At 39.0% G+C, this 114702-nt stretch overlaps 1 protein-coding gene across 1 annotated transcript; it reads right to left on the reverse strand.

Moving 5' to 3' along the window:
• Positions 1-20785: 20785 nt before the first annotated feature.
• LOC134538545 (sodium-independent sulfate anion transporter-like) lies at positions 20786-107741 on the reverse strand. The gene is made up of 12 exons (XM_063379960.1): positions 107633-107741; positions 88113-88303; positions 61067-61262; positions 56464-56684; positions 52044-52221; positions 38182-38346; positions 37022-37183; positions 32181-32321; positions 25556-25701; positions 23934-24107; positions 22762-22915; positions 20786-21670 (listed from the first exon to the last, which is right to left on the reverse strand). The coding sequence occupies exons 1-12, from the start codon at positions 107676-107678 to the stop codon at positions 21549-21551; spliced, it is 1896 nt and encodes a 631-aa protein (XP_063236030.1). The 5' UTR covers positions 107679-107741; the 3' UTR covers positions 20786-21548.
• Positions 107742-114702: the final 6961 nt, after the last annotated feature.

The following is a 114702-nucleotide window of genomic DNA, read 5'->3' on the forward strand; positions in this document are numbered from 1 at the left end:
ATTACGTAGTGTACTTCTAACATTTTTAGATATTCAACCCTAAACATGCAAAATCTACCAACTATTTTTTACAACTTGGTGAAGTTCTACTGTTTAAAATGTGAAATACTGTAAATATGTTATTAACCATCAAAATTTTTTATCTTCTAATCAAATAAAACTTCATTTAACATATCAGAAATCATAAATAAACATACAAGCTACCTCCCCTTGTTCAATCTTTTCCGAATTATAACTTCAAATTGTTATAAGGTTTAGAGTTCCCCAGTATCATAGTCAACTTACGTCTACTTTCTGTACAATCAAGATAAAAAATGATATTATTTTTAGATTAATAAGCAATTATAATAGATTAGACCTAATAGTAACAAGCTTAACCAATTAGTAAATTATTTTAGTAGCACTTGCAGTCAACTCAATTAACTGTGTATCTTTGTTTGTTGGCATTCTATATTTACTATTATTCTTAGTTCACTAATTTTATGTTTTTTTTTCGAATTTATTAATATATATTTTTTTTGTTTTTTGTTTTGTTTTGTGTCCTTTGTCTGTGGTGTCTCTTGTTTATTGTGTTTGTTTTTTGTACCGTGCACACCCCTGTAATCTCTTCTCAGAGTGTTGGTGTGCATGTCACAATTTATAAATAAATAATTTTTTAAAATAATAAAAAAGTTATTGAATATATTAAATCAGTATTGGAAGATAAATTTAATCTCATTTGAAATATAAGTTTATTGCAAATAATTTTGTGTTCACATATGCAGTCAAAAAAAAAGGAATTAGTTTGGTTTTGGTTTAGTTAAGGAATATTGCAATATTTACTTAGTTTTGAATTTTTACATTGGCATCTGTGTGAGAAAATAGGAGAGCGGTAAAAAATTGGGGATGTTTAGGAAATTTGATGCTATATGTACGCTACCTTACAAGAAAAGATGCGGTTGTATCGACCAGTCTAAATAATGGGTGATATTAGAAATAAGGTGAAATTATTTAAATATTCTAAGAATATATTTAACCATAGTAGATAAAAGTGTTAGTGTAAACGATGATATAAGCTTAGTGAAAATGAAATATTGCGTGTTTAACATTTTTTTAAAGTCTACTTCATTAAATGAAAAAGAGGTAAGTGTGATTTCTTCAAAGTAAAGTATATCCTCGAAAACTAAAAGACAGAAGGTTTAAAATCAGATGATTAATGTTAAAATTTAAAAGGCCTATACATAAACAATTAAAGAATCACTCCTAAAAGATTTTACTGACATTTATTGTGTAAGTATATATATTATGTAAACATTTTTGGAATAATTAATATCATTCTTTTCTTTCAATGGTAAGAATATAGCAATACTGAGAAATTATGCGAGCGAAGTCGTGAGTTATTAGCTAACATATATATATATATATATATATATATATATATATATATATATAGTAATATGTGCGCGTATGTGTGCGCGCTTGCATGCAGTGACGTAAGGAACCCGTCAAGCTAGATAAATGTACAGAGATTAGGACAATACTATTGTCGTGTTTGTCTTGCAAGGTTCACCTAGACGCTACGTTGCGCTGTTTAGACAAACTCGGTTGCCTCGGCTCACCGTGAGCATGTCTGAATGGTGTTCTACACCAGAGTGGGTGAGACGAACTTGGGAATCCAGGCGGAACAGATACACGAATCACTCTGAGCCTGCATGGGGGTGTGAAATGCTAGTATCACAACCCGCGGTCCGCTCAGGATCTGAGTCGCGCTGTATGTAAATCTGGATGAGTTAATAAACTAGAGACGGTGTAGCAAATAAGCCCACATCCACAAGTAGTTTTCAGCTGCATTAGCAGCAGACAAACACGCAAACATGACAAGTGTTGGGTGCGGATCTGAGCCGAGATGTAATTGTGGTTGGCAACGTGACATGTTAGTGCGCATCACATGCAGGGGTGCCCACAAGGGGAGGTAACGACGCAGACTGCGTCATTAAAATTTCAGGGGGGGGGGGGGGGTTAAAAGACGAGATAGATGTATATATTATTTACATAATTATAGCTTCTAGTGTGAAAATACGTTTCTGGTGCTTTATAATTGAAAGGGATCTTGTAAATCAGATTGGCAACCCCGCACTTTCCTCAACAAAAGCAGTTTGGCATCTGTCGGTTCAGGATGGAAATATTACCTGATATGACCAAAATTATTATTAGAAAATCAGTTTTAATTAATGCAAAATGTGATAAAATATAATACTAAAAAGTATAATATTATAAAATAATTGAGTAAATCATTTAGAAAATGGCATAAAATATTTCGGGGGGGGGGGGGGGGGGCGCATCATTAGGTTAGGGGGGGTGAGTCATAGTGTCTGGGGGGGGACACCTCTGAGAAATGCATCACACTTCTTGTAAGAAGTTCCTAAATTGTAGTGACTGTGAAATATACTGGCCGCATCACAAAACCTGCGAGCTAGTCTGGTTGGCATTCCTAACCAGATAGCGGTGAGATGTATAGCACAACCAAGGCCCTGTCGTTGTTCTAAACCAGCGAACTGGCACGCAACTTGCACATTTTCAGCCTGTTCAGATGTGCGTAAGATTTAACATGCTACCTGTCATGCCTAACCGTCAAATTATATTTACTTTTTTTTTATTTTGAAGATATACTTCTTTAGGCGCGTTATGAAAAAATTATGAGAGTGAAATTTTAAGATGCGCGCGCATCACTGTAACACAAAATTAACAATTTGAAGCTGCCCGCTAAATCGCTCATTAAGTCTCGAAAAAAAGATACCAACAAAATAGAAATAGAACCACTATTAGTCGCGCATGTTGGCACGCTCGTCGCCTCTGATCACTGTTTTCATATTTACAATATTTATCCACATGTTTCTAGTTTCTACATTCACAACACGGGTTTTAGTTTCATACAAGTGCGAATTATATATGTGCTAATAAATTATATTCAGTAGTGATTTAAATTGAATATTTTGATTAATATTATTTACTATTCGTAAATATTAGTAAAAAATTGTGCTTATATACTTTTTCAAGTGCTCCAATATAATTGAGGTTAACTATCCGTATGTATTATTTATTGATATAAATTAAAATATTATAATTTAATATAATTAATACTAAATATTATTAAATTATTAATGTTAAATATTTATTATTGGTTATTTAATATTACAAAATGAAGAAATAAATTTAATAAAACATTTAATAAAAACATTGTGATAAAATTAAAATCTAACATCAAATTAAATATTAATTTTCAATATTTATTATTAAATTGAACAAGTAATAAATATTTATAAAAATAAATAAACAAATTTAATGAAAACTTTTTGATAAAAATGAAAAGGGAATATTAAATTAAGAAAATAATAAATATTTAAAAAAATTAATAAACTTAAATTAATTTCTTTATTTTATTATTAAATTTATTTATTTTCTTTTAAATTATTAAATCAATAATAAATATTTAAAATTAAGAATCTTATAATATGTAGTACAAATTATGTCATATATATTTATTATTCTCTAAATTTTATTTATTTAATTTTTCAAATTTAAACTGAACTTTATTGACTATGTTGACTATCTTTTACCAGTCATTTTATTATTTTATTGTAATTAATTATTTGCATGCAATTAAAACTATTTTTAATTATGCCAAAGAAGTATAACTTCTCACGCGCGCACATAAGTACACGCAGCCATTTTTTATGATGTTTATATACAAAAATTTTAGCTGACCCATCGTTTGATCCCGATTAAAATTTAACTTTTAAAAAACAGTAATTGAAGGTTTTTTTTCAAGTAATTACAATATTTTGGAAAAGTTTCAAGCAATGTATAAATTTTTCACTTAATTTACTCTGTTCTTATGCCATCAAGTATTATTTCAACTTTAAAGTGACCAACCACTAGCGTTGTGGATGGTTAGGTCCACAACTTTGCACCGTGCAACTTTGCATCTTTTCCCCGTTTTATATGTTTGCAATATTCTGCGTGTAAAGAACGTGTTTTTTTTTTTTTTACTTCTTAAACTAGTTTTCCATAAGTCTTAGTAGAAATAAAATTTAGGGTTTCTATACAATTTTAAGTATTATTTATTAAATCCAAATAATGTATATAGGTATTAGGTATCTTCATAGTTAAGTAATAAATACAAAATATGGAACTGATAAAAATGTAAATTAATAAAATAAGAAAGTATACTTTATTAGATGTAATTAGTGGTTGGTACATACCTATTATAACATACAAATGTTTTCTTAAACCACACGCACATTAGGTACATAATATGTATTAATATAATTATTGCATTTATTAATTTAAATTGAAATCATGTGTATTAAGAATTTGCATTTTTGCAGTGGAAAAAAAATAGTTTAGAAAACAATTCATTAATTAGTTAAAATAAGTAAATTGATTTGAGAGGTTGTGGATCGATCCAAGCCAATTTAAGCATATTGCCGAGATTAGAAGCATACAGCCGTAGCGGCTTGCCTCGGTTGTAATACACACAAGACTTTTCTCGAAATGCCGAGCAGGCAAGAAAGATACTTTCTTTCTAGCTTAACTTTGAAAGAATTGGTATTATTGGTAGTTTACAATGCAAATGCTGATGACCGTTTACAAGCCCTTATTATAGGCCTTTTCTTGAAGAAAATGACCTCGCGCTTAATTTCCGCTGCCAGCGTCGAGAAGCCACCGACGAAATACGAATTCTTTGGTGGGAGTGAAGATATTAAAATAATACTAAATCTTAACTAAGAATTCGTGCTGACAATATGTCTGATATGAGAGTTTAGTATCTGTCCTCATACTTAATGGACCAAAGCAAATGTGGAAACATGCTTTAGTGCAAAGGTGGCTAAACTAAAGAACAATGCAACAAAACACGTAGAAAAATGGAACAGATGAAGACGACTATCGCCGTATGAAATCACACAGTCTTACCAGGCGCTGCTAGCTCCTCTCGCAGGACACAGGACACAGCAGGACACAGCAGGACACAGAAGGACACAGAAGGACACACTTCCCACTGACGTCACGGCTCGGGCTGTGTCGGTGCAATCCTGGAAAGCTACTGCCGGCGTCAGAAACACCGCCGTTTACAGAATGTTAATGACCAAGCGGCAAGTACGCAATTAAAGGGTGGGTTTGTGTGTGTTAATTGCGATGCTGTTATTTACAAGTTTACGCAGAGAGTGTTGTTTGTGATGCAGTGTTATTGTTGTCGCCGTGTCTGGCTCATGGACGGAAACGCCCCCACCAAGGGTCAGTCTTTCTTGTGCCAAGGTCAGAGTCTGGCCTGTACGTCCCGTGGCTGGGCGCTAGTAGGTTTGGTGGGGTGAGGTTTAGGAGCCACTACTGTCACCTCGGATCACCTTTGAACTTTACCTCTGACTTTGATGACCATCTTGGATTATTTCTTTTCCGAAGGCCATCTTTAATTGCGTAATTTCCAGCGGCCACTTGGTTCACATCATTTACGATGGCCATCTCGGATTACAACATTCCGAGCCATCATCTTGGAATCGAGTACCGGACACCGACAAGGTTGCACTTTTCGTCACAATGCAATCGAGCACCACACTCCAGGATATGTTGCACATTTCGTTACATTGGCAATGGCCTCGGGGGTCTCACACCTCGAACGTTACACATTCTGTCATGTTGGCAATGCCGTCGAATACCCTACTCCAGAATGTTGCACTTTTCAATACTTAGACTTTGACATCGAACTACCCACTCCTAATTGTTGCGATTTTCATTACGGTGGCATCGCTATATTTGTTTCGCCTTCTTGAGACAACAATATTGTTCTTGTAAGCTGAAAGAGGAGGCAGCCATATTGTTTTCTTCTAATGGATGTCGTCATCTTTGTAACTGGTGTTGGTTCCTAAAGTGTGCTAGATAGAGTCTCTCTTCCTCGTCCACTAAAGTTTAATGTTCTATTTCCTACCAGTGTTGTTATGAACCTTATAGGCCACAAAAATCCACTTTTTTTTTTTTTTCAAAATCCACAAATTTGTAAAAAAAATTACCAAATTCTCAAAGACGTACGCCATGTTGTTTATTATGGGGGGTTATGATTACATATTTTTTCATAAGATATTATCAATTTTAAATGCATTGTCTCCGAAATATGTCAGCGTATATCAAAATAATCGTCTCATCATTGAGGATTCGATGGTGGAATTTTTTAAATAGTAAAAATTTTTTTTAAATAGTATAGTAAAATAATTTTAAAAAGCCATTTCATTCAATTTATATATATAATTTTTTTTTACACCATTTGGGCGTCATGCCAGCTTATACAGTAGGACAAGGCATTTTTCAGAGGCCTTACTCGCATGTGAAAGGTTACAAGGATTAACGTCTCTTCTAAACAGGAACGTGTAAAGAATGTTTGCGTAAATGGTTTAAAAACTGCATGGGAGCAAAGTCAGATATTTAAATAATTGCGCCTACGTCTATTTCTCTCTCCTTTGAGTCAAACTTATATTTTACCAGTTTTTTTTACTCCTAGTCTCTTCTAAACACGAATGTGTATGCGTATGTGTATTTAAAATCTGTGTAGAAGATATTTAGTGATTGCATATATTTACGTTTCTCTCTTCTTCGAGATTAATTTAAGTAATGTTTCCCTCATATAAAAATAACTAAATTTTCTTTAAAACTGAAATAAGTTAATTATAATAAACACTTTGAAAAATTATTTTAAAAAGTATCCCTTTTGTAAAATAAATTTTAAAAATTGGGTGCGTGTAGGCTACTTATGTACGTGCGTGAGAAGTTGTACTTCTTTGGAATCATTAAAAAAATCGTTTTTAATTGAATGCAAATAACTAATTACAATAAAATAATAAAAGGGCTGGAAAAAGATAGTCAACACAGTCAATAAAGTTCAGTTTAAATTTGAAAAATTAAATAAATAAAATTTAGAGAATAATAAATATATATGACATAATTTGTTCTAAATATTATAAGATTCTTAATTTTAAATATTTATTATTGATTATTTAATATTTTAAAAGAAAATAAATAAATTTAATAATAAATTCAAAAATTTATTTTAAGTTTATTCATTTTTTAAATATTTATTATTTTCTTAATTTAATATTCACTTTTTATTTGTATCAAAAAGATTTTATTAAATATTTTCATTTATTTTTATAAATATTTATTATTTATTTAATTTCATAATAAACATTTAAAGTTCATATTTTAATTTGATGTTCGATTTTAATTTTTATCACATTTTTATTAAATGTTTTATTAAATTTATTTCTTTATTTTGTAAATATTAAATAACCAATAACAAATATTTAACATTAATAATTTAATAATATTTAGTATTAATCATATCAAATAATAATATTTTAATTTATATCAATAAATAATACATACGGATAGTTAACATCAATTATATTGGAGCACTCGAAAAAGTATATAAGTACAATTTTTTTTACTAATATTTACGAATAGTAAATAATATAAATCGAAATATTCAATTTAAATCACTACTGAATATAATTTATTAGCACATATATAATTCGCACTTGTATGAAACTAAAACCCGTGTTGTGAATGTAGAAACTAGAAACATGTGGATAAATATTATAAATATGAAAACAGTGATCAGAGGCGACGAGCGTGCCAACATGCGCGACTAATAGTGGTTCTATTTCTATTTTGTTGGTAGCTTTTTTTCGAGACTTAATGAACGGTTTAGCGGGCAGCTTCAACCTGTTAATTTTGTGTTACAGTGATGCGCGCGCATCTTAAAATTTAACTCTCATCATTTTTTTCATAACGCGCCTAAAGAAGTATAACTTCAAAAAATTAGAACCAACATAAAATTTTAAAATTAATGAAAAAAAAAAGAAAAAAAACAGATACAACCTAGCCAAAATCAAACACAACTGAATCCCAACAAAATAACAGTCACTTCCAAGTCGACCACGCACGAACATGTTAAGAAACCGTGCTTCATTTCAAAGCTCAGTGCCAGATGAGTGACTCGCCAGACCAGCACACTCGCGCGTGGCACGCAGGTGACGTGGGCAGCGGTGACCCACCCCTGGGTCCACGCGGCAGCCTGGGGGGGGGGGGGGGGAGGTACCCTGAGGCCCTCTGTCACCGTCTCCACCAGGCTGCCACGTGTGTGCCCTCGTCCAAGTGGAGTCGAAGTCGCTCTCCCGAATAACAGACACATTGTTTTCATTAAACTGAGGATTGCCGTCTGCCATCTGCTGTATTTATGAGACAGTCCTCCAATCCCCGCCCACTTACCAGTCATGCAAGGTGTGGTGTGTCTCAGGTGTGCGTTCATTTCAAGTAGGCAGCATACCTGCCCCTATGCCCCTAACCCTCTCCTTCCCAGACTGTTTCGCAGCCCTTATAGCTGTGCGGTGTAGTCCTTCCCAACTTCCAGCCTACTGATAGCTTTCCAAGTACCTTCGTCGATCATCCTGGCCTCATTTCCAAAGGAAAGTTTCAATCAGGTCTGTAATATACGTAATTAAACAAAAATTATTCTTGAATCACATTTGTTAACATAAAATTATATGTTTTTGTGTATTATAAACACCTAAGATATTAAATATTGAGACATACTTTTGCTTGATTATGGATCTAAGCGTGTAAGAAATACAGAGATGGTTGAAAACAAACTTCAGTTTTGATGGTAAAACGTATACTATTCGGGAGGGCCAATTCCACCGGCCTTGGACGAGTGGGACCTATACACCCGCACCTGTAACTGAGGACGGTGGTGTCTCGACAACAGAGCGGCGGACTCAGGGACGTCTCTGGACGCGAGAGGACCGTAGAGACAACTTCCTGGGTCACGAGTGTTCGTGTTGCAGCGGTCCTCCCCGGGAACTGCCGAAACTCGAAACTATTTAGACCAGTGGTTCTCAACCTGGGGGCGATCGCCCCCAAGTGGGCGATTTGGGTTATCAGGGGGGGGGGGTAGATTTGGGGGCGATGAGTATTCAATGGGGGAAAAATTAAAATAATACTGTACAGTAAAAGTTGCCGTATAGCATGAGTCACTAGCTATTCTTAGCCGGCGAGTTCACTGCACTCACCCCTCACCACAGTCACCCACCTGTTGTTGCTCAGCGCGGCCGACTGGTGACTAACCCCCTCCCCCTCCAGCTGTCACAACACACTTGCCATTGACCTGCATTCGTGTTCAGTCTTCACCAGTCTTTGTGTGCCTCACCATCAGTTTTTGTGCGTGTCTTTTCTGCTTTTGTGCGTTTGTTTTGAAGTGTAGAAGTTCATGCACAATGGAATCAAAATAGAAGAAGTGTCGTCAATACTCAGATGAGTATTTAAAATTCGGTTTTATCGCGTCACCGCAAAATGTGCAGTTTCCACATTGTCTTTTGTGCGATAAAACATTTACTAGTAATGAAGCCATGAAGCCTTCGCGAATGAAAGATCATTTATCAAGAGTACACAGTGATAAAGTGAGTAAAGAACTTAGTTATTTTCAACACCTCAAAGCTAAAGCTGATAAACGGACTAATGTGAGTGAATTATTTAAAAAACGAGCAACCGATTTTGACAAAGGTCTTCTTGCTTCTTACGAGGTGTCTTTATTGATCGCTAAATGTGGTCAATCTCACATAATTGGGGAGACCCTTGTTTTACCTGCTACCAAAAAAATTGTTGAAATCATGCTGGCGAGGGCCCTAATAATAAGATAAGTCAATGCGGTTCCTTTGAGCAACAATACTGTTTCCAGGCGAATAGACGAAATGGCCACGGACGTTGAATCCAAACTCACCAATTTGTTGAAAAAAGTAAATTTGCATTGCAGATTGATGAATCAACTGTGATTGATAACAAAGCAATTTTATTAGCTTATGTGAGGTTTATCAATGAACAAAAGGAAATTACCGAAGAAATGTTGTTTGCTAGAACTTTGATAAATGATACGAAGGGATCGTCGATTTTTAAAGTGGTACAAGGTTATTTTGAGGAAAAAGAGATTCCTCTAAAAAACGTGAGTGCTTGCGCAACAGACTCCTGCCATGTCAGGTCGTTATGCTGGGTTTCTAGCCCACCTTAAGAAAGAAGTGCCAGAGGTCATCACTATTCACTGTGTCATTCATCGTCAACACTTAGCTGCGAAAAAATTGAGTGGTGTCCTGCATGAAACCCTACAACTGGTTATTGCTAGTGTCAACAAGATCAAAGCTAATCCCCTCAATGACCGTTTGTTCCGACAACTTTGCCATAAAAATGAGAAACTGTTTGCGCCGTTTCTTCGAATTATTTGACATGGTTACCGAGTTTCTCGACACGTCTGATCCTGTTTTAAGTGAGAATTTGAAGCAACACAAGTTTGAACTTCCGTACCTTACATATATTTTTGAAAAAATGAACGAAGTCAATATAAGGCTTCAAGGAAACAAGATGAACCTTATCAAGACCAAAGGAATTATTTCATCATTCATCGCCAAGTTTGATATTCACAAGGTCAATATTGGCCATAAAGAGCTGATTCAGTTTTAGAGTGTTCTGTGTCAGATAACGAGATTCCTGAACTCTCAGAAGACAAAATCCTAATTTTTACTGATCACCTTGACCAGTTAAAAACTGACATGGAATCAAGATTTGAAGATTTGACCCAGTTACAAATTCCGGATTCTAGATACATTCTCGTTTGAACCTGTGGATAAGCTTGATAACTCTTTGCAGACGGAGTTTCTAGATCTGAAGTATGACTGTGAGGCGAAAATCATTTTCAAGCAGAGCGGTTAAGAATTAGCATGGGTGAAGCTTATGGACACTTATCCAAAACTGTGGGGAAAAACTTAACCACTTCTCATCTCGTTCCCGTCAACATATTTTGTTGAAAAAGGATTTAGTTCTGTTGTTTAGCTCCTCACAAAACAAAGAAATAAGTTGGACATTTGCCTAAAAGGAGACTTGCGTCTGAACTTGACGAACATAAAGCTTTAACTGAAATTCACCAAGCACAAGGCAGCCATTGAAAAGGTAAAATAAAACAATAACAAAGTTTTCAAACTTTCAATTAACCGTGAATGATTGCTACAGCTGTTTCTATAGTGTTAATAAAGTTTTTTGAATAATTTTTTTCAAATTTTAACTGTCAACTTTCTTAATTTTTCCAGATTCCAATTTAAAAATGAAAACATGTACTCCTGTTTTTTTTTTTTAAATGTATGTCAATGATCTTAGTTCTTTGTTATGAAAAATAAATCTGTAAAAAATGTACATTTTAATTTTTTTATATTTTATATAAGAGTGACCGGATAAACTGCTTTGGTTGTTTTTTTATATACGGTAATAAAATTGTTTAAATGTTTAAATAAATAAAACTTTTTTTTTTACTTTTTACAGTTTACTTCAAAGTAAAATTAGGCATACAATGAAATTGAAAAAGGGGGGGGGGGGATAGGTGTTAGTCAACCTCCAGAAAGGGGAGATGAACCACAAAAGGTGGGGAACCACTGAGTTAGACTGTGTCCGCACTTCGGCATCGTCGGTCTGGAGGCGAGTCGCGACCACCGCAACACGTGGCTGTACTGCTGCTTATGTGTGAAACTCAATCACCCTTTAAATTTGAGCCTTGTGAATTGCTTTGACTTACATTTCGTGAGAGACTGGATTACAGGCTTTCATTTATTTTTGAATGCTGTTAATTCTTTACATTATTATTTTTTGTGATGAGGGGCACGCATTTTTACCATTTTCTTGTGGTCTTTAATATTTTAATTCAAGATTTTTGATGATTGTTTTAACGCGCTGATTGATATAACATTTATTAATATTACTACGCATTAATGTCTTGGCTCATGTATTTTAAAAAGCCCGTAATATTGTTTCACATAGTCCTTCTGATATTATTATTATTGATAATAACTCAGGGTATTCAATTATATGTTCACAGCGCAACCGAAAGAGTGTGTTGAAGTCCGAGTGCAAACATTACCATCAGTATTAAAGTGTTTAATGTGTTGCCATTTGAAGTGGTTCCTAACTTGAATAATAAACAGTTGGCACTACTTACACATGTATGTAGACCTTGTTTTACTCCTGAAACGGTGTGTAACACAGTTACGCCAACCAAATAGTTCAAAATAGCAAACATCGCTATAAAATATTTGTTTGTTTGATGTATGAAAGTTTGACCAAACATATGTTTTGTTGGAGATTGTAATGATTTGCCTGGCTGAAATTAATATTTGTTTCAAGTGTTGAACCAACTACCACAAATAATTTTTTTAACAAATATTTTTTTTATGAGAACAATCTTGGTTTCTTTGGTTTAACTAGTGTCTGGTAGAATGAATTAAATACTTATCGTTTGGACGAAACAAGCAATATGCAAAAATGAATGATTTTTTAAAGAAACAATTCTTTTTCTCAGTCTACAAAAGAGATGATTGGCCAGAAAGCGCTCTAATGGAACGAGCGTCTTAGTCAAGAGTACTAAAGTCAACACTCCTCGCTCGTTAAAAAATATTTGGATTTTACAAAGCTCCAGTTATCCAAATTTTACGAGGCATTAAATTAAAACCTTCCTGGTATATCTGATAGAAAAATTTCTGAACCAAAATTTATCTCTTGGGTAGTTATTAACTGATTGTGGAGAAGAGAATCTTTTTTTGTAGACACTTAGAGATATCATAAATCCTTAGGTGGTGGGGCCATATAAAGTCATGTATTTAACACCATTTCATAAAATGGTATTTCACAAGTGATACTTTATCAGTGACATATAGCCACCTGAAGTAAAGTGACAAACTAATAAGTTAAGGCTTTGAATTGAAAAATAAACAATTTGGGTTTATGTGGAAAAACAGCTTTATCTTGAGCTGTAGGATTACTCCCATAGATAACGCGAATGTTGTCTCAGAAATTGCATATTTGGTAAATATATGTAACTCCCCCGAAAAAATAATGAAACAAGGCAAACGTGATCTATAAGTACTTTCCTCTAAATTGTTGTGTCTAAATAAGTAAATACTTAAATAATTTACTAAATTTTGTGTGAAAAAATTTAATATGTTTATTACTAAAATATATTTGCTCAAAAATAAAAATTTCCTAAGATTTAATTTATCGTGAATTTGGGGTTTTCTGTGCTACTATCTGTACATAACTGAGCGTGGCTGAGACAGTACTATAGAGCATCCCACTCTTAGATTGCAGTGTGGAAGTAAATGGGCGCATTCTCTCTCTCTAACACACGCCGATTGCCGTTAGCGCTGTCGTTTCTTCGTGCGTTGTTGCCACATATCAAACGAAATTAAAATTTTAATTTTTGGTTCAAGCTTTTTTTTATATTGTATAGCATCGCAATACGCATCAGGCAATGCTTATTTTGAATACTTAACAATATTTTAAGTGTCCAAAAAAATTAAAAAACATAACTTATTCACTGCGAACTGTTTTGAAGTATTCCGAGATGTTTCACATAAAAATAACCTACATGTGTATTTCATTAAGATTTTTTTTATTAATAAATTAATGCCTTAGGACGCCACCGAACAAATGTTAAGACAAAAACTGTACATGTTTCACTTAAATAATTTTTTTAATATATTGAAATGCATTTTCTCACAAACTGACACATCAAAAAGTTGACCAGCGGAAAACGTTTTTTCTATTAAAGATAGATGGGAAAGCGTGAAAAATGTTCACAATGAATTTAATTAGTTTTTAAAAGTAGCTCCATCTCAATTGATTCTATAGTTTCCGTGGAAATAGCTTTTAAAGACGTGTCTTATCAGTACAAGAGCGTGCTGCAATAGAGGTTTCTCTCACAAGCTGCCGTCGTAAGAGGAAACAGGGTTGTGTGTTTAGATAAGTGGGGTTCTGTCCTGCAAGCAATTTCAAATACATGGCTTCCTTAGTCAACCATGTATTTCCTTAGACACGCATTTCTGAAAACCAGCCTGCCAGTTAGTATCGCGTCTCGCGACGAAGCAACGCGTTGTGTCCGATGACTCGTTACAGTTATAATTTTGACAAATTATGTATTAACATACGTGATATTATTTTCTACATTTATTTTTATTACGTACATATAAAATATGGAAGATAGAACACCGAAAAGAAATTATATCGGTAGGCTACGCGGGAGGCAGCGCAAGATTGTGTTGAATGTAGGTATTTGAGTATTTTTCAAAAAAATATGAGTGTGTGCAATGCAATTAAGGAAGCTTACCATTCTTCTGGTCAGCTCTGTGCTACTCTTATGGAAGGGGTATCAACATTGGTCAGCGGTAGCGATAGTGATTAAATGGTATGTGATGTTATTAATTTCTTAATCAAGTTAACGTTACATTTATCGTATAAATTCCTATTAATGAAATGTGTGTGAACAGATTCTTGTTGTAAGTTAAAGTTAAAAAAAATTCCTTATCGGCACAGCCTAAAAACGCAGGAAGATTTTGATGATTATATTTATTTACATTAGAACAAAAAGGTATTTCTATATCCTTAAACCCATATTTTTTTCTTCCCCTTGCAGTAATGGTTGCTACAAAAATATTTTAATCGAATCTTGAACATAATGTAAAATGTATGAAATAAATACGAAGGAATTTAATAGCGATCATGGTACAAAATTTTGAATTATTTTTCTATCCTTCTCAACACCAAGCATCTTATCAAACATTGTTTTAGACAAAGTTTTGGAAAATAATTATGCTATTTACAAACCAATTAAACAGATTTGATAAAGTGTCTACTAAGGCAGTTACGTTTTTTTTTTGTCCGGTGAAAATATTTTTCGAACCCATGCAGTTATGGCTGGTCGTATAAAAAATTTATTTAGAAAACATTTTTTGGCATTAGGTTCCTCGAGTTATCATACGTTAACACGGATGCGATATCATTCATATTATGGGAGTTGTTGCGATTTTTCCGGTCTTTAAAAAAATCTTCCCCATTTCGACCCAATTGTTCGGATTTTTCCCATAACTTACTCGACCGAGAATTTCCATTACCGTATTTTATTTATCATTTTGGACATGACTTGTCCAAAAATACGGCATTTATCGGGCCCATGAAAATGTGATATATATATATATGCGATTTTTAGAACATAAAATAAAACTATAAGAAATTTTCGTCTACAATAGGTAGTTTTTATTTGAAATTTACATAAAAGTGGCATTATTACAAATTTATATGTGTAATAGTATAAAATATTATAAATTACGATATGATTTCTTAAAATGCTTTTTGTTCGATCCGAATTACAAAGACACATATCTCCTGAAATTCGTAATGTGTTAGAGATTTGGCAACAGCGCGCGCCATAAGCCGTGTACTGCAATCTAAGAGTGGGACGGGCTATAGTGTCTCCTTGCTCACACACAGCCCACTTCCAACACTGACTGACCAGCTGCTACTTACAGTCTAGCCGGGGACACAAGCTGTAGGGCCTATGTCCCTCATACCTTCTGTACTGACGGGTTTTGTTTTTATAAGGGTTTATAAATGTGATATATATATATAATGTAATAAACAAATATAGTTTGAATAACAATTTGTATAAAGTATTTACAAAGACGGTTGATATAAGAGACTTTTAGTTTGAATTATTTAATTCACATGTTTGTATTCGCACGCGGTGGGTGACGTCACTGAAGTTGGACTGCTCGACTGCAGCGCTGCAGGCGGCGGGTTGTGGCAGTCTGCCGTTAACATTACTTTCAATTTTAGCAATCCGAGCAATCCGATACAGGCAAGATGCGCGGATATGATGAGTGGTTTACTGTGATGGTGGACTTGACCTATCTGGCAGTGGCGCTGCAGGTCGGGTAACCAGGCCTAAAAACGGGCTGTAAACTGCACGGCGAGGTTTCCCCTTTAGCCTTGTAGTCGGTGAGGAGATTCAGGCAACCCCGAGGTCTCCTCTGCCTGCCCTGAGGTTTCCACACACCGATCAGGAAGGTGATTGTCGTCTGAGGTGTCGGAACTGTTGCCGGTTCTAGTATCCGAGACATGACCCATCAAGTCCGCGGAAAGGGTGTGTGATGCGATTATATAGCCTCTCCACATCAAGTGGCAACCCTCTGCCTCCACGTTGGCACCACTGTTGGGGGAGGATCGTGGTGGCTATGTTGGGATGGGTTCCTCAACCTCTGGCCATAGCACCTCCCTAACTGAAGAGGGCGCTGCCGGGTCCAACTCTGCCTCAGTTGCATCCTCAATTGCATGTATGAGACCGGAAATGGTGAAAGGGCTGAATCTGCGGGCAACAGCAGATGCGATAGAAACCTTTCCGGGGGGTTCGACGGCCGAGCCTCGGTGCATCGGTCCCAAAGGGCCCCATAGTGAATGGATCAGGCCCTATGGTAAAGGAATCGACTGGGTATGGTGGTTATGGTGTCGGGCGACCGGGCCTAAAAACGGGCTGTAAACTGCACGGTGAGGTTTCCCCTTTAGCCTTGTAGTCGGTGGAGGTACTAAGGCAACCCCCAGGTGCCTTCAGCAAAGGCACTGTAGTTGCCATTTTCCAGCTGGGGTTGATGGCGATCGTCGCCCGACGAGTACAGTCGCATCCGGACCTTAACCGGCTGTAAACCCGTCGGGCCGAGGTACGGCGGGTCGGAGGGTTTTCCGAGGCGACGAAGACACCCCGTGGCTGCACTCTGAAGCATGATGGTCTGGTCAAGCTACCAGCGAACAGTCTGCCGACGAGACCAAAAGTTGGTCGTAGTACGGGGAGAATCCACCATGTTTTAATGGTGTCCCCGTTGAGGTTTCCTCTAAGGCCCAGGATTCTTGCTGGGTAGGACTCGTACTTGGGAGTAGTGCCCCGAGTGCTTTAGGGGTAGGTATCAGTGTTCCCTAGCCCTATGACGTGCTGACATGATGAGCGACGAGAACTGCTCCGGTTACCAGCCTGGACAGCTGGAAGAGGTTGGGTAGTCCTCCACCGGACCGCGGGTTCACTGGGTGATTGAGGGGTCCCAGTGTGATGCGGGAGACTGGGGTAGGCGCCAGAAGTGATGATAACTCCAGAGGGCTAAGGGAGCATCCAACTTTCTGGTCAGCTGAGTGGGGTAGGGGGCTGGAGGTGGTGCATATGCTGGGATGGGTAGCCTCAGCCTCTGTGCATAGCTAACGACTCTAACGCCCCTCCTGGTTGCGTATGCGGCGTATCCGCATCCATGCCCATGGGGGCCCCAGCCTTAAAATCCTGTTAGGCATGAAGGCTGGGTTATCAAATAGGAGGAGAGATCCTCAAAACTTGTGATGGTGTGGTCGGTTCCTCAACCTCTGGTCATAGCACCTCCCTAACTGAAGAGGGCACTGCCGGGTCCAACCAGAAATGGTGAAAAGGCTGAATCTGCGGGCAACAGCAGATGCGATAGAAACCTTTCTGGGGGGTTCGACTGCCGAGCCTCGGTGCATCGGTCCCCAAAGGGCCCCATAGTGAATGGATCAGGCCCCATGGTAAAGGAAGGACTGGGTATGGTGGTTATGGTGTCGGGCGACCGGGCCTAAAAACGGGCTGTAAACTGCACGGCGAGGTACCCCCTTGGCTCAGCAGTCGGTGGAGGTACTGAGGCAACCCCTAGGTGCCTCCTGCCCAGGCACTGTAGTTGCCATTTTCCAGCTGGGGCTGACGGCGGTTGTCGCCCGACGAGTGCAGTCTCATCCGGGCCTTAATCGGCTGTAAACCCGTCGGGCCGAGGTACGGCGGGTCGGAGGGTTTTCCGAGGCGACGAGGACACCCCGTGGCTGCACTCTGAAGCGTGACGGTCTGGTCTAGCTACCGGCGAACAGTCTGCCGAGTAGACCAAAAGTTGGTAGTAGTACGGGAAGAATCCATCATGTTTGAATGGTGTCCCCGTTGAGGTTCCCTCTAAGGCCCAGGATTCTTGCTGGGTAGGACTCTTACTTGGTAGTGGTGGTTCCTATCGCTTGGAGCAGGCTCCAAGGTCCCCTCAAGCCCGATGCGTAGTCGACTTGGTGAGCGACGACACAGCTCCGGTACCAGCCTGGAAAGTTGGGAGAGGTTGGGTAGGCCTCCACCGGACCACGGGTTCACTGGGTGATTGAGGAGTCCCAGTATGATGTGGGAGAATTGGGTAGGCACCAGCAATGCTGCACCTTTTGAGCTTAGGGGTGCAGCCACTTGTCTGGTCAGCTGAGTGAGGTAGGGGGGCTGTGGTGGTGTCTATGCTGGGATGGGTAGCCTCAGTCTCTGGGCATAGCCGCACCTCTAACGCCTTTCCATTTTGTGTATACAGCGTATCCGTATCCGTGCCCATGGGGACCCCAGTCTGGAAATCCTTATAGGATATGAAGGCTGGGTTATCAATAACGAGGAGAGATCCTCATAACTTGTGATGGTGTGGTTGATGGTTATCAATGAAGCTGCGGTCTCAGCCTCGCCACGCCGTGTCTGCGTGGCGTTGGACTCAGCAGTTGGTGACTCGGGGCCTGAGCTGGTGGTCGGTGCATGCGGTCAGTCACCAAGTGACAGGTTTGACAGGTGTGACAGGTGGACTCTGCGCTGTCCCGCGAGTCGCCGTGGTAGGCCGAGAAGTCACAACGACACCATCAGCAGTTCATTATAGGCAAAATTTAAAATGGTGGTTTCAGGAATTTTCCATAATACGGTTGAAGAGTTAAGACTGGAACTTAATGAGGCGCTCACCCATTTTCAAACTAAGTTTTTTAAGTCTGTTCCCCGCAATAACATTAGACCGAGATTCAGTAAACTGCTATGAAGAACCTCTGTTTGAGTCTTCATATTAAGATATAGCTTTTAAAAACACTTAGAGTTATATTTTTAATATATGCTTGGTAATTATTAGTACGTAATACTAGATAATTGTTATGCTAACAGGGATTCTAAAAATAAAATTAAAATAAATTGTTATTTATTATAATTTATATGAATGTAGATGGGCTTCATTTTAATGAAAGTACAATTATAAGCATTGTACTTTTAAGTATTTTCAGTAACATAAAGACTGTAACATAAAGTTCGTTTAGATTCTCGGCTACGTAAGGAAATGTATTTATCGAGACAGTAAATTTTGGGTCAGAATTTAATTTAGCTGAAAAACAAGGTAATATGTTATTAAAGGGCAATTTTATTCCTGACAGAACACAAGTTCGTTTCAAGTCGAGCAGGTTTAGGCCCGTGGGAGCGTGTTTGCTCGCTGGCAGGTGGTTGTGGTTCTACCTCAGTCGTGCCTGGACCATCCTCTTCCTCCCGCCCTCCCGGCTTAGCGCATCTGCTGTTTAAGAGTGTGTTTACCTCAAGTCTCTGTTATTTCTCGTGTGGACAGCTGAGACACAAGGCTACCTGTCCCTTAATGCGCAAGGCAGCAAGGTGACCATCAACGCGTAAAGTATAGTTCAGCCTATAGAAGTCGCCAAGCCATTGGGATTTTTCCACTGCACTTTAGAACGCTAGTATGGCTGGCTGATAAGAGACGGCGTTTTAATCGTCTCGTCAAGCTCCAAACTTTCTGTTCTGTGTATAATATAATCGGACACTGAATTTTGTTGGTGTTGCTGGATCTCAAGACACACGTATAACAATATCTCGTTGAACAGGTGTGGCAATTCTTTAGGTGCATGTTCCACAGAGAGCGGCGGTTGTTTCACAGTATGTCGCTCACACACACACACACACACACCTACTCTCTCTCTCTCTCTCTCTCTCTCTCTATGTAAGCGTGTAGCAAGCCAAAATAAAAACACAAGGGGAAAAGGAACACATGTTTTAAACTTACTTGCTCTTTGGTTTTCAGAATGAGACTAGGCGAGACGATTCCTATATACCAACAACTAGCTGACTCACACCCGTCAAAACTCCTACATTACGATCATTAACCATGTCAATAGTATTCTTAGTCATACTAGCTAAGGTACATGTGCTTCGCTGGGGCAATCTATAGGCCAAACAAACACATCTCATTCCACATGCCCCTCATATGTACGCCACTGCCGCAACTCAAATGGAAATAAAAATTACACAATGCCAAAGATGTTGCCAGGAGACTAAGAGAACATAAACCACGCAATAGCGAATTTTCATCTTGTAGTATGAAAGTTGTGCTCTAACAGGTGGGTTTCTCGAAATTTATCGTGGGACAGTGACCTGTCTATTGGTAAAAATCCGGGTATTTTTATTTCCTTATCGACTCCGAAAAATTTCCTTTGAAAACATTAGTTGTACTGCCTGATCCTATTTAAAAAGCACTAAATCATGTTAAAAAAAAAAGTGACTGAAGTGTAAAGTAAATCCTAGTATGTTTACTAAAGAAATTTTAATTGTTATTTAGGTGATCATTATTTTATTATTGTAGTGTAAATATATCAGGACAGTCGAAAATTATATTTACATTATTTAGTTCAGGTACTAATACAACCACAATATAAAAAAAATTAAAATATAAATATTTGAGCTCAGCGTGGACTGAAATTCATTCCATTACATTTTAAATAAAGATTTACTTCCAAAAATACATATGATTTGGTACTTCCTCGAAGAAAATTGATAAAGTGCAGGAAATGCTCTGTGCAACAACTTTTTTTGTTGGTTTCAAGAATCCATAAATTCTATAAACAACATGAAATTTAAAAAAATATAACGAAATATGGAATGAAAAATACGGAAAATGGGAACAAAGAGTAAAAATAATTATTTTATGAAAATTGAACTTTAACTTACGTGCTATTTTAATTTAGTGACAAAAATGTATCTATAAATATTCTTATAGTGATGTAATAATTTTATTGAAATAATATTTAATTCAAAAATATTTATTTATACTAATAAAAATATTGTACAAAGTAAGAAACAAACATTTACATTAGGATTGAACAAAGCATGTCTAACTAAAAAAACAAGTTAACTACAGTCCAGTTTGGCGGGGTTTCCACAACTATTTTTTTTATAAAATATAAACTATAAAACATAATTAAATGCTTACATCATTTACAACAGCTAAAAAATAATTTTTTATTTTACAATATTTTGTACAGGTAAAATAATTTTTTGAAGCTGTATATTCTATTTAATTACAATTATTTGATAATTTGTTTCTCTTTATTCGATTTTAATTTTTTTGAAACATTATTTTACTATGTTAAAAAAATAATTTTTTAGTGTGTTTTTTAATTAAATTAATGTCAAAAACATTGCAGTAAATACATTATTTGTGTGATAATAATGATGTAATAAATTATATATTAAAAATGTCTGTTATAATTAAACATACTTCCATTAACAAGAAAGGATATTTTACACTGTTGCAATTGTCCGCTTGCTTTTTCCTCACATATGCACCACATTGGAGACAAGCAAATCATCGCTGCATGGTTGTTGCAGTTGAACACCTACTGTAGAGTCAGCTGTAGTAGTGGTGGTAGTAGTGGTAGTAGTGGTAGTAGTGGTAGTAGTGGTAGCAGAGCGGGGCTCATGGCGCGGGCTTCTCTTGCTCCAGCTGCAGGCGGTAGTGGTAGTAGCAGCAGTAGCAGTGGTAGTGGTGGTAGTGGTGGTAGCAGAACAGGGCTCATGGTGCGGGCTTCTCTTGCTCCAGCTGCAGGCGGTAGTCTTGCATCTCGCTCTCGCACGCCACCTTGGTGTCCGCGCCATTGCACTGAGGGCTCTCCTGCTGCGAGTCCGCGCTCCACTCTGCACACAGCCACTCACAGCACTGCCTACCTGCTGTCCCTGCTATCCCTGCTATCCCTGCTGTCCCGGAAGGAGCGTGCTCACAGGGGCGACAAACCCTCTAGAGCAGTGGTTCCCAAACCTGTCCTGCTGGCGACCCACCTTTCCTTACAGGAATACCTCCACGGTCTATCGGTCTATGGTGGAGTCAAAAAAATCCTTATTTGTATCGTATCCCTTCCTTATGTATATATAATTTATCATAAAATATTGCATATATATGCTTTTTTTTAAGATACCGATTGATTATTGATAAACAATTTGCGTTCTGATTTGAAAATGGATGACAAAATATAAGCACTTTGTAGCAAAACAGTTAGTTATTTAAAAATAGATATGTGTTTGCACACAATTCGATTTGTTTCCATTTTTCTTATCTTTTCTGATGGTTTATTCGATGGTTTCTGGTAGTTTTAGGATCGAGTCGCGACCCACTAGTGGGTCGCGACCCACCGTTTGGGAACCGCTGCTCTAGAGACATCAAGGAGAAGGAAGGTCAGTGTTTCTTTGCTGTTTAAAAGCATATTGTTAGACCGAGTAATTATTTTTTGGTTCGAATTTAATTTGATCAGTTATTATAAGTTTATTAACAGAAGTTCTATAATTAAATGTAATGCTGAAAAAAATAACTGCATGTCTCATTAAGTAAAATAAAATTTCATGCAGAGATTTTATTCTCAGAAATAACCAGAAGCACTCGGAGGATATCACCCGAAGTCTCGCCAGGACTAACCAGGAGCACACCGAGAATACAAACGAAATATCGATAGGAACAATCAGGAGAACACGGAAAAAAACCAACAAAGCAGGTTAACCTACGTGCTGGGAGCTACCTGGTTCGAAGATAGGTACTTATTCTTTCTAACATATAAACACAATAGTTATACATTAAAAACATTTAAATATAATTAGAAAAGCTACTATTAAATCTTGAGATTAGTTAATAAATATAATTGGCAAACATGTTTTAATTTCCAAATTCGCAGACATATTTCCCTTCACCGGCTTGTTCGCTCGCTCTTGACTGCGACTCGAGGGGGGATCGCACTCACCGAACAGGACTTCCGCTATCTCGTCCTCGGAGTCTGCGTACAGCGCCCCGCTCACGTCGTTGCTGTGGAGGAAGGCTCGAACCCTCGGCTGGGCGTTCAGGAGAATGAATGGCTGCTCGTTGATCTTGAAGTGTTTCACGATCAGCTTCAGTCCCTGCACAGGTTTAGATGTGAAGTAGCTGGTCGTCACAGCACTAGACACACTGAAGTCCAATGTGAATAAAGCAAGAGTTATGGAAGAGAATGGGGTGTGGAGAAATGGTGGGTGGGGAGCCGTATGTGGGGTGTGGGGTGAGTATTCTGAGAGCAGTAGGTGATCAATCGTAGGGAGGGAAGAGGATTGTGCGAGATGTTGGTGGTAGCAGAGTGGAAGAAGTTGGGTGTGCAAAGGGGTGTTGGTTGAAGAAAGGAGAGGTTTGGAGTGGGCAGGTTTTGGAAAGCAGAGAAATGTGAGATAAGGAGTGCAGTGCAAAATGCCAGTGGGGGAGAGGGAGAGGAATTTATTTTTGGGGGGAGGGTTTGCTTTTAAATGGGACAGGATGCAGTATAATAATAAATTTAATTTTAATTTTTTATTATAAGTAAAGCCTGGGCAATTTGTGACCACAAAAAAATATGAAGTGAAACGGACTCCAATCAGAGGGCTTTGCTACGCTCACTGTGAAATATAGAATTTATTAGCTGAGTTCCTGGTTTGTCATTATTTCTTCTTCCCTCAGAGTCTAAGTTCTAACTGGTGGATAGTTGAGTGGTGGGTGTAGCCACACACCACAGGGGTTACATCATCCAAGGCTGGATCAAATATAAAAGTAGACTTAATAGTCTAAGAACAAAACCCCTGTATCGTGGACTCTTCTTTCAAATGACCATCGTTTTTTACCCGACCATTTTCTCCTGTATTCTCCTACACTATCAATGCGTACCTATTGCAACCTGCATGGTTGAGGACAGTGCTTTCCTTGCGTCAGTGCAGGTTTGCCTGGGCCCAAATTCACTAGTTCTTTTTGTCTAGGTTCAAGACATGGGAGTTAGTCATGGCTGGCTAGTCTCCGAGCAGAGCACGCGACTAATGCGACATTCAGAAGTACTAGGTGCAGAGGCCTGAGAGGTACTTAGGTCTCTCCCTATCCCGGAATCTCCTCACAGGACCAGGTAAGGAACGCCGGGCCCACCTGCGCGGCGCTGTAGTCGATGCCCTTGAAGGAGGCGCAGTTGAGCGCCACGGGCAGCTGGCCGCGCCCCTGGTTGGCCGCCACAGACCCCAGCTCGGTCTTGAGGTAGTCCATGGCGGGGTAGAGCAGGCCGAGGTCCGGGCTGACCAGCACGTACTGCAGCCCCTGCTGCGTCTGGAACACACCAGTCAGCACCTCGCACTCCGCAAGTGTTCCTATTCTACGTCGGTAGGAAAATTTTCACGTTAAACGAGGATATCCATAATTTATATACAGAATCCAAACACAATGCGGGACAGGGGAAAATAAATGCTCGCATGTTTACTAAGGTATATTACATGTAAAAAAAATTTTAGTACTAAGTAACATAATAGATATGAGGTTTTGGTTTCTAATGCCCAGGAATTTTGACCTAAAGTAACGCTGTGGTATAATTCCATGGCGCACTTGATGCCGTCATACCAGGTTAATTATGTAGTGGTTTGTAATTTCCTTTAACAGTTATGTGTTCAGTACATGTTTCAATACACTGGTAATCGAGAGAAATAATATAAGCAAGGAATAGGAGATAGCAAAAATTTATTGTAATTGCCATTGAAGCTATGAAACGCAATTTTAAAATAGAAACATTTATGGATTTGACGAAAAAGAAATGCAGATGTGTATGTACGAACTATGTATATTATATCAGTTAAAATATAAAAAAGTAATAAAATACAAGATATGTGGAGGATGAGTCTTAGTGTATGAAAGTATTTCCGGGCGAGCAGCCAGGGTGAGGTGAGTGGTGCCAGTCCATCATCTTAGATTGTGATGTCATCTTGGATGACCTTGACCTTTTACCTTGACCTTAACCCCGGCGGTCATCTTCGATTTTACAAATTTATATTTTAAAAATACACAAATACATTTTAGGTTAGGGCATTAAGCATTTTTGTAAGCAAATACTTTAACGCTACACAGACTGCTTAGTCAAATCTGATCACAGTCTCATCGATTCTGGTTCCAAATGGTTCACTGGTGCACAGTCACAAATGGGTTCCGAATGGTCTTCTTCGTCAGTACACTGGGCGATGGCTGCTTCGGTGAGACATCAACGACGAAGTCCGCCACCATGGCTGCGACTTGGCTTTAACTCGGTGCTTGTTGAGACGGGATCACTGACGAGCTACGACGAGACGCATATCGTTTGGACATCTGTGTGGAAGCATCGCCAGTTGCGAAAAGTTGCAACAAGTCCAACTTCAGTGTTGCGCGTGCAGACGAAAGTAACTACTTCTTCGATGCTGGCTGGAACGATTGTGTGAGGTCTCATGTGATATATGGCACAGTTTCCAAGTTCGCAGCAATCTAGCAGCTGCTGAGTCGGTTCGTAGGAAACAGGAAATTGCTAAAAATCGCCAGTGCTGAGCACCTACATCACAGGTTTCCACGTGTGTTCGTAGTTAGCCGGGATCCCAGTAACTGTACTCGACACTGCTGATGCTAGGTCTTATGCTAACATATGAATTGGAAGGATGGAAACCAGTCCCGCGCCTTCAAGCCAAAAGAGAGACTTGTGATCGTGGGGAGGCAAGTCAGTTTAATTGACACAGTGCAGTTCAGAAGCAGGGGACACTCACCTTGCACATCTTAACGTCCATGCTGGGCCGCGCCCAGGCGTAAAGCAGGTGGGCGGCGTTGAAGAGAGTTCCCACCAGCAGTCCCACCTCCACGCTCAACACCAGGCTGATGGCGAGCGTTATCAGCAGCAACAAGAGGTCTCTCTCTGCGGGCAAGTACATGTACAACACAACTGAGGCACTGCAGGATTCTCTCTTGACAGTCGGCTGTGGATTGTGGATTATCGACGCCATCTTGGAGTGTGATGTCACGGTGGCCATATTGGATGACCTTGTCTTTGAACTCTAACATTTGCCAAAATGACCCAAAATTTGCCCAAAACTCGCCAAAATCTGCCAAAATTTCCTGGTTGTGAGGAAAAAAATTTCATAAAAATCTCAAATTTAGAAAGAAAAAAAAAGCTCTAATTAGAGGGAAAATAACCCATTTTAGAGGGAAATTTTCCCTTTTTATTTCTCAAAAATTAAAAAAAAAAAAATCGGAATTAGAAAAATCTCAGAAACAATCAGAAATTCGCAAAGTGGTTCAAGAATTCATATGTACAAAACACCCTCAGCTGCCAAGGTCATGAGCTTGACAATTAGGATGCCATGACCGCCATCTTTAATTATGACGTAACCGCTGCAATTAGCATTAAGAATGCCATCTAAAATCTATATTTTTTATGCTAGAAAATTGGGGAAAATTTTTAAATTTATAAAAAAATTAATAAATTAAATTTTGGTAAAATATAATTTAAAAAAAATTAAAAAAAAAACACCATTACACACATTGTTACGGTCAGATCTTGGATTCTATAAATGTTTCAATTTTCGTTACACCCACCATCTTGGCTGTGTATGATGTCATCGTTGCACGTTTAGTTACGGCCACCATCTTGAAAATCCATAATGTTTATTCTAGAAAATCGGGAAAAAGTTTAAATTTTTGGAAAAAATATTGATAAAAATTTAATTAAAATACTCTGCCATTGTGGATTATAACATCATAGCCTCCATCTTGAAAATATATATTTATCAAATTTTAGTGGGAAAAAAATTAAAATGATAAAAATTTAACTAACCAAATTTTAATAAAATTTTAATAAAAATGCACTTACATCATGGAGTCCTTGGTTCGAAATTTTTGAGGGTAAAATTAAAAAATTACGCCGAATCCTTCCTCCATGGAAGCCACCGATAGACTGGCCTCCCACTACCAATTCCAAGGTGTATATATATCGCCAGCTAGTATGACGTCACATCCGCCATCTAGTTTTCGTCTGCTTGAGGCCACCATCTTGTTTTCGTCAGCTAGTGTGTGCTACCATAATGTTAGTTAAATTTTTACCTGCTAGAGTTCAGTAATTATTTATTATTAACGTGGCACCCAGCATCTTGTTATTTGGACACCTTCTTGGAACTCTGTATTTATTAAGCTGGGAATTCGGAAAAAAATTACAAAAATAATCTAATTTACAATTAATTTACCGATTGATTCGATCGGTTCCTGTCATTGGTTCGATACTTGATCGATGTCAAAAGGTAATTTTAGGTTAAGAATACTCTTCTTCAATAAAATATGGTGGCAAGTCCTAAAAGCAGCTTAGCCAACCAGCCAGTAGTAAGTCGATGAGGATATATAGACAGCCATCTAGAAAATTCTTAATAATGAACATAGAAATTCGGAAAAAGTTCTAAAAATCAACAAAAAATCACTTATTAATTTACTAATTTAGCCGATCGATATCAGTTCTTGGATCGATCCTTGGTCAATGCAAAAAAAATTAATTACATACCACATCAATTTAACATAAAAGGAACAGGTTTGAAGGGGGGGAAACACTTTTTTTTACAAATACAATTTATAACATAAATTCTATTCTACTACAGGAACACTTGCTAAAGTTAGCAAACTTATAAACATTTAGTTCTACATTGGCTTGAACTAATTCTTTGCTCCAATTGGTTTACTGAAGATAGAGACCAGCCAGATACTTTGCTTACATAGTCTTTTTCTTCCCGACTGAGTTTCTCGATACTTCACATAGTCGGAATTGTAAATGGGAGTAAGTATTCATTATCTTGAATGGACACTTCTTCACTTTTTCTTCGAATGGATATGGTTTGTAATAGGGGCCTATACACAGTCCACCCACAAGTTATATTTTAAAGATCCGTATGTAGCTAAATCATAAGTAAGCTGATTGATAATGTTCTGCCTGATATCGTCAAGAAAAGTACAAATGTTTTTTTGACCCACTAAACGTATTTAGATAATAGTAGTCTTTCAATGTTCCATGAAAAGCAGATTTCGCCTAGTGGAATCCGTTATTATTACCTGTAATGCACCGAGCACAGTCCGAGGCTTAAATTAATGTTCAGGCTTCATCGCATTTGGTTGCTGAACATATGTTTTGTGCTTGTAGCATACGAGTTCCCAATTTAAAGCGAGGAGTCAAAATGTCTGCAAGTAGTTCATCAGTAGGCCCACGGACTTCACATTTACATTTATTTTTTTTCGCATTATGTCGCAAACTGTCATACTAATAAACCAAACATGGCAGCACTCATCGTAGCGAAACTTCATACGAGATGGATTCTTCATGTATTTACTCCGCTCAGGTCTTCGTGCAACATGGTCAAATGCAAACGACATATCGCAGTAGCCGCAAGGATGTCTAGCCGACGAAGAGGAACCTTTCAGGCCCGAACCGGATACTGATGCTGCAGTAGTTGTACTAATTCCCGGTGTACTCTGAAGCGAATCAATCAATCACTGTTGTAGTGAAACCTTTACTTTCTACCACACAGCAGGACCATTGAATGTATTCAAGTGTCTTTTCAACATTTCATTTCTTGTAAATAGCTTGCGACACCTTTTACAGCTTGCGCGAAAGATTCTTAGCACATTCTCTTTTCTTGTGTCGTCGATACTGACAGTTGTTTTAGAAAATATTGTCACAGTAACGACATCGATGCTCGATAGTTGTTGACGAATCACCAGCACTTGAAGTCTCCATCGAGGGCGAAACGTCGTTCATCGTGGTTTCCTCTGCAGCCATCACTGTAGTCATTAAGCTCTCTTCTGCTGGTGGAACCAGGCTAGTTGAAGTCTCCTCTAGTGTTGTGGGTGATGATGATAAACATTCCATATGGATCTGCATCCTCGCTGACGAGATCTCCGCAGTCGATGGTACATCTTCCATCGAGGTCGACATTAAAGACGGTAAAGATGCCATCGAGTTTACAAGTACAGGTAATTGCGGGACTTATGCACCAAATTAGACACGCTAGATAATCCTTACACCGCCGCAGCTAGAAACAAATTGAAAGTCCCGTTTCCTGGGGACTCGCTTATATACCCGCAACCGGTAGAATAATATACTAGTCAAAACAAGAACCGATTACTATAATACACGAGTCAAAAAAACATTCAAAAAAGGAAGCACAATTGGAAGCACATTCGACTAAGAGAAAACACAATTTAAGAAAATAAAGCAAAATCAACGAAAAAAAGCACAATCAACGAAAATGAAGCACATTTGGAAGCACAGTCAACGAAAATGGAAGCACAATCAACGAAAATGAAGCACACTCAACGAAAAGGAAGCACAATAAACGAAAATGAAGCACAATCAGAAGCACAATTAACGAAAAGGAAGCTGTATTACGAGATCTCAGTCTTAGTTAGAAATCAGATTACTAGAAATAAAGTCTATGGCTCCAAAAGTATTTAGTATCAAAAAATTAAAAAAATATATATATTTGTTTGGCTCTAACAGTTATTGGCTCCAATAGTATGTGGCTCCAGCTGTGTTTGGCTCCAGCTGTCTTAGACATAGCTGCTATTTTGGTACGTGACTAACTAGTATGCTACGAAGCTACGAGACTACAGGACTACAAGATTTCAAGGCTTCAACTGGCTACGAGGCTACAAGTCTACGAAAATACATGGCTCTTAACTGTCTTTGGCTCCCTTCAACGACGAGAGTTAATTTATCTCATGAAAAAGAACTTGTTGCGAGCAGATGTCGCCGTGTGTTGTGTTAAAATAAAATTTTTTTTTTTTTTAATGCGGGATGCGGATCGCTTACTCACGCAAGAGAAGGAAGAATTCGATAGCAATCGAGAAGAAGAAATTTTGTCTTGCATAATAGTGCTTCTCAGCTGTCTCAAAGCATATTATTTAACTGAGTAATGTTTTTTTTTAAATTCCACCTTATTTTAATATCGTTAGTGTTGATTTAGTAAAAGTAATTCAGCAATTTAATTACATTCCTCATTAATTAACAATTGTTTCATGCAAACATTTATTCCTCAGCTATAACCAGAAGCACTTGGAACACCAGCAGCAGAAGTCTTAACAGATTCATTAGAGCAACAGTACGGCTCCCCGACTCGAGAAGAGAGAATTTGCTAATTAAAGGTTTGGCTCTATGAAGTGTCACAAGCGATTTACAAGAAACGATAAGTTGGAAAGACACTTGACACGCAAAGTTCCTGCTGCGAGGCAGAATAAAGGTTTCACTAAAACAATGAGTGATTGACGCGCTAAAGCGTTCACCGGGGATAAGTACTACAGCAGTTTCATCGACATCTGTTACGAGCCTGAAATGTTCGTCTTCATTAACTAGGCATCCTTGCAGCTACTGCGATAAAACGTTCACATTTTCTCATGATTCACGAAAACACGAGATGTGTATATACACGAAGAATCCATGTCGTATGATGTTTCGCTGCAATGAGTGCCATATTTGATTTACTCATATTCATAATTTGAGAAGACATGTGAAAAACTGTAAAGTTGTAGTCCGTGTGCCTACTGTTGAACTACCTTTAGACATTTAGACTCCTTGGATTAGGTTGGTGATTCGTATGCTTATAAGCACAAAAACAGATGTTCAGCAGCAACCGATTGCAATAATGCCTGGACATTAACCTGAACTTAATAATGTGCTCGGTGCATTACAGGTAAATGATAACAGATTCCACTTAGTAAAATCTACAATTCGTGGAATGTTGAAAGGCTACATATATATATATATATATATATATATATATATATATATATAGTAAGTCAAAAAAGAATTGTGCTTTTCTTGTTGATATCAAGCAAAACCTAATCAATCAGCTTAACGATGAGGTAGCAACGCATGGAGCTTTAAACAATAACTTTTGGCTGGGCTGTGTATATGACAAACCATCTCAGTTTTAGGACAAAGTGAAGAAGTGCTCATTTAAGACAGTAAATATTCACATTTAAAAGTCCGAAGATGTGAAGCAGTCTGTTAATCACAGTATCGAGAAACTTTGTCAGGAAGAAAAATACTTAGTAGGTAAAAATCTGGCTGACGACCCACTTTGAGGACATGTAGTTATTTTAAAGACAATTTGAGTCTTTAAAATTTCGAATTTTTTTAATAATTATTGATTAAAAGAATTTTTCGGTAATGTTTTTTTTTTTAATTTTTGAGACTTTTTAGCCTAAAACCGGAAATTTTGTGTTAATTTAAAAATATTAGGAGTAAATTTTGGAAAGTTTTTGGAAAAAATTGAAAGGCATGATAAAGTTCACGGTTAACATCATCCAATATGGAGGCCGTGTCGTCACAATTAAAAACGGCGGACATTGCCACCAAAACCATACACCTGCACCAATAGTAGGAAATACATTTTGTACACTATTGTCATCACCTTAATTTGAGCGACCTTTTTCTTTCAGGAATAAGTTTTTAATGATTTAGCTACAAGTGAATTATTCTTCCCAGTAATGTTCAATATTTTTAAAAAAAGTTTTTTTTTCAGAATAAGAAAAATATTAAATATAATGTGATTTAAATTTTGTTACCTAATAATTATCTTTAAAGTTTATGAGCTATCGAACAAACAAATAAAAATATCACGAATTTTTCAAGAAGTATTTTTTCTGTGATCTCTTGAGAGAAATACAACTTTAACATCTTTTGAAAAAAAAGGAACATTGATGCACAAAGCATTGCAAATTTAGAATAAAAGTCAAGCACACATTAGACGTAAAATATATTAAGTGCATCGAAATTAAGAAGATGCAGTAAGGCAAAATGCCGTAAGGATATTTTAGGTAGGCAACTTACAGTTATGTACGATCAAGTTTATCAAAATAGTGTATGAAAAAGGCAGGTGCGCTTAGAAAATATTTTTTCCTATGCTAAACATTTCAGTGAGACGAAATAATGCGCCGTGCTGTATTATCGTTAATGCTGAGGAATTCTGCGTTTCAGAAAATATGTTGTTAGGCAATATGGAGTGCACGCGTTCCTATATCTTAATTAATAATAAAAAATTTTAATTTTAAGTTTTTTAATATGTGTAAATTTGGCTCGCCGGCCAATTTTGTCAATATATCTTTCGTTCTGTCATTTGTTAAGAAAATATAACTTGTATTTGGCTCAATTAAAACTGTGTTAAAATATTGAACTAAATATAAAATCAGCTTTTTAAATTAAAATCGAATTGCTGAATTATTGTTTGTTATCATATTTTAGTAATATAGCTGAAAAGAGTGATTCTATCTTTAAATAAAAATATTAATTTTATCTCTAATGTAAACGATTGCTATGAAGTGTGTTTGGGTATTCTCGAGGAAGATAGTGAACCAGCGTACTGCTCTTCTTCCAGAGCAGAACCATGGTCTGGTAGTCGACCATGAAGACGACAGCAGCAATCAGCACCGCCGACAGCACAGCCTTGGGGATGTAGTAGAAGTAGGGAGTCAGGTAGCTGAGGGCCAGCAGGATCAGCGTCGCTGCAACCAGCACATGCCAACTTAAAGTCAAACTAGTTGGTTTAAATATCTCATTTTAAGTAAATAATACAAACTAACATTTAAAAAAATTTAACTACTGTATGAACCAAAATCACAAAGTTTTAAGAAACGTAAAAGCAAAAATTGTTTTAAAAAATATGGTTTAAACTAACATGAACGGCTGTAGATTAAAAATAATAATTGGCGTAGAGACAGGCTATGTGTAAATTGAATTCCGAAACAAAAAAAAACGAATATATGTATTAAGTCATACGATTACTAAACGGTTAACTGATCTCAACTAAATTACCTACTATTTAAGGATAGACTGTTTACATTATACATTTTAATGTCCTAATGGATTTATTACTTATGAAAACTGGGGACTGTGTATGGTAATATTCAACGAATATATCGGATACATTCTGTGGAAGACCTGCCTTAAATTGTTTTGTAAAAAATGTATTTCTAAGAAATGCCGGGTGCCCAAGCAAACTCCAGACGCAGGCCAGCCATACTGGGCCAACTATGCTTAATGAGCAGCCTGACAAGGACACGCCAGCGCGTGTGCATCAGACATAGCCTGGTGACTACGCATGACAAGGCAACATGCATGATATACAGCCTGACAAGGAGGGCATGCATCATATAGAACCTGGATCAGGGCGTTTGTCCATCTGTTTGGAAGTTTGTGTGTTAACATCTTAGCATTCGGCATACGGCATTTGGTAGAAGAAATTTCGTGCAAATGGAACAAAATTTGTGATACAAAGATGGCTGGCCTACGGGTAGCAACAGTATATAGACGTTTGCGTAAACATTAGTTACATAACAAACGTATTGGTGTGCCAAATGAGAATATGATACTAAAACTACCCTGGAATATGTGTGGTAAACCAAAACAGTCATAGTAAAAAGTAAACTTAAGTTTAAAAATACCTAAGGGAACTGGCATGACAAATATTACAATAGACGTTATTTTAAATTACCAGTTGGCTTAATACACAGCGCTAGAGCATGTGTGTGTTAACCTCAAGGGGCGGGTTTGAAATCCTATAGCTGGGAATTTTTTGTTTTTATGTTTTAATAACAATATAAAATGTTAATATGATATATTATAATGTTAATCAAGGTTTCTTTTTGGAAGTATGTACATACAGGGTTCAGTCGTTCAAGCAAAACATACGCTCTTATACTTAGTGTTATAATAAGTCTTTAAAATTATTCAGGTTAATATTTTAGTAATGCCATAGAAGTGTAACTTCTGAAGTGTTCGGAAAATTTACAGTATTAACTGTTTTGAAACTTTTAACAAAATGGGTAGTCTTTTAGTAAAATAACTGTTATAAAATCAATTACGGGGTTAGTGGCACTATAAATGATAAGCTACGATCAATCGAATCGTAAACTATTGAACGCTTTCAGGAAGCCAGAAGTTGTTACGAGTAGGTAAAACCGTAAAATTTCTTGAAATAATTTTTTTTATGCTGTCTCATAAATATATATTATATATATTGTAGCACTACAAACTTATATTTTTCACTATGTGCTTACAATTATTTTACAGGTAACAACCACGCCATCTTGGAATATTTAAATTTAGTACAAATTGCAAAGCTCGTATTTCCTTGTTTAATCATTCAACAAAACACTCTTTTTACCTATGAACCTGTTTTAAATCAACAATCATGGCCTAGCATATAATTTGCGTCAACTGACTTTACTCACGTAGCATGATCAGTGATATTCTCTGAGCAGATCAATTTTGGAGCGAGTTTATTCACATCGATTGATTCAGAATTTCCATTTTGCTTCGTCATGCGATTTATCGCGATAAATTTTTAAAAATTAGGATTGTGTAATATGGAGATAGTAGGTTGATAGTAGGGTGAAAGTAGGGTGACGGTAGGGTAACAGTCGGGTGACAGTAAGGTGACGGTAGGGTGACAAGGTGATGGTAGGGTGACAGTAGGGTGATGGTAGGGTGACATTACAGTAACAGTAAGGTGACGTTAGGGTGATGGTAGTGTGATGGTATGGTGACAGTAGGGTGATAGGGAAGATGCGCGGAGTGGGAGGCTTGAGAGGGGAACAGGAGTGTGGGGAGTGGGAGTAAAAGGAGCAGAAGGATGAGGGAGTAGGACAGAGCCTCACCCGAGTACAGGCCAGCCATGGGGGTATTAGAGCCTCACCCGAGTACAGGCCGGCCATGGGGGTCTTAGAGCCTCACCCGAGTACAGGCCAGCCATGGGGGTATTAGAGCCTCACCCGAGTACAGGCCGGCCATGGGGGTATTAGAGCCTCACCCGAGTACAGGCCGGCCATGGGGGTCTTAGAGCCTCACCCGAGTACAGGCCGGCCATGGGGGTATTAGAGCCTCACCCGAGTACAGGCCGGACATGGGGGTCTTAGAGCCTCACCCGAGTACAGGCCGGACATGGGGGTCTTAGAGCCTCACCCGAGTACAGGCCGGCCATGGGGGTATTAGAGCCTCACCCGAGTACAGGCCGGCCATGGGGGTATTAGAGCCTCACCCGAGTACAGGCCGGCCATGGGGGTATTAGAGCCTCACCCGAGTACAGGCCAGCCATGGAGGTATTAGAGCCTCACCCGAGTACAGGCCAGCCATGGGGGTATTAGAGCCTCACCCGAGTACAGGCCGGCCATGGGGGTCTTAGAGCCTCACCCGAGTACAGGCCGGCCATGGGGGTATTAGAGCCTCACCCGAGTACAGGCCGGACATGGGGGTCTTAGAGCCTCACCCGAGTACAGGCCGGACATGGGGGTCTTAGAGCCTCACCCGAGTACAGGCCGGCCATGGGGGTATTAGAGCCTCACCCGAGTACAGGCCGGCCATGGGGGTATTAGAGCCTCACCCGAGTACAGGCCGGCCATGGGGGTATTAGAGCCTCACCCGAGTACAGGCCAGCCATGGGGGTCTTAGAGCCTCACCCGAGTACAGGCCAGCCATGGGGGTATTAGAGCCTCACCCGAGTACAGGCCAGCCATGGGGATCTTAGAGCCTCACCCGAGTACAGGCCGGCCATGGGGGTCTTAGAGCCTCACCCGAGTACAGGCCAGCCATGGGGGTCTTAGAGCCTCACCCGAGTACAGGCCGGCCATGGGGGTATTAGAGCCTCACCCGAGTACAGGCCAGCCATGGGGGTATTAGAGCCTCACCCGAGTACAGGCCAGCCATGGGGGTATTAGAGCCTCACCCGAGTACAGGCCAGCCATGGGGGTATTAGAGCCTCACCCGAGTACAGGCCAGCCATGGGGGTATTAGAGCCTCACCCGAGTACAGGCCGGCCATGGGGGTATTAGAGCCTCACCCGAGTACAGGCCGGCCATGGGGGTCTTAGAGCCTCACCCGAGTACAGGCCAGCCATGGGGGTCTTAGAGCCTCACCCGAGTACAGGCCAGCCATGGGGGTATTAGAGCCTCACCCGAGTACAGGCCAGCCATGGGGGTCTTAGAGCCTCACCCGAGTACAGGCCAGCCATGGGGGTATTAGAGCCTCACCCGAGTACAGGCCGGCCATGGGGGTATTAGAGCCTCACCCGAGTACAGGCCAGCCATGGGGGTATTAGAGCCTCACCAGAGTACAGGCCGGCCATGGGGGTCTTAGAGCCTCACCCGAGTACAGGCCAGCCATGGGGGTCTTAGAGCCTCACCCGAGTACAGGCCGGCCATGGGGGTATTAGAGCCTCACCCGAGTACAGGCCGGCCATGGGGGTATTAGAGCCTCACCAGAGTACAGGCCAGCCATGGGGGTATTAGAGCCTCACCAGAGTACAGGCCGGCCATGGGGGTATTAGAGCCTCACCCGAGTACAGGCCAGCCATGGGGGTATTAGAGCCTCACCAGAGTACAGGCCGGCCATGGGGGTATTAGAGCCTCACCAGAGTACAGGCCAGCCATGGGGGTATTAGAGCCTCACCAGAGTACAGGCCGGCCATGGGGGTATTAGAGCCTCACCCGAGTACAGGCCAGCCATGGGGGTATTAGAGCCTCACCAGAGTACAGGCCGGCCATGGGGGTATTAGAGCCTCACCAGAGTACAGGCCGGCCATGGGGGTATTAGAGCCTCACCCGAGTACAGTCCGGCCATGGGGGTATTAGAGCCTCACCCGAGTACAGGCCGGCCATGGGGGTATTAGAGCCTCACCCGAGTACAGGCCGGCCATGGGGGTATTAGAGCCTCACCCGAGTACAGGCCGGCCATGGGGGTCTTAGAGCCTCACCCGAGTACAGGCCGGCCATGGGGGTATTAGAGCCTCACCCGAGTACAGGCCGGCCATGGGGGTCTTAGAGCCTCACCCGAGTACAGGCCAGCCATGGGGGTCTTAGAGCCTCACCCGAGTACAGGCCAGCCATGGGGGTCTTAGAGCCTCACCCGAGTACAGGCCAGCCATGGGGGTCTTAGAGCCTCACCCGAGTACAGGCCAGCCATGGGGGTATTAGAGCCTCACCCGAGTACAGGCCGGCCATGGGGGTCTTAGAGCCTCACCCGAGTACAGGCCGGCCATGGGGGTCTTAGAGCCTCACCCGAGTACAGGCCGGCCATGGGGGTCTTAGAGCCTCACCCGAGTACAGGCCGGCCATGGGGGTATTAGAGCCTCACCCGAGTACAGGCCAGCCATGGGGGTCTTAGAGCCTCACCCGAGTACAGGCCGGCCATGGGGGTCTTAGAGCCTCACCCGAGTACAGGCCGGCCATGGGGGTCTTGACGCCGCTGGCGTGGCTGACGGCGCTGCGCGTGAAGGCGCCCGTGGTGGGCGTGGACTGCACCAACGAGCCCAGCACGTTGCACAGCCCCAGGGTCAGCATCTCCTGCGTGGCGTCCAGGCTCTTGCCGGCCGCTGCAACACACGCCTTGTGCCGTTAGCCTCCCTTACTGTTCTCATCGCGCGACAGCTACATTACACACGCCAGGCTCTTGCCGGCCGCTGCAACACGCATGCCTTGTGCTAGCCTCATCACTGTTCTCATTGCGAGGTACAAGCTGACAGCAAGGTTGTGTAGAGGAGGGACAAGGGAATGTTGATAAGTGTGGAGCAGCTATTTCGTTTAGTTTACTATACCCTGTGGCGTAGTCTAACTTCGCTCATTTGGTTGTAAATCACTTTACCTTTCTATTTTGTTTCACTTTGTAAATTGTTATTAATGTGTTTTTTTTTTAGTTTTTTCCTTTTGTTTATTTATCTTTTAATGATTGTTTGTTGCGTTTAGGCAATATACCTATTTAAATTCTGCGACAGTTGGTATGAACTTTAAAAAGACTATCTCCGAACTGATTATGTAAGATGTAAATAAATATTAAAATTAACCAACTATAATTATTTTTTAATTCCGCTTCTAAGAGTGGTAAAGGCGATAAGTTTGGTTTAAAGAAAAAAAAATCCATATTGTCGAATCTACATATTAGATCTGACGGTTAGAAATTAAGAATGACACTAAGCATATTGTACCCACTAGTTTTTCAAAATTCATACGACAAAAATTAAAATTACAGTAATTCTAGGATATGTGACAGTGGATAAGTGGGTACTACTCATGACTGCAGGCAGACGGGTGTAGTGTAGTTGTGTCGCACTAACTCATGACTGCAGGCAGACGGGTGTAGTGTAGTTGTGTTGCACTAACTCATGACTGCAGGCAGACGGGTGTAGTGTAGTTGTGTCGCACTAACTCATGACTGCAGGCAGACGGGTGTAGTGTAGATGTGTTGCACTAACTCATGACTGCAGGCAGACGGGTGTTGTGTCGCACTAACTCATGACTGCAGGTAGACGGGTGTAGTGTAGTTGTGTCGCACTAACTCATGACTGCAGGTAGACTGTAGTGTGCGGGAACTCACAAAAGGCCTTGGCGATGCCCACGTTGGCCAGCACACTGATGATCGGAGTGACGAAGATGCCGGAGCCCAGCTGCTTGCACATGTCCAGGAACGAGTACGTCCTGTTGTTGAACTGCACGGTGAAGGGCGGCAGGCCGAAGGGGGGTAGGCCCGGCTGGATGGTGCCTGCGGGCAAGCTCTGTCAGCTTCAACTTTGCTCGTAACAATACACTTTTAAACATTTATTTTAATCTTTCGAGATTAAGTAATTAAAACACAACATTTACACCAATTTCAAACTAAATGTTATTATTCTCTGTAACTGACACTGGCGGGAAATTAAATTGGAACACAAAAAAGGAATTTTGCTATATAAAAGATAATGCATTTTTGGACTTGCGAAAGACGGCGCATATTTAAATTTGCGCGCTGGTCGACGAAGAGTGGTACAAGTAGCACCGCCATACCTTGCAAAGCAAGTTTGCTTTAAATACACCCCAAACACTTCGTGAGCGTTAATCATCGTCCGTAGTTTGACGTTGTTCAGCGGGGTTGCCTGATGGAAAGGGATGTATCCACAGTGCATCTGTGTTGGCAGCAGTGGTCACGGACGGCTCAGTCTCGAGAAGACCGCACACGGGCCACTACGGAGAGGGAAGACCGCCTTGCTCTCCCGCCGCGTGGCTGTGGTGGATAGTACTGCATCTGCAGCGACCATTAGAGCTTCAGTTGGCACCAGAGTGGCACAGTGAACTGTTGTGAACAATGATTAGTTGAGAGACAACTGCAAGCCAAATCACTGCCATCGGCGACTTGAGTGGTGTCAAGCTAGAGCTCATTGGAGGCGGAGTGGAGGTCTGTTGTGTTCTCAGATGAAAGCCTAGGTTGGCAAGAAGCAGGCCAGATGAGCGCTCAGGACCAAGCTGTCTGCGTCGACACACTGGACCTACACCAGGAGTCGTGGTCTGGGGAGATTTCCTTTCGTCATTATCCCAAGAATCCTGACAGTGGCTTCTGACGTCAGACTGGGTATTGAACCGGTTCTGCTGCCATTCATTCGCAGTATTCAAGGGGGAGTTTCCCAACAGGACAACACTCGTCCCCATACCGCTGCTGCCACCTGCAGTGTCGACCAGTTGCCTCGGTCTGCGAGATCACCAGACATTTCACCCACTGGGCACGTGCGGGACATTTAGGGAAGACGAATTCAGTGTCGTCTAATGCCAGCATTAACAATCGTGGAACTCCATCCTACAAAATGACATACGTCACCTATACGACACAATGTCTGCATGTCTGCATGCTTGAATTCAAAATCGTGGTGACTAAAGCGATTATTTAATGTTCCACCATGTCACATTTCTTCTCGCGCATACCTGTAACCTGAAAACTTCCATTAAATAGTTGCGTATACAATTGATTATACTTATTGCATTCCTTTAAACTAATGTCTTCTAAGTGTTGATATTTTATTTTCCGCCAGTGTACTAAAATATTTTTATAAAACAATTTTTTTCTTTATATTAAATAAATTTAAAAGGCTTACATTTTTGCCATTTTTCTATAATAATTATTACTACTTTATGCACATAATTATATATTTGTTATTTTTAATTAACTTTATATATAATGTTAAAAAATATTCAATCAAAACGTTTTCTAGTAATATATTATTTATTGAGAGGTTATTTGTTTTTAACAATATATATATTTAATATGAAATTTGTTTATACATACAATTAAACATATAGTTTAGTATGTATCATTAGTAGTGATATAATTTGACATTTGTGTAAATACGAAGATTTGAAACGCTATAATATCAGCTCTTTAGTAACATTAGTTTAAATGTTTAATCATCTTTAAAATCACGTACATTTAATTTTTTTAATAATAAAAAAATAATAAAATAAAAACGATAAATATTCCATTCGTATATTGAAATAAAAAGTTAGGATGTTAATGAGTTGCAACAAAATGTTTAACTTACTTTGTTAAGCACTACACATAAAAAGTGATTTTATTCCCAAACACTTTTTTTAAATCACTTTTTTTTTAGAGACAAGTAGTTTGTTATTATTATCATCTGTGAAATTTCATTTATCGTTTGTGGTAAAATTATCTTCTATTTATTAAAATGGTCACATTTGAGATACCTAAAATATTCCAATGCCCAAATAAAAAAAAAAGTAAATTCTATTTTATCTCTTAAAATATTCTCATTATTTAGGTATACCAGATTATAAACTTTACTGTATTATATTATGTTTATTTGATAGCAATTAGGTGGTCGTGGACAACGAGGCGGGCACTTGGTTGAGCTCAAGTCGGAGAACTTTAGAAGGAACTTGCCAAGGGCAACCGTAAAAAAAGATACAAGAATTTACCCGGACTAATTCTGTAAACAGAAACTATGACCGGGATCTGGACAAGAGTTATTACGCATACGAGTTTAATATTTTACTGTAACTCTAGCTTGGTCTGTTTTTAGGAATTTAAAAATATATTTTTAATTTAAGTTTTCGTTATTTCTACTTCATTATATAATAAAAAAACTTTATTCAAGATATTTTTGTTTTGTTTCTAAATTATATATATATGTATAATTGTTTGTTTAAGACTATCATGCAATTTATCTCCCAATATAATAAAAGCTCTAATTTATTTCATTTCTTTTAACATATATTACATAAATAATTAATAAATGAGATTGGTTTCATTTTAAACTTGATCTTAATACATTATTCATTGGTAAGAAATACAATTCTTATAATATAATTATTAACTTAGGACAAGCATGTTCTGGGAAATAGATAGCACCGAATATTTATTCTTATTAGTAACTAATTAAAACGCAGTAAAAACTTTGATTACTATGGTTATTACAAATAGTAGTATAGGAATGGGGCTACTGGGACATGGCGCTGGCGCGTGGTGCCGGTGCCGGTGTCCGCCATCTTGGATTGTGACGTCACGGCGGCCATATTGTATGAGTGTAACGGGACACAGCGTAACGGGACAAGTTTGACCTTGACCTTTGACCCTCAAAATCCTTCAAAATTGGGCAAAATTTGCCCAAAATTCCTCAAAATTCGCCAAAATTTCCATTTCTGTGAAAAAAAATTCCGTCAAAAAATCTCAAAAAATTCCACAATTCAAAAATTCCCGTTTTCGAGAGAAAAATTCCCATTTCGAGGGAAAATTTCCCGTTTTTAGTCCTTAAAAATCCCAGCGGCTAGAAATGTCCATATGTAGGCTTAAGCATCCATGTCTACAGCCTACGATAAGCCTCTGACGTCATCATGGATTATGACGTCACCGTTGCAATTTTCGTTACGGCCGCCATCTTTAACTTTTTTATTATCCGATTTTAATGAAATTTTTTTTAAAAATTATAAAAAAATTAAATAATAATACTTTAATAAAATATTTAAAAAAAACATACATTTACGACACGGAGTTCGGAGTCCTCGGTTCGAACCCAGTGAGGGCAAAAAAATAAAAATTAAAAATGGCGACAGGCTCCTTCCTTAATGGTGGCTGCAGGCAGACTGACTCCCACCACTTTTCTTAAAGCATATATATCGTCACCTAGTATGACGTCATGTCCGCCATCTTGTCTTCGTTGCTGGAGACCACCATCTTGTTTTCGACGGCGAGAGTGTGCTGACGCCATGTTAGTTTAGTTCTTATCCACTAGAGTGCAGTAATCATTTATTACTGTGACACCCGCCATCTTGAAATTTGGACGCCATCTTGAAAATCCGTAATTATTTAGCTAGAAATTCGGGAAAAGTTCCAAAATTCATTAAATAAATAGCTCATTAATTTAAATATTGATTCGATCCGCTCCTGTCCTCGGTTCGATACCCGATCTATGCATTAATGTTTAATTTTATGAAAAAAAAATAATTTCAATAAACCATGTTCTTAAAGAGTCTTAAAGAGACTTTAAATCCTCTACTACCATCATCCTATCAGACATCAAGACCGCCATCTTGAAAATCCGTAATTATTTAGCTAGAAATTCAGTAAAAAGTTCTAAAATTAATTAAATAAATCACTCATTAATTTACATATTGATTCGATCCGCACCTGTCCTCGGTTCGATACCCGATCGATGCATTAATGTTTAATTTTATGAAAAAAAATAATAATAATTCCAATAAACCATGTTCAACATTCTTAAAGAGACTTTAAATCATCTACTACCATCATCCTATCAGACATCAAGACCACCATATTGGAAATTCGTAATTGTAATGCTAGAGATTCGGGAAAAAGTTCAAAACTCATTAAATAAATTTGTAATCTATATACTGATTGATTAGATCGACTAAGGTCCTTGACACGATCCTGGACGAAGCTATAATAAATTTAATTAAAATACCAGAAAAGTGTAAGGTTCGAGGAATAAAACACCTAAAAGTCTTTTACAAACATAATATTTATTACACAATTTCTATCCTACTACAGAATCACTTGCGAAAGCCAGCAATCTTATAAAAATTTAGCCCTGCTTAGACGTACAACGACTACTTCTTAGCTCCAAATGGCTCCAAAAGCTCCAACAGCCTCCAAATGCTTAACACAGTTCTAAATGGCTCCAAATGCACCAAACGGCCTCCAAATGCTTGACAGCTCCAACTGTTTCCAGCAGCTCCAAATGCTCCAAATGCTTGACAGCTCCAAATGCTTCAAAAGGCTCCAAATGCTCCAAACGGCCTCCAAATGGCTCCAACATCTCCAACAGCCTCCAAATGCTTGACAGCTCCAAATGTTTCCAGCAGTTCCAAATGCTCCAAATTCTTGACAGCTCCAAATGCTTCAAAAGGCTCCAAATGCTCCAAATGCCTCCAAAAGGCTCCAAATGCTCCAACAGCTCCAAAAAAAGGCTCCAAATGCTCCAACAGCCTCCAATGCATAACACAGCTCCAAATGGCTCCAAATGTTCCAAACGGCCTCCAAATGGCTCCAAAAGCTCCAACAGCTCCAACAGCCTCCAAATGCTTGACAGCTCCAAATGTTTCCAGCAGCTCCAAATGCTCCAAATGGCTCCAACAGCCTCCAAATGCTTAACACAGCTCTAATGGCTCCAAATGCTCCAAACGGCCTCCAAATGCTTGACAGCTCCAAATGTCTCCAGCAGCTCCAAATGCTCCAACAGCTCAAAAAAAAAGGCTCCAAATGCTCCAACAGCCTCCAAATGCTTAACACAGCTCCAAATGGCTCCAAATGCTTGACCGCTCCAAATGCATAACACAGCTCCAAATGGCTCCAAATGCTCCAAACGGCCTCCAAATGCTTGATAGCTCCAAATGTCTCCAGCAGCTCCAAATGCTCCAACAGCTCCAAAAAAAGGCTCCAAATGCTCCAACAGTCTCCAAATGCTTAACACAGCTCCAAATGGCTCCAAAATGCTTGGCAGCTCCAAATGCTTCAAAAGGCTCCAAATGCTCCAAATGGCTCCAACAGCTCCAAAAGACTCCAAATGCTTCAAAAGGCTCCAATTGCTCCAAGAGCTCCATCTTCAATTGGTTCCAACTGATTCCTATTACTTTTATCGAACTTGACATGATTACTAACATGTCTTTATCAGTATACATTTTGACTGGCAGTGGTAACGTTTTTTACACCTTTAAGTTATAAGTTTTATTTAGAAATCAGATTTCGATAAATGATAGCTTCCATCTGGAAAGAAAATATATTAATTTATCTTCAAGTTTATACACATACATTTAATTTAATCCATTATTGTATGTAGCCAGCTTCCCTCAGTTCTTTGAGTATGAAGGATATTTCTTTAATGTTCGAATAGTTTCCTGCACAAAGCGATCCATGTAGTAGTCGTAGCCTGTTAACCAATATGTTAGGATCTTCCCATGAGGTATAATCAATCTCTTCTGCTGCCTTCATCATCCTTGCATGTTTATAATAAATATTATCTCTGGTGTCTATCGTTTTAACACCAACCACAAGGTCACTTTCGTCATCTTGCCAGTGATTATCACAAGCTTGATCAGGATAATTTATTTTATTACGTCGTTTCCATCGTTTTGGTCTCAAACCACCATCACAGTCTTCGCTCTTGCATGCTTTTGGTGCTTCAGTACAGTACTCAATCATGTCAGCCTCAGATGTGTCACCACAATCTTCAATCATGCCAGCTTCTGATGTGTCACCACAGTCTTCAATCATGTCAGCACCACAAACTTGATCAGGATAATTTATTTTATTACGTCGTTTCCATCGTTTTGGTCTCAGACTGCCATCACAGTCTTCGATCTTGCCTGCTTTAGGTGTTTCAGTACAGTACTCAATCATGTCAGCCTCAGATGTGTCACCACAATCTTCCATCATGCCAGCCTCAGATGATTCATCAAAGTCTTCGACCTTGTAAGCTTCAGGTGGTTCTCCATCTTTCACATTTTCATGGAGACGACTAGATATTGGAGTAAATATATTTTCATTTCTAATGTGGTGACAACTTCCTTCGTTTGTTTTAAATTTTAAATTATTATCTTGATCTAGATCAGTAATTTTAGCATTAGCTTTTTCGCCTTCGTTCCTCTTCCGCGATGTTGTAGCCCAGTCTTCGTTATCTTTATTCATCTTAATTGTACAGGTCTTGTAATGTCTATCCAAGTAATATCTTCTACCAAAGGATTTCTGACACTGACTGCAATGAAATGGTTTTTGACAAGGACCCAAATTACACTCGCTTCTCTCATGTCGTTTAGCATTCTTTCTCAAGGTAAACACCTTGCTACAGTATCTACAGTGATGACGTTTTGATACAGCAACAAATCCCGTTTCAGGATTCATATTAGTTATTGAGACTAATGCCAGATGCAAACTAAGAGTTTTAAATTAGATATATTACTTAAATAGAATTTTTTAATTATTTCATCAGCGAGAATTAATTTATCTCATTCAAAGGTACTTGTTGCAAGTAGTTCTGCTTTTCAACAACAGATGTCGCCACATGTTACGTGCAGGTAAATAATATTTAGTTCTTTTATGCGGGATGCGGGATGCTCACTAACGATCGCAAAAGAAGGATGGCTTCGCTAGACTCCAAGGAGAAGGAAGTTCGTCCTTCCTGTTAGTTCCTCTTAGATTTCTCAGAGATTATTATTATTCGACTGAGTAATGATTTTTTTTTAAATTTCCACCTGATAAAAATATTACAAGTGCTGATTTATTGGCAGAATTTCAATAATTAAATGCAACATTGAATAAAAAATGACATGACACATTAAGTAAAAAATTCTTCATGCAGAGATCAATTCCTCATCAGTAACCAGAAGCACTCGGAGAAAACCATCAGATGTCTAGTCAGGAATAATCAGAAGCACCCAGAGAAAACCATCAAAATATTGTCAAGAATAATCAGGAGCACACGGAGAAAACTACCATAATATTGTCAAGAATAAACGGGAGCACACGGAGAAATCCACCATAATATTGACAAGAATAATCAGGAGCACACGGAGAAAACCACCGCAAGTTTTCTTTGATATCATAAAATTTCAGGAAAAAAATAATAAAAAATAAAAATAAATTAATAAAAAATTAAAAAAAAATAAAATAAAAAAATACATAAATATATTCTGCTAGCTTGTGAACTTCTCATTGTTGAACAAAGATAGAGTTCTAGTACAAGCCAGAATTTTATGTATTTTTTTTTTATTTTTTTTAATTTTTTATTAATTTATTTTTATTTATTATTTTTTTCCTGAAATTTTATGATATCAAAGAAAACTTGCGGTGGTTTTCTCCGTGTGCTCCTGATTATTCTTGTCAATATTATGGTGGATTTCTCCGTGTGCTCCCGTTTATTCTTGACAATATTATGGTAGTTTTCTCCGTGTGCTCCTGATTATTCTTGACAATATTTTGATGGTTTTCTCTGGGTGCTTCTGATTATTCCTGACTAGACATCTGATGGTTTTCTCCGAGTGCTTCTGGTTACTGATGAGGAATTGATCTCTGCATGAAGAATTTTTTACTTAATGTGTCATGTCATTTTTTATTCAATGTTGCATTTAATTATTGAAATTCTGCCAATAAATCAGCACTTGTAATATTTTTATCAGGTGGAAATTTAAAAAAAAAATCATTACTCAGTCGAATAATAATAATCTCTGAGAAATCTAAGAGGAACTAACAGGAAGGACGAACTTCCTTCTCCTTGGAGTCTAGCGAAGCCATCCTTCTTTTGCGATCGTTAGTGAGCATCCCGCATCCCGCATAAAAGAACTAAATATTATTTACCTGCAAGTAACATGTGGCGACATCTGTTGTTGAAAAGCAGAACTACTTGCAACAAGTACCTTTGAATGAGATAAATTAATTCTCGCTGATGAAATAATTAAAAAATTCTATTTAAGTAATATATCTAATTTAAAACTCTTAGTTTGCATCTGGCATTAGTCTCAATAACTAATATGAATCCTGAAACGGGATTTGTTGCTGTATCAAAACGTCATCACTGTAGATACTGTAGCAAGGTGTTTACCTTGAGAAAGAATGCTAAACGACATGAGAGAAGCGAGTGTAATTTGGGTCCTTGTCAAAAACCATTTCATTGCAGTCAGTGTCAGAAATCCTTTGGTAGAAGATATTACTTGGATAGACATTACAAGACCTGTACAATTAAGATGAATAAAGATAACGAAGACTGGGCTACAACATCGCGGAAGAGGAACGAAGGCGAAAAAGCTAATGCTAAAATTACTGATCTAGATCAAGATAATAATTTAAAATTTAAAACAAACGAAGGAAGTTGTCACCACATTAGAAATGAAAATATATTTACTCCAATATCTAGTCGTCTCCATGAAAATGTGAAAGATGGAGAACCACCTGAAGCTTACAAGGTCGAAGACTTTGATGAATCATCTGAGGCTGGCATGATGGAAGATTGTGGTGACACATCTGAGGCTGACATGATTGAGTACTGTACTGAAACACCTAAAGCAGGCAAGATCGAAGACTGTGATGGCAGTCTGAGACCAAAACGATGGAAACGACGTAATAAAATAAATTATCCTGATCAAGTTTGTGGTGCTGACATGATTGAAGACTGTGGTGACACATCAGAAGCTGGCATGATTGAAGATTGTGGTGACACATCTGAGGCTGACATGATTGAGTACTGTACTGAAGCACCAAAAGCATGCAAGAGCGAAGACTGTGATGGTGGTTTGAGACCAAAACGATGGAAACGACGTAATAAAATAAATTATCCTGATCAAGCTTGTGATAATCACTGGCAAGATGACGAAAGTGACCTTGTGGTTGGTGTTAAAACGATAGACACCAGAGATAATATTTATTATAAACATGCAAGGATGATGAAGGCAGCAGAAGAGATTGATTATACCTCATGGGAAGATCCTAACATATTGGTTAACAGGCTACGACTACTACATGGATCGCTTTGTGCAGGAAACTATTCGAACATTAAAGAAATATCCTTCATACTCAAAGAACTGAGGGAAGCTGGCTACATACAATAATGGATTAAATTAAATGTATGTGTATAAACTTGAAGATAAATTAATATATTTTCTTTCCAGATGGAAGCTATCATTTATCGAAATCTGATTTCTAAATAAAACTTATAACTTAAAGGTGTAAAAAACGTTACCACTGCCAGTCAAAATGTATACTGATAAAGACATGTTAGTAATCATGTCAAGTTCGATAAAAGTAATAGGAATCAGTTGGAACCAATTGAAGATGGAACTCTTGGAGCAATTGGAGCCTTTTGAAGCATTTGGAGTCTTTTGGAGCTGTTGGAGCCATTTGGAGCATTTGGAGCCTTTTGAAGCATTTGGAGCTGCCAAGCATTTTGGAGCCATTTGGAGCTGTGTTAAGCATTTGGAGGCTGTTGGAGCATTTGGAGCCTTTTTTTGGAGCTGTTGGAGCATTTGGAGCTGCTGGAGACATTTGGAGCTATCAAGCATTTGGAGGCCGTTTGGAGCATTTGGAGCCATTTGGAGCTGTGTTATGCATTTGGAGCGGTCAAGCATTTGGAGCCATTTGGAGCTGTGTTAAGCATTTGGAGGCTGTTGGAGCATTTGGAGCCTTTTTTTTTTGGAGCTGTTGGAGCATTTGGAGCTGCTGGAGACATTTGGAGCTGTCAAGCATTTGGAGGCCGTTTGGAGCATTTGGAGCCATTAGAGCTGTGTTAAGCATTTGGAGGCTGTTGGAGCCATTTGGAGCATTTGGAGCTGCTGGAAACATTTGGAGCTGTCAAGCATTTGGAGGCTGTTGGAGCTGTTGGAGCTTTTGGAGCCATTTGGAGGCCGTTTGGAACATTTGGAGCCATTTGGAGCTGTGTTATGCATTGGAGGCTGTTGGAGCATTTGGAGCCTTTTTTTGGAGCTGTTGGAGCATTTGGAGCCTTTTGGAGGCATTTGGAGCATTTGGAGCCTTTTGAAGCATTTGGAGCTGTCAAGAATTTGGAGCATTTGGAACTGCTGGAAACATTTGGAGCTGTCAAGCATTTGGAGGCTGTTGGAGCTGTTGGAGCCATTTGGAGGCCGTTTGGAGCATTTGGAGCCTTTTGAAGCATTTGGAGCTGTCAAGCATTTGGAGCATTTGGAGCTGCTGGAAACATTTGGAGCTGTCAAGCATTTGGAGGCCGTTTGGAGCTTTTGGAGCCATTTAGAACTGTGTTAAGCATTTGGAGGCTGTTGGAGCTTTTGGAGCCATTTGGAGCTAAGAAGTAGTCGTTGTACGTCTAAGCAGGGCTAAATTTTTATAAGATTGCTGGCTTTCGCAAGTGATTCTGTAGTAGGATAGAAATTGTGTAATAAATATTATGTTTGTAAAAGACTTTTAGGTGTTTTATTCCTCGAACCTTACACTTTTCTGGTATTTTAATTAAATTTATTATAGCTTCGTCCAGGATCGTGTCAAGGACCTTAGTCGATCTAATCAATCAGTATATAGATTACAAATTTATTTAATGAGTTTTGAACTTTTTCCCGAATCTCTAGCATTACAATTACGAATTTTTAATATGGTGGTCTTGATGTCTGATAGGATGATGGTAGTAGATGATTTAAAGTCTCTTTAAGAATGTTGAACATGGTTTATTGGAATTATTATTTTTTTTTTCATAAAATTAAACATTAATGCATCGATCGGGTATCGAACCGAGGACAGGTGCGGATCGAATCAATATGTAAATTAATGAGTGATTTATTTAATTAATTTTAGAACTTTTTACTGAATTTCTAGCTAAATAATTACGGATTTTCAAGATGGCGGTCTTGATGTCTGATAGGATGATGGTAGTAGAGGATTTAAAGTCTCTTTAAGACTCTTTAAGAACATGGTTTATTGAAATTATTTTTTTTTCATAAAATTAAACATTAATGCATAGATCGGGTATCGAACCGAGGACAGGAGCGGATCGAATCAATATTTAAATTAATGAGCTATTTATTTAATGAATTTTGGAACTTTTCCCGAATTTCTAGCTAAATAATTACGGATTTTCAAGATGGCGTCCAAATTTCAAGATGGCGGGTGTCACAGTAATAAATGATTACTGCACTCTAGCGGATAAGAACTAAACTAACATGGCGTCAGCACACTCTCGCCGTCGAAAACAAGATGGTGGTCTCCAGCAACGAAGACAAGATGGCGGACATGACGTCATACTAGGTGACGATATATATGCTTTAAGAAAAGTGGTGGGAGTCAGTCTGCCTGCAGCCACCATTAAGGAAGGAGCCTGTCGCCATTTTTAATTTTTATTTTTTTGCCCTCACTGGGTTCGAACCGAGGACTCCGAACTCCGTGTCGTAAATGTATGTTTTTTTTAAATATTTTATTAAAGTATTATTATTTAATTTTTTTATAATTTTTAAAAAAAATTTCATTAAAATCGGATAATAAAAAAGTTAAAGATGGCGGCCGTAACGAAAATTGCAACGGTGACGTCATAATCCATGATGACGTCAGAGGCTTATCGTAGGCTGTAGACATGGATGCTTAAGCCTACATATGGACATTTCTAGCCGCTGGGATTTTTAAGGACTAAAAACGGGAAATTTTCCCTCGAAATGGGAATTTTTCTCTCGAAAACGGGAATTTTTGAATTGTGGAATTTTTTGAGATTTTTTGACGGAATTTGTTTTCACAGAAATGGAAATTTTGGCGAATTTTGAGGAATTTTGGGCAAATTTTGCCCAATTTTGGAGGATTTTGAGGGTCAAATGTCAAGGTCAAACTTGTCCCGTTACGCTGTGTCCCGTTACACTCATACAAGATGGCCGCCGTGACGTCACAATCCAAGATGGCGGACACCGGCACCGGCACCACGCGCCAGCGCCATGTCCCAGTAGCCCCATTCCTATACTACTACAAATGATTAAGGTTTATTATATTTGATTACAATTTTACAAATATTTTATTCATTAAAAGTTTTGCTAAGAAAAATTGGACCTAAACAAGATTTATTATTTTTCATAATGTTTTTAATTTTTAAATCAATTAATATACAGACAACGCTAAAACTAAAATTTCAAGCCCAAATTTTTCTTCAAGCAACATTTTTAAAATAATAAAATTAAAATTTACATGTTCAAAACACTGGCAATAAAATAAACTTATAGAACAGCGCTTTCATAAACCATTAAATAATAATAAAAATGAAAAAACCTAAATAAATAAAATACAATTTAAACTGATAAACAAACAAAAACAGGGGGGAAATTCCCCGGCTGTCTGCTAGATGTATGTATATTATATAAAGAGCAGTGTGTATAGGTACTTGATAAGCCAGGGGTCGTGCCACCCAGTGTATACTGTAGGCGACCATCAGACCATCACTATGGCATTCGGAGCAGTGCAAAATATACAATGGCCACCGCTACAGGAAAAGCACTGTTTTAAACAGAGTATACCTGTAGGCATGCGCTGAAATTATTACTAACTCTAAGGCGTTCAGGGAGACACACAAGCATGCCTCATACCTGATAGCAGAAAGGACACTGTGAGCGCGATGTGGGGACTAAACCCCCGCATGAGAGTTCCGGGCAATGCACAAGGACCAGTACGCATACTTCACAACTGAAAGGACACAATTTCACATTGTGTGAACCTGTCGGCGAGTATCAGGCATGCAACAACCACTGTTTCGATCAATGTGCATGCCTAACAGCTAGAAAGACAGTAAGCCAGGGTGTGTGGAACATTAGTCAAGCGCTGAGCATGCGACTATCACAATTGCGTTTCAGTCGATGACAGCTGGGCGACAATGTACCACGCTATTTGAAACTGGAGAGAAATGAGAATGTGACAACCACTATGGCATTCTGGGCGCTGACAACAAGCTATGGTAGTACCTGGCAGTTAGAAGGGTATTGTCCTTCTCTGAACAAACTGTAAGCACGCAGCTACCACTGTACATTCTTGACGGGTATAATGAGCTCTGTGAATAATTAACATTTGAAAGTCCTTGTGCATTTCTTTGAGATAATTTAGATGAGCGATTAACATGTGATCATATGTATACCACTCAGAGAGATTTTTGAGGAGCAGTTTGCATATCTGACTGCTCAAAGGGCTTTGTGCTATTCTGTTTGATACTGTTGGCGAGCAATGAACATGCGTATACCACTCTTGCTTTCCGGGCGATGCACAACAAGCAACACACATATCTGACAGCTGGAAGCACACAGTGCCTCTGCTCAGTGCTGTGAGAAACTGTAGGCCACCATTTCAGCGATGCATAAGTGGTTCTGTTCATTTCTGACAGATATTCATGTGTTTAATGCTGCGTGATACTGTAGACTAGTGATGATCATGCGACCACCACTATGGAGGTCCAGGTGAGGCAGTAGATGCTGTGTGCATACCTGAGAGCTGGAAGGGACTTGTGCCACTCTGTGTGAACCTGTAGGCGAGCGCTGAGCATGCGACCACCACTATGGCGTTCCGGGCGATGCACAGGAACCACAGGCTCTTGTTGACTATCCGCTGTATGCACGTTTGTTTCATCGCCTCCTTCGGTCCCAGGTGGATATTCTTCAGAAGCTGCAAGCACATCGTCCACGCAACACAACTACATCATTTCTGCACGAACGATTACTACGTTTCACATTTTGTAGCTCTTTTCACTTATAAGATTTAGTTTTTGTTTGAATTAAATAATATGAATTAGCTAGGTGTTATTTTATATATGTAATTTTTTTTACATTTTTTACATTATTTTATATATGTACATTTAAAGACACTTTGTATTTTTATAGCAGGTGTCCTTTATTACTGTAAATATTAGTTTAGAATTTTGAAACTAAGTACATTATAGTTATAATTCGAGTTTTACAGTAATCCAGGTGAACACGCTGACTTCTACGACGATGGCGACAGTGACACTGAAGCTGCTGACAAGACCAAACACTGTGATGAAACAATTAAATCTGTCATTATCGAAGACTGTGATGAATTAATAACTTCTTTTAAAACATTGAGGCGGGTCCGCCTCAAAATTTCCTTGATTTTCCATTTAATAATTTTTGTAAGATGTTAATCATAATTTTTTTCTTATTTTTTACTTTTAATTTTCTAAGTATTTTGCCTCATATTGACGCCATGCTGCACGGTAGTTACGGTACAAGGTTGTGTTTGGTGTGCCAGCCGCCAGTGCGCGCTGTATGAGCTGCTGTGCTGGGAGCCGGAGTCACTGGTCGGCTCGCCCGCCGTGGGTGGAACAGACATGGGACCTGGGCGATCGCACTGGCTTATACCGTAACTTCCCTGCTCTGTGCTGTGGCAACGAGACGTGGCAAGAGGACTGCAGCAGCGGACTGGCAAGTAAGCAGTCGTCTCACTGATATTATTAACCTACAGTTCGCCTGTTTATTGCAACATTACTACGTTATTCACGGAAGTGATTGCTAAGTGCCCGATGAGTACTATAATTGTGCTAGCCGCAACTGCCAATTTTGTGTCCAGCCTATAACGGGTTTTATGTATTTACGAGGCATAAATATGTGTGGCCAACATTGTCAGTTGCTCAGTGGCTAACGCATTTGTTTGTGTGTGGCTGCACACCACAGAGCCTTGGAACTGTGCCTATTCGACTCGCGTGTGACGCAGAGTAGCCATGGGCACGACCAATACACCGCGCGCTCGTAGAAATCTATAGGTCATGTACAATCTTCAAGTGTGGGAGTTTTTAGCACGCACCCCGAAATCTTGTTTAGCAAAGTTAAAATCTCTTGAAATTTTTACACAGTCCTATATTATTGAGAACTATGCTCCTTGTAGCCACTAGTCTTGTGATATTTAAATAAATAGATTTTGGCAGTTGTGGTCTAGTGATTTGTTGTTGACCTATACTTTGGAGGTATTTTCCAGCAGGCGTTCGCCTCTGAGACTAGCGGTAAATCGCAACAGAATTCAGCGTTCAGCGTAGTTTTATACGCACGCATAAACGGCATGGACACTATTGAGAACTTGTTTTAATTAACTACTCTATGATATGTTGCAGCTCACTCATTTGCATTAGTTCTTGTAATTGGTGAAATTACTTAAAAAGTCCTTGTCAACATGAATCTTGTTGCTGAATTTAGCGATGTTACGTAATTTTATGTGACGAACTATCCTTTTTCAGACTTTAAAAAATCATCATAATTTGTACATATTTATATTGTACGGTTGTCACTTTACTCTCCTAGCTTGCCAATTACAATATGTGTATAAGTTTAGGGGCAAAATGTTTTTAGTAGCGCTAAGCACACTGTAGCGTGGTGCACCACTGGTTTAAGACTAGCCATAAATTTGATAGTGTAAGCATGTGTAAAACCATAATTGTGTAGTTAATATCCTTTTTAAAAATTTTAGTAACGAATCATTTTTCCTAATGTTTACGCTTTTAATTAAACATCCTGTAATCTTATAAGTTTGTTGCTCTGCGCCAATCATGTTTTACCGATGCGCTGCATCTGATATTACTTAAACCATTTAGGGACTTCTCAACATAGTAAATCTGTTACCGAATATCTTTATAAGCAAACCTATATAAAAGTATTTATTTACCTTTATACATACTATGCCTGTATCCACCCCTATCCTTATAAGAAAATATGTATTACTATAAGTTATAATGAATGTAAAATGTTTGCCTAAAATCTGAGTACCACAATCCCAATAAGTATATATGAATTTTACTATAAGGACTTTTGTTGAAAAAGGAAATTTCTTATGTATATCTTGTGTGCAACTAATGCACATAAAAGAACATATCCTTAGGTGCATCATGTCTACACCTCTCTGTCCAAGATTGCGTCTTTTATATTTCAAGATTCAGGGGATGTAGCGCATTGAAGGCTTTCATTGTGCACACTGTTAATGTAAAGGAACGCCTCCAAGCAAACGAAAAGCTAATCAAAGATGGTGTCGTTCAGTGGAGACTCTTGTACTAAAGACTGAGACACACTCTGCCAACTATTTATTGAAATTCTAACATGCTGCACTCTAGCAACTGATTTTGTAAGTTCAAATTTGGCGCCTCTAGCAGAGCAGTGACACTGCCATTTCAGATCGCAGACTGTGGCATCCTCTGGAAGCCTGCGCTAGAATTAAAGATTATGCCTTCTGGGAAACTATTTTTTTTTAATTTACGTATAACACTTACTACCACACATCACTATACTATAGACTTAGACATATATTCCTTATTTATTTCTTTATTCTCCAGCTGACCACCTAGCTCAATGGTTAAGGTATTTGCCCGTCAACCTCAATATGCTTGCATACCTCGTTCGGGCCCAAGCCAAAAAGCTTTTTTTTTTTTATTATTTACAAATAAATACCACTCGTTCCACGTTGCTTCAAGCTCGAACCAAGATGGCCACCACCAGCATATAGTGTCACCATCACCATCCCCTTCACTTCATGACTGGTTTGAATAACTGCATGCCACATGTTAGTCAACAACATGTTGACAAGGTTCACTGCACCCACTTCTGGGAGTATGTTCACACACACTGGTTATAACCTCGACCCCCTTGAAGTAAGGTGACTTATATAACTTAGTGAAGAGGGGAAATAGTATGAAGAATACTCAAGAGAATTGATTGCCATTACCAAGTAAACGAAATCACTAAGATGAAGGAGATTAAAATTATTTTACTTCTTTATCCGAAAAACCGAGTAGCACCAAATCTTAGAAGATAGAGTCATCTTAGTACAGTAACTTATTTTAAAAATTAAACATTTTAAGAGTATTAAAAAGAGCCAACTGCCGTATCAAGTAAGATGGTGCACAATAAATAATGTGATCAAAAGGAGCCAACTAACTTTTCACATTGAAAAAGAGTACTAATATAAAGGAGAGTGTAGATATATTGGATTGCCGTATCCGAGTAAGTCAGAACAGGAGGATTAATGAATGTGATGTAAAATCAAACTTAAGTGCCCGAGTTAGAAAAGCATAATGATGAAGGTAAGGGTCGACAAAAGGTTGCTTTAACTGTGTAAGGAAGAGTACCAGACAAAATAAGATTACAGACAATCGACCGAACACATATGTGAGGAGAAGCCCTAGGATGTAAAAGAATGTAGAAAGTCGAATGGCTTTTTCGGATGAAGTGTACCAGGATGAAGGTGATTGGAGCGAGCACTCTGAAATGCCCGAGTGAAGAAAAGCATAAGAACTTCATGTAGAAGAGTTAAGGGAGCTTACCATCGTTCCCGAGTTAGCAGGAGCACAAAAATTGAGAGTATAGGAGACGCTTGCTGTATAGGTGTGAGGAGGTGCACCACAATTAAATAGATTGATGACAGTACTCTGCCGTACTTGTGTGAGGAGAAGCACAATGATTAATAACAGTTATGGGATGTTAAGAAATCCGACTGGCATTCCAGATTTAGCAGAATAACAACATGGAGAATGAAGAGAGCCGATTGCCATATATATGTGAGAAGGTTCATCAGGATGAAGGAGATTAAGAGAGCGCTCTGCCCTACATGTGTGAGGAGTAGCATAGGAATAAAGAAGAGTAAAGAGGGGGCGGACTGCAGTTCCCGAGTTAGTGGAGGCACAATAATGGAGATGAAGGAGATGTAAGAGAGCGCTCTGCCCTACATGTGTGAGGAGTAGCACAGGAATGAAGAAGAGTTAAGAGGCGGCCTGCAGTTCCCGAGTTAGTGGAGGCACAATGATGGAGATGGAGCACTCTGCCCTACATGTGTGAGGAGTTGCACAGGAATGAAGAAGAGTTTCCCGAGTTAGTGGAGGCACAATGATGGAGATGGAGCACTCTGCCATACCCGTGTGAGCAGCAGCACCAGGATGCAGACGACGCCCAGCACGGCGTCCCACAGGCGAGTCTCTCCGGCGTGGGCGATCACGGCGCTCACGTTGTCTATGAAACTGCGCGCCTTGAAGCTGAGCCCCAGGAGCCCCTTAAGTTGCGAGCCTATGATGATGAGCGAGGTAGCCGTGGTGAAGCCCGATGTTACCGGCATGGAAATGAAGTCCACCAGGATACCTGAACCAAAATCCTGTTTGTCGTTTCACACCATCAACATTGCCTACGGTATATTTAACAATTTCAAATATCTTTATGAAGTATTTTAACTTTTTTTCATATTATATTTAACATATAAATATGTAGTAGTTACCTGTATAATCATGGTTTATGGAGGGCTTTTTAATAACTTAACATATATTATTTACACTTTTATTTGTAATCTAATACAAACCTTTCATAAGGTAAATATATTTTTCAAAATACTAACCAAGTGTGTGTTTGGAAATGCATAATTTTTCTTTTCATACGTTAATTAAAAATAAATTCCATTCAACCAAAATTGGGGCACTTATATACAACGATTAATACATTTAAATTATACCAGCATATTAAATATGTATAATTATTTATTTGCAAGTTTAATTGTTTCACAGTTGAGAAAATGTAATTTTTTTTAAATAAAAGTATTTGCATATTTCATAAATCGCAGCTTCTCTATAAAAAGGAAATAAAAATTACAACAGTGATTTTTTTGTACATAATAGAAGTACCTGTATATACTAAAAAAAAAAAAAAAAAGCATTCAAATTTCTTAATAGATGCATAGAAAAAAACTTTATAAATAAGAGGAATAATCACATCTATACTCATTACATCAAAATTACTAGTTGCTTATTACTAATATGAACTTGCAAATTCATGTTATTTTTAGTTATAGATACCTCAACTTGTAGTTATTTTAAGACAGGAGATCAAGTTAGTTACACCAAATATTGAAGTAGCACGATAAAGGAAACTCAGGCCTTTAAACTCTATTACCGTGATCCTAGTGGCGTAGGCTGCACAGAACTAGATAAATTAAAACTTATATATTAAGAAAAAAAGGCATCCAGCAACGGAAACGCCCGTTTCCTCACGATTGGCAAGCCAACTAACCCTCTAGCCATCAAGCCGTAGTCCCATAAGAAATGCATCGCGCCAGTCACGCCATTTATATAATACTGGTGTTGGTGTCCGCCATCTTGGATTGTGATGTCCACCATCTTGGATTGTGATGTCCGCCATCTTATATTGTGATTTCATGGTGGCAATCTTGTATGACCTTGACCTTCAAAGTTTGCCAAGAATTCACAAATATTTCCAGTTTTTAGAAGAAAAAAATTAGCTAAAAATATTTTAAAAACCTTAAAATTACAAATTTCCCTATTTCGAGGAAAAAATTCCCATTATGAAAAATAAATATCCCCATTTAATTCCTCAAAAATATCAACCCCTTGAAAATTCCTAAAAGCAGCTTAAGGTTCCTCAAAGCTAGCCCCACTAAGCCGCTGAGATCAGTAACTTGACCTTGGCTGCCATCTTCGATTCGCCATTTCGGATCCACCAATTTGTATTACCTCCATCTTGGGTCAGCCGTTTAGAAAATTAAGACGTCATTATTGCAATTTCGTCACGACAGCCATAAATGATTCTAGAAACTTCGCTGTTTTCTTTACGGCCGCCATCTTGAAAATCCATAATTTTGAAGATAGAAATTCGGGAAAAAATTTTAAATAAAAAATTTAATCAATAAAATTTTAATACAAATACCTCCGCCATTTAGAAATTGCACACCAGATTTAAATCTGTATTTTCACACCAATTAAATAAGGGAAAACTTTTAAAACATTTATAAAAAAATTATTAAAAATTTAATTTAAAAATGCATTTACGTAATGGAGTTTGCCGTCTTCGGTTCCTATCCGTCGAGGTCGTTCAATTAAAAAAATTGCACCCGATCCTTCCTTCATGGAGGCAACTGGCAGACAGACCTCCCACCATACATTTTAATATATATATTGTCGACCAGTATGATGGCTTGAACTGACAATTTATTAGCTCCAAACGGTTACCGAAGACAGAGACAGTACAGATCCTTTTCCTAGATTGTATTTTTCTTCCCAACAGAGTTTCTGGATACTGTGTTAACAGACTGCTTCACATTGTCGGAACTATAAATGGGAGCATTCACTGTCTTAAATGCACACTTCTTCACTTGGTCCTCGAAAGAATTTCGTTTTACCATATACGCAGTCCAGCCACAAGTTATATTTTTAATGTCCGTACATTGCGACTTCATCAGAAAGCTGATGTATAATGTTCTGTTTGATTTCGTCAAGTGGAATCCATTATCATTTACCTGTAATGCACCGGGCACAGTCTTGTGTTTAGTTTTATGTCCAGAAGTCATCACAGTCGGTTGATGTCCATTTTTTTGTGTGTTAGTACGTATACGAGTCCTTTACCGGAACCGAGGAGTCGTAATGTCTGCAGGTAGTTCCACAGCAGGCACATGGATTTCACCATTACAGTTTTCCGCACGTCGTCTCAAACACTCATCACAGCGTAACTTCGTACGAAAAGGATTCTTCATACATTTTATTCTCTCGTGTCTTCGTGCATCATCTGAAAATGCAAACGACATATCGCAGTAGCCACAAGAAGGTCTAGTCAATGAAGATGAACCTTCCAAACCTGAACCAGACAGTTTTGTTACTGCAGTTGAAACAACTCCCGATGTTCTCTTATGCACATCAACCCATCATTGTTGCAGAGAAACCTTTACTTTCTGCCGTGCAGCACGACCTCTGCATGTCTTCCAGTGCGTTTTCATATTATCTTTTCCGGCAAACTACTTATGGCTTTTCTCACAGCCAAACATTTTGCGAGAAGAATTCTTAGCACATTCTCTCTTCTCGTAACGTCGAAAATTACTTTTGTTCGAGAAAATCTGGTCACAGTGACGAAACTGATACTAGAAAGATGCATATGCACCTTCAGTGGTCTTGGTTGATGCTAGTGGTACAGTCCCCATCGACGCCGATACGTTTTTCATCAAGGTTTTCTCTGCAGCAAGCACTGCGGGTATTAAAGTCTCTTCTGTTGGTAGTACCACGCATGTTGAAATCTCCTCTAGTGTTATTGGATAACTGTCATCGGGATCTGCGCCGTCGCTGACGATGGTACACATTCCATCGAGTTCTTCGTGGTTCTGCGTCGCCGTCGTCGTAGGGAAATTTTTAAAGATTTTTTGATGGAATTTTTTACCTTATAATATGACATTTTGTCGAATTTAGGCAAATGTTTGGCAAGTTTTGAGTAAGTTTTGGAATTTCGAGCAGCCTTTTTAGTTCATCAAAGGTCAAGTTAATCCAAGATGGCCGCCGTGACGTCATAATCCAAAATAGTGGACACCGACACTAACACCACATCCAGACCCCAGTCCCAGTACCTATCATTATATACTACTCTGAAACATAATTTTATTCACACTTTTAACTATATCTCCACGATCCAAGCTTATTAAATTATTGCTGTATGGATACGAATTTGTAACGTCGCCAATGATTGGTTGTTTGCATTTTGATAACTCCGAGTAAGATAAATCAGCTTACGTTTTACATAAAATAAGAGAATCTTGGTTCGAGAAAACAAACAGCCGTGACTTAAAATGGAAAAACAGTTTTCTTCCCAACGAGTTGTATATCAGACATGTTATACGACGATACTACCGTTTGAACTTATAATATAAATCAAAGTCTTAAAGAAATACAGAATTGTTTTTCGAATTCAGTCAATAATACTGCAGAAACGAGATGCCTCAACTTTATGAAGATTTATTTTGTTTTAAATATTTCGTTTTTTATAATTGAATAGCTCGTTAGGCAAGTACGCATATATAAATTTAAATATTTACTTTTTTACTAATATTTTGACGTAAGTAAACTACTGAATTTTATTGGACACAGCGAGTTTTAAACAATTCATCAGAAAAACATAATGCTGAAAGGGTCTTATCATAGTATCCCACTAATACATTTCCAACGAGACTAGATCTACTAGAATTAGTAATAACAATACTCAGTTCTTGATTGTTCCTTCCACAAGGACCCACCAATAACCAAGTCCATGCAGAAGGAAGGGCTTCTAGAGTTTCCTGAGGGTAACTGACCGGATATCAGTGCAACAGTGCCTGTGCCAGAGCTCGAGCTCATTAGGGTCTGCAGAGGAGGTTGGTCGGTTCAGAAGAGACGCATGGATTCGACACATATCGCAGATACAGGTTTGTCATCCATAATGTGGTAATTAAAAAATATATGGAAAGATTCGTATTTTACTATAATATATTAATGGTCACCCCAATACGTAACGTTCATTTTTAAAATGTTTATATTTTTTTAGATATTATCAAATACTATTTTTATTACAATGCTTCTGTTTTTAATCCAGTATTACTGTAAATATCTCACCATCATATTGACATATAATTGTTTAAATAAGCTCGTGTTTGAAGGTGATGTACTGAATGCGGGTATAGTCCATCCCAGTGCGAGAAGGTGTGACACGCCAGCAGCACGCACCCAGGTTGAGGCAGCCCATGACGAGCTGCAGGCAGCCGGTGAGGAAGGTCAGCAGGAACACGAACTCGACGGGCAGGTCGTGCGTGTACTCGAACGTCATGAGAGACATGAGGGACGTGATGCCGATGGACACCTCCTTGATGGTGCCGAACACCATGTACACGAGGCCGCCCATGAAGGACGAGTACAGGCCGTACTGCGCAAACATGGCACAAGCACTGTTCATTAATGACACATTTACTTCATGTTGGGTGAAATTGGTGAAAGGAGCAGGTACAAGTACATTTTCCCTGAGAACATCACAGTGCAGGTAATTGTCGAAGTGACTCAGCTGTTTCAAGGAGCTAGCTGAGCCGTGACTTGGACCGCGTGGAAGTTAGGATGAGTTGTTCCGTCACACGGGATCAATAAGCATGATTGACAAGCTAGGAGTAGCGGTGCTCGGATGAACAGCTGACACGCAGAGCAGCTGACAGCGAACTCCACTCTTGCCGTCGGGAAGCCAGGTCGCGCACAGCTGACCAATAGGACGAGCGGAACCTTGCCGGCGCCACACCATTGACATGGGCACTTCCGCTGCAGGCCCGTCACAAGTGCGTGGTCAGTTCAGGTGACGCAATAAAGTTAACCACTCCCCAAATTTTAAAATTATCTCGTAATATCAAAGCCCTGGAGAAGTCATTGCGTTCGATATTTCACGGGCAGTCGGTCTTAAATCAAGGACTCTGTTTATTGATGTGTTATCAACTCTGCTATCATCAATTCTCTCTATATTAGCTAAACTTCAACTCTCATCAATGGTTTTTAATTTTTTTTTCAGTATGAAATTGTTATTAATTACCTGTTAAGGTAACAATTAAAATTCCAAAAGTCCTAATAGCCTGATCTTTATTCTAGTTTTTGAGTCACATACACATTATAATTAATTACTGTTTTTATGCTAACTTTTTGCATATTTATTTCAAAAGCACAATCAATTAACGTCGTATCATATTTAAAATTTTCTATTTTTTTTTTTAATCAATAAGATTCCTTACCGTTTATTTTTCTGTTAGCAATTTAGTATTACGTATGATAATTTATTTATTTCATTTTTTAACTTGAACTTTTTGATACTTACGGACTTAAATAGTTTTTTTTATTTGGTTTCCAATTATACTATAATTTACTAAACTTACTAAAAAATGATATGTCTATAAAATTATAATCAAAATGATAAAATAAATTAGGATTATAATATTTAAGGGTTGAATTTTTGTTGTATGGGTTTGCAAAGAAAATATTTTTCAATGGGGCAAGATTAGATGTAGAAATTCCGTCTTCTAGCGGAGGAGAATCACAGGCAACGCGCGATTCTACATTTTGTCTACTGAACCGAAGCGCCACCCATGGATAAAGGAATACATCAAGGACTTGTTTTATTAACCAAACCCATTTTAATGTTTATTTCGGGTTTTCAATGGGTTATCTGGTGGAATAACTCTAAGGTTGTTTACATTGATTTCTCGGATGAATTTGAAAATTGTTCACATTTCCTATACCCAGAGAGTAGTATAGGAATGTTCCTCCTGAAACAGGCTTCAGGCTGTGGATTGTGCGGATTGTGATTGTCGATCCGCCATCTTGGATTGTGACGTCACGGCGGCCATCTTGGATGAACTTGACCTTGACCCCGGCGGCCATTTTGGATCCGCCATCTTGGATCCGCCATTTTGGATGACGTCATTTTGTTTTCTCGAACTTTCTGCCATTTTGTTTTCCACCATTTTGAATTATGACGTCACCGTTGCAATTTCCGTTACGTCTGCCATCTTTAACTTTTTTATTTATTATCCGATTTTAATGAAATTTTTTTTAAAAATTATAAAAAAATTCAATTAATAAAATTTTAATATATTTTTTTTTAAAAAACGTACTTTTTAGACACGGAGCTCGGAGTCCTCGGTTCGAACCCGACGAGGTCAAAAAAATTAAAAATGGCGACCGATCCTTCCTCAATGGTGGCTGCAGGCAGACTGACTCCCACCACTTTTTTTTCAAAGATTATAAATATCGTCAGCTGGTATGACGACATGTCCGCCATCTTGTCTTCGTCCGCTGGAGATCACCATCTTGTTTTCGTCCGCTAGAGTGTGCTGGAGACATGTTAGTATAATGTTCTGTTCAACATACCTTTGACCTTGACTTTGACCTTGACTTTGACTTTGACCTTGACCTTGAACTTTGACCTTGACCTTGAACTTTGACCTTAACCTTGATATTTGACCTTGAACTTTGACCTTGACCTTGAAATTTGACTTTGACCTTTAACTTTGACCTTTACCTTGAAATTGGATCTTGACCATGAAACTTGACCTTGATCTTTGACCTTGACCTTGATCTTTGACCTTGACCTTGACGCCCATCATGGATTCGTCATTTTATGTTCAGTACATGCTACCAGGAGCTACCACATGCTAGTGGTCATTGCCAACATCTTGTTTTCGTCTGCTGGAGGTCACCATATTGTGTGTACTCGTCTTACCATCATGATAGTTTTATTCTAACCTGTTACAGTGCAGTAATCATTTATTATTACCGAGGTGCCCGCCATCTTGAAATTTGGCCGCCATCTTGAAATCATGTAATTATTTAGCTAGAAATGCGGGAAAAATTCCAAAATTCATCAAAAAAATCACTCATTAATTTACATATTTAATCGATGGATCCCTGTCCACGGTTCGATTCTTGACCAGTGACAGTTGTAACTAATTATGAAATAAATTTTAGATTCTGTTTTCCATTACCTTTCGCGGAGTTTATTAATCATTCACTCTACGAAAAACAACCCAAGTCAATATACCTGACCAACGAATTAATACAGTGCCGATTAGCCTATTATGAAAGTCTAATTTTTCAATAATCTGAATAACATATAAGCCGTTCATGTACAAAGCCACACATATAGATCAATTGTCTTCAGTCCATGAGACCGAGTCACGTCATTATCAGACGTATAGGCTAGTCATTTCAAGTCCGCGTGACCTTTGTCGTTAGCTAATTATATTCAACTAATCCATCGTGTCATTTTTATGCAATCTAAATGACCAAGTAACCTTGAAAAATATTTTAGTTACACCAAGAGGTTTTAAACTAGTAAATATTCAATCGCCACATTTTATACTACGCACAATCAACAAAAAGGGAAGCACCAACAACGAAAAGGCAGCACCATCAATCAAAAGCCAGCACATTTGGAAGCACCGACAACGAAAAGTCAGCACCGCCAAAGAAAAGACAGCACATTTGGAAGCACCGACAACGAAAAGGCAGCACCGCCAAAGAAAAGACAGCACATTTGGAAGCACCGACAAAGAAAAGGCAGCACCGCCAACGAAAAGGAAGCACATTTGGAAGCACCGATAAAGAAAAGGCAGCACCGCCAACGAAAAGGAAGCACATTTGGAAGCACCGACAAAGAAAAGGCAGCACCGCCAACGAAAAGGAAGCACATTTGGAAGCACCGACAACGAAAAGGCAGCACTGGCATCGAAAAGGAAGCACATTTGGAAGCACCGACAAAGAAAAGGCAGCACCGCCAACGAAAAGGAAGCACATTTGGAAGCACCGACAACGAAAAGGCAGCACTGGCATCGAAAAGGAAGCACATTTGGAAGCACCGACAAAGAAAAGGCAGCACCGCCAACGAAAAGGAAGCACATTTGGAAGCACCGACAAAGAAAAGGCAGCACCGCCAACGAAAAGGAAGCACATTTGGAAGAACCGACAACGAAAAGGCAGCACCGGCATCGAAAAGGAAGCACATTTGGAAGCACCGTCAACGAAAAGGCAGCACCGACAACGAAAAGGAAGCACATTTGGAAGCACCGACAAAGAAAAGGCAGCACCGCCAACGAAAAGGAAGCACATTTGGAAGCACCGACAACGAAAAGGCAGCACCGACAACGAAAAGGCAGCACCGACAACGAAAAGGCAGCACATTTGGAAGCACCGACAACGAAATGGCAGCACCGGCATCGAAAAGGAAGCACATTTGGAAGCACCGACAACGAAAAGGCAGCACCGCCAACGAAAAGGCAGCACATTTGGAAGCACCGACATCGAAAAGGCAGCACCGGCATCGAAAAAGGCACCACATTTGGAAGCACCGACCACGGAAAGGCAGTACATTTGGAAGCACCGACAAAGAAAAGGCAGCACCGTCAACGAAAAGGCAGCACCACCATCGAAAAGGCAGCACCGACAACGAAAAGGCAGCACCGCCAACGAAAAGTCAGCACATTTGGAAGCACCGACAACGAAAAGGAAGCACCATATACGAAAAGGCCGCACCATAAACGAAAAGTAAGCACATTTGGAAGCACAAGTTACGAGAACTTAGTCTTAGTTAGAAATGTGAATACAAGAAAAAAAAAACATTAAATTTTTATAATTGCAATTATTTATTTCTTTACATTATACAAATACAAGTAAAACAAGCCATTATTGTATGTAGCCAGCTTTCCTCAGTTCTTTGAGTATGAATGATATTTCTTTGATGCACGAATAATTTCCTGCACAAAGCGAGTCATGTAGAAGTATTAGCCGGTCAACCAATATGTTTGGATCGTTCCATGAAGTGTAATCAGTCTCTTCTACCACCATCTTACTTGTTTGATTATTATAAATATTATTTTCTCTGGTGTCTTCCGTTTTAACACCATCCTCAGGGTAACTTTCATTATCAAGACAATGATCATCACAAGCTTGATCCGATTTATTTAATATATAACGATGTTTCCATCGTTTCGGTCTCAGGACACCACCACAGTCTTCGATCTTGCCTGCTTTAGTTGCTTCATCACAGTCTATACCTTTGTCAACAGCCGCAGAGTCGCTGTAGCAATCACCGTAGAAGGCATCATCTTCACTCAGATTACCATAAGAATTCGATGTCGATGTCGAAGCGTCTTCATCGTCTTCATGCTTCCTTTTTAGGAGTCCATCATTTTTACAAAGTAGGAAAGATCTACTTGAATTCGGCTGGAATGTATTCTCACTTTTCACGTTAAAGATTCTTCCATTGTCTTCATTCTTCCATAAATCATAATCGTCCTTCAATTTAAGTTCTTTGTCGAGATCGGAAGAGCCGCGATCATAATCTCTCCCAAGACAAGGAAAATTATTGTAATGCAGGTCACTCTTCCTTAGTCTAGTAGAGCCATCGTTGTCCTCTAGCTTGTACACAGGCTTAGCGTTACAAGTTCTGTCATGTCTTTTTAAGCTCTCTCTCCGCGTAAACGACTTGCTACATCGAACACAACTTATCATATTACGTAGTAGATTTTTATCACAGTCATTCTTCTCGTGTTGTCTTCCATTCTTTCTCAAGATAAATTCTTTGCTGCAAAACTTACACCTGTGTCCTTTCGATACAGCAACAGTCACCGAATCAGGATTCATATTAGTTACTGAGACTATGGTCAGATGCAAACTGAATTAATTAAATTAGATACATTACTTAAATATAATTTTTAATATTTCATCTGCAAAAATTAAGTTACCTCATACAAAATAAATTGTTACATGTGGTCTCGATTATTAGCATGAGATGTCACCACGTGTTGTGTTAAGTCATAATTTATTTAGTTGTTTTATGTGGTATGCAGGAAGCTCACTATCGATCGCAAAACAAGGATGGCTTCGCTAGACATCAAGGAGAAGGAAGTTCGTCTTACATGTTAGTGCTCCACGGATGTCTCATGACATATTATTTGACTGAGTAATGGTTGCTTAATTTTTATTTCCACCTGGTAAAAAAAAAATTGCAAGTGTTGATTTAGTAACAGAATTAAATGTAACTCTAAATAACACGTCATGACTCATTAGGTAAAAAATCCGTCATGCAGAGAGCTGTTTCTCAGAATAGTCATAAACACTTGAAGAAACCACAGGAATAATCAGGAGTACACGAAGAAATCCATTATAATATTGACAAGAATAATCAGGAGCACACGGAGAAAACCATCATAATATTAGCAAGAATAATCAGGAGCACACTGAGAAAACCATCATAATATTGACCAGATTAATCAGAAGTACTCGGAGAAAACCACCACATGTTTTCTTTGATATCATAAAATTACAGGAAAAAATATTTAAAAATAAAAATAAATTAATAAAAAAAATTAAAAAAAATAAAACAATGACGGAGAAATCCATCATAATATTGACAAAAATAATAGGGAGCACACGGAGAAAACCATCTCACGTTTCTTTGTTATCATATAAATACAGAAAAAATATTTAATAATAAAATAAATTTATAAAAAAATTTAAATTGAAAAAATTTAAATTGAAAGCAGGAATAATCAGGAGCACACGAAGAAAACCATCATAATATTGACATGGATAATCAGATGCACTCGGAGAAAACCACCACACGTTTTCTTTGATATCATAAAATTACAGGAAAAAATATTTAAAAATAAAAATAAATAAAAAAAATTTCAAATGAAAAAAAATTACAAAAATACATTAATAGATTCTGCTAGCTTGTGAAATTCTCATTGTGTAACAAAGATAGAGTTCTAGTACAAGCCAGAATTATATGTATTTTTGTAAATTTTTTTTCAATTTAAATTTTTTTAATTTATTTTTATTAAATATTTTTTTCCCTGTAATTTTATGATATCAAAGAAAACGTGTGGTGGTTTTCTCCGAGTGCATCTGATTATCCATGTCAATATTATGATGGTTTTCTTCGTGTGCTCCTGATTATTCCTGCTTTCAATTTAAATTTTTTCAATTTAAATTTTTTTATTAATTTATTTTATTATTAAATATTTTTTCTGTATTTATATGATAACAAAGAAACGTGAGATGGTTTTCTCCGTGTGCTCCCTATTATTTTTGTCAATATTATGATGGATTTCTCCGTCATTTTTTTTATTTTTTTATTTTTTTTATTAATTTATTTTTATTTTTAAATATTTTTTTCCTGTAATTTTATGATATCAAAGAAAACATGTGGTGGTTTTCTCCGAGTACTTCTGATTAATCTGGTCAATATTATGATGGTTTTCTCAGTGTGCTCCTGATTATTCTTGCTAATATTATGATGGTTTTCTCCGTGTGCTCCTGATTATTCTTGTCAATATTATGATGGATTTCTCCGTGTACTCCTGATTATTCCTGTGGTTTCTTCAAGTGTTTATGACTATTCTGAGAAACAGCTCTCTGCATGACGGATTTTTTACCTAATGAGTCATGACGTGTTATTTAGAGTTACATTTAATTCTGTTACTAAATCAACCCTTGCAATTTTTTTTTTCAGGTGGAAATAAAAATTAAGCAACCATTACTCAGTCAAATAATATATCATGAGACATCCGTGGAGCACTAACATGTAAGACGAACTTCCTTCTCCTTGATGTCTAGCGAAGCCATCCTTGTTTTGCGATCGATAGTGAGCTTCCTGCATACCACATAAAACAACTAAATAAATTATGACTCAACACAACACGTGGTGACATCTCATGCTAATAATCGAGACCACATGTAACAATTTATTTTGTATGAGGTAACTTAATTCTTGCAGATGAAATATTAAAAATTATATTTAAGTAATGTATCTAATTTAATTAATTCAGTTTGCATCTGACCATAGTCTCAGTAACTAATATGAATCCTGATTCGGTGACTGTTGCTGTATCGAAAGGACACAGGTGTAAGTTTTGCAGCAAAGAATTTATCTTGAGAAAGAATGGAAGACAACACGAGAAGAATGACTGTGATAAAAATCTACTACGTAATATGATAAGTTGTGTTCGATGTAGCAAGTCGTTTACGCGGAGAGAGAGCTTAAAAAGACATGACAGAACTTGTAACGCTAAGCCTGTGTACAAGCTAGAGGACAACGATGGCTCTACTAGACTAAGGAAGAGTGACCTGCATTACAATAATTTTCCTTGTCTTGGGAGAGATTATGATCGCGGCTCTTCCGATCTCGACAAAGAACTTAAATTGAAGGACGATTATGATTTATGGAAGAATGAAGACAATGGAAGAATCTTTAACGTGAAAAGTGAGAATACATTCCAGCCGAATTCAAGTAGATCTTTCCTACTTTGTAAAAATGATGGACTCCTAAAAAGGAAGCATGAAGACGATGAAGACGCTTCGACATCGACATCGAATTCTTATGGTAATCTGGGTGAAGATGATGCCTTCTACGGTGATTGCTACAGCGACTCTGAGGCTGTTGACAAAGGTATAGACTGTGATGAAGAGTAGTTGGAAATAGGGGGTTCAAGAACAGGCGCAGGAGCCAGGAGCCGGTCGCCATCTTGGATGACGTCATTTTTGACCCAAAATTCCTCAAAATTCCTCAAAAATGACTCAAAATGACTCAAAATTTCCCGTTTTCGAGGGAAAAATTCCCGTTTCGAGGGAAAAATTCCCGTTTCAAAGGAAAATTTCCCGTTTTATTCCGTAAAAATTCCTACGGATAGAAAAGTCCTAAAAGTGGCTTAAGCATCCTTAACTCAAGCCACTGTAAAGCCGCTATCAGGACTTGACCTTGAAACCGACCGCCATATTGGATCCGCCATCTTGGATCCACCATTTTGGATGACGTCATTGTGTTCTAGAAAATTCCGGCGATGTGTTTTCCGCCATTTTGTATGATGACGTCACCGTTGAACTTTTCGTCACGGCCGCCATCTTGGATTCGAATTTTTTTTTTCGAACTTCAACTTTTCGAAATTCGATGTAATCATCAGCCGCCATCTTGTTTCGTCTGCTGGTGGCCGCCATCTTGTTTTCTTCTGCTGGAGACCACCATCTTGTTTTCGTTGGCTAGAGTGCGCTCACGCCATGTTAGTTTAGTTCTTACCTGCTAGAGTGCAGTAATCATTTATTATTACTGTGACACCCACCATCTTGTCATTTGGCCACCATCTTGAAAATCCATAATTATTTAGCTAGGAATTCGGGAAAGATTCCAAAATTCATTAAATAAATCACCCATTAATTTATTTATTGAATCGCTGGATTCCCGTCCTTTGTTCGATACCTGATCGATGCAATAATGTTTAATTTTATGTAAAATAATAATTATTTCAATAAACCATCTTCAACATTTATAAAGAGACTTTAAAACCTCTACTACCATCATCCTATAAGCCATCAACACCACCATCTTGGAAAATTCGTAATTATATTGCTAGAGATTCGGGAAAAAGTTACAAATTCATTAAATAAATTTGCAAACAATAAAATGATTAATTAGGTCGACTCAGGCCCTTGACACGATTCGGAATGAAGATGGAAAAAAATAAACATAACATAATAGTGGCAGGTTCGAGAAAGAAAACAACACAAGTTCTTTCACAAAATAATTTTTATTGCATAATTTCTACTTTACTACACGAACACTTGCGAAAGCCAGCAATCTTATAATCATTTAGGTCCGCAGCGGCGTGAAATGACTAATTCTTAGCTCCAATCGGCTTATACTAGAAAGAGTCCAGCCAGAACCTTTACAGACATAGTCCTCCTCTTCTTGACAGAGTTCCTGGATACCGTTTTTAACAGTATGCTTCACATCGTTAGAACTGTAAATTACTGCAGCCGATGTCTTGAATGCACACTTCTTCACTTCGTCTTCGAATGGATACGGCTTTCCATATATACAGTCCAACCACAAGTTGTATTTTAATGAACCGTTTGTTGCTACATCATCAGTAAGCTGATTGATTATGTTCTCTTTGATATCATCAAGAAAATTACAAATATCTTTCGACTCACCTAACGTATTTAGATAATAGTAGTCTTACAATGTCCCACGAAATGCAGACTGCGCCAAGTAGAACCCATTATCATTCACTTGTAATGCGCCGAACACAGTCTTAGGTTTATTTTCATGTTCAGACGTCATACCAATCGGTTGCTGCACATCGGTTTTCTTGCTTGTTCTCTTACGAGTCTCCAATCTAAAGCGAGGAGTCGAAGTTTCTACAGGTAGTTCTTCAGTAGACACACGGACTTTACCGTTGCATTTTTTCACATGTCATCGCAAACTGTCAATATGTGTAAACCATTCATGACACCCATCACAGCGAAACTTTATACGAGATGGATTCTTCTTGCATTTACTCCGCTCATGTCTTCGTGCATCATGAGAAAATGCGAACGACATATCACAGTAGCTGCAAGGATACCGTGGTGATGAAGACGATCCTTTCAGACCCGAACCAGATGATGTTGTTGCAGCAGTTACACCATCTCCAGGCATACTCTTATGAACATCAATACATCGTTGCTGCACCGAAACCTTTACTTTCTGCCGCACAGCAGGTCCTTTGCATGTCTTCATGTGCGTTTTCATATTATCTTGTCTTGCAAATTGCTTGTGACATTTCTCACAAACAAACATTTTACGATAAGGGTTCTTAGCGCATTCTCTCCTCTCGTGTCGTCGAGTATTGCTGCTGTTTGTGAAAATCTTGTCACAGTAACAGCACCGATGTTCGTTAGTCGGTGTTGAATCATCAGTCATTGAAGTTTCCATCGAGGGCGAAACGAAGTTCGACGAGTTTTCCTGCGTAGTCAGCACCACAGGAATTAAAGTCTCTCCTGCTAACGGTATCGCGACTGTTGAAATCTCCTCTTTTGATGGCGTCATCTTTGCCGACGGGATCTGCACCTTCTCCACCGTAGCTGACGTCAGGGTTCCCGTAGACGATGGTGCGTCGTCCATCAAGTTCAGCGTTTTAGATGGTAAAGATACCATCGAAGTCTCAAGAACAGGCAATTACACGACGTATGCACCAGTAGAATCAAACTAGGTGATCCTTACACCGACGACGTCAGTAACAAACTGAGCGACCTGCTGTCCAGGACTCGCTTATATACACGCACCGGTTGGAATAATACTCTAGTCAAATCAAGAACCAATTACTATAATACTCGAGTCAAAACACCATTGAAAGAAGAAGCGCACCAAAATAAGGTAACGCATTTGGAAAAAAATTCATCAAATGAAATGAACACGCAATGCACGCACTTGCAGCTTTCATCTCAAGGTATCATTTAAATTTCATTCAAGCGAAGTATCAAGCCAATGTCACATCATATTATCATCCTATTGGTCATACTATCCTCAAAATTTAACAGTCTTATAAATCACACCAGTTATAGAAGGACTTATAGTTTATAACACACATCATTTCAGCCATTGTTCTTTAACAAATTCGAATTTAAAAATGTAAAATGTAAGTACTTGTTAAGTTGAAGAACCAGGTACGTAAATATATTATATACTTTATGGACACTGTAGGCACAAAAACCCTGAAAGTACATATGTAAGAATGATATTTAATAAAACTAATATTAGCTCTATACCCACACGACTATGTGTTGACTGCTGTGTCTAGGGTGTTGACCTCAATTTATACTGCTAGGACCTCCCTCCAGTCCAGTCACGTGTACCGTTGCTTCAGTTGTTGTCCCCCGCCTTGCTGGCGGCCTCCAACATTCGAACGAGGTGATCAACCATCCAAGCCCTAAGCATGCTCGCATTGTGTCTTGAGATCGGACCTGGACACCCAAGTTACATAGAGTATAATATACTCTGAAATACATAATAAAAAGAAAATTGATATAAATAACATTATACTTTGCTTAATAGTTCCAGAAGTAATTAACACACTGCTTGACCAGTGACAGGTGTAACTAAATATTAAATATATTTTATTTTCCATTACCTTTCGTGGAATTTATTAATCATTCACTCTACGAAAAACAACTCAAGACAATATACCTGACCATCGAATTAAATACAGTACCGCTATGCCTTACATGAAAGTCTAATTAGTCGATAACCTATAAATCGTTCATGTACAAAGCCACACATACAGGCCAATTTTCTATGGACCATGAGACCGAGTCATGACAATATCAGACGTATAGGCTAGTCATTTCAGGACCGCAGGACCTTCTTCGTCTTTAGATAATTACAGTCATTTAGACCATCATGAAATTTTTATACATACTAAAGGACCAAGCGACCTTGAAAAATATTATAGTAACACCAAGAGGTTTTGAACTAGTAAATATTCAGTCACTAAATATTTTACTACGCGCAATCAACAAAACGGAAGCACCATCAACAAAAAGGAAGCACATTTTGGAAGCACCATCAACAAAAAGGAAGCACATTTCAAATGGCTCCAAATGCTCCAAACGGCTCCAAATGCTCCAAATGTCTCCAAAAGGCTCCAAATGCTTCAAAAGACTCCAAATGCTCCAAATGGCTCCAAAAGCTCCAAAAGGCTCCAAATGCTTGACAGCTCCAAATGCTACAAATGGCTCCAAATGCTCCAAATGGCTCCAACAGCTCCAAATGCTTCAAAAGACTCCAAATGCTCCAACAGCTCCAAAAAAAGGCTCCAAATGCTTAACACAGCTCCAAATGGCTCCAAATGCTCCAAATGGCTCCAACAGCTCCAAAAGGCTCCAAATGCTTCAAAAGGTTCCAATTGTTCCAAGAGCTCCATCTTCTATAGGTTCCAACTGATTCAAATTACTTTTCTTATCAAACTTGGCATGATTAATAACATGTCTTTATTAGTATACATTTTGACTGGCAGCGGTAACATATTTTGCTCCTTTAAGTTATAAGTTTTATTTAGAAATCAGATTTCGATAAATCGTAGATACCATTTGGAAAGAAAATATATTAATTTATCTTCAAGTTTATACACATACATTTAATTTAAGCCATTATTGTATGTAACCAGCTTCCCTCAGTTCTTTGAGTATGAAGGATATTTCTTTAATGTTCGAATAGTTTCCTGCACAAAGCGATCCATGTAGTAGTCGTAGCCTGTCAACCAATATGTTAGGATCTTCCCATGAGGTATAATCAAACTCTTCTGCTGCGTTCATCATCCTTGCATATTTATAATAAATATTATTATCTCTGGTGTCTATCGTTTTAACACCAACCTCAAGGTCACTTTCGTCATCGTGCCAGTGATTATCACAAGCTTGATCAAGATAATTTATTTTATTACGACGTTTCCATCGTTTTGGTCTCAAACCACCATCACAGTCTTCACTCTTGCATGCTTTTGGTGCTTCAGCACAGTACTCAATCATGTCAGCCTTAGATGTGTCAGCACAGTCTTCGTTCACGCAAGCTTCTGATGTGTCACCACAGTCTTCAATCATGTCAGCACCACAAACTTGATCAGGATAATTTATTTTATTACAACGTTTTCATCGTTTTGGTCTCAGACCGCCATCACAGTCTTCGATCTTGCCTGCTTTAGGTGCTTCAGTACAGTACTCAATCATGTCAGCCTCAGATGTGTCACCACAATCTTCAATCATGCACGCTTCAGATGATTCATCAAAGTCTTCGACCTTGTAAGCTTCAGATGGTTCTCTATCTTTCTCATTTTCATGGAGACGACTAGATATTGGAGTAAATATATTTTCATTTCTAATGTGGTTACAACTACCTTCGTTTGTTTTAAATTTTAAATTATTATCTTGATCTAGATCAGTAATTTTAGCATTAGCTTTTTCGCCTTCGTTCCTCTTCCGCGATGTTGTAGCCCAGTCTTCGTTATCTTTATTCATCTTAATTGTACAGGTCTTGTAATGTCTATCCAAGTAATATTTTCTACCAAAGGATTTCTGACACTGACTGCAATGAAACGGTTTTTGACAAGGACCCAAATTACACTCGCTTCTCTCATGTCGTTTAGCATTCTTTCTCAAGGTAAACACCTTGCTACAGTATCTACAGTGATGACGTTTCGACACAGCGTCAGATCCTAAATCGGAATTCATATTGGTTACCGAGACTAATGCAAGATGCAAACTTAGAGTTTTAAATTAGATATATTACTTAAATAGAATTTTTTAATTATTTCATCAGCGAGAATTAATTTATCTCATTCAAAGGTACTTGTTGCAAGTAGTTCTGCTTTTCAACAACAGATGTCGACACATGTTACTTTCAGGTAAATGATATTTAGTTCTTTTATGCGGGATGCGGGATGCTTACTAACGATCGCAATAGAACGATGGCTTCGCTAGACTCCAAGGAGAAGGAAGTTCATCCATCCTGTTAGTGCTTCTTAGATTTCTCAGATATTATTTGACTGAGTAATGATTTTTTTTTTTTATTTCCACCTGATAAAAATATTATAAGTGATGATTAAGTAGCAGAAGTTCACTAATTATATGCAACCTTGAATAAAAAATGACATGCTTCATTAAGTAAAAAAATCCTTCACGCAGAGATAAATTCCTCATCAGTAACCAGAAGTACTCGGAGAAAACCATCAGATGTCTAGTCAGGAATAATCAGAAGTACCCAGTGAAAACCATCAAAATATTGTCAAGAATAATCAGGAGCACACGGAGAAATCCACCATAATACTGTCAAGAATAAACGGGAGCACACGGAGAAAACCGCCATAATATTGACAAGAATAATCGGAAGCACACGGAGAAAACCGCCACAAGTTTTCTTTGATATCATAAAATTTCAGGAAAAAATAATAAATAAAAATAAATTAATAAAAAATTTAAAAAAATAAAATAAAAAATACATAAAATTCTGGCTTGTACTAGAACTATATCTTTGCTCAACAATGAGAAGTTCACAAGCTAGCAGAATCTGTTAATGTATTTTTTATTTTATTTTTTTAAATTTTTTATTAATTTATTTTTATTTATTATTTTTTCCTTTAATTTTATGATATCAAAGAAAACTTGTGGCGGTTTTCTCCGTGTGCTTCCGATTATTCTTGTCAATATTATGGCGGTTTTCTCCGTGTGCTCCCGTTTATTCTTGACAGTATTATGGTGGATTTCTCCGTGTGCTCCTGATTATTCTTGACAATATTTTGATGGTTTTCACTGTGTACTTCTGATTATTCCTGACTAGACATCTGATGGTTTTCTCCGAGTGCTTCTGGTTACTGATGAGGAATTTATCTCTGCGTGAAGGATTTTTTTACTTAATGAAGCATGTCATTTTTTATTCAAGGTTGCATATAATTAGTGAACTTCTGCTACTTAATCATCACTTGTAATATTTCTATCAGGTGGAAATTAAAAAAAAAATCATTACTCAGTCAAATAATATCTGAGAAATCTAAGAAGCACTAACAGGATGGATGAACTTCCTTCTCCTTGGAGTCTAGCGAAGCCATCGTTCTATTGCGATCGTTAGTGAGCATCCCGCATCCCGCATAAAAGAACTAAATATCATTTACCTGAAAGTAACATGTGTCGACATCTGTTGTTGAAAAGCAGAACTACTTGCAACAAGTACTTTTGAATGAGATAAATTAATTCTCGCTGATGAAATAATTAAAAAATTCTATTTAAGTAATATATCTAATTTAAAACTCTTAGTTTGCATCTTGCATTAGTCTCGGTAACCAATATGAATTCCGATTTAGGATCTGGCGCTGTATCGAAACGTCATCACTGTAGATACTGTAGCAAGGTGTTTACCTTGAGAAAGAATGCTAAACGACATGAGAGAAGCGAGTGTAATTTGGGTCCTTGTCAAAAACCGTTTCATTGCAGTCAGTGTCAGAAATCCTTTGGTAGAAAATATTACTTGGATAGACATTACAAGACCTGTACAATTAAAATGAATAAAGATAACGAAGACTGGGCTACAACATCGCGGAAGAGGAACGAAGGCGAAAAAGCTAATGCTAAAATTACTGATCTAGATCAAGATAATAATTTAAAATTTAAAACAAACGAAGGTAGTTGTAACCACATTAGAAATGAAAATATATTTACTCCAATATCTAGTCGTCTCCATGAAAATGAGAAAGATAGAGAACCATCTGAAGCTTACAAGGTCGAAGACTTTGATGAATCATCTGAAGCGTGCATGATTGAAGATTGTGGTGACACATCTGAGGCTGACATGATTGAGTACTGTACTGAAGCACCTAAAGCAGGCAAGATCGAAGACTGTGATGGCGGTCTGAGACCAAAACGATGGAAACGTTGTAATAAAATAAATTATCCTGATCAAGTTTGTGGTGCTGACATGATTGAAGACTGTGGTGACACATCAGAAGCTGGCGTAAACGAAGACTGTGCTGACACATCTAAGGCTGACATGATTGAGTACTGTGCTGAAGCACCAAAAGCATGCAAGAGTGAAGACTGTGATGGTGTTTGAGACCAAAACGATGGAAACGTCGTAATAAAATAAATTATCCTGATCAAGCTTGTGATAATCACTGGCACGATGACGAAAGTGACCTTGAGGTTGGTGTTAAAACGATAGACACCAGAGATAATAATATTTATTATAAACATGCAAGGATGATGAAGGCAGCAGAAGAGATTGATTATACCTCATGGGAAGATCCTAACATATTGGTTGACAGGCTACGACTACTACATGGATCGCTTTGTGCAGGAAACTATTCGAACATTAAAGAAATATCCTTCATACTCAAAGAACTGAGGGAAGCTGGTTACATACAATAATGGCTTAAATTAAATGTATGTGTATAAACTTGAAGATAAATTAATATATTTTCTTTCCAAATGGTATCTACGATTTATCGAAATCTGATTTCTAAATAAAACTTATAACTTAAAGGAGCAAAATACGTTACCGCTGCCAGTCAAAATGTATACTAATAAAGACATGTTATTAATCATGCCAAGTTCGATAAGAAAAGTAATTTGAATCAGTTGGAACCTATAGAAGATGGAGCTCTTGGAACAATTGGAGCCTTTTGAAGCATTTGGAGCCTTTTGGAGCTGTTGGAGCCATTTGGAGCATTTGGAGCCATTTGGAGCTGTGTTAAGCATTTAGAGCCTTTTTTTTTTGGAGCTGTTGGAGCATTTGGAGTCTTTTGAAGCATTTGGAGCCTTTTGGAGACATTTGGAGCATTTGGAGCCGTTTGGAGCATTTGGAGCCATTTGAAATGTGCTTCCTTTTTGTTGATGGTGCTTCCAAAATGTGCTTCCTTTTTGTTGATGGTGCTTCCGTTTTGTTGATTGCGCGTAGTAAAATATGTAGTGACTGAATATTTACTAGTTCAAAACCTCTTGGTGTTATTAAAATATTTTTCAAGGTCGCTTGGTCCTTTAGTATGTATAAAAATTTCATGATGGTCTAAATGACTGTAATTATCTAAAGACGAAGAAGGTCCTGCGGTCCTGAAATGACTAGCCTATACGTCTGATATTGTCATGACTCGGTCTCATGGTCCATAGAAAATTGGCCTGTATGTGTGGCTTTGTACATTAACGATTTATAGGTTATCGACTAATTAGACTTTCATGTAAGGCATAGCGGTACTGTATTTAATTCGATGGTCAGGTATATTGTCTTGAGTTGTTTTTCGTAGAGTGAATGATTAATAAATTCCACGAAAGGTAATGGAAAATAAAATATATTTAATATTTAGTTACACCTGTCACTGGTCAAGCAGTGTGTTAATTACTTCTGGAACTATTAAGCAAAGTATAATGTTATTTATATCAATTTTCTTTTTATTATGTATTTCAGAGTATATTATACTCTATGTAACTTGGGTGTCCAGGTCCGATCTCAAGACACAATGCGAGCATGCTTAGGGCTTGGATGGTTGATCACCGCGTTCGAATGTTGGAGGCCGCCAGCAAGGCGGGGGACAACAACTGAAGCAACGGTACACATGACTGGACTGGAGGGAGGTCCTAGCGGTATAAATTGAGGTCAACACCCTAGACACAGCAGTCAACACATAGTCGTGTGGGTATAGAGCTAATATTAGTTTTATTAAATATCATTCTTACATATGTACTTTCAGGGTTTTTGTGCCTACAGTGTCCATAAAGTATATAATATATTTACGTACCTGGTTCTTCAACTTAACAAGTACTTACATTTTACATTTTTAAATTCGAATTTGTTAAAGAACAATGGCTGAAATGATGTGTGTTATAAACTATAAGTCCTTCTATAACTGGTGTGATTTATAAGACTTGTAAAATTTGAGGATAGTATGACCAATAGGATGATAATATGATGTGACATTGGCTTGATACTTCGCTTGAATGAAATTTAAATGATACCTTGAGATGAAAGCTGCAAGTGCGTGCATTGCGTGTTCATTTCATTTGATGAATTTGTTTCCAAATGCGTTACCTTATTTTGGTGCGCTTCTTCTTTCAATGGTGTTTTGACTCGAGTATTATAGTAATTGATTCTTGATTTGACTAGAGTATTATTCCAACCGGTGCGTGTATATAAGCGAGTCCTGGACAGCAGGTCGCTCAGTTTGTTACTGACGTCGTCGGTGTAAGGATCACCTAGTTTGATTCTACTGGTGCATACGTCGTGTAATTGCCTGTTCTTGAGACTTCGATGGTATCTTTACCATCTAAAACGCTGAACTTGATGGACGACGCACCATCGTCTACGGGAACCCTGACGTCAGCTACGGTGGAGAAGGTGCAGATCCCGTCGGCAAAGATGACGCCATCAAAAGAGGAGATTTCAACAGTCGCGATACCGTTAGCAGGAGAGACTTTAATTCCTGTGGTGCTGACTACGCAGGAAAACTCGTCGAACTTCGTTTCGCCCTCGATGGAAACTTCAATGACTGGTGATTCAACACCGACTAACGAACATCGGTGCTGTTACTGTGACAAGATTTTCACAAACAGCAGCAATACTCGACGACACGAGAGGAGAGAATGCGCTAAGAACCCTTATCGTAAAATGTTTGTTTGTGAGAAATGTCACAAGCAATTTGCAAGACAAGATAATATGAAAACGCACATGAAGACATGCAAAGGACCTGCTGTGCGGCAGAAAGTAAAGGTTTCGGTGCAGCAACGATGTATTGATGTTCATAAGAGTATGCCTGGAGATGGTGTAACTGCTGCAACAACATCATCTGGTTCGGGTCTGAAAGGATCGTCTTCATCACCACGGTATCCTTGCAGCTACTGTGATATGTCGTTCGCATTTTCTCATGATGCACGAAGACATGAGCGGAGTAAATGCAAGAAGAATCCATCTCGTATAAAGTTTCGCTGTGATGGGTGTCATGAATGGTTTACACATATTGACAGTTTGCGATGACATGTGAAAAAATGCAACGGTAAAGTCCGTGTGTCTACTGAAGAACTACCTGTAGAAACTTCGACTCCTCGCTTTAGATTGGAGACTCGTAAGAGAACAAGCAAGAAAACCGATGTGCAGCAACCGATTGGTATGACGTCTGAAGATGAAAATAAACCTAAGACTGTGTTCGGCGCATTACAAGTGAATGATAATGGGTTCTTCTTGGCGCAGTCTGCATTTCGTGGGACATTGAAAGACTACTATTATCTAAATACGTTAGGTGAGTCAAAAGATATTTGTAATTTTCTTTATGATATCAAAGAGAACATAATCAATCAGCTTACTGATGATGTAGCAACAAACGGTTCATTAAAATACAACTTGTGGTTGGACTGTATATATGGAAAGCCATATCCATTCGAAGACGAAGTGAAGAAGTGTGCATTCAAGACATCGGCTGCAGTAATTTACAGTTCTAACGATGTGAAGCATACTGTTAAAAATGGTATCCAGAAACTCTGTCAAGAAGAGGAGGACTATGTCTGTAAAGGTTCTGGCTGGACTCTTTCTAGTATAAGCCGATTGGAGCTAAGAATTAGTCATTTCACGCCGCTGCGGACCTAAATGATTATAAGATTGCTGGCTTTCGCAAGTGTTCGTGTAGTAAAGTAGAAATTATGTAATAAAAATTATTTTGTGAAAGAACTTGTGTTGTTTTCTTTCTCGAACCTGCCACTAATATATTATGTTTATTTTTTTCCATCTTCATTCCGAATCGTGTCAAGGGCCTGAGTCGACCTAATTAATCATTTTATTGTTTGCAAATTTATTTAATGAATTTGTAACTTTTTCCCGAATCTCTAGCAATATAATTACGAATTTTCCAAGATGGTGGTGTTGATGGCTTATAGGATGATGGTAGTAGAGGTTTTAAAGTCTCTTTATAAATGTTGAAGATGGTTTATTGAAATTATTATTATTTTACATAAAATTAAACATTATTGCATCGATCAGGTATCGAACAAAGGACGGGAATCCAGCGATTCAATAAATAAATTAATGGGTGATTTATTTAATGAATTTTGGAATCTTTCCCGAATTCCTAGCTAAATAATTATGGATTTTCAAGATGGTGGCCAAATGACAAGATGGTGGGTGTCACAGTAATAATAAATGATTACTGCACTCTAGCAGGTAAGAATTAAACTAACATGGCGTGAGCGCACTCTAGCCAACGATAACAAGATGGTGGTCTCCAGCAGAAGAAAACAAGATGGCGGCCACCAGCAGACGAAACAAGATGGCGGCTGATGATTACATCGAATTTCGAAAAGTTGAAGTTCGAAAAAAAAATTCGAATCCAAGATGGCGGCCGTGACGAAAAGTGCAACGGTGACGTCATCATACAAAATGGCGGAAAACACATCGCCGGAATTTTTTAGAACACAATGACGTCATCCAAAATGGTGGATCCAAGATGGCGGATCCAATATGGCGGTCGGTTTCAAGGTCAAGTCCTGATAGCGGCTTAACAGTGGCTTGAGTTAAGGATGCTTAAGCCACTTTTAGGACTTTTCTATCCGCTGGGATTTTTACGGAATAAAACTGGAAATTTTCCCTCGAAACGGGAATTTTTCCCTCGAAACGGGAATTTTTCCCTCGAAAACGGGAAATTTTGAGTCATTTTGAGTCATTTTTGAGGAATTTTGAGGAATTTTGGGTCAAAAATGACGTCATCCAAGATGGCGACCGGCTCCTGGCTCCTGCGCCTGTTCTTGAACCCCCTATTTCCAACTACTCTTCATCACAGTCTATACCTTTGTCAACAGCCGCAGAGTCGCTGTAGCAATCACCGTAGAAGGCATCATCTTCACCCAGATTACCATAAGAATTCGATGTCGATGTCGAAGCGTCTTCATCGTCTTCATGCTTCCTTTTTAGGAGTCCATCATTTTTACAAAGTAGGAAAGATCTACTTGAATTCGGCTGGAATGTATTCTCACTTTTCACGTTAAAGATTCTTCCATTGTCTTCATTCTTCCATAAATCATAATCGTCCTTCAATTTAAGTTCTTTGTCGAGATCGGAAGAGCCGCGATCATAATCTCTCCCAAGACAAGGAAAATTATTGTAATGCAGGTCACTCTTCCTTAGTCTAGTAGAGCCATCGTTGTCCTCTAGCTTGTACACAGGCTTAGCGTTACAAGTTCTGTCATGTTTTTTTAAGCTCTCTCTCCGCGTAAACGACTTGCTACATCGAACACAACTTATCATATTACATAGTAGATTTTTATCACAGTCATTCTTCTCGTGTTGTCTTCCATTCTTTCTCAAGATAAATTCTTTGCTGCAAAACTTACACCTGTGTCCTTTCGATACAGCAACAGTCACCGAATCAGGATTCATATTAGTTACTGAGACTATGGTCAGATGCAAACTGAATTAATTAAATTAGATACATTACTTAAATATAATTTTTAATATTTCATCTGCAAGAATTAAGTTACCTCATACAAAATAAATTGTTACATGTGGTCTCGATTATTAGCATGAGATGTCACCACGTGTTGTGTTGAGTCATAATTTATTTAGTTGTTTTATGTGGTATGCAGGAAGCTCACTATCGATCGCAAAACAAGGATGGCTTCGCTAGACATCAAGGAGAAGGAAGTTCGTCTTACATGTTAGTGCTCCACGGATGTCTCATGACATATTATTTGACTGAGTAACGGTTGCTTAATTTTTATTTCCACCTGGTAAAAAAAAAAAATTGCAAGTGTTGATTTAGTAACAGAATTAAATGTAACTCTAAATAACACGTCATGACTCATTAGGTAAAAAATCCGTCATGCAGAGAGCTGTTTCTCAGAATAGTCATAAACACTTGAAGAAACCACAGGAATAATCAGGAGTACACGGAGAAATCCATCATAATATTGACAAGAATAATCAGGAGCACACGGAGAAAACCATCATAATATTAGCAAGAATAATCAGGAGCACACTGAGAAAACCATCATAATATTGACCATATTAATCAGAAGTACTCGGAGAAAACCACCACATGTTTTCTTTGATATCATAAAATTACAGGAAAAAATATTTAAAAATAAAAATAAATTAATAAAAAAATAAAAAAAAAATAAAATAAGTGACGGAGAAATCCATCATAATATTGACAAAAATAATAGGGAGCACACGGAGAAAACCATCTTACGTTTCTTTGTTATCATATAAATACAGAAAAAATATTTAATAATAAAATAAATGAATAAAAAATTTAAATTGAAAAAATTTAAATTTAAAGCAGGAATAATCAGGAGCACACGAAGAAAACCATCATAATATTGACATGGATAATCAGATGCACTCGGAGAAAACCACCACACGTTTTCTTTGATATCATAAAATTACAGGGAAAAAAATATTTAATAAAAATAAATTTAAAAAATTTAAATTGAAAAAAAATTACAAAAATACATATAATTCTGGCTTGTACTAGAACTCTATCTTTGTTTCACAATGAGAAGTTCACAAGCTAGCAGAATCTATTAATGTATTTTTGTAATTTTTTTTTCATTTGAAATTTTTTTTATTTATTTTTATTTTTAAATATTTTTTCCTGTAATTTTATGATATCAAAGAAAACATGTGGTGGTTTTCTCCGAGTACTTCTGATTAATCTGGTCAATATTATGATGGTTTTCTCAGTGTGCTCCTGATTATTCTTGCTAATATTATGATGGTTTTCTCCGTGTGCTCCTGATTATTCTTGTCAATATTATGATGGATTTCTCCGTGTACTCCTGATTATTCCTGTGGTTTCTTCAAGTGTTTATGACTATTCTGAGAAACAGCTCTCTGCATGACGGATTTTTTACCTAATGAGTCATGACGTGTTATTTAGAGTTACATTTAATTCTGTTACTAAATCAACACTTGCAATTTTTTTTTTTACCAGGTGGAAATAAAAATTAAGCAACCATTACTCAGTCAAATAATATGTCATGAGACATCCGTGGAGCACTAACATGTAAGACGAACTTCCTTCTCCTTGATGTCTAGCGAAGCCATCCTTGTTTTGCGATCGATAGTGAGCTTCCTGCATACCACATAATACAACTAAATAAATTATGACTCAACACAACACGTGGTGACATCTCATGCTAATAATCGAGACCACATGTAACAATTTATTTTGTATGAGGTAACTTAATTCTTGCAGATGAAATATTAAAAATTATATTTAAGTAATGTATCTAATTTAATTAATTCAGTTTGCATCTGACCATAGTCTCAGTAACTAATATGAATCCTGATTCGGTGACTGTTGCTGTATCGAAAGGACACAGGTGTAAGTTTTGCAGCAAAGAATTTATCTTGAGAAAGAATGGAAGACAACACGAGAAGAATGACTGTGATAAAAATCTACTACGTAATATGATAAGTTGTGTTCGATGTAGCAAGTCGTTTACGCGGAGAGAGAGCTTAAAAAAACATGACAGAACTTGTAACGCTAAGCCTGTGTACAAGCTAGAGGACAACGATGGCTCTACTAGACTAAGGAAGAGTGACCTGCATTACAATAATTTTCCTTGTCTTGGGAGAGATTATGATCGCGGCTCTTCCGATCTCGACAAAGAACTTAAATTGAAGGACGATTATGATTTATGGAAGAATGAAGACAATGGAAGAATCTTTAACGTGAAAAGTGAGAATACATTCCAGCCGAATTCAAGTAGATCTTTCCTACTTTGTAAAAATGATGGACTCCTAAAAAGGAAGCATGAAGACGATGAAGACGCTTCGACATCGACATCGAATTCTTATGGTAATCTGGGTGAAGATGATGCCTTCTACGGTGATTGCTACAGCGACTCTGCGGCTGTTGACAAAGGTATAGACTGTGATGAAGCAACTAAAGCAGGCAAGATCGAAGACTGTGGTGGTGTCCTGAGACCGAAACGATGGAAACATCGTTATATATTAAATAAATCGGATCAAGCTTGTTATGATCATTGTCTTGATAATGAAAGTTACCCTGAGGATGGTGTTAAAACGGAAGACACCAGAGAAAATAATATTTATAATAATCAAACAAGTAAGATGGTGGTAGAAGAGACTGATTACACTTCATGGAACGATCCAAACATATTGGTTGACCGGCTAATACTTCTACATGACTTGCTTTGTGCAGGAAACTATTCGTGCATCAAAGAAATATCATTCATACTCAAAGAACTGAGGAAAGCTGGCTACATACAATAATGGCTTGTTTTACTTGTATTTGTATAATGTAAAGAAATAAAAAATTGCAATTATAAAAATTTAATGTTTTTTTTTTTTTCTTGTATTCACATTTCTAACTAAGACTAAGTTCTCGTAACTTGTGCTTCCAAATGTGCTTCCTTTTCGTTGGCGGTGCTGCCTTTTCTTTGTCGGTGCTTCCAAATGTGCTTCCTTTTCGTTGGCGGTGCTGCCATTTCTTTGTCGGTGCTTCCAAATGTGCTGTCTTTTCTTTGGCGGTGCTGACTTTTCGTTGTCGGTGCTTCCAAATGTGCTGGCTTATTATTGATGGTGCTGCCTTTTCGTTGTTGGTGCTTCGCTTTTTTTGATTGTGCGTAGTATAAAATGTGGCGATTGAATATTTACTAGTTTAAAACCTCTTGGTGTAACTAAAATATTTTTCAAGGTTACTTGGTCCTTTAGATTGCATAAAAATGACACGATGGATTAGTTGAATATAATTAGCTAACGACAAAGGTCACGCGGACCTGAAATGACTAGCCTATATGTCTGATAATGACGTGACTCGGTCTCATGGACTGAAGACAATTGATCTATATGTATGGCTTTGTACATGAACGGCTTATATGTTATTCAGATTATTGAAAAATTAGACTTTCATAATAGGCTAATCGGCACTGTATTAATTCGTTGGTCAGGTATATTGACTTGGGTTGTTTTTCGTAGAGTGAATGATTAATAAACTCCGCGAAAGGTAATGGAAAACAGAATCTAAAATTTATTTCATAATTAGTTACAACTGTCACTGGTCAAGAATCGAACCGTGGACAGGGATCCATCGATTAAATATGTAAATTAATGAGTGATTTTTTTGATGAATTTTGGAATTTTTCCCGCATTTCTAGCTAAATAATTACATGATTTCAAGATGGCGGCCAAATTTCAAGATGGCGGGCACCTCGGTAATAATAAATGATTACTGCACTGTAACAGGTTAGAATAAAACTATCATGATGGTAAGACGAGTACACACAATATGGTGACCTCCAGCAGACGAAAACAAGATGTTGGCAATGACCACTAGCATGTGGTAGCTCCTGGTAGCATGTACTGAACATAAAATGACGAATCCATGATGGGTGTCAAGGTCAAAGTCAAAGATCAAGGTCAAGGTCAAAGATCAATGTCAAGTTTCAAGGTCAAGATCAAATTTCAAGGTCAGGTCAAAGTTAAAGGTCAAAGTCAAATTTCAAGGTCAAGGTCAAAGTTCAAGGTCAAATATCAAGGTCAAGTTCAAAGTTCAACGTCAAAGGTCAAAGGTATGTTGAACAGAACATTATACTAACATGTCTCCAGCACACACTAGCGGACGAAAACAAGATGGTGATCTCCGGCCGACGAAGACAAGATGGCGGACATGTCGTCATACCAGCTGACGATATTTATAATCTTTGAAAAAAAAGTGGTGGGAGTCAGTCTGCCTGCAGCCACCATTGAGGAAGGATCGGTCGCCATTTTTAATTTTTTTGACCTCGTCGGGTTCGAACCGAGGACTCCGAGCTCCGTGTCTAAAAAGTACGTTTTTTTTAAAAAATATATTAAAATTTTATTAATTGAATTTTTTTATAATTTTTAAAAAAAATTCATTAAAATCGGATAATAAATAAAAAAGTTAAAGATGGCGGACGTAACGGAAATTGCAACGGTGACGTCATAATTCAAAATGGTGGAAAACAAAATGGCGGAAAGTTCGAGAAAACAAAATGACGTCATCCAAAATGGCGGATCCAAGATGGCGGATCCAAAATGGCCGCCGGGGTCAAGGTCAAGTTCATCCAAGATGGCCGCCGTGACGTCACAATCCAAGATGGCGGATCGACAATCACAATCCGCACAATCCACAGCCTGAAGCCTGTTTCAGGAGGAACATTCCTATACTACTCCAGAGGTATAACTGATGAGTAATTGGTGCCTAAGATGGGGTTCGTAATAGTGCACTAGTTTTTACTAGGGACTAGAGTGTTAACTAGTACACAAGGTAGAGTAAAGGTGTGTACACATAGGCAAGAAAAATGGACGGGGAAGATCAGTTACATTATTTTCTGCGCGGAAACAAATCCAATTCTCGACAAACCTCGGGTAAGGAGTCTACTGAGAATGCACAAGACTTGGAGAGACTGTTCCAGATCTGGAGGGACCATACATCCGGGTACAAGACACTGATAGTTTAGGACATGTTAGTGAAGAGATTGCAGCCTGTTAGTATTCCTGCAACAGGATTAGAACAAATACTGCAATTAATGAGAGGGACTGAAGAGAAACGCGAACGTAAAGTAAAGGAGGTTACAGAGAAACGCGAACAGAAAGAAAGGGAGAACCGAGGAAACAACGGGAGCAGGAAAAAGTGATAATCAGGAGTGATTGGACAATATAGTACGTACAACTTTTAAACACACCGTTAGGTAAATTTGCAGCAAAGACTGAACATTTGCGCAATGACCTGACGCACACGCAGAATTAAATGAACAGAATTTTGAATATGTCGGTACTAGAATTAGTGTGGTAAAAAAATTATGTTCCTACAGTAAGGGAATAAGTAAGAAAGGTTTTGGTTAAGCATGAAGAAACATGTAACAAGCAATATGTATTTGATGGTCATGAGGAAGCACGATGCAAGCAGGAATGCCGTGTTACCTGCGCCGTGAGGCCGGCCAAGGAGGCGTAGGCGATGCCCTGGGGCATCATGGTCAGTCCCAGGGTGACGCCGGCCACCAGGTCGCCCATGGCGTCCTCCCTGGTGTACCTGGGCAGCCAGGTGAGGATCGACACGTGCCTGAACAACACCTCCTTGCCGCGCCTCCACAGCCGCTCCGGCTCGGCCGAGCCTGCAACAAGCCCGTGTGCCACTCAGCCACCCAGCCACTCAGCCACCCAGCCACCCAGCCACCCAGCCACCCAGCCACCCAGCCACACAGCCACACAGCCACCCAGCCACCCAGCCACCCAGCCACACAGCCACCCAGCCACCCAGCCACTCAGCCACCCAGCCACCCAGCCACCCAGCCACCCAGCCACCCAGTCACCTAGCCACCCAGCCACCCAGCCACCCAGCCACTCAGCCACCCAACCACCCAGCCACCCAGCCACCCAGCCACCCAGCCACCCAGCCACCCAGCCACACAGCCACACAGCCACACAGCCACCCAGCCACCCAGCCACCCAGCCACACAGCCACACAGCCACACAGCCACCCAGCCACACAGCCACCCAGCCACCCAGCCACCCAGCCACCCAGCCACACAGCCACCCAGCCACCCAACCACCCAGCCACCCAGCCACCCAACCACCCAGCCACCCAACCACCCGGCCACCCGGCCACCCAACCACCCAACCACCCGGCCACCCAGCCACGTGCCACACGAGGTTCCAGAGGAGTTGTAAATAGAGAATTCTTGCTCAGTTTCCAGGATGAGGTGCAGGTCAGTTATCGGAGACCGGGGTCATTTATGTGATCTTGACATTCAAAAGTCCTTAAAGTCCTCAAAAAAAGACTCAGTAGTCATAAAAAAATAGTAAATAACTTCAATTTTTGAGAGAGTGATTCCCATTTTCAAAACAAAACAAAAAGTCTTGCTTCATTCCAAAAATTTTCTGATACTTAGGAAATATCTTTAAAAAAAAAAGGCTTATATTTCCTTTAAAACATTAATTAGAAGCCTTGCGTTTTAAACTTGATCATCACTCTAAATTTGCTAGCCAGAACACAGATATAGGTTATTTTATAAAGATAGTTATAAAATGAAAATTAAATAGTTATTGTTTCCAGAGTGCTCTGTTCGATAATGTCCAAGTAAATTAATTTTTATATATATATATATATATATATATACACACACAAAAATACGAAAACAATTTGAATAAAATTGTAATAAAATATTTTAATAAACACCTTGATATCATTTTGCAGGTACTAAGTTCAATTCCCTTTAGATGCACTAGTAAAAAATACCAACAAATAATTCCTCTTTAAATATTTAATCATTAGACTGATTGTTATAACTTGCTATCGCTTAATCCGCACCAACTACACAAATGCATTTAAGACTTCCTCTATTGTGACTTCATGGCAGCTATATTATCCGACATGTCTGATTCTCTTTTCATTTACTAGAGAGCACTTCCACCATATTGCTTAATTTTTTACCCGTTAGAGGTCACTCATGTGAATCATTAGATCGTCAGCTTTCATAGTACGCGTATCCTTTAAAGCTTTTAGTATAGATTAAATAATTATTAATAAATTATTAATAAAATAATGATTTTATAATTCCCCTTGTAGTGTGTTCGAGGTTATATTTTACCTTAAAAAAAAACACACTTTACTCCTTTCCATTCCGTTAAGTACTCATTATAAAAAAATTTGATACAAACCGATTTTTAGATGAAGTTGGAGGACGGACGCGTGAAGAGGAGCACCACTACTGAAGCTGTGTGTAGCACTTTTCAGTGCTACCCAGTGAATTTATTGAAAGGTAGCCTGTGCACCCAGAGTGCGCAGGCGGTACAGGTGTTAGCAAATAGAGTGAGCGCACTAATCGCCCGGGGAGTAGCTGCCCCTACAGCCTAGCCGCAAACCCGGACTAGTCCGGGTTTTGTTGGTCAGTGGGTGAGCAGTGCTGCTGCAGGATGCCAGACCACGAGTGTACCAATGCAGAGCAGGAGCACATGAATGTGCCTCTGCCCAGTGAAGATGAGGCAGAGATGTCTAGTGACGACGGCTTACAGGGGAAACAGGCAGGATTCGCCCCCCTCTTACGAACCCGGCCTACAACAAACAGGACGCGTGCGCGCGTTAAACCCCGGCACGCCGGACTCAAGACCCGGCGAGCCAGCCGGCCCCCAGCACGAGTGCAGGTTCGAGCCCTGCCTCAGCAGAACCAGCCCCTCAGGCACCCAAAAAGATGCAGGTTAAACCCCTGTTTGTTTTTGTCGACCAGGCACATAGCTACCCGGTCATAAAAGCTGCATTAGATGCAGCCCTGCTAGAAAAGTGGTCGTGCATAAGTAGGGGGCACTCATGGTACACACCGCCACAGTGGCAGAATACCACAGGGCAGTGAAGGCCCTAGAAGTGGCCGGAGTGCAGCACTCCGTGCTACTACAGCGGGACGAGGTCTCGAATAAATTCGTTTTCTGCCGCGTCCACAGCAGCATGGACAAGGTTTTCATTCAGGGGGAGTTCCAGAGAATGGGACTCCCAGTACAAAACTTTTGGTTCCTGACCAATAGGCAGACCAGGCAACCATAAAATAAATTAGTGGTTGAACTCCCGAAGGCCATCAACACAGACAAGGTCTACGCCATCAAGACTTTCGGTGGCCTCAACATCAGAGTTGAGGACTACAGACACCCTAAGGGCCCACTGCAATGTGGGAACTGTCAGCGATTTGGCCACCCTGGCAAAGGCTGCAGAGCCTCCCCTGTGTGTCGCTGGTGTAGCCAGGGCCACAAAACTGAGGTGTGCCCCCAGGGAGGGGACAAAAAACAGATGAAGTGCGCGCGCTGCGACGGCCCGCACTCTGCGAACTATAGAGGCTGCATGGCCTTTAAGAGAGAAAACTGGCGTCACCTCCCGCAGCAAGAAAGGAAGGAACGCGAGCTACAATCTAAGCGCGCAATGCGCGACAATAGGCGAGCTGCAGCAGCAGCTCCAGTCCCCCCTCCCCCGCAACACACGGGCCCCTCTGGGTGCCAGCCCCAGCCCCCCAGACAGGCGTGGAGAGCCCCCAGCTACCCCGCCCCACAACAGTACAATCAGTACACAGTTTTGGCCGACAGGTATGAAACTGAGTACCCAGTCGTTGCCAACCCGTGGAGGCCTAGAGGCCAGCCCCAAACACAAAGACCCCCGAAGAAAAACCTAACGGGGCACAAGAATGGCAAAGGGAGACAGCCCCCAGTGGAACAGCCGGCCCCGAGGCAGGAACAGCCCGCGACACGGCCCCCTCCCCCCCCCTCCCAAGGCTCCAGAGCAGCCAATCACGCGGGCAGCGCCCGCAGCCACCGACATGCAGGTAGAGCAGGCACAAACAGTGCAGCCAACTGCTCCACTGCAGCCGAGCCCCGTAAGAAAGCCAGCCCCTGGCCCTAGTGAATTCCTGAAGGTTGTCCAGCAATCTAAAACCTTCGCCCAGGATCCGAACCTGGCCCAGGTCCTAGAGCCGATGTGCCAACTGATGGCCATCTGGTGCAACCCGGCCATGTCCCTTCAGGACAAAGTACAAGCCACCATGGGCTTCGTGACTACCCTAGCGGCCAGCTTCAATGGCCAACAATTGTAATTTAGGCCCTGTCGTTGACTCCAACCCCGACGACAATAGACTAAGCACCATCCTTTACTGGAACGCACGAGGAATCAAAAATAAAATAATAGAGTTTACAGACCACTTGATTAAAAACAATATTAAAATCGCGGCCATCAATGAAACTCATTTAAAACCAACCGATCGCCTTACGATATTAAACTATATTATATATAGGCGCGACCGCGATACTAGAGGTGGTGGGGTTGCCTTAGTGGTCCACAGAAGCATACAGCACTCAGAATTTCAATTACCTGTATTTAATGAACTGGAAGCAGTAGCCATAAAGCTAAAAATAAATAATCAAAATATAATACTAATTTCTATGTATGCAAAACCGGGCAGGACACTGACAGAATTAGACTTAGATATCTTATATCAATCAGCTCCTTCGTTCCTAGCAGTTGGAGACATTAATGCTAAGCATAGCGACTGGAACTGCCGACGCAACACGGCCAATGGTTTCGTGCTGCGAAGGCACGAGTCAAGTAAAAATTACCAAATATATGCTCCCTCAGAGCCAACACATGATAGTGGAGCAATAAGGCAAACCCCCGACATATTAGACATAGTACTAAACAAGCGAGTTCACACGGGTTTCGAACTCAAAGTCGTTCACGAAATGTCGTCTGATCACTTCCCAGTTCACTTAATATTCGATGAAGCGGATACTGACATCAATCCGCCGAGAACAGTCAGAGACTATAAAAAAGCAGACTGGAGAGGCTTTCAGACCAGACTAATTGACAATTTACCTGCAGCCGATGCTGCCAACTTCGAAACTAAAGAAAATATAGATTCAGCAGTAATTGAACTTACAGAACAAATACAGCTTGCAATAAACTCGTGCATTCCAGAAAAGGAGGTTAATTTTAAGCAGGACGAACTGCCGGCGTATATTCGCAACTTAATTTCTCAGAAAAATAGACTAAGGCGAGAGTTTAGCAGGCGTCGACAACGAGATACCAAACGGCGCATTAATGAACTACAAAGAGTAATTTCCGAGGAAATTACTCTATGGAGGAGCAGCCAATGGGACGACAAAGTCTCGAAACTCCAGGTGCAAGATAATAGCACCTGGAATATGACAAAGCGGTTTCTCAACAAAATAGAAAAAATTCCTCCACTGCAGACCCCCACTGGTGTTGCCTTCACCCCGATAGATAAAGCTCAAGCATTCGCGAATACACTCGAACAAGCTTTCACCCCGAATCTCGAGCCCTGCGACCCGCGATTTACTGCCGAAATCTATAGGGAAATTAGATTAAAATTAAAACAACCCCTAACCACAGAGCCTTATTTAACTCAGTCGCAGGAAGTTAAACAAGCCATTAAGCGCATGAAACCTCGTAAGGCCCCTGGAAATGATGGCATCCAAGCCATTGTACTTAAGCAGCTGCCAGAAGAAATTATTGAGTTTCTGGCAGCCCTAATAAATGCTATATTTCATTTACAATACTTCCCTTCGCAATGGAAAGAAGCGAACGTAATTGTTTTTCAAAAACCTGGTAAAGATAAAACGCTCCCACAAAACTATAGACCTATTAGTTTACTAAATATACTATCAAAGGTGGCTGAGTATATTATCCTTCAGAGACTCAACACCCACATTAAAAATAATAATGTACTACCTGATGAGCAATTTGGTTTCCGTAGCGAGCATTCCACAACACATCAACTAGTGCGAATGACTGAACAAATAGTTGATACATTCACTTGGAATCAATTCAGTATAGCAACATTTATAGATGTAGAAAAAGCATTTGATAAAGTATTTCATGCAGGATTAATATATAAACTTTATCAAACAGGCTTTCCCGACTGTTATATAAAACTACTAGCCTCGTATTTAAGCGGTAGATCATTTAGAGTCACGACTGAAGGGGCTCAGTCAGACGTCAAACAAATCAAAGCAGGAGTCCCGCAAGGCAGTATCCTAGGACCTGTATTATTCAATATTTTCATTTACGACATGCCTAGGCCTGAACATAGATATGTCCAATTAGGACTTTATGCTGATGACACAGTTCTGTTTAGTAGGTCTAGGAACTTAAATTTGGCTGCCGAAAGGTTGCAAACTGCATTAAATCTGTTTGAAAACTGGTGCACAAAATGGCGAATTAAAGTAAATCCGACAAAGTCAGAAGCCATAGTGTTCACGCGCAAACATCTACCGGACTTAGAAAATAGACCACGCCTCACACTCTTTGACGCAATAATACCACATAAAAACGTAGTTAAATATCTAGGAGTACACATGGATAGAAAACTCCTATGGCGTGATCACATAGAATTCAAAAGAAAGGCAGCTTTCGCAAGACTCATGACACTCTATCCAGTCATGAGCAGACGACTCGGGAGCTCTGTTAAAAATGGCTTAATAATATATAACGCGCTCATTAAGCCAATCATAACATATGCAGCACCAGTGTGGGCAACTGCGGCTGAGAGCCATTTAAAAAAGTTGCAGCGAATACAGAACAAGAGCATTCGTATCGCGACAGATGCGCCTGTGTACTGCCCCGTCAGGGCTATGCACAGGGAGCTTAAACTCGAACTCTTGAAAGACTATTATGTCAGGACTGCACAGAAATTCTATGATAAAAGTCACCTGAGCGCAAATATGTATATTTCCTCTCTCGGAGATCGCGACCCGGAATTTTATCGCAAATACAAAATGCCTATCTCAATCCTGGCGCACAGGCCGCCCTAGCTGCTCTGTGATTGGCAGGCCCGCTGGCCAATCACGTCGCGCACAGGCTCACGCGCACGGAACCCAGCCCTGTCTGCACGGGAAAAAAAATTTCCTACGCGAGTTACACTTATTATTTAATTTATAAATACTAAATAACCAAACAGGCTGCATATAAAACATCACTTAATAAAAATAAATACGAATGCTCCTTCACCATTCGCCTTAAACCCATACGCCGACAGTTCTTCCACTATAACTAGTGAATAGACGTAAGTATAAAATATTAGCCTATATTATGTTGCAATTGTGTTGCATGATATATGTTAAAAAAAAAAAAAAAACTAGCTTTAGTTATGCTTAGTAACACATCACAGTTAATACTACACGCACACAACTTCGTAGATAATTAAAGCGTAGGAAGTTGCTGCTAGGGATTCGCAATGAAGGAGTGGGCAATTTCTCTAACTGACCGACTGCCTTTTGCTGGCGACAGGCGATCTGAAGCTATGTCCTCTCCAGAGTTTGTCCCGACACATCAACTTGCGGGCACACTATTTAAATTAATTATTCGTAGCTATTGATGCGTAGATGCTGTGATAATGGGTTAAGCAATGACGGACGAACTAATTTCTCTAAGTGCCGACAGCCATTGACAGGCGACAGGCGACCTGAAGCTATAGTTTCTCCGGAGTAAAGCCCATGTCACAGCTCGCGGATACTTAACGTAAATAAAACATTTAATACCCACACATGCGGTACACCACACATCAAGGCATGTTAGCCCGCGCAACATGCATTTACTAAAAATAGTCTAGTCTGTAAGATGTTTAATTTTCTCTCTTTTAGTTATAGGTGCTGCTGTCTGGAGTGGATGTGAGTGGTTCGTGTTACCCTCACCGCCAGGGGCCCCTGCGTCCCTGGCCAGCGAATTCCAGTCCTGGACAAAATCAAAAATCAAGGCGGACATCAAGTCCAAGTGCCCAACCCCCGCATGGTAGACTCTTTCTACTCTGGCCAACTCTTCATCCAGACCATCCTCTATCTCCTGTACTCTCCTACACTAATGCATGCAAACTTGCATCCCGCATGAAAGTGCCCAGGGTTTTCCCTGTGTCTATGCAGGTTTTACCTGGGCCCAACTTAACTAGTAGATTAGACTAGAGATAAGAGTGAGGGGAGTTAGTCATGGCAACAATCGCTGCCATGGCTGGCCAATCCCCTCCTAGCACACGATGCATGTGACCCTCTCCCTGCATGGCTATTTCCAGCATGACTAAGGCGTGATAGGCTTCGGCCTGAGACGCACTTAGGTCCCTCCCTAACCCGGACCCCTCCCAAACACACTTAGTTTTTAGTTAGGTTAGGGAAAAAAAAAAAAATCGATTTTTAAATTTTTTTAAAGTAATGCAATTGTTTACACTCTTTCGTTTATTTTTGTTTTAACTATGCTTAAAATAAAGCAATTATGTGAACTTAAACAGATATACTTTTGAAAGATATTGTAACAATTGCATCTTCATATAAAATGTAGATTTCAGTTATCACATTTATTAACCAGCATATTAATTGTTTCTTAAACACCTTAAATATTTTCTCAATTTTTTACTGTTCTCCTCTATTCTCACAGTGTACCTATGTGAAAATTCCCAGCTACAAATTTTATAAATATGGCAAAATCTTTTAAACGAATAAAATTAAACTCATCACAATTTTTTACCGCAGGTGTTACAACCTAAATATTTATAATAAACTTACATTTATTTGGTGAGAGAACAATCACCCCTTTTACAAAAAAAAATTGTTTCCTGGAGAACATTGAATAGTCGTAGGTAGTTTAAAATGTGTTCCCGTTCCAACTGGGATCCAGTTCCACAGCGCTAGGGCACGTCAGGCGCGGGTTTAGCACGAGTCAGATTCCCACCACCTCTGCTGCTCTGCCGCGCCCGAGGGACTGCTTTTGGTTGCCTTGGTGCGCCAACTGCTGGGCGCCACACGAGCTAAATCATGCCTCCCTTCCTGATAGGACTCGCACCAGTCACTTGGGAACACCAGCTCTCGAGACATGTTTCATTAGGATCTAGCTACCTCCCTTGATTACCAGTCCACCACATCAATGCCCGTGCCCTAGATCCTCCCCTAAGCTATTCGGTGCATTGGCCACCATCTCGTGGCCTCTTAGCACACTGGTTGGTTTCTTAGTTACTCTCTTCATTCACGCCTGAACACTACTTCCTGGGTGGTATGCCTCCACCATGGCTACTTTCCCCCTCCCCCTCCCTCTCTAGGCTTCCTCCACAGAAAGAAATAATAATCACACAAGGGTGATTTTGGTATTCTTCCAACAAGGCCAGCTGACCAAACTTAACTTCACTAGCTTCCCCCTGCCATGGACAGTTTTCTTCAGCCAGCCAGCGGTCTACCCCATCGGCCACTTCTCGGCGTAATATACTTAACAGTGACAACTGTGCAAGTGACATGTAGTCATTCAGTGCTGGAATAACCAACCTCCTTCTCATTCGTCAAGTACTAGTAAGTTAATTGTTGATATTTTTAATCGTTCTTTACTCAATACCTGGGTTACTTTTGTTAATATGTGTTTGCGCAGCTTCTCGCGCACATCAATGGTAAGTGTGAATCAACTACTTGTCATTGTAAAACAGGCTCGTTGTGTGTTTTCCCTCGTGTCTTGCACATTATTATCTTTCCTTTTAACATGGCTCTCACATATGTTGCAGTGGGTCTACGAACCCTAAAGATTAACTCTCCAGCAATCTGCTCAGTGCATGAAGACACTGAGCCAGGTGCTCAAGTCCAGGCACATCACCATGTGTTGTGGTCATGGCTGGAGTGATCCTGGTCCAGGACTGAGCCATCCTGAATACCACAGGCCGCGCAGACACTCTGCGCTGCTGGCCAGCTGATATCAGAAATAATCAGGTAAGACTTCAACTCACTTAATTAGTAATTAAAAATTACGATATACCAAGGTCGCCCAATAAAAGTTCATAAAATAATTATGCATGTTATTATACTAATTACATTGTGTACAGGCAGGCCGATTTCTTCTGGTTTTCCCTTAGGGCCTTTTGATTCAAATCTCATATATTGCCAATATGGACATCTGCCACAATGTCTGGCTTGATTTGCACCTGTTAAAAATAAATAAAACTAATTTTTTTTGCTATTCCATTTTGTTATGGTTTATTAGAAACCCTTTACCATAAAGTAGAATAATTCACTAATCACGATGCATAGACCTGAAATAACTAGAGAGCGGAATTAAATGGTTCATTCATTGACTTATATGAATTAATTTACTCGTATCTTCAGACACTGTGGGCCTTTTCCTACATACTCAGCACGAAGGAGATTTCCACACCATAATAACTATCTACTTATACTTTGCGGGAATTTCCGAAGTCATGAGGTTACAGTTGGTAACTGGGAGCGTGGTTAATTCCACAGATTTTCCTTAGCAAATGCATTGTTATAAATATAATTTTTAATGGTAGAATATAAAGGTTGGTTTGAGGGTTTACATGTGAAACAATTATAGTTTGTAAGCATCTGGCCAGACATTGCCAACAATAAAGTATTTTTGCTTCCACTTATTAGTGAATAATTGTTCTTTTTTATGCATCGCTAATTCCTTTCATGTCATGGGCCCTCAAATCATTTATTTGTGCATATAAAATTGGCACAAGCTAACACACAAAACAAAGTCCATGTTTTCTAAAATGAGACACGAGTTTATTGTCTTTAAATTGTAGCACTTTATCGCAAGTAATTTTTTCATAAGTTACACATGCTTCTCGGCTTGTCACATTGTATCTGCTCATGAGCGCGCGAGTTCCGTGTGTTCTCTCTGGTCATCGACCTCGGATCTCGCCGCTGTCTCCCAGTATCTCCCCAGACCACCTCACGGCCAGACACCAGCCCGGGGGCACGTACATCCACATTCCGCGCTCACGGCTGCCTAGATTACATTAGGAGTTTCCCTCTTTTTGTGCGCAGTCAAGTGTAACAACCCGTGTGTTCCTGGAGATTTGTTTCACGCTATTTCTATGCCAATATTGCTAGTCTGCCTTCTCAGTGATTTTCCCAACATTGTTAAGTGATTTATTTAGTCTGGTTTAAACTTGGTGACCTCTTCCACGAAATGTCTCGCCAACGGTAGGCGCGGCCATCTTGTAAGATCTGCCAATCTGCAACCTCCTTTCTCACGATGAGTAAAGGTTGGTTACCCTGTGTCACCGTCTTGTGAAGTAACCCCCTCCCCATCCACTAGCTCCAGCAGTCAGCTGCTCGCCACTCATGCTGGGCGTTACCATGCAGTCAACAAGTCCCTTTCAGGAGTACCAGCCCCGGTAGCCTCCGCACCTACTTAACTGCAAGCTGCATGTTACATTCTTATGTATAAAGCCCAGCCGATATATTATTATTTTTTCAGCTGTAGGGCCTATACATTTTACTTTAACCATTATTGGCATGTATGTGAACACATGTTATGCCATCAAAAATGCACATTTTAATTTTTTTTTTTTAGCCTTACTCCAGAGTTCCCCTATAAACTTAGCCTAGGAATAGGCAAGGTATATTTTGATAGTAACTTAAGGGCTTCCCTTTATAACCTATTATTACTGCAATTAAAGAAGCACTTACACTGCTTTACCTTTGTTTTTTTCTACAGTCGTTTCTGTGACTTTTTGGGCACCATCGATGTGTTTTTAATTCTGTTGTCCTTTTCCTCCCGACAATCAGCTGGAGTCAGTCGGCGCATGCACGCCTCAGTTCAGGGCAGCCAACCTCGCCTCGCTCCCGCCAAGCCCACGCCTTCGGGCGACCTTCCTCATGACGTCACAGCACGACATGATGTTCGTTTGTTTGCAGACATAGCTGCTAACCGCGTGAGGCACTGCCAGGCCACAAGAGAGTTGTTTGCTTCCTTTACTTACTAATTCCCTGCAGTAACTTTGTTAGTGTGTTGAGTTAATTAGAAACATTTAATAGGTTAATTTTAAAAATTTATTTTTTATTTCCCCCTATTTTCATGTTAACAGGTGTGCCATTTATTTTACACCCACTCAAAATTTGCCCCGGGGATGGTAATCCCAGTGTGCCTGTATCATATTATAGTTTTATATTTTTGCTTAAATACTTTATAGTTATAAGAGTGATGTGTTCAAGTGTTTACCTATTTTAGTGTTAATGTTAAGGGTTAATGTTAGCTCCCGGCGATTTTCTTGACAGTATCATCTGTTGCATAATTATTTTTATCTAAAGCCACTTATTTCCTTGGTACAATGTGATTGTACCGGAATATTTGTTGAAAGACGAGGTAATATATGAATTTATTTGAAGAGGAATGGCTATCTCCTGAGATACTTGGGCACTCAGGTAACGCTTGAGGGTAGCATGCCAAGACAATGTTGAAAAATCCCTCCATAATTTATCCATGGATGTTCTTGAAGAATTCAGCGTGTATTGTTCAAATTACATGGCATTGACCAATAACATTGATAATGAAACAAGTCGACCAACATCCTATGCACCCTTTCTATACTAAGTCATGTCCCAAGCAAACGTACGAACCTTGCATTACTTGTAGCCAAAAAATTAAACAGAGGCTATGTTAACAGAATGGAGAAATGTTTGCAACAAGCCCTTGCCTTGGCTTCTAAGTTACGGAACCGATTAGCCTCGTTAGACGCCGACCTTCTAAATCAAAATAAAAGGTTTCCATTACCCAAGGTAGGATGCTCGCAACCACCACAGTAACAGTTGCTCAAACAAATACACCACCTCCTGTGGTGTCTCCATCTGATCAAGAGCCCCTGCAGATTAATACAACGGTCACTCCTGCATAACCATTGTTATCACCTCTTTTGCCTCCACTCTCCCACCACATCTCACCCTCCATCATCATTTTTACTGAGCACTCATATTTATTCACCTCACATTTCTCCACCTCCGTGCTTTTCAATGCTGCCCCTGTCATTATGCCTTTCATTCAGCCCATCACTAGTGTCACATATTCTCATCCACGTGATCCAGTTGAACTTCGCATCACGCCTCTTTCGGGGGGGGGGGGGTGTCTCTCTCCCTCTTCGTCAACGTCGCACTTCCCTTCGCTCTCGGAACTCAGTAACTGTCGCGGGACTCACCTGGCACCAGTCACGGAACTCGCGGCACTCACGGCACTCAGCGTCGGCAGAACTCACGGGGCACTCCTCGCGGAACCACGCGGCACACTCCGTGCCGAACACTGTCGGCAAAACTACCGCAGAGGCCGACGTCGCTGCTTAAGTAGTCTGTGGCACCCTTCTCGAATCTACGAGAGCAGCTGTGACGAGTCGCGTCATCCCGGATCGAACCGACACCCAAAACATCGAGAATAAGATCACCTGTTCACGCGGCGGCCTGCGGAATTCCCAAGGCCGCTCAGCGATAGATAACAGCGCCGAGGCAAAACTATGCACAGTAAGCGGACGACCCATGTAATCCGGCCAGCCGCGCGTGACATGCCTTACGTCAGCGGACTGCATGTGGCCATGCAAGGCCACCAGCCAGCTCCCAACCTGACATCGCAGTCTGGTCTCTCGCGTTCGTAACAATATATTTGTATCACTTTATTTGGGAAGGTATGCATCGTGACATTGCTGAGCGAGTCAAGCTCTGCAAACTCCGTGCTCTTAGAAAACCAGCCCAGAATACTCTATTTGGCTTCTTGTCTTCCGATGTGGCCGATCGCCCTATGCAGAAACTATTTTTTTTTGTAGGGCCCTTTACCCAATCCGAAACTGGACATACCATGCTTCTAGTTTACATTGATGTATTTTCTAAATTTGTTTACCTGTTCCCTCTTAAGAAAGCCACAGATTCCACTATTATTTCAGCTTTGAAAACCCAGGTCTTCAAGATTTCGGGACTACCCTGCATAATTGTCTTCGAAAATGGATCCCAATTTACATCTAAACATAATTCAAAAACATTTTTCCATGGTATCTATCATGTCAACACATCCCCCTATTACCCTAAGATGTCGCAAGCAGAGAATTTCGACCAAAACCACCATTCTGCACTCATAGCCTATCATGCATATGCACATGATACATGGGACAGTAATTCGGTATTGTTACAGATGACATACAATTATGCCCACCATGATGGTCACCAAACAAATACATTTTAAACCATGTTCACTTTTCGGCCCAACACTTCTTCTTTACATCCTTTATCTTTGTAAGGCCTTTGATCCAAAGATTTAGAAAAGAGTATACAAAAATCTCAAACTCGCACGTGATGTAAATAAGAACAAGTATAACATCGGTATTGTTATGTGCACAGCACACCACCAGAGTAAGGCAAAAGCAAAAAGTCAGCCAAGCTCTTGTACAGCTGCATTGGCCTCTTACAGGTCCATGGTTTTTTGACTCTAGTTACTTTGGCGTTAGCGGACCGAAGATCTGGGGAATATGTGACAAGTGCTCACATCTTCAACTTAAAGAAAATGCACTCTAATATGAAGTATGCGTGACTTTTCCCTACTCCTTTTCATAGGAGTCTTAAGATTTGACATGCCCAAACATCAGGAAGATGATTAGCCAACCAAATATTCTAGATAAAAGCTTTTAAGCTGTTAATTTTAAGTGACACCGCATTAGCTGATAGTATATCTAGGATGAGATATTACTCACCTTTAATATGTTTATTGTTAATTTATTTTCAACCTAAATTGTTATGTTATCAAACTTAACCAAATTGTCTGTCTTTGTAACTCTTGCCCTGGGCTCTGCCTTTGAGCAGGGAAGTATGTGCTGTTATTAGAACAAGTAGACATGAAACTTTTCATTTTTTGTTGCTTTAATTTTTAGTAAATATTAACATTTTTGCCGTAGGTGGCTCGGCCACTGATCAGGCTCGTCAGCCGCCACATTATCCCTCGACGAAAATTCCTTTCTCATTCTGCCTTGTCAATGCCTTCTGGTTTCTCCTGCCTGCACTCACATAGAAGGATGTAATTTATTTCTCCTCCTGTGTATCCTCACATTTATCAGCTCGCCCAGAGCACGGGTACACTTTTTCTATGTGCGGCCCTATGCAACTTTATATCATGGTGCTAAGATTAAGTTCCGGGAGCTGAGGTATGCGTGGCAGGATGTTTCATACTGTGTCAGTGCCGGACACTAGAAACATCACAACACACCTTCTCCACCACTATTTTCTGATGTTCTGAAAATACTGTGCTGCGCATCCGCTGGATGGTTACCCCCACCCCCAAGGGATGCCTTTTTGTACATGCCCACACCTGTGGTGCCGCCTTGGTACGCAATCTGTCGGGGGCCACATGAAAAAAATTATGCCTCCCTTTTAGATATTACTTGAATTTGGTGTTTTGGAGCACCAACTCTCGAGTTATATATTTCATTAGGATCTAGCTACCTCCCTTTATTATCAGTCCACCACATCAATGCCCCTGCCCTAGATACTCCCCTAAGCTATTCGGTGCATTGGCCACCATCTCGTGGCCTCTTAGCACACTGGTTGGTTTCTTAGTTACTCTCTTCATTCACGCCTGAACACTACTTCCTGGGTGGTATGCCTCCACCATGGCTACTTTCCCCCTCCCCCTCCCTCTCTAGGCTTCCTCCACAGAAAGAAATAATAATCACACAAGGGTGATTTTGGTATTCTTCCAACAAGGCCAGCTGACCAAACTTAACTTCACTAGCTTCCCCCTGCCATGGACAGTTTTCTTCAGCCAGCCAGCGGTCTACCCCATCGGCCACTTCTCGGCGTAATATACTTAACAGTGACAACTGTGCAAGTGACATGTAGTCATTCAGTGCTGGAATAACCAACCTCCTTCTCATTCGTCAAGTACTAGTAAGTTAATTGTTGATATTTTTAATCGTTCTTTAATCAATATCTGGATTACTTTTGTTAATATGTGTTTGAGCAGCTTCTCGCCTACATCAATGGTAAGTGTGAATCAACTACTTGTCATTGTAAAACAGGCTCGTTGTGTGTTTTCCCTCGTGTCTTGCACATTATTATCTTTCCTTTTAACATGGCTCTCACATATGTTGCAGTGGGTCTACGAACCCTAAAGATGAACTCTCCAGCAATCTGCTCAGTGCATGAAGACACTGAGCCAGGTGCTCAAGTCCAGGCACATCACCATGTGTTGTGGTCATGGCTGGAGTGATCCTGGTCCAGGACTGAGCCATCCTGAATACCACAGGCCGCGCAGACACTCTGCGCTGCTGGCCAGCTGATATCAGAAATCAGCAACTGAGACCTAAACTGGCTTATATGTTATTAAAAAAATATTTATTGGGCATGCCGATTTCATCTCCTTTTTCTTGAGGCCTTTTAATTAAAATTTCATATATTGCCATGTTAATGGATGGCACAACTATGTTGCTAATAATGATATGCCCATTATGAACATTTGACACAATGTGTGATCTATTTTGCACAAGTTTCAAATAATTAAAACAAACAGGTTATTTTTACTTGGAACCCTGTAAGGTAAAGTAGAATGATTTACTTTACACTATATACAGACCAGAAGTAACTAATGTGATTAAATAAATGGTTTGTTGACTTATCATAATTAATGTACTCATGTCTTCAGCCTCTGTGGGTATTTTACTACAAGCTCAGCATAAAGGAACTTTCCACACCATAACAAATAGCTACTTACCCTTTGCAGAAATTGATGGAAGGCATGAGGTTACAATAGTGACCCTTCGGGAACCTTTTACGAATTCCTCGTCTGATGTCACCCCCTGTGGGCTGCCACTAAATTCCTCAGGGCACCGACTCCTTGCTATCTGCCACCTCACCCCTCCTAGTACACACAACTGTGCTCCATTCATAATTCTCTCCAGTGTCCCCACCACATGAACTTCTCCACCTGTGACAAGAAAATTGGGCACCCAATGTGGGGCCATATTAGTCTGGATAGACTGTGGATACTACTTCGTCACTGCTGGAACACCTGCCCACTTCCAGAAGCATATAAAACACATGGTTGTGCCCAAATAAGCCTACCTGATGGCTTCAGGAAACTGCACAAAACCACTTTGCAGCACCATCGAGTTGTTCATGTTGTCATGCCCAGTTATACTGGAGCTGTCTCGACATGGCAGAGGAAGCCCATAAACCCCTGACCTTCATCCTCATATGCAAAATCTTGCAAGAGCCGCTGCTCGACCAGAAACATTCACCCATAGTACCCAGATGCTGCATCGCCCAGAACTGCCCACAGACCACCCCAGGTATGCCATCAAGAGTACTGTCTCTTCTGCCTCAGTTGGGAAGGCACATCTCCAAACCTAGCCGAACTATCATTCAAATGTGGAGAATGCTAGAACACCCAAGCTGAGAAGTACAGAATCCAAAAAATTTTCCAGACCCTAGAGCGGTCAAGACAATGAATAACCATTCCAACAGATCCGACAATGGGAACAAGTTACACACCAAACCGAATGAATAGACCACAATGGGGACTATTGCTGGAAAAATCTACTCGGTGACAGAATAACCACAAGGTACTATATGCCACTTAAGTGGATTTCTTTTCCAGTTTCACGAAACATTTTGGTAGTCGGCCACAGATTGTGAAACCTACCTACTACAAAATTGTTTGGCAGCAAACATAAGGATATTGAAGTAGTAGAATGTTATAATCTGTAAGAAGAGATACCCTACAGAAGCAGTGCTTTATTTTGGTTCATGGTTTTCCAATGTCAGTCCTACAGAAGAATGGTTTAACCGAGTTTTTCTTACCTGTTCATGTATTACTCAGGTTAGTTCTACAGCAGCAGGATTTTCCCAAGTGAATTTTTCAGCAGCAAGTTTTGCTCAAGTGTGATATACTGGTTTATAGTTTAACCTGGTTAAACATATATAATTATGGTTAAATCCAATTTTTAACTACTAGTTCGTTGTTTACCCAGGTCAATACACAAGAAGTTTTTCCCACCCCAATTTTTCCAAAAATTTCATGTTGTACCCAGGTTCATCTTACCCAAGGAGAGTGGACCCAAGTATATCCTAAAGCAGCAGAATTTACCTCATTGTGTCTCTTGGTTTATGATATTTCCAGCTCAAATCCAGGTCATTCCTATAGCATTATTTTTGTACCAGTTTTTTTTCTAATAGTTTATTTATCATCCAAGTTAATCCTACAGTAGCAGGGTTGTTAGTGTTTAGAACACCAATTTTATTATACAAGTTAATCCTACAGGGATTTTTTAGTGTATTCTACAGCAGCATGGTTTACTCCAGTGTTTCTATGTGTATTTTTATACCCAGGTTAATCCTACATCAATCTGGTTCATGCTTTTTGTGGTTTTTGTGTTACCCAGGTTAATATTACAGCAGCAGAGTTTGCCTCAGTGTGTCCTCATGGGTCATGGTTTACCCAGGTCAATACTACAGAAGAATTGTTTAATCCAGTTTTTCTTACATGTTCATGTATTACTCAGGTTAATTCTATATCAGCTGGAGTCTCTCAAGTGTAACCCTAAGCTCCATGTTTAATTCAAATGCATGTTATACATACATGGTTCTAACCAAAATTTGTTGCAAAAACTTTTATTATTTACATTTTATATGTGGCTAAAAATAGAGTTATTGATTTAAATATATATATTTTTTAACCTTTTGATTGTGTGTGCGTTTCATTAATATTGTTTTTTTTTTTTTCATTTACTTATGATTACCAAAAACAATATCTTTAAAACCCACTGAAAAAATTAATGTTTATTTCTTTACTAACACGCTTTTATTAGTTTAACTTGTAACTAACTATGTCATCAAATCTTGTAAGCCGATTTTAACCTACTCCTAATTGTCGTATCAATTTTAAACTTTACTAGTGTATGAGTAATCCCAATGACTATACGATTATTTCATGACTTTAACCTGAAGAGTGAAAAGGGGGGAAAAGGCATAGGAACGAAAAACCACTACTTTTGTGATATGGGCAATAACCATGCTACTTGTATATCCATGAGTCCGGGGCATTGTGGGAAGTTTTCCCGAAGTCGACTGCCCCTTTAAGGAAGGGTGGGGGTTGAAACCACAACATTTCGAAAATTTAAAAAGTTTATTCTTTTTGGATTTTGAATGTTTCCAAGCCCTGCTCACCCCCCCCCCCCCCCCTTTTTTCCCTAGAATGTCAGCCCCCAAAATTTCAAAATTTTCAAAAATCGATTTCTTTTAGATTTAGATTGTTTCAGATCCAAGAGGCCGGAGCATGGTGTACAATGTGCCCGGGGGTTCAACTGCCCCTTCCTTAAGGGGGGGGTCATGTTGTCCTAAAGAATAGCCATTTGTGGTAGAAAATTTAAGGCATCTGATATGAAGCGTGCGTTGCTCTGTTCTTTAATTTTCTTAATTACTCTATCCTAACGAATAGCCATTAGTGTTAAAAAAAATTTTAAGACAGCTGATATAAAGTACCCCACGCTTTATTCATTACAATTAATTATTGTTTTGTTTATTATTACTTGATTCTTATTTTAAGCTTATTAAAAAATTACGCTTTAAAGAGTTTTAGTTCATTCTTTCGCTTTTGAACAAATTACTTAAAATCAAAGAATTTTTTTTTTTTACTTTTTAGTTCATACAAAATAGAAGACGTGTTTTTTTAACTTTTTAAAAATATAATTTAATTTTTTTTTACTCATCTTGTTTCAATGTACAGATTTAATCTCTTTGTTTTCTGATTAAGTAATGAAAACTGTATATTGTAATGTTTTTTTTCCTATAAACAATATTTTTAATTTATTTTATAAAATGACTACCCGATTTTGTATATTTTACTTTAGCAATATTTTTTTTAAATATTGAAATTTAATAATACTCGTTAATTCGTTGATAAGAAACGGGCGTCTAAAATTCCCTCTGTGTTTTAACCTTTCTCATTTGTGCACCTAATTTTCAACATTTTATGTTAATTTGTGCAACAACAAGGTTAGTATTTCTACGAAAATATTTTTCAGTCATATTGAATGTTTTTGCATCTGACCCCCGCGGAGTTGCTAACGGCCAAATGAAAGGTATATAATGATGGTGACGCGGAGGACACTTGGAGAAACAGGCGCCCAGTGACGGCCTGGGCCACTCAGTGGCGAGGTTACCTTGCGTGGTGGGCGAGTGGATGAGTGGCTGGCTGCAGGCGGCCATGACGGAGCCGGAGGCTGAGCGCTGAGGCGGTCCCGGGCCTTGTGAGGCTCAGCCGGGCCCCAGGTCTCTTCATAGCTCGGTCCGCCCCCTGCCCCTCCCTGGAGAGATAGCGCGAGCCGCGGAACAATGCAGTGGAGCAAGAGCCGCTCCGTCACGACCATCCGGTTTCCTCAACCAACTTACCCTTACAAAAAAACATTGTATGTTCTTTCATTTAACTACGCAGTTGGCATTTCATGGTCGACCTTATTTTCTCAGAGAAAAATTGTGATAATCTTACTGCCTGCTTCTCTCTGTGTGTCAATGTAAGCTTGTCCAGTAGTATAGGATAGTATTTCCTGCGCCAGGATTCTAGGCTTGGTGCACGATATGCCGCCCGCCATCTTGGTTTGTGACGTCATAGCGGCCATCTTAATCTCAAAATTTTTCAAAAAGTCAAATTTCTAAAAAAAAAAAACTTCCCCTTTTCGAAGGAAAGGGGAAGTTTTTTTAGAAATTTTGACTTTTTGAAAAATTTTGAGTCTAAGATGGCCGCTATGACGCCACAAACCAAGATAAATTCGAAAATTCGGAATTCGAAAAACCTCAAAAGACTTTAGCCTTAGAAAGAACCCAAATTCCTAAAAAAAAAAAAAAAAAAAAAAAAAAAAAAGCTTAAGACTGCTAAAAGCAAGCCGCCATAAGCCGCTGATATCAGGACCTTGACCTTGACCAAAAAATTCAACTTCTTTAATTTTCGACCAAAAAATTCAGAAAACATTCGAAAAACATTTTTTACTTCAATTATTTAGTTAACTTAATCTATTTCGGTCCTTGGTTTGATTCCCGGCGAAAGTAAATATTAAATTTATTAATAAAAAAACTAAAAAAAAATCTTAATAAAAATTTCTTGCAGCACACCCGCCATCTTCAATTTTGACCTAACCGCTGCAATAATAGTCACGACCGCCATCATGAAAAGACGTAATCATTTAGCTAGAAAATCGGGAAGATATTTAAAATTTATAAAACATTTAATTAACCAAATTTTATTAAATTATTATTTTAAAAACGCACTTACGTCGAGTCCGACCCGGTGAGGGCAACAATAAGGAAGCATCCGGCAGACTGACCTCCCACCACTAGTGTCAGGTAGTATGTCGTCATGTCCGCCATCTGGTTTCGTCTGCTGGAGGCCACCATCTTGTTTTCGTCTGCTAGAGTGCGCTACCGCCATATTAGCTTAATGTTTACCCACAAGAGTGCAGTAATGATTTATTATTACTGTGGCGTCCGCCATCTTGACATTTGGACACCATCTTGGAAATCCCTAATCATTTAGCTATAAATAAAAATATTCCTATATTCATAAAAAAAAATCACTCATTAATTTATTGATTGAATCGATGGATTCCTGTCCTTGCTCCAATCCTTGGTCAAAATTATATATATATATATATATAATGTAAAAAAAAATAATTTCAATAAATATTGTGGAAAGTAATAAAAGAAGCTTACATTCTTCTACTACCAGCCTTTAATAAGTCGATGTTGACATATTGACCACCATCTTGTAAATTCTTAATTATTTAAATAGAAAATCGGGAAAAATTCCAAAATTCATCAAAAATTCCCTCATCAATATAATGATTGATTCGATCGATATCCGTCCGTGGTTACATACTTAAATCAATGCAAAAAAATATTTTACGAAAAATACTTATTTAATAAATTATGTTCAAAATCATAAAAGCAGCTTAAGTTCCTTATATATCAGCCTCCTATAAACCAATATGGCAGTCATTTGAGAAATTAGTATTTATTGACATAAAAATTAGGAAAAAATTTTCAATAATGATTGACGCGATAGATTTGTTGAGTGTGTGTTGTTTCGTTAAATGCGCGTAGTCAAATCTGTAGTAGCTTTAATGTTTACTAGTCCAAAACCTCTTTGTCTTGATAAAACATTTTTCAAGGATTCTTGGTCCTTTTGTAAGCATAAAACATGATCCTTTGGTCTAAATACTTTGATTTTATCGATACTTTAGGTCCGACAGTTCGAGAACCTTGTTTTGACTGCTTGAAATACGTTATATTAGCTATCGTCGAAGAAGGTCTTGAGGTTCGGAAATGTCTGGTCTATAGTCTGACATTGTTCATGACCTAGAGTTCGTGGTTACATACACTTGGCCTATACGTTTAGCATTGCACATGAACTGTTTGGAAGGTATTCTAAGTATCGAAAAAAATATACAACCATGTTAGGCAGCGGGACAACGTATTTATTTGGTCGGATAGGTATCTTGTCGAGAGTTTTTTTTAAAGTGAATTATTAATAAACTTCACGGAAAACAAAATTTAAAAAACATTATTTGAAGCTTTAGTTACCCTTATCACTGGACGAGAATCAAACCAAAGACGTAAATCCATCGCGTCAATAATTATTTTAATAAGTTTTTTTATGAATTTAGAAATTTTTTCCGAATTTCTAGGTCATTAATTACTAATATCCAAGATGGTGTCCAAATTTCAAGATGGTGGGTGCCACAGTAATAATAAATCATTACTGCACTCTAGTGGCTAAGAATTAAACTAATATGACGGCAATACACTCTAGCAGATGACATTTGTAAGTACTATGTGACGCTAGTGCTCCTAGTAATAATGATTGAAAACAAGATGGCGGCGATGTCCTATAACAGGCGATGTGAGTTAAATAGCGCTCGTGGTAGCGAGTACTGAAAACAAGATGTTGGATCCAAGATTGTCACCGGGGTCAAGGTCAAAGGTCAAATGTCAATGTCGAGGTAAAAGTCAAAGGTCAAGGTCAAATGCCAGGTCAAAGGTCAAGGCCAACAGTCAAGGTCTGGTCAAATGTCTAGTGGACAAAAATTAAACTAACATGGAGGTAGCTCACTCTAGTAAACTTAAACAAGATAGTGGCCTCCAGCAGACGAAAACAAGACGGCGGACGTGACTTCTTACTAGCTTTCGATATATACCTTGTCATTAGTGGTGGGAGGTCAGTCTGCCTGCGTTTTCCGTGGAGGTAGGATCTGATGTCATTTTTTTTTCCCCTCACCGGGTTCGAACCAAGGACCTAAGTGCGTGTTTTAAATAATATTTTATTAAGTTGTTTATAAATTTATCCTATTAAAATTTGTTAATAATTACATATTTTAAAGTTGTCGGTCGCGATGACATAATCAAAGATGGCGGAGTGATTTATAAAAATATTATTATTTTTATATAAATTTTAAGCACAAAAAAATTGATTTTCAAGATGATGACCGTAACGAAAAATGCAAGGCTGTTTTTAAATAATAATTTATTAAATTTAGTTTCCTGAAATTTTTTTATAAATTTTAATTTTTTTCTAATTTTCTAGCATAAAAACTACGGATTTACAAGATGGCGGCCGTAACAAAAAGTGCAACGTTCTAGAATTCAATATGGTGGCCGTAATGAAAAGTGCAACGATGACATCATACACATCCAAGATGGTGGGCATAACGATATGTGCAATGTTTTTAGAATCCAAGATGTTGACCATAGCGATATGTGCACAGTGTTTTTAAATAATTCTTATCAAAATTATATTAATTAAATTATTTTATAGATGCTAAAATTTTCCCATTTTTCTAGCATATAAAATACGGATTTTCAAGATGGTGGGCGTAACGAAAATTGCAACAGGTAAGTCTTAATACAAGATAGCGGCCATGGCATCCTAATTGTCAAGATGCGGCCTAGAGCCGCTTTTTGCTAAGGAATTTAAGCTTTTTTTTTTTATTAGGAATTTTGAAGCTGTTGGCATTTTTGAGAATTAAAACGGGAAATTTTCCCTCAAAACGGAAATTTTTCTTTCAAAATATAGAAATTTTTTTAGGAATTATTGAGGAAATTTAAGAAAATTTGCCACCAAAAATGGCCGTCTGGCGTCACAATCCAAGATGGCGGTTCGGCTCCGGCACCACAAGCCTGCAGCCTGGTTCCGGAGCCTCATTTAGGTCTGTACACCACTAATGTCATGTCTTCATACGCTGAGGCACTTGAATTAAGTCGTTCTGAGCCTGAGCTAGTATGTTAATACTGTGTTATGCCTCCCTCCTGTAAATGGGGAAGTGAAGTAGAGGCCGATCATTTATCTGATGTCTCAGTTGTTCCACAAGGAGGTCTGGCCACTGCTGCACACGGCTGCACTGGCCCTCACGGCGATGTGACAGCTGTAAGAACTGGTCATCATCGACGGAGTGTGACATGAAGAAGCGCGGGTGGTCTCCGTCGCAAGGTTCTCAAAGCCACTCAGCATCCACTTGGTTTCCGCGCGGATGACAGGAAAGAATCTCCCCGCTCTTATTTACTCAGGAGCCACGCGCTCGCTGATTAGCGAGCCATTGTTCAATGAATTATGTCCGTAATATTATTTTTTGTCTCGATGAATCATTCAGGATTCTGCAGTTCACATTTGTGATGCTAATGATGTACTGCGTGCCGGTGTTATTTCACATGAACATTTCGTGGGATTGAATTTCACAGTTGTTCCGGGCATAGCGTTCAACCTGATTCTATGTCGTAATTTCCTTGGTAAAACTCGACGTGTTCTTGGACGTTAGTCAGCATGAGCTGCGGTTTGGTTACGTCCTACTACAATGGCGATCAGATCTTGTGGGGCATAGATCTTGACTTCAGGATACCCTTCTCCAGTCCCTTTGCTGGGAAGGGAACTAACACAGCCTCTCCTCAGCCAATATGGTTTGCTGCCGCTTCACACCGGAATAAGCGAGGTGGAGCCGGAGCAGGTTTTTGACAGTGTATCTTGTAATCTACGCAAGTCCAGAGATGTAGTTGCTAAAACTTATAACAAAGACCGCAGTGCACATGATGTTTGCGTCAGGGTACAGGTTTTGAGCAGGAGTTTTATTTTGCCATCTGTTATAAATAAATTAAATGTAAAAATGTTACCTCTTACCAAGGGCCTTAGAATTTGGTAAGATTCCTGGGAGAAAATGTGGTATTATTTCAGAATGTGAGAGTCAGGGTAGGTATCGCAACTAAAGCTGTACCATCCTGACACTCCCGCGGCGCGCGACTCGAAGGAGACCTGCATTGTCCGTTTCCACTGCTGCGTGCAGTAACCCATCTGCGTGCAGTATCCCAGCTGCATGCAGTATCCCAGCTGCATGCAGTATCCCAGTATTTGTAATTTAAAAATGTTTATATTTGTATTCGGTTTTTGGACTATATTGCGTGGTTCTTAGAGTAATAATCGTGGGACTGATCGCATGTCCGTTTTTTGGTGACGTTAGCATTTCTCATTATTTAATAAGACCAGGTAAACGTTTTAATTCATTTAAATATGAAATGTAAATATTCCTAGGTATTACGAATCATAAATATTTGATGGACTACAGTCGTATTCGTATGGACATAATATTCGTAACTTCAATGATTAATAGCTTACGCATATATTATGTCTTTAGAGAATTATAGTTACTTGTGAATTTGGCTTTATTTCTAGCTACGTCTTATGAAAATAATAAATTCGAATATTTAATTAATTATATACTAGCGTGTAATGCAAACCATTGATTTTCTTGTTATTTTTAATATTAGTAATGGATATCAGTTATAATAATGTGGCATGAAACTTATTTAAGAATCCCAGTAAATAGGGATTTATTTGAAATTTTGTCACCGACTGTTAATTACATAGTGTGATCAAATTGTTATTTTAATAATTACCAATCAATGTGTTATATTTGCTTGCCTTACATTCAGAACACACATAGTCTCTGGTTCCTAATCAAGTTTAGGTGAAGTGTTATTATCATCGCTGTCCCCAATATTATAATCTCTTGGAACTGAGGAGCCCAAATATTGCATAATTATACTTATCAACAAAACTATTGTTGCATGGTATCCTTAAAAACATATTTTTTCTGATACTGTGAAGTATGGATACTCATGCCATGTTATTTACATTTTTGTCTTCTTTTAGAGTAATTTGGTTTGATCATAATATGTGGTTAATCCAATGCTGTTTCAACGATTGTTTACAAATTTTCAGTTATTACTAATATTTCACCTCAGAAAACCTATTTTGTTTTCATAAGTGAAACCTATTGTAAGGCTACAGTAACAAAGCTATACATAAACATTGACAATATCAATTATTTACAAGTGCATAACCATAAATGAAAATAACATATTGAAATTCATCAATATAAAATAACCATAATAATATATATTTATATTCTATATTTATATATTGTAAATATTTTCAGTTTATTTTCAATAATCTTCAGAACAAACATAACACGCATACTGGTAGATGGTTTAAACTATTAGCCACAAATTAAAGTAATACGTATATTTTTTAGTTCTTGATTTAATTACTTGATTTGCAATTATCATTAATCATAGTTTTGTCATTCATTTGTTTTAATACACACATAAATATTTTCTTAAATATTTTTTAGGTAAATTGTGGTATTTTAATACAATAAACTACACATAAGAAGTAGTGTAACCCACTGTGTTCCCAGATAGATGACTACATGTTCCCAGTTCACTACAGCTGTCTGCTCTGTAGTCAGGACAGTGTCTGTATGAACTCTACACGAGTGTGTGTGTGTGTGTGTGTGTGTGAATGAAATTGACCACATATTTACTGTTGTAATATGTTGTTTACACTCAATAAAAATAAATATGTGATATATATATATATAATTTTAAATAACAGAAGTTTTGTTTCAATAATAACTAACGTAAATTTTATTTTAACAATTGTTTATTTTAAATGTTACCAAATATCACAATGTGTTAGAAGAAAGTGTGTGTGAAAAGAGTGCTCATTTTAGTATTGTATTGTAAATTATGACATTACCATTAAAAATAAAAATCATCAGACCCTAGAGAAACTTAAAAAGTATATATGTAGCCGGTGAGCATATTTCTAAAATTGAAGGAGAGTTATCTTAGAGATAATGGAAGTGATATTTGGTTTACCTAAATTGTTTTTACGTTATCTATACATGTTTTA

Source organism: Bacillus rossius, chromosome 13 (genome assembly GCF_032445375.1).
Source record: "Bacillus rossius redtenbacheri isolate Brsri chromosome 13, Brsri_v3, whole genome shotgun sequence".
In the NCBI taxonomy this organism is placed as follows: Eukaryota; Metazoa; Arthropoda; class Insecta; order Phasmatodea; family Bacillidae; genus Bacillus; species Bacillus rossius.

Coding starts and splice junctions, on each gene's coding strand:
- LOC134538545 (XM_063379960.1), bottom strand. CDS start 107,678: ATGGCCGCCTGCAGCCAGCCACTCATCCACTCGCCCACCACGCAAG. Junction 56,685..61,066: donor CATGGGCTGCCTCAACCTGG/GTGCGTGCTGCT, acceptor ATTTTGGTTCAG/GTATCCTGGTGGACTTCATT. Junction 24,108..25,555: donor TGGACGTTAAGATGTGCAAG/GTGAGTGTCCCC, acceptor GGTGTGTTCCAG/ACGCAGCAGGGGCTGCAGTA.